Below are 132597 nucleotides of genomic sequence, written 5' to 3'. Positions count from 1 at the left end.
TCGCCACAGCCGGGGGTCGCCACAGCCGGGGGTCGCCACAGCCGGGGGTGCCACAGCCGGGGGTGCCGGCGGCCCCCGCCCCTCACACTCCCCGCCCTCAGCGCCCCTCGCGGCCGCCGCGCGGGGCCGGGCCGGCTCCGGAGCTGGCGCGGGGCTGCGCAGGCGCGGCGCGCGCGCTGTGTGGCGGCGGGCGCGCGGGATGCGGGCGGCGGGAGCGCATGGCAGGTGGCGGGAAGCGGAGGCCGCGCGGCGCGGCGGGACCGGCCGGAGAGCAGGTGGGGTTCCGCGGGAACACGGCCGGGGGCGGCGGGAGAGCCGCGGGCCTGCATCGGCGCGGGTGCCGTGTGGTGTCTGTGGGTCCTCTGTCTCCTTGGCCCTCGTTCCGGTTTGCTCCGCGGCTTTGGGGAAAGTCACAGGGCCCCGGGCTCTCCTGCGCGGCAGCCGCTCCTCCACCCGGGCATCTCGCGGGCACCGCCGCGCTTGAAGTGCGTTGGGCCCGCCGGCCGTCCCATCATCCCGGCGGGACCGCCCTGGCAACGGGGACACTCGCCGTGTCCCGGGTTACCTGGCGGCGGCCCTGCTTCAGAGGTGAAGCGTCCGCCGCATTGTCCTCTCCTAAGAACAGAAAAGAAGCTTTCTTTTTTTTTTTTATTTTTTTTTTTTTTTTTTGGTTAATTTTTATTCTTTCAAATGGCGGGGGCGTCGGGGGGATGTAGCGATTCCTACCAATTCATGGAGACTTACGTGGGAATGGGGTGGTTGAGGCTAGCGCTCCAGTGGAGTGTGCTCGTATGGATCATTTCCTAGCCTGCTTCAGTTCACGTTACATCATTTTTAAAAGCAAGTTCACCTTTAAAGCTACTTTTAAAGTGCTGCACTGAAAACTGCAGTAGTCGTGATGTGGAATAGCACAGTAGTTCAAACAGCAGAGACTAGAGGATTTTTGCTGTATTATTTGATCAGACATGACAAAATAGTATCCCTACTTCCAGCTGTCTGTAAAACACAAATATGTTGTATGCAGTCTGCAGTGTGATTGGAAATGGTCATTTTAAAACAATGTAAAATTAGATTAAACCTTGGGATTGTTTGCTCCTTTGCTTAGTTAACTAATAGAAGTGCTTCTGTTTGTTATATTGACCCATTAATATAAAAGTAGCAGTTTGCTACTTCAGACATGTTTAGCACATATGTCAGACTGCACTTTTAATGGATTCTGTCTAAAACAGATGTTCTAGGCTGTACATATGCTGCTTTAACTAACAAACATGTCCTAATAGACCTAATCCTTGTTCCTCCATTAATAGAAAATCTTTGTAGAATCCTTTGGTAGAGCTGACAGAAAGCAACTAAATTAACTCTGTTTTGGGTTGTTTTTTGTTGTGTTTGTTTGTTTGTTTTATCTACAGAGTGAAAAAAATGGAGTTGTCAAGAAGAGAAGATCAAATCAGGCAGATATTCCTGATAGTCTTTGCCAAGAAGCAGAAACATGCTATCGGCTTAGACTGCCTGAGGACTTCTACCAGTTTTGGAAGTTTTGTGAGGAACTAGATCCTGAGAAACCAAGTGGTGAGGTTTTAAATTTTGCCTCTTCTAACTTTCACTCGCAAAAGCAGCCTGAAGGCAGGCAAACTGGAAGTGATCAGATGCATTTCAATGAAGCTTCAGTTTTTCAGTTGAGATGGAGGATATTTACATGAGTGTAAACTAAAATACTGGTTATAATCACTCAGATGTACACTTCAAGCTTTCTAAAATGTAACTACTTAAGTTGTGCAATGTAAAGGAACTAAATGTGGTCTAAATCTGCCTTTCTTGCAGGTGTATTTAAAATGTTTAGTGTGGAACTCAAGTTTTCTCATGTATCATGGTTTAATCCCAGGCAACAACTAAGCACCACCCAGGCACTTGCTCACTCTCCCTTGGTGAGACAGGGGAGAGAATCAAAAGGGGGAAGGTGAGAAAACATGTGGGTTGAGCTAAAGACAGTTTAATAGGGAAAGCAAAAGCCACAAGCAAAGCAAAACAAGGAATTAATTTAGCACTTCCCATGTGCAGGCAGGTGTTCAGCCATCTCCAAGAAAGCAGGTCTGTGTCATGTTGAGCATGATGTCACATGCTATGGGATATCCCTTTGGTCAGTTGGGATCAGCTGTCCCAGCTGCGTCCTGTCTCAGCTTCTTGTGCACCCACAGCCTTCTCACTGGTGGGATCAGAGGTTGAAAAGACTTTAACTCATTGTAAGCAGTACTAAATCTGGATTTCAACCTCTTCAAGTTTATTATATAACTGAATGTGGCATCCCTGTGTGCTCTAGAAATGACAGTATCTTGAGAGTCATAGAATGGTTTGGGTTGGAAGGAACCTTTAAAGGTGACAGAGTCCAACTCCCTACAATGAGCAGGGACATCTTCAACAGGGCCAAGTTGCTCAGAGCTGAGTCCAGCCCAGCCTTAAGTGTTTCAAGGTCATCCACCATGTCTCTGGGCAACCTGTTCCAGTGTTTCACCATGTGCATCATAAGACATCCCTTATATCTAGTCTGAATCTACCCTGTTTTAACTAAAACACATTACCCCTTGTCCTCTTGCTACAGGCCCTGCTAAAATGTTTGTCCCTACCTTCAATACCTAAAGTACTGAAAGGCTGCAGTCAAGTCCCTGGAGCCTTTTCTTCTCCAGACTGAACAGCCCCAACCCTCTCAGCCTGTCTTTGTAGGAGAGGTGCTCTAGGTCTCTGATCATCTTCATGAGCCTGCTCTGAACCCACTCCAACAGGTCCATGTCCTTCCTGTGCTGACAACCCCAGAGCTGGATGCAGCACTGCAGGTGGGGTCTCACCAGAGTGGAGCAGAGGGGCAGAATCCCCTCCCTCTCCCTGCTGCTTTGGATACAGCCCAGGGTGTGTTTGTCTTTCTGGGCTGTGAGTGCATGTGGCCAGGTCGTGTCCAGCCTCTCATCCATCAACACCCCCAGGTCCTTCGGGGTAGGGCTGCTCTCCATCTGTTCATCCCCAGCCTGTGTTGATACCAGGGGTTGCCCTCGCTCAGGTGCAGGACTTTCTACTTGGTCTTCTTAAACCTCAAGAGATTTCCATTGGCCCATTTCTTGAGCTTATCCAGGCCCCTCTGGATGGTATCCTGTCCTTAAGGAGTGTCATCTGCACCCCTCAGCTTGGTTTTGTCTGCATGTTTGCTAAGGTTTGCTGCTCCCCTGTCTTGTGTAATTGCTAAAGATTAATATTGAACAATACTGGTCCCAGTACAGAGCTCTGAGGGATGCTACTCATCACCAATCTCTGTCCAGACATTGGACTGTTGATGACTACTACTTACGAGATGTGTAATAACTCTTGAATGAAAGCTATCTGGTCAAAACAATGTCTTAGTTTTCCTTGTCTAGTGAATAGAGTGTTTGACTAAATTTATGGAAATTTTTGATACTTGAGCAACACAGAAACTTCCTGGTCTAGACACACACCTGAATGTAAATCAACTCATGGTTTGCTTTTCAGATGCACTTGTGTCAAGTGTTGGACTTAAGCTGGTTGGACCATATGATATTCTTGCTGGGAAACACAAAAAAGCAAAATCAACAGATGTGAACTTCAATCTTCATTGGAGATTCTTCTATGATCCCCCAGAATTTCAGACTATACTTGTTGGGGATAGCAGAACACAGTATCACATGGGATATTTCAGGTATTTTATTTCCTGTGTGCTCTTGCTCCACTGTAACTATGCATAGCTTTTGTCCTCTTTTTTTTCCATGAAGCGTAATTTGAGAATTGTGCACTATGACCAAACAAGAATCTTTCTTTTTTGTAGTAGGATATTAACACGTGCCTTTATCTTCTTATTTAAAAAGATCACAAGAACAGGACTTGAAGACTAGATTTAAATGTTTATTGAACTACCTCCTCCAGCCATCCAGAGCACCTTCACTCACTAATCTTTAACTTTTGCCATGATACTGGGAAGAAAATCAAATGGCCAGAAGGGAATATGTATTCTCTCTGCATGTATGGCTGTGAGTTCTTCTCAAGGTTTGCTGTAAGATTCAGAGCTTTAGATCTAAGGGCATTTTTGGAAGGTTTCTGAAGGAGGTGGCAGCATGGTGAGGAGGCAGATTTAGTTTTCCTTTGAAATAGGAGCAGTGGACACAGCCTGACTATTTTGTGTGTATTTTTTCATCAATAGGGATGTGCCAGATGAACTCCCAGTGTGGGTTGGTGCAAATGAAGCTAAGAAGGGTTGTGTGATTTCACAAGTTGGTGATAATGTCTTTGCTGCAGTCAAGTAAGGTTCATATTTACTTTTGTTTATAAAGAGCAGAATAGAGAGAAATTGTTAATTGGGAGGTGGGATGTGGAATAATGAAGCTTAACTGATGATATGTCTTTCGTAAGAAACCCCCGCTTGTTTTCTGCCCCTGATGGCAAGTTTTAAGATTCTCTCAAAAGCCTTTGTAGGCTTTCTGACAGTGTTTTCCTTTCAGAAGTGAAATAGATAAGTGTTAATTATGTCATTCTTTAAATATATTGGCAGTGACAGGCTCTAAATTGGAAAAAATACCCACTGGGTATGTTAAAATACTTTGTAAGTAGAGAAAGGGCATCTCAGACTGTGGTAAAGGAAATCTGAGTATAATAGTAGATGAGTAGCATCTGTCTCTTGTTCTTGCCTACATAAAAATACATTATGTTTGTATATAATTAATATTTACAAGAAGTACCATTTCTGACCTGTGGCAGGATAACACTTACATGGATATGTAGTTCAGTCTCATTCATGGAGCTCTGCATGTTCCTGTGTCAGGAATGTAAACAATTGATCTCATCCCTGCCCGTTAAAGATGGAAAGCTCTCTAAGGACAGACACGTGTCAGTCAGTGAAAGCAGGCTGAAGAAAGGCTTCTGCAAAAGAACCCTTGTGCAGTGCAGAGTTAAATGAGGACATTTGTTTTGAAAGTATCATGGGGAAGCTCATAAATATGTATTTGTGTGCATGACTTGGATGACAAATGATGTATATGGCACAAAGCAGCAAACTGAATGTTTAAGATAGAAAGATGAACAGCTACTGAGGCTGGGAGAACCTTCAGCACCTGCAGATTGCATAAACTAGATCATAAAGCAGATACAGATAAGAAAAGCCCAAGTACTGGCTGTGCCAAACTATTTTCTTTCCTCTTGTTAAGAGGCTTGTATTTTCAAATCTCTGTATAAATAAACTCGGGACTGCTAATCTTTGTTGTTAAGATCTGGAGGTTTAACATTTAAAAGGTTATTAGGTTTTTTTGTTTTCTTGATGTGTTTCTTCTGTTTGCAGATTATTTTTGTCAAAAAAACTTAAGGAAGTGGCTGATAAAAAGAAAAATGCTGTTTTGAAAGACATAGATGAAAAGCTAACAAGAACAGCAAAAGAACTGGGTTATTCTCTGGAACAAAAAACCCTGAAGATGAAACAGAGAGATAAGAAAGTATGACTTTCCTCATCCACTGGAGAGAACTAAGTTCTGTTAAATTTTTTTCGTGTACTTCCTGTTTGTGTTTTTTCATCCTTCTAGTCAGTAAGGATGCCTCATTTAGGCATTTCCAGTGGTAATCAGTTCTCTATAAAACTTCAGGAGAGGGAAGATTACTACAAGTGTGTTCCAAATAATAGGATTAAATAAAAACACTTCAGTAAATCATAGCTTGGCATTCAATCACAAACAAAACAGAAAGAACAAACTACCACCAAGAAAACCTAGTAAGCACAATAGTCTAGAAACTGAAACAAATAGAGGGCATGGAGAAAACTGCTTTAAATGGAAGATTCTTGTAAACAGCTGGGCTGGATCTGTTAGAAACAGGACCATTAAGGGTGATATGGATGATAATAACAGAGGTTTTTCACATACCTATCAAAAATTATTAGGGTAGGAGGGGACTAAAGAAATGTGGCACAATGCTACACAAGTGACTACAAGGGTCTCTAGATTTCAGAATTCGACTGAAATGGAGTTTCAAGCTTCAGTTATTTCAAACTTCAATACTTGAAAGTAACTGCCATATAATTTGAAATAATTTAAGTTGATGTCCTGGAGCCAGGACACTATATTAGGTTTGACCACCATCAGTCAGGTGTTAGTGTTTAATGAGGTGAGTTTTTAGGTCACAGTACTTTCTTATGGTGCTGTGTTCCATTTTCTGTCTCTTTTTTTTCAGGTGGTGACCAAAGCATTTCATGGAGCAGGCCTAGTTGTTCCTGTAGACAAAAATGATGTTGGATACAGAGAACTTCCTGAAACAAATGGTAAACATCTTGTTTACTATATCCTTCTGCTTTTTTGAGTGAACAACCCCAAGTAAAAAGCAAACTGCATTCATATTTTCTACTTAAAGAATTTGAGTGGTGGGAGTAAAAGGTAGGAGTCCTAACCATCACACTTGGGCTCAAAGTATTGTCTTTAAAGGAACCAGGTGAGAATCAACAAAACCATGCTAAATCTAAGAATTCCAGAAGTAGTTGTTCAGATGACCTTTCCTTTTGTATTGGCAAAGCCATGCCGGAGGTAGATCCAAAAAGCTGATCTGCATTCAGGGATTTGTGGGCTTATTTCTTATCCACCCCCTTGTCCCACTGTCGAACCAGAATCAGTTCCTTGATGCAATTTCACCACATAAATGCTTGTCTTCCTCTATGAGGAACTGAGAGGGATGGGCATGGGGCAAGAATGAGCTTCCAAGGAAATGGGGAAGCTTCACCAACAGTTCAGGGTGTGCCCACTTAGCTTACGTGTAAGTGTGACACACGGGTACAGTTTCACCACAGAATACTTCTGTGCAATATTAAATTTCTTTATTTAAACATCTAAATACCTGCTTTTGCTTTTTTGCAGCTAATCTTAAAAAAATTTGCAAGGCCATTGTTGATGCTCCGACTGATGAGGAGAGAGTGAAGGCCTTTGCACCCATTCAGGAAATGCTGACCTTTGTTCAGTTTGCCAACGATGAATGTGACTATGGAATGGGGTACGAACTGGGCATGGACCTGTTTTGCTATGGATCACATGTGAGTGCTACAACAACCATACTTCACAAAACTATGCATTATTTTATATATGGGCTAGAATTGTTCTGCTGGAGATTAATTATCCCTAGGAATTGTAGAGGTCTGCAAGAATATTTTTAATTCATGAAGGTTGTTAAAAAGTCACACAACATCATTCCATGTTGAATTTAAAATTGCGTGTGTGAAAGCCCAATCCTGCACTCCAGAAGCAGAGTGCAAAGTGTCTGATCCAAATGCACTGAACAGCTGGAGTCCCCTGTCCCCAGCCGCTTGTATAGGCACCCATATTCAACCAGATCAAGAAACAGCCTGATGTTTGTAGTAACCTCAGCTGCAAGAATGTGAACCCAGGCCAGCTGCCTCGCTGTACTGCCTTGTGTGGCTGCACAGGGCACCTCCCACATAAAGTCTCTTCTCTAGTTTTCTGCTAACAGTGAATATCATCAGTAAGGGGATTGAATTAACAGCACTTAGTTACACATAAAAATTATACTTAATGCTTTTTGTTCTGTATTAGCCACTGGCCTGTTGATAAAAAGGGTCATGGCTGTAACCAGTCTATGGCTAGAAATTAATACATGAAGTTTCAACATCAACCTAATATGAATGGATGGTCATAGAAACACCCCTGCAAAATAGCTGCTCCTAGCAAAACTAGTATTGGTTGAGTGGTGCTCCAGAGTATCATGGGAAAGATAAGTCTTGCAATACTAAATGTAGGCCCAAAAGAGCTGTACTGACACTGGTTAAAATATTTAGCCATGGAAATGAATGAAAACTGACTGCTCTTGCCATATCCTGTTAAATTACTGATGTTTCTTAGATTTCATGCCCTGCTCTCTTAAGTTCTGTACAGCATCTGAAAATGTGTGGTATTCTCCTCTAATATCCTGTTCATTTAGAACCCTTCTTTCAGAGACAAGGCTGCTTTAGCTGCTTAAATCTTTTCTACAACTGGAAGGGCAGTGAAGGAAACAGTTCCTCCCATTCTTCTGATTAGGTAGAGGCAAATACTCATCTTCCGTGCTTTGTGCTTTTCAGCACATGAAACTAACCACTGACAAAGTCCTGCAGTGAAAAATTGTGTTTACAGTACTGTGAGGTGTCTTGTCTGTCTTATGCTGCAGCTTGAAACACCTGTAGCTTTGCAGCTGTTTTCTAGAATTAGAAACCTTCATCTTCTAGTTTAGTAAACAGAAGAAACAGTGGCTTCACACAAGTTATGCTACAGTTAGGTCCCTGCCTGTGTTGGAGCTCCTACTTGGAGCTGTTTTCCAGTTCTGACTGGAGCCTTCCTGTCCCTTTGCTTACAGAGCCAGAGAAACAGTGACACTTTATCTGTAGCCCAAGACATAGAAAAGAACTTGAATCTTGTCCCCTTTGTTTGAGAGAGACAATGGACTTACATGTACAATAATGATTGCAAATGCTAAATATGCTCTGATGTTTATACCTTTGAAGTGCTTAAATGGTTACTGTAACTAGTACCACTGTACTCCCCTCCAGTTGTGGGGTGGGATGAGACATGGGACTGTGACAGGATAGGGGACTTCATCCTGCGGGCTGGAGCTTGGGATGCTGTATTGAGTGGGACCATCATCTCTTGCACTGCTAACTCTTGGTTTCTCTCTCACTGCAGCAGCTCTGGCAACCCTGCCTGCTGTCTGTGGCTGTCACAGGTGTAGCATGAGGATGTGCTCAGCCATTTTGGGAGGGGTTGAAGGGAGCAGTGTGAATGGGGCAGAGCCAGGAGCTGGGGGTGCTCCCGGAATAAACAAAACCACTGAGGCCGAGGGCGGCTCTTGTTTATCCTTCTCTCCTGCAGTACTTCCACAAGACAGTGGGCCAGCTGCTGCCCCTGGCTTACACCCTGCTGAAGAGGAACCTCTTTGCCGAGATCGTCGAGCTGCACCTGGGCAACCGGCGGGAGGAGGACCTGGATCAGCTGGCACCCTGAGCCGGGCACGGGGGGGTTGCAACGGGGGCGGCCCTGCAAGCCCGGGAGCGGGCTTGGCTTTGTGTGTGTTTGTGTGTCTTTTTGTACTTGGCGGCAGTGTCTCCTGCGCTCAGTAAAGGTTTTCTAAGGAACGCGCTGCTTCCCAGTGCTGCCTTTGCACGGCGGGACCGGAGCGGGGCCGCCCACGGGCGGGGCTGCGGCACTGACGCTCTCGCCTGGCCCTGCCCTGCCGGCCCCGGCAGCCAAACCTGGGCCAGGACTGCGGCTATAAGGAAGGGCAGGCTGCTGCCCAGCATTGCTTGGAGCACCTGCGGGCACCACGGCAGGGCCGGGCCGGGCTGGGCTGGGCTGGGCTGCTGTGGCTTGGTTGCTGCCCGCCTGTGCCATACACGTATCGAGCCTCACGTCCCTGCTCTGGGCCGTGGTTCTGCCATGTTGTGTTTCCCCAGTTGTGTCCCACCCCTCAGGTAAAGCATTCCCTTACTCCAGCATTCCCTTCTGTGGCAAAGCACTATCCCTGCTCCTGCATTGCTGGAGCTGGCTCAAGTGCGAGGAAACCAATGGGATGAAGGAAATGCTAACTGACATTACAAGAGACAGTGGGACTTCACTGCAATTACTACTTGATAATCAGAAGAAGCCATCTCTAAACATTATAAAATTAAACCCAAGTGATTTTGTACAAGGTGCAAATTAATTGATTTCAAGGTCATTATCCCCCAGTTCTGTGTTCTTGTTATTGCACTTGGAGGTTTATTCTCAGGCACTTGGTTAAAGTAACAGTCCAGAAACAATGGAAAATAATATTTGCTCTTACTCAACAGCCCTGCCACCACACAGTAACTGACTTCCATTGTAGCAACTCACATCAATACTAGTGACAGCAGTACTAATTACTACTGATAAAGATTATTGGCCATTAGCACTATGGTCATATAAGTCATTCCTGCTTTTTTAAGCAAAGGATTGACAGTTATCTGTTACTTCATGGTAAAAGGGAGCATTAGAGGTATAGTGTAGGTTAGAGTGCTGCAAAAGTATCGTGAGTTTCAAATGCACAAGATAATCACATGCCACAGCTACTTCTGTAAATTTGACAACTTTACCCCTTTCACTCAGCATATAAATGTCCCATTTATTCAAGCACAAACATGCAGGCATTCTGTCATAGGCCTAAAGTTTTGTTTTATACATAAAAAAGATATACTTTCTGTCTCATTCCCCTTTTTATGTTTCAAGTACAGGAGCCCTTTACATTAATGCCCTGTAAATCATACAAATACTAAAAAAGTAGAATCGTGGAAAGGTTTCAGTTGGAGGGAACCTTAAAAATTCAACTGTTGAACTGTTAAATATGAACTTAGCTCTGCAAAAATGAGGACCCAAGACTAGACCCCCCTCCTCCTCTACTAGCCCCTGAGGGAGAAGGAACTCTGTTACAGCAGCTGTAAAATGCCCAGTGTGCTGTGTATCATTAAACTCAGACAGGCTTTCTAGCAGGGCCTGCTGCACTAGGACAAGGAATAATGGTTTTAACTAAAAAAGAGTAGATTCAGACTAGATAGGGGGAAGACTTTTATTGTGAGAGGTGAAACACTGTAATGGGTTGCCCAGAGGGGAGGTACATGCCCCATCCCTCCAAGTGTTCAATGGATGATGCTCTGAGCACCCTGGTCTCACGGAAGGTGTCCCTGCCCACAGCAGAAGGGTTGGTCCCTTCCAACCCAGGCCATTCTGTGAAGTATACATCATCAACAGATGGCTTTTAGACAATAAAAGGATCATCCACTTTCAACTATTTTAAATCAGAAAACCAACTATTCTATAATTAAAACAAAATCTCAAATGCTTATTTTGGAAAAATACCCCACCTAAGGCTGATCTGCTTGATGCGGTTGATTTGGCTACTGATTTGTAGCCACATGCTAAGCAATGCAAATACTGCATCTCCTAAACATTCTTTTCATCAAATCTTCTTACTAGTTTTGTATGTAAAATTCCTAGCTGTTAATTTTCTCTCAGGGAAAATAAATGCAAAAATCAACACAAATCTTGCTTGTGAAAACAATGAGAAAACATGACAACAATAAATGGTCATACAGAAGGTTTTAATGCTTGATTAAATCATCACAGTAATGAGAATTTTTACTGTAATGATATGCAGTTCTACCACACTATTATAAATAAAAACATTAAGATCAATATTAAATACAGCTCTAGGCGACATCACAGATTAACAGAGAATGCATTCTTCATGAACCAGTATCTGAATGATTTAAAAAATAAAAAAATGCTGACACTTTCCCCCTCCCATCCACCACCTTTTTTTTTTTTTAATTAGTAACTTGAGTAAGGCGCTGCAAGTTTCACGTTAGAAATTTTTTGTTGCACAGCACAGGCACACATAATTCATTACCAGAACCTCTACTGCATGTTTACCAGAAGACATTTTAAATGTCAACAGGGAAAGCTTAGCAGGTTAAGAAGAGTAAACGGAGATACATAATTTATGTGCAGCACTCAAGATCCACACAGAAATGAAACACAGCAGGAGTGTGAACTGTATTTTAATTCAGACAGCAGTCTATAGAATTAGGTGCAAGTTAATACAGTACACACAGCAGTGTTTTACAATAACATCAGACATGGCAGAGATTTCAAACTAATTTAAAGCGATTTTTGTATGTGTAGTGAGTTTGTATTCTTCCACTGAAAAAAAAAAATGAGACAACAGAAATCAGTGTCACAGACAACTTCCAGAGCTGCCTTCTGTAAATGGGACAATCCTGCTCTTTGTGAAGCTTCCTCTTCTTCAGGCTTATGTAATGTAACAGAGCAAATTTTTAACCACTAGCACGGACTTCACATGGAAGAGTACAGCTGCTTGTTGCCATGCTCCCATTTCAACATAGCCCAAGTCCCTGTTTATTTCCAAACCTGTTTTTTAATACGAGGCCTGATCACTGTGATCCCCCTGGCACATTTCACTTTCTACTGGTTCCAGTTGCTGCTGGAGATGAGATGCTAAAATGTAGATGGCAAGTTTTTACTCAGAAAAATCAGTTAAAATTCAACAGTGCACTTACTTAAGCACAGCCATTTTTGTGCAGCTCACCAACAGTGTCAGAATTTTGGTTCATTGTGTTACTGAACTTATGATAAAATCATACTACCTACTTTGTGAAAAAGATGTTTGAGGTAACCGTGATGAATGCCTTAGAGATATTTAAGATTATGATGTTAAACTTTTAGTGTTTATATTCTTGCCATTTTTGCAGTCTTGTGAGCATAATTGTTAAAGAAGTTTCATCCAACCTCATATTACAGAACATGATTTTTGTCAGCCAGATGTCTTAATTTTTTTCCTCCATCATTTAGGCTCATAGCATATTGTCATTTTTCCTCTGCCTGCAGTTGTGGTGGTGATCTGATAGAATGAATAGGAAACAAAACAATGTACTGTAAAGAAGTTAGGGATCTGTCAGTTCACCTCCAAGTGTGTGTGTTGCTGCTGAATTTTGAAGTCCTGCCGAAGTTTCAAGTACTGGATTCAATTTTTCCCTGCTGTTCAGGTGTGACTACATATAATTTACACCTCTATATACTTGGGAGAAAAGAAAAAAAAAGAGTAAAAAGCAATCTAATAGTTGCTTTCTCCTATTACTTTTGAAACCCTGCAGGTTTTTTTTTTTTTAATAAAACCTTACTATTACTGTTCCAGTTATCTGCTAGTAAAGAAAAAAAGGAAATCCAAGGTAACGGCTGTGAAAGTTATATTTGAAAATGATCTCGTAAGTATGTTGGATCATAAAGAAGCCATTTTCTTGAAACCCTTCATCTAGTTGTAAACATTGGCTAATCCTCCATTACTTACAGAGGATTATGAATTATTCTATAAAATCACATTAAAAAGGTAATTAGTTATGTGAGATATTAACTGATTCATATTTAATAGATTTTTTAATCCATACAAATATAAATAAAGAATGGTAAAACTTCAAGAAAAATAATATACATTTAGTGCAAATTATGAGTTACATTTCTTCCTACTATGTCAGCAGTGGAACATCTTTTGTGGAGAAGAAAAAATAAAAATGACCATTATCAGATTTTACAGGGGGAAAAAGATCTCCAGTGTTGTAGCATGCATTTTTTACCAGATACACGCATACAGAATTGTTCCAGCTCTTAAACTAGTAGAATAGCAGTATTTTTCCTTATACTGCACAACATTGGTATATATCATAATGTTTTCAATAATACAAAAAATTGCATAAGACCAGGTCACATTATTGATACTTTCTGCAGCAAAACCAGTATTTTTCTTTTAAATACTGGTTTCATCTGGTTTTAGTTTTCTCATATCACGACAGCACATGGGTTGAAAGAAGTCTTGCATGGTTCTTGCAACGTATTACCTGTTCAATGTGGTTTTGTTGCAGTGGCTCTGCATTGCCCCAAGCATTTCATGATGTACGAACTTACACATTTAATGGCACAAGAAAAACCTCCCTTCTTGTGATCACACCTCAGTAACTCAGTACATCTCAATATGAGAAACAACTGCTTCAAAAGGGCACACCAATTTTAAAGAGGCTTTGTTACGGCTCAGGAGAGAGAGAAATAAAGCTCTTCTGGAATGTAGAAAGGTGACGAGTAATAGTTAACACGCTTCATGAGTTAACACAACAGTTTTCAATGGTAAGAAGGGCAAGACCTTTCAGTCTCCACAAGATGGCTCAATTCAGAACAATCCCTCCAGAAACAGGGATTAATAACACATCTCTTCAATGCTGAAGTACCAGGCTGGGCTGGAGAATGCCACCACTTTGCACGGCTCACCCACTGCACTATCATGGCAGACCTGATGTCTCGGGACGCATCCAGTGCAGGACAGCAGCTCTCCCTTCCCACACTCCCATCAGCCTTCCTCCTCGCCACATGCTCCCCCAGACTGACTCCTGATTGCCAGCAGCACTGTTACGTAAAAACCCAGCTCTCGTCTCTGATTTTAGAAGTTTTCCCCAGACTAAAGTGTTGTGCTATTCAACAAATGGACCTCCTCTTCCGTTTCCTCTCTCTCCTCAGCTATGGGTTTCAGTTGAACATTATGGAGGCGGGGTCTTGGTTTGCCGTCTGGGCCATATGACGGAGGATATCTTTTTTTGTTATAATGCCAAGGAGGCGCCTGAAAAGGATAAATGGAAGATTGATATTAATCCAAGCAGGAAAATAATGAACCGGAACAAATCTGTAGCCAAGTCCTTTTTGTTGACAGGAATAGGGCAAAAGTAAACAGCCTGATTTTCTTATTTAAGCAGAAACATTTTATTTATCAAAATGTTGAGGAACCACCAGTTTGATAAAACACAGCAATGCTGAGACACTGTATCAGATGGTCTCTGACAGCTGTAGTCCATTTTAATGAAATACAAGTCATCCAAGTAGAGCCCATTACAATTTTTATTTAACTTTTTGTTTCTACAAAAATCAAATTTTGATTAGCATATGCCAACAAAAAAGTAACAAAGAGGGACAAAGAAAAGAGAGGTATGAAAAAGAAGTGATACTGATCCCATTTCATAAAGGAGGCATGTTCCAACCTAGCCATCAGAAGTGATGTACCGCTTGATGGCCCCAAATCAAACAAATCAAACTCCCCTTCCCTCCTTTTTTAAACCAGAAGGATCCTTCCAGTCTGACACACTGGCTCAGATTGAATATATTCATAGGAGCACACTGTACCAGCCACAAAACTTTTGTATAATAAACATGAGCTCATTAGTTTTTGGAGTTCATGGCTTTAGCAAAAAATAAACTGTGAATAATAAAAGAAAATTTTCATTTTCCAATTTAGATACTGTGCTCTTATGACAGGGTCTTTTAAAACTATAACTGCGAAACATCAAATAGAGTGAGACTGTCCAAAAGGATAATATCACAAGAGAAGCAAAGAGCAGAATGAATGAGCTGCTGCCCTTGTTATTCTGGTTAGTACATTTCAATTTGTCTTATTAAAGGACGCATGAAATACTTGTGAAATATTAGCATAAAATAAGAACATAATTAGCATATTTTGCACATAAGCAGCTAAACATGGTGGGTATGTTTAGTAGACGTAACTAGCAACCCATGTCCAAATTAAGACAAAATCTACCACCTATCTAAGGGGTTAGTTCACAACATCATGTTTAAAACCATATCTAGATTCTGAAGTCAACAGCCGACATAGTAGCAAGCCACTTGGTGGCTAAGGGTATCACTGCACATTTTGTAAAGGAGTACACTGACTGCTGTAGGTAACAGCAGCAGAATCACAAGACTTCACATAAAATCACAGGACTTTATTAAAAAATAAGAATATTTTTAAAAATCATGTTGATAAAGGGGGATTACAGGGAATATCTAATGATGCAATTAAAACATGCTTGTCTTTGCTTCTCAAAAGATGTGATACTTTGCTATTGAACAGCTATTTAAAGCTGTCCAAATCAGAAAAAGAAATTGGCGTATACGAAAATCTTAGTTTCATTAGGCAGGGAAAAAGTATTCCTAGCTGCGTGCCTTCCCACCTGGGGAATTCAAGAGATCAACCAGCTGGATCTATGTGATCTCAACAACACAAGTTTCAGAAAGTTTACTGTTTACTTTCCTTTAATGTTGTGACTAACAGTATGTTCACATTTACAGCTTCATTTCTACAAAAGGATTTTGCACATGTTCTTTTATGGTTTAATACAAATTTTGAGCATAAGAAGATTTCGTTGTTCAGCCGATGTCATAAAAGCCCTGAACAGTTCACAAGTTTCATGCTTCCTGACTTCTAATGTGTCTAATTATGAGATCTGATATATCTAATCACCAAGGGTTCGACGTGCTGCTTTAGTTGCTCGAGATGCTCTAATATGTTCTTCTTTGTGATGATCCCCAAGACAATCCTGCAACAGATTATGTTATGCTAATAACTGTGTATGAAATCAAATTTAAAAAAAAGTTCTAATCATAATGAAAAAGGATTAGAGAAAACTAAAAACAGAAAAAAAAAAGAAAAAGAAAAAGAATGGTTGCGGGAAAGCCAATGAGATAATTAAATGAAAATCTATTTGAAAGTCAGTATCCTTTCCCAGATTTTGCTTTTTTCCTTTTTCTCCCAAAATGCTGAACACAACTGGCTCTTTAACCACCCCAGAGCAGTATGTTTCTCATATCAGGTACACATCAGGATAGCAAACTATCCCTTCACCCTAAATTCACATGGTTTTGGGCTTTAAAGGCACTGAACTAAAATCTACTTTGTATTTCCTTTGTTTAATAGTTACTTCTCCTCATGCTTACAGATAATTATTCACATTTTAACAAGCCACAGCAGATGAACAAAGTAGTAACTGTAAAGTCATAGCAATTGAGGTTCGATGCTGCCGTAGAGAGCTAGGCTATCTGGTGTCCTTACAAACAGACAAATTCAGACAAATTTCTCATTCATGACAGGACAAATCAAGAGCAACTCCCTGGAATGGATATTCTGGTACAAATTTGGAGGAGCGAGGCTCAGTCTTCTCTTTGTCATCTGCACAATTTCTGCACAATCCAATCTGGATTGGAACCAGTCTGTTGACACAAGTCTTTAAACCTTTATATTCAGTTTGCAGGAAATTTGCCCGCCAAAATACAAAGTAGTCCTTGATGGCCACAAGGCTATATGCTGTGGCTAAATACCACCAGTACTAGTATTTATGATCTGGTCGCCTTGTAATGGACAGTGTGCTTGTGGAATGACACAAATTTGTAAACTGAAGTAGGATAGAATAAAAATTAAAGCCATCCATACTTCCTGCTACTTTATAATAAAATAGTTTAAAATGTACAGTAGAGCTTGACATAGCTTTGCACAATCAAGCTTTCTTTAGAGGACATTTTAGCATCAACGTCAATGTTTGAGCACTCAACCACAACAGAAACTATGAAAAAAATTATCATAGCAAATATTTTTCAGTGAATTGGAATTGATTCCAATTTCCCTCCCCAAAACAAGCAGAACTTCATGCCTGCACTAACTTCTAACTGTCAGATCATTATGTCCTTTCCGTATCAGAGAAAGGCTTCTGGAAACACTACTTGACATTCCATACAGAGACGCATTGAAGAAAAAAAAAAAGCAAGCAGGAGAACACTTAAAATAAATTTGTTTCAAAATGCATCTGAAAAAACCAAACTTGGAAACCAATGCAATATTTAAAACATTTGCTACATACACAGCAGCAGTCCTTCTGCCCACAGAAAAACTAAGAAAGTCCCAGTCATTTCAGATTTCTTGTCCCAAGGACATTGATCAATCCTAAACATGTGGATGAGCAGACAACATTTCACTCCCCAGGTGCCTTAAAGACATGCTAAAGGGAAAGCAAGATACGATGGTAGGAGCATCGATGTTGCATGTCAAGTGTTTAATGCAAGAGATACAGGAAAGCAGAATGTTAAAGGAACAGCTGCACAGAAAAAGATCATGTAAAAAAACAAGGAGCAGTTTAGATAAGAGGCAATTACAACGAACTTTTAGTTTCCATGCCTGGGGTGATTTATTTAGTAGATAATCACAGGACAACTCCCAACAGTCTCATTTACAAACATTCTAAATCTTAAAATTACTTTCCTGAAATATTTTGAATTGTAGAAACAAAAGTTGCATATTGAAGTTCCACAACTAGCAGCAGTTTAGTTGTTAGTATTCCAAAAAACAAAAGCTTGGTGGTAATCGCCATCATCAGACTCCAGAAGAAGAGATACTGACTAGATCATTTTCTCCTCTACTCTTTATGAACCCAGTATTTGTAGGTGTTCAATAACTGCTGATACATTGCACCTTGCCAGAACACAGATAAGAATGAGAAAATACAGGCCTTAGACTGTGCAGCGCACAAGCCTAAACTTCTGCAAGACAAGTTGTGTCTCCTCCAAAAGCAACTTGCACAGATCAAACTTGCTGAATGAATTTTTAACAGAAAATCATAAAATGACTGAAATCATCTGCCTGCTTACTTGGAATACAAGGAAGGAGTAAGAATTTCAGAGAGGTGCTACAGCACAGCACGTTCTTAATGAACAGCTGGGGTCCTCTTGCAATACCAAACTTACGGGTTCAAATACCATGATCCTGGTGTATATCCTGGTTCAAATACTCTGATCCTGGAAGTGAAAATTACCGTATGTAACAAAATGCACAGCACTGCTGCCACTTCACTCACCCGTTGTGTGTTACAAGGCACTGCCTCAGACCCAGCTTCCGGAAAATATCCACCACGATTTCCATTGGTGTGTGGTCTGTCACGGTGAAAGGGCTCATATCAAGTATGCTTCTGAGCTTCAAAGGTCGAGGGCTTTCTGCTGGAAGCGATGGGGTATGCTGGGCAAAACATACTCTGGAACTGCTAACAATCCCTTCCTGCTTCTTTCTAGCACTTTCTTTAAGAGAGACAGGGAAGGGGGAAAAACAGCAGAGGAGAAAGAATTTATTCTTGGAGTAAGATGTTAGTGCAGACGGACAGCTCAATCGACACTACCAGACTCTCGCGTATGTTTCCATAGCCACTGCTTTACCCCCAGGAAGTGGTTGTGCAGAAATCACAAAAGCCATCTACTATTCACCTTTAGTCATTATTCAACTAATTTTCTCACTCCAATAAGTAACTTTTGTTTACTATAAAGAGGTGGAAAGCCTAAAAAAAATAACATGCAGGAAGCACATACTCAGCTCCTGAAGAAACTGCCAGGGAAAAGCCAGCCTCAACTGACAGGTCCCTGAACCTTTTCCTAATATCCAACCTAAACCTCCCTCAGCACAGTTTCAGGCCGTTCCCTCAGATCTTGTCAGCAGGCACCACAGAGAAGAGATCAGTGCCTGCCCCTCCTCTTCCCCTCACAAGGCAGCTGTAACTGCAGTGAGGTCTCCCCTCAGTCTTCTCCAGGCTGAACGGACCAAGTGACCTCAGCTGCTCCTCACACAGCTTCCCCTCAAGGCCCTTCACCATCCTTGTGGCCCTCCTTTGGATGATGTCTAATGGCTCTATAACCCTCTGATAATCTGGCACCCAAAAGTGCCCACAGGACTCGAGGTGAGGCTGTCCAGTGCAGGAGAATCCCCTCCCTTGCCCAGCTGGCAATGCTGTGCCTGATGCACCCCAGGATATGGTTGGCCCTCCTGGCTGCCAGGGCACAATGACTCTTAAGCCAGACACAACCTGAGACTAAGCAACTTCCACTGTATAATCTCAGCAGCTGAAATGAGTCTTACTATGAAAGTGTATTCTAAGAAGAATGTTCTGCTATTCCCTCATTTACTCAAGTAAATGCAAACTTAAACCAGTATGGTGTTGGTAATAATTTCCAAGTTTTGGACATTCATATACATCCTACATACTGTAATACCATAGTATACACAGTAGTAGGACCACAGGCAAAAATCTGACTGAAGTAAACAGTGTTATGTTCACAAAACATAACTTTTAAAAAGTTTCAGGAGAATTCTGTCCCTTTCTCAAGTGTCTTTGTTTAAGAGATATGTATCAAAAACCCCCAGCAGTTTAAGATGCAACTTCCATCACTTATTTCATGCATTAAATGTTACAGTTTTGTAACATTTTCTTACATAACAGTGTGTTTCTTCCTTTGGTTATGATAGTAGCCTCAAAGTACACAGAATTTTTCTTGCCAGTGCACAAAGCATTGTCACAAGTATCACAGAGGCACTAATGCCTGCCCAGAAAGAGACGGCCCAAACAGGGCTTGTGTACTCATGTGCCCAGGGACACATTTCCCATTACACAAACAGATTGAAAAACATAAACCTAAAATAATTAATATTGCACTTATCTCTCCATAATACAATCCTGGTGGTTATAACAAAAGTAAATACCACACTGTCAGAAGGAAATAGGATATACATTTTAAAATTACTTGGACAGTAATTCTCACAGAATACTGCTGGTCTAAAATGAGAATTGCTCAATTTTGAAGAAGAATGTTAGCATAGTATCTCATTTCCTCAAGTAATGCTATCAAGAGCCTCAAAAAACTAAAAAATACCAGATTAGATAATGTTTTGACCTACTTAAGTATGACAACTTTTGTTTCTACAACACAGACAAAGAGATGAGGATTTTCTTCATTTCAGAGCCTGCTACTGGACATGTATTACTATATACTTAAATAAATCTGGAGTCTAGAAACATACAGAATAAATTCTACTTTAAATATAAAATAATATAAAACAATTTAAATTGGCATACATAATAAAGCAACACTGAAAGTTAATTACCTATTGCAATAGTTAAATCTCTTCTTAGAGCAAAGCCCACTAGTCTCTGTGATTCTTTTGACATAATAACAGGAAAACCATTATAGCTGGTTTCGTTGATCAAGTTTTCTATGTCTTCGACAGTCATATTATCCTGCGTCAGAACTGCTAAAGGAGGGTCACTTCTCCGAGGTCTCATCACATCAGCAGCCAGTGTTGTGTGAGTGAATTCTTCCTTTGCATCCAAGAAAGGATATCCATTCAGTCGGATGTGTGCTTCATAGATGCCTTCCCTACCAAAGGCATCTCCTACCCACTTACTGGTCATGACTGCAGCCATTAGGGGCACAATATATTCCAGCCCTCCTGTTAGCTCAAAGACAATAACTACCAGGGACACAGTCATCCTCGTCACACCACCTGCAAGGAAAATGATAGCCAGTAACATTCAAGTATCAGATAATAATGATTTTAGAATTTTCTGCCTTCCTGTTGAGAACTACGAACGTAACTTTGACATGAAAGGTCATCTGACAAACACCTGTCTGCGTAATACCAACAAAAGCAGACAGAGAAAATTAACACAAAACTTCCAGAATTAAAAAAGAGAGTTCTAGGGCAAATTCATAGAAAGGGAAGTAATAAAGGGAATTGGAAAACACGTGCAGTTATTTAATACAAACTAAGAATAAAATTGTGTGTTTCTCCATACCACATCATGGTATAGAGAGTACTGTGAAATGCAAGGAAATCGAGCAAAATAAGAATTTGAAAGAAGAATGGAACTAATGCAAAGAAGTCACAGGTAGCAAATCAACAGCTATGTTGTCCAAAGGATTAGGAATTTAATGCTGTTGGTTAATCATAAAAGCTAAGCAGAATTATGAGCTGATGAAAAGAAATCTCTTCCTTGGACAACAGAAGACAGGAATTATATTTCTCTTTTGTTATTACTTAAAACGGGTTTTTTTCTACTAAGGTTTCTGATGCCGTATCTTCATTCAATAAAAGACTATGAACTGTCTTTCAATGCATTCAAGAGTGATTCAGTTTGAACTATTAAAAACCAGAACAACCTCTCCAAAACCTAAATTTGTATCACTAGTTTGATTGCCCAAATGCACTTTTCCTTAAAGAAAAGGTCTACTTTTCACAGGATCTGTACTAACAGCTTTTAAGTTTAATTTCTAAGGCCACCAAGTTTTAAGCAAGGTGCCCAACTTAAGCCTCTTTCCATGAAGCTGATTTTCAACAATTAGATTTGTTAAAAATACCTTACACACTTCTAGAAGTTATGTTTGAATTTCAAAACAATTTTTGCAATTCATGTAGATGTGGCAGCTGATCACACCACTTCCTTCTAATAATTTTAACTGTACTTGACACTGTAAATGCTCTACTTCATACATTTCAAGGAACTGAATTTTCTGACCAATGTAGTAATGACATCTCTTGATACCAAACAGAGAAAGCAATCACTACTACTTAAATTTTTCTATTTCTCTTCAATTTATATTTCACATTATTCCTCAGATCACAAGGATCTAAGGGTCTTGTGTAGACATGTGAATGTATTATTCTGGAGGGAAGTCCATATAAATAGGTGTTCCAAAGCTGTACAAGTTTATATCTCCTTTTATTTTTTAATAATTATTTTGATATATGAAGAAATCAGATACTTATTTGTTATATTTTACTTACCTAAGCATGCAGCAGCACCAACCATGGCATAAAGACCAGGTGTAATACAGTCAGCTCCAACTTCACACCACTCCTTGAAAATGAACCAGTCATGATGGTAGTAAGCCAGCTGCTCCACTGCAATTCCTACAATCCTTCCTGCTATTGCTCCAATTGCCATACTAGGTATGAACAGCCCAGATGGAACCTGCAACAAAAACAGAACTGTTGTCATGCTGCTGGGAACATACTTGACACATCACTTAACAAGTGATTTTTTAATATTTTTTTCTGAAAGAGATGTGAATGCTCAAACTGTCAGGTTAAAACCATGGAAAATGATCTTGGAAGGTTAGTAGAACTTAACAGAATGCTATTGATATCTCTGATTGACTTGATTAGAAAAAACTATTTTATGAGCATGTTTGTTTATAACTTACTGTATTTAAGAGAAAATCTACCACCAATACAGGACCACGAACTAGACTTTCAGTGCCAACAGCACAATTCTGTGCATGTCTAGTGTGAGCTGTGCTACTCATGCTGAAAAGTGCTCCTTACTATGTCCTGTCTCCCTTATTCCTTCATGCTCCTCAGAGTCAACATTCACTTACTAAACTGGACTGTCCTCCTAAACTCCTTCCTGACACTGCTATAAATTACATGGCTAACTGAACAGGTGATTTTTAAAAGAAGCTTTGTACTATTATTGCCATTTCCTATACAAATGAATGTATATAGAATGCTAAACACACTGAAAGAGAAAAAGATAATCCCCACTGCAAAAAGTAGGTTAACAATAGGTAAAAAAAAAAGAAGCTTCTACCATCACTTTATTTACTTTAAATGTTTTTCTGCTACTAACTAAAGCCTTGTCACACAACCATGACATAGTAAAATGTTATTGCAAACTTGCTTTTATCAGCCATTTCATAGAAAGTAACTGTTGTGTATCTTTTCTTCTCCTTACAAAGTTAATCTTTCCAAAAAACATACTGGTACCTAGATGTCTTATTAAACTGCAAAAGCCTGCTGCTTCTCCTCACAGCAGTTGTTAACATCAAAATATTTTATACTGTGACTGAGGTACACATGATTACAAACAAGGAGTAGAATTTTTACTTTGTCTAAATGCACCTCAACCCATCTTGTCGAAATAACATCATTAAAAATTGCATTCCTGGTGTAACAGGATATACCATGTAGTTTTTCTTGTACTGTACATCTGTGAAATTTAAGTATTGTGCAATTCCAAACTATAGATTTTTGTTGTGGTATTCAATAGCTGGTGCAGAAATGTATTTCAGGATTGTTGTTGTTGTTAGTATTATTATATTTTTTCTGTAATTATGGTTGCAAAGATGATATCTAACCAACAAACCAAGGAAAAGCAAACATAGCTTATAAATATTATTACTGTTATATTTTGTCTATATTTGTGGTTGCAAAGATGATTTCTAACCAAAAAACCAAGGAAAAACAAACATAGCAAACATGTTAGAAAGCCAGCAGCATGGGTTTTGAGAAAAAGTTTAATAATCCTTCATTCCCATACTGAATTACCTCCTGTTTCAGTGTTGATAGAGGTAATATTCAATGCTATCATTTTAGTCAAGTATTCAAATTGTGCATTTATACCACTACTGTTATTTCCCACAATTAATTATGCATCTAAGCCCCTTTCTAACTGCTAAAATCAATTTTTTTTCCTGAGTGAAATTCTTTCTTGGGGAACAGTACAACGGTAACCTGAGAAATCCCACATTTCCAACATGAAACTAAATAAATCTTTGAAACTGCCTGAGATCCTATTGTGCTACAGCAGTATGCCACAGAAATTCAGTCTCCATGTGGAAATTGCATCCAAATGGTTTCTGGTCTTTGGTAATGTAACTTTTTTATGCACTAGCTCCCTCTTTTTTTTCCATCATATGTGGATAATGGTTACAAGTCTAACTGTAATTATGATTTTACAGCTCCATTCTTTTGCCCCCGAATCACAAATCACAAAGTAGAGAGGAATCTTCCCAGAGAAGTAGCAAGGGAAAACAGCTAAGTTTTTCCTCTTCTCAGCTTTCTTCTCCAGGGCTTGCTTTTCAGCAAGCTCAAATTACACTGCAGAGGAAAAGATTTGTTCTATGTCACATGTGTCATCTTTGAAACAAGCAAGGATTAGGATTTAGGTACAACTTCCCACTTCTTTGGTAGTGCAGCTGCATACCAGTCAAGTTCTGAGGCAAAACTGTAACTCCTTCCCACCTGTTGATCAGTATTTAGACACAGTAACAAGTGTACTGATAACAGCCAGTACAGTATAGGTACTAAAGCCTGAAAGAAAAAAACAAACCAAAAACGCCAAACCCCTGCCGTATCAGCCTCCTCGTAATACATGTCCACAGCAGTAAGAGCAGCAGGAATCACTTTGCCTCACAGGCAGCAGCTGGGTAGCTTTGCTCACCTCACAGGAAAACAGTTCCTGTGGGGAAGACGTGTGTTTGCAGATGGCTACAGCTCCAGGAACAGACATGGAGAGCCCACAGGATCCTTTATAATTATTTATTTCTTTTCTTTTCTTTTTTTTTTCTATTTTGAATTTTCTTCTTTTATAGAGATAAAGCTTATAGTGCAAATAAATATAATTAAAGTAACATCCTCTTCTCCAGATCCTGGCTGACATTCTAATTAACCATATGCTTTAAAGCTTCCAAGATATTAATGTAGCACAATTCCATCAATGACAGCAACATGACTCCTTGCCTACTGGCAAAGTAATAAATATATTCTCACAACTTCAAAAAAAATATTTCCACCATGCTGAAGTTCTGAGAAAACGAATCAAAACCAAATGAAGTATAAGCTCTCCCATTCTGTAAACTAGTTAATTCTAATATGCAGTGTGACCTTGTGGTGACAATCCCATGCAAAAGAGCCAGATGCACATGAACACATGAATGGTAAAATAATGTCCTAGATATAAATGAAACACAGTAAGTGAATACAAAACTAAACAAGAGATTGAAGCAGTCACATCACAGAACACTGTCGGAGTTACGGACCTAAGGAAGACTAGCATACAAAATACACTCTATGGATTCCTCTTACCCACTAACCAATATATAGAACATAACTTCAAATAACAACCTGCGACATCTTCTAAAATACCAGAACATGGGGAACACAACATGGTGTTATAGTTCCATCAGTTACAGAATAGTCGAGGTTGAAGATGACTGCCCGAGATTGTCTACCCCTGCTCAAGCAGGGTCACCTACAGCAGGCTGTCCAGGCTTGCAACCAGTCAAGATATGAGTATTTCCAAGGATGTTCTCTGCACAGCATATTCCAATGATCAAACATCCTCACGGAAATGAAGTGGGTTTTTATGCCTGCTGTTACATAGAACAGCAACTTAATCTGAAAAGTTAAGGCAAATATAAACACAAATCTTGCCTAGCGAGCATTCTACAACAAGTTTGCATTAACACATGTTTGATAATGATATAGTTGCAAAAAACTATGAAGGCAGCCTGACAAGACAGAAAATGATGAAGGCATGGCAGTTATACATCATCATTCACAAAACAGCCACAGACTGGGGAGAAGCTGAAGCCACCTCCAAAACAGATCTATGAAACAACGGGGAAAAACAAAAATTATGTTGTTTGTAATGGAGCAGAAATTCCCATTACAGTCACATGAACAAAGGCCACTTTCTCATCATGACATGCAATACTGGAAAATACAGCAAAAAAATCATCAATGTCATACATTAACATCTGTAGTAATTACATTTATGTGAACAATGAGAAGAGTGGATACAAGAACTACAGTCTATTCTTCTTCCAAGTAACAGGACTAGGGAACCTGAGTGGTTATGCTTGAACGTTGCTCTTGAAAACTTTAGAATCATTCCTTCTTGCTGAATTAGGCCCATAAAAACAGCCAGCCATCTACACAGTTACTGCTCCCTATTGCACGTAGCACGTTTCTATTCAGCTGAACAAAGGACTATTCTGAATTTAATTAAAATTAATGCTGTTTGCTACAAGACCTGCTTATTAACCAAAAGTAAAAAGGCCTTTTTTTAAAAAGAAATAACAAGAAAAAAATAACCAAGCTGGTGGCTTTGAGAGATGGAAAATGAGAAAGGCTATAATTAAATAATCACAGCAGATGACACAGCTACTGCATTCACACTTACCTTGATACCAAAGGTGAAGACTGTCATGACTATTTTAAATATGAGTGCTAAACACAACTGCCATATAGCTGAATAGACTCCAGTGCCTGCTGGACGGTCAGGAATATCATCTACTATTTTGCTTGCATTCATATCATTTCTGTAGTCACAGAGCGAGGAGGATTCTAATGGCCCACAGTCTGTGAAGAGCTCCTTAATAAGCTCACTGGTGTTTAGCCTTGTATATGGATTAGGAAACGCAATGACAGCTGTTATTGCTGCAACAATAATGACCTCCAGGACGGGATACTTCCCAAATTTTGTAGATTTGCGTCGGCGACACCATGCAATATTTGCTCGGATGAAAAATGCTCCCCAGAGCCCACCAAATACTCCCAGAAGAATAAAAGGAAGCAGTTCAAAAAGGTACCAAGGAGTGTGATATTCCACATAAAAAAGAACTAGGCGGCTATTACCAAAAGGATTGATGGATCTTAAAACAAATGCAGCTACTAAAGCAGCAAAAAATGATCTCCATAAAGTTTTCAGTGGGAAATAGTAGCTGACCTGCAAAGGACAACACATGAGAATTATTAGTGACTCAATTAAAAACCTGGAAAGACAGGTTTATGCATGTGTTAGAATACTGCTGCTCACATGATACAAGCTAAAAAATTATTCCTATCACTTGGAGCACTGGCACTCCAGCAGATTCTACATTTTTAGAAAGCTCTACAACTCATATCAGATTTAAAGTCAATACTACAGCAGTGTTGAAACCACTGCTGTTTTAAGACTATCAGGAAATGATGCACTGCAATTTGTGCTTAAAGCTGCTCTGTTTGTGTCTCTTATTAGCCTTCATGAGAACCAGAGCATATATCTGGTTCTGCACAGGCAGATATCCTCCTAATATTTTCACATCTCCTTTCAACCTACATTGAAAGGGTTCTCACAGATCTGTTATTTTTACAAAGTATGATTAAAACAAACAAACAAAAAGAATTAAAAGGCCTCAAAACAGAACATGCAATTTCATTCTTAAGCCCCACATAGCCTGATTAGAATTTCAAGACAGTTTTCTTCTGCATCTTTTTTTGGCAACAGAGGAATTCCTCAAAATTCCCTAAGAATATAACAGAATTATACATGAAAGAATATTTTCCCTCCTTTTCAATTCAGAGATTTTTAGGGTTTTAGTTGTCTTTAAAAATGCCAATGATAGAAAAAACATTTTTATATATCTTGAAAATGACAATTAAAACTAATTTAACATAAACCATTTCTTGGAGAAGAGAATTTGGTTGCCTTGGAGGTAAGTTTTATGGTTATATTTACCCTTTTAATAATTATCATATTCAATTGTGTTTAGCGTCTGAAACTTTAAGTAATGTTTAAAAACATGCTTCACAAAACTGTCCAATAAGTTTCTAAAGCCTTTTTCAAAAATGAACAATAAGGGCCCTATTTCTCTTTATTTTAGAATAAACTCCAGGACTGAAAAGCTGCTGTGTCTCTATCTGTATGTAAACTCAAATTATTAACAGACTCAGCCCTTCTCCAGAATAAAGTAAAGCTGACATTCCTTCCAAAAAAAAAAGAAAAAAATAACTTTAGGAGTTTCCTGGTAACAGGACTCTTGGCTTTGAAATATGGGTCCAAAAATAATTTCCTTCTTAGGAGTCTGAGATTATTTAAACTAGGAGAGATTTTAAAAAATATTTATCCTTCAGTGCTATCTCTTGACATACCTCCTCCAGACTGAAAAGGACTCCACCAATTGGGGCACCAAAAGCTACAGAAACTCCTGCTGCTGAGGCAGCTGACAACACCTAGAAAAGAACAAAGGTGAGGGTTTTTTTGCAGTCTCCTATATGTTTTAAACATGAACAAAAGAATCTCAATACAGCTATCAGTTTCTTCTATGTTTCTGTTAAGGATACGCACACTTAGTAACAGAAAAGCATGTGGAGAGTGGCCACACCAGCTAGCAATCAGGTACTAGATGTGATGAAGCCAAGAGTACTGCTCAAAGTTCAGAGCTGAAACTGGCCAGTGTTGAGTAAGATGAAAAGAATGACTTTTTAAAGTACATTAATAGCAAGAGGAGTTCTAAGGAAAACATTGAACTGATACTTGTTGAAGATTGTCATCTGACTAACAGGGATGAGGAAAAACACAGGCATACAATGTGGGTTTTGCCCCAGTCTTTTTAACAATACTGATAGACCTTGGGCTGCCTGGTCCCGAGTCAGAGGACCACAAATGTGGGAACAGTGACTTGCCATCTGTGGGCACTGAGATTTTAAGGGACCAGCTTTGCAAGGCCATGGAGCCTGATGGGATTCTTCCTGGAGTACTGAAGGAGCTACTGGATCCTATGGCAAGACTCCTCTCAATCATTTACCAAAGGTCTTGGGAGTCTGGGGAGGATCCTGCTAACTGGAAGTAGTCAGTGTAAGCCCAATCTGTATCAAGGGTGTGAGGGAAAACCCAGAGAACTAGAGACCCATTAGCCTAACCTGAGCTCCTGGAAAATTACAGAGAAGATTATACTGGGTGCCACTGAAAGGGTTTTAAATAATAAAGCAATCATCAGGCACAGTCAACATGGGTTCACAGAAGAAAGGCTTGTTTAACTAATTTGGTGTCTATGATAAGGCCACCTGTCCAGTGGATAAAGTGAAGGTGCTGGATGTAGTTTTCCTGGATTTTTGTGAGGTTTTTGATACTGCTCCTCTGGACAAGATGGCTAACTGTGGGATGAGCAGGTTCACGGTGTGCAGAGTGAAGAATCAACTGAACGTTAGGACTCAAAGAGCTGTAGTGAATAGGGCTACATCTGGCAGGTGACTGCTCACCAGCTGTCACTTTGTTCAATATATTTATCAATGACCTGAATGTAGGAATTGAATGCACCGTGAGCAAATTTGCTGATGATACCAAATTGGGACGCTCTGTTGACTCTCTTGAGGGACAGGAGGCCTTAAAGAAGAATCTAGATAGGTTGAGGCCCTGGGCAATGATTAATGGGATAAAATCTAATGAGTCAAAATGCTGCCCAACTAGGATGAAGTAACACCAGGCTCAAGTCTAAACTGGGAGAGGAGTGGCTGGAGAGCAGCCCTGCCAAGAGGGATCTGGGGGTGCTGGTCGGCAGCAGCTCAGTGTGAGCCAGCAGGGTGTGCCCTGGAACGCAGAGGGCAAAACCCCATCCTGGGGTGCATCAGGCACAGCACAACCAGACAACCAACAGAGGTGACTGTCCCGCTGCATTCGGCCTTGGGGTCCTCACCCTCAGTGCTCTGTGCAGTTCTGGGCCCCACATGTCAAGAATCAAAGAACAAACTCCTTGGTTGCATCCAGACAAGGGAAACAAAACTGGTGACAGGGATGAAAAGAGTGTTGAGAACTAGTTTGGAGAGAAGGAGGCTAGAGCAGAGATCGCCCTGCAGCCCGTGGCCAAGCCCATGGTGACACAGGTAAATTTCCCTGCACCCCATGGAGGACCATGGCAGAGCAAGCTCCTGGCAAGAGTCATGGCCTGTGAAAAAGAGCCCAAGCAGGAGCAGGTTTCTTGCAAGCACTGCAGCCTGCAGGTGATCTAGGCTGCGACAGTCCTGAGTGGCTCTACCCTGTGGAAAGGACTGTCTCCCATGGATGGGGCCCCACAATGGAGCAGAAAAAGAGTATCAAGAGGAAGGAGCAGCAGAGACAAAGTATACCCTTGTGCCACTTTGGGATAAAAGAGTTAGGAACGAAGCTGAGCCTTTCAAGAAGGGACAATGGGGGCAAGATATATTCCGTTTCGTTTTTATTTCTCCCTACTCTACTACTGGCAGCCAAGTAACTTCCCTCAAGTCTAGTCTGTTTGGCCTGTAATGGTAACTGGTGTGGAATCTCCCAGTCCTTATCTTGACCTCTAAGCTTTTCATCTTACTCTCTCCTGCTGTCCTGCTAACACAGAGGGGCAAGAGAACCGCTTGGCCAGTACCAAGTCTAACCCACCACACTCTCATTAACAACATTGAACTGAAACAGGGCACGAAACACTGTTGTCACCAGGAACACTTTGTTCACGGGTTCAGAGCACTCTGCTGTCCTCACAACTGAAGAAACTCATCAATTACCAAAATGTAGACACAAGCACAGAAAGAATTTAAATAAAATCAAATGGTCTCCGAAGTGGAAGAAATACAAACTGACTCTGCCATGGAAATTATTTACCTGTGAGAATGCTTGGGATAATACATTGTTTTTAACATAATAAACAACTAGTGATAATCACTAAAAATTGTCCAAGAGAACAAATACCATCTTTTAAACAAATCAATGTAAATGCACTGATATTCAATGCATTATGCAAATGCTTTTTCAAGAACTTACCTCTCTTTTTTTAGCTTCATTTGTACTGTATTTTGGAAAGAGGTAGGAAAAAATATTCCCACAGCAGCAGGCAACATGTACCAAAGGACCCTCTTTTCCTAAACTCAAACCTGATGCAACAGCCAAGACTAAAGTAATTGTTTTTATCATCAAAGTCCACTTCCCCAAGTATCCTCTGATGATGAAGCCGCTCAAAATGGTTTTTATCTGGAAGAAATAAAAAGCTGTATCTGTTACTGCATTTTTCAATTTTCAGAAAATAAATCATTCTTTAATTTTTGCTGCAGAACTTCAAAGCTAGCCTTTTCAAATTTTAACTTCATCACACTTTAAAACATGGATCATTCATATTGCTACACTGAGTCTGTTTGCCAGAAGCTTTCCACTTGCAACTTATACTGAAACACTGGACAGTAACATACAACTACATTATCAATTACATTTAGTAGAAAATTAATCTTCAGCAACTTCTAAGACTGGATTCATTAGTTTATGATGTCAATTATCAAGTGAAGGCAGAAAACTTCTGAAGGAAAAATAAATCTGCAAAAACCACACTCAAGGTCTTCTATTGTAGCAATATCCCATTTGTACCAATAACACCTGTTTTCTCTTCATGTTTTACCATCACTACACAAAAACCAACAGTAGATTTCTTCCCATAAAGATGGGAAAGATCAGCGTATCTCCACCAAAAAAATGTGCCATTTGCCAAAGGTATTACTGTGCTTAACAATGCTATATTATTAGCCTGGAAAATATGGCCATATACAGGAAATAATATACAGTTATCATAGGACAGCATGTCCATAAATAGGATGTACACAAAACACTGGGCAGCTGTGTCTAGAAAGTAAAGGTAGCTAAATTTGGAAACCAATTTAAGATGAAATTTCTTCTGGACTAATGACCCAGAACTACTCCAGGCTTAAACAGAAGCAGATAAAAAAATATTTACAGAAAAACTGAAGAAGTGAGACTGACCAAAATTTATTTGACTTTGGATTTTTCTCTCCCATTCTGTGGATAGTAGCAGACAGCAATTTTAAACAGTGAGTTTTTAAGGATATTACACATTTTACATTGTGACTGTCCATTGTTTTGTGCTACCAAGGCAACTAAAGCCATTGCAACAAGAGATTGATTGCTCTATCAAAGGACCCATATTGTGTCAATGAATCACTGCTCTCTTATCACCATAAGGAGGGTGTAGATTAGGGGAGGTTTGGAAATCATTCTTCAGAAGTATACTAATCCAAATGCTTCCTTAAAAAGTGGTCCTGACAGAAGCAAAATCTACTAACCCAGGAGATTCTTTTGGATTTGGGGCATTTTCTCAGAAACAATTAGCATAATTACATGTTTTCAATTTGAATGCTTGTATTAATATACTTCTTGAAAGGCACAGGGCACTCCTTCTTGCCTTCCCCCTGACCCAGTAAGGCAGCATTAATCTACACATTAACACGAAACACCTATAACACACACATATATATATATATATATATATATATATATATATATATATTAGTTAGACCTCACCTCAGGTATCCCTGAGCCACAGGCATAGGGAGCAAACACCTTCACCAGAGAAACTGCTAAGAAGGCAAAGCTCAATGCCCAGAAAATGTACATTATGTAGTTCATTATGTATGAACCTGGGCCCTAAAAGAAAAAACAAAAAGTCAGAAAATAGACTTGACATAGGAGCAAAATCACTACTTAAAATAATCCAGAAGTACTCTTGCTCCAAGTACATTTATACACACATTTTGAGGCACAATAATTACTGCCAAGAGAGAGTTTTGTTGGAAAAGCATAAAGTCATGACACCTGCACATTAGCACAGACTGGGTTATAAAAGGTAGAAAGTGTTCTAACACTGCATCTTGAAAATAAAAAATAAACATAGCACAGGTATATTTTTAATAGCTATTAGCTGCTAAAATCTAGTGAATACTGAATATATCTTCCTTATTTTAAAAAAATGTATTCTTAGTTATCAGAGAACACCATAAATGTATTTAATTTACATACAGCTATGATCAAGAATAGAAATTCTCCCATTATTAAGAGTTCTATATTCTCATAACTTCCTTACATTTGCAATACTCCAAGGCCCCTTGCAGTTCATGAAATACACATTTATTACACTATAATCTATTAATCAATTCAAATGCTGAAAAACAGCACAGACAGTACAACCCAAATTCATGTTTAGAATCCTAACCTTAAGACCATTATTTTCTTTCCCTATTCAGCCAAGCTGTTGAACAATACCATCAAAGAATACTCACTTCTGCTTGCCCAATTATTAGTTCTGCCCATGTTTTCCACTGCGGACATTTATCTCTCTCTTCAAACGTGGTCTCATTTGAACCCCAACAACACTGTTCATGGTTAAACCACAAAGCACTAAGGCAAATGCCTTCCTTTAAGTCAGTCATCCAGTCAGCAGCTATGTCAATTAATCCTGCCAATGCCCCTGTTGTAGAAACAGTTTTGTATTAATGTTCTAGTTAACAGAAGTAACACACACAGCTAAAATGAAGGAATGTGCTTGTATTAACTGGTGTAAATTGTGATTATAGAAAACTCAGTTAAATAGACATTTAATATACTACTGACTTTGAGGATTATATCCTGTTTTCATTATGGTAAGACTAGTATTTGCTGAAGAATTGAGTACTTTGTATACTTCCCAAGTTAAATGAGATTTTCTTCTTGCTTTTTTTTTTTTTCCCTAGGCCACAGTTCTCCAACAGTCCACTGAAACCAAGGAATTAAGAGTAGAAAGAGAACTGTTACTTTTTTGTGATGGAGCAGTTTACATGGCACCAAGCCTGCTAGAGAGAGATGGGTTTCACCTGTCTAAAAGGTGGAAAAAGATTTTAGTCCATGAGTTGGCAAGTCAAAAGCAGTGTTTCAGCAGAACAAAATTTCAACCAAATTATTAAAACACGTAAGATCTCCTTGTGACTGCAATCAAGGTTGTACCATTTAAGATCCACTAGACATACAACAGAAGGCATCTGAAACTGAAAAACCTACCAAGGTTCAAGACCAGAATTTGCTCACTTTGTTGCTCAGAAACACAATAAAGGAATTTTAATAAACAGCAGCTTAGGGGGTTGAAAACACTACACTGCATGTTCTCACTGAAATTACCAGAAACAATTTCAAGTAATTATACAGTCCTGGTTTGTGCATCCAGAAGTATATAAACATGCTACAAACTTTGCATATATATTAATTTATATGTGATTTGTGAAAGTGATTATGTATATACTTAAGCAGTAGTTATACTGTTACCCATGCTTTTTAATAGGCATAGCCTTACTCTACAACTAATTTTCCTAACATTTAATCTAAAATGTCTGTTTGAAATACTTTTTTTTTAAAAACTTGACACAAAGTTTGTGACCTTTCCTTCCCACAGATTTTGGTCCCTTCGAGCTATACTGACAGAAAAAGCAGCAGCACTGCCTTACAGTGGGGCCACAAACTATTGGATGGTTTTAGTTGTTCTCGTGGTTTGACACCCACCACAGCTGTAAAATTCATTCTAAAATACATTAAGAAGGAAAGAGAGAACTGAAGTATAGGTCAACAAAGTCTACCTGTTAAAGTCAATGTTTTCTGTGGAAAAACCTCTGTCAAGGTATGACATAAACATATAGCTAGACTTCACTCATGCATAAGCACATGTTTTAAAAGAAAGTGTGCTTACCAAAACTACACATACACCAGAGATACTTTTACAATCAACACTTTCACAAGAAATCCTACAGGTAAAAACCAAAATTTTTCAGAAAGGGAAAACAAAAGTCTCAATCACAGGATTAAAGAACATTGATAGTTTAGTAGGTGGAAGTTCAAAAATGTTTGAGAAACTCTCTAAATTCAGTGAGGATTTTGGTTCCCATTTGATTCCCATTCCCTCACCTCAAAATGTTGAAGGCTGTAAATCAAGATAGTCAACTTTTTTCTTCCCTTATGGAATTACCATAGTAGACTGAACCAGCTCTTAGCTGGTTTGGTGGGGAACAAAGGAAAAACACAGTAACTATACTTGCTGACAAATACAAGACAAGAATCCGTTGTGCTTTCATTTACCTGATGCCAAACCAGTTAGTGTGACTACCAACCATCCTGACCATGCATCATACAAACTTTTTATCATCTCCCATGCTGATTCTTTCTTCTTGCTGTTAATCTGCAAAGAGAAGTCATTGAGAGTTGTATGTATTTCTGTAATATGGATGACATACAAATTGCATGATGCAAGCTGCAGGCAAATAAACCCTCTCTTGAAACCACAAGTGTTCTGCTTGTATTTAGTGCATACATAGATACATAGTTACATAAATAAACCAGCTTAATTATTCAGACATCAAACAACTGACAGAGAAACTTATATTTGTTTAATTTAAAGAACTAAAATCCAGGACATGCATTATTAGGATAAATGAATACTTTCTATGACACACACCTAAAACATGAATTGTAACATTATTTCCCTCCTAGGGATTAAATATTTTCTGAACCTCAATTAAACTGTTAGCATACTAATAATAATCTATTTCATATGATTTAAATATAAACATCTTTACCTTTAGACTAAAAAACACATAAAAGTAAAATAAAACAAAGAATTGGATAACTACCCTATAATACTTCTAGACAACTATTAGTAATGACATCTGAAGTTATTGTACTGAAAAAGTTGCTCTTCCTATTTTATCCTTATTTACTTTGTGCACTTAGCTGCAGTGGCACAGACACACTTGTGTCAGTATAAAAGCAATATAGATCACTCTTCACTTTTCTGTACAAATACCACCAAAACCACTATTGTACCATTACAAATATATCTACACTGGAAAATAGCCTTAAATATACTAGCATGCAAAAAATGCAGTACTGTAAAAATGGTATTTGGGTGACAGGGACCTATTCCCAATCTATCAAATTACTGCTTCCTTTCCAAGTTATAATAATGCTGCAAGACTGCAGGTATCAACTAAGCACTGCTTTTTAAACAGTATTCAAGTAGTTCTAGCTGATGCAACTATGTACGAATTTACAGGACATGCATATATTTGTATGTGTTACGAAACCAGACCTTAACTCCAACATCCAACCAAAAAAGTACTGTTATTTATCTCAAGTACCCGTCTATGCCTTTCTCTGTCTTTGCACTTCTCTCGAACCCAGTCAATGGTATGGAAGTCATCGTATGTTCCTACTCCAGGTATCGGCTCATCCAGAAGGTCCAGTAAATGTGTTGAACTGTTGATATTTCCTCCATTTGTCATTGTATAATGAGTTCCTGCAGCAGACAAACACAGGAAAGAATTAATTCTGTGATAAATGAAGCATTCAAACTATGCTCATGACACAAAAATTTCTGAACAACTAATTAAGACACTTTCCCTAGTATGCATATTGTATTGTCATTAGGTCTCTCAATGTTACATGCTACCCCTTTTTACTGTCATTATAAGAGAAATTTGCGTATTAGTGACGTTGTGTTTCCATTGGCTAAATAGGAATGTACTAGTCAAATTATTGTTCGGTTTTGTGTACACACTCCAGAAAAACTTCAATAGAAGCAAGTGGAAAAAAACAGCAGCTCTGACACACATTTAACTTAAAAGTTTATTTCAGTTTATGAACTACTGGAGGAAAATCTGTTTGTACAAAAACAAAACAAGGATGATTAGCTAGAAAGTTCACAGTACCTTCATATGTTACCAGTTAATTCTAAATATACATTCCATTGACTACGAATCTCTCCTACACATCTAAACCAGCTACAAAAAGCAACAAAAAGCCAAACAGATACTCATATTTTGGTTTTACTTATTTTTTCAGGTAAGTCACAGAATAGTCCTCGGTTATGAAAAATTGGAAATATTGTATTAAGAAAATATCTTCTGCCAATTTGTCATCACTAGCTAGTTTCTTCACAAACAGCTTGCAGAGCAATAACCCCACAAATATTTATTTATTCACTGATCAGAGTAAGAAGAGCAAGAGGGGTACTGAGAATTTTTCCATCATTCTCTCTCCATCTCCACTCTCTCTCCTTTTCCATCTTCAAAAATGATAAAGTTTTACTTTTTTTAAGCTTTCAAATGTCATAAACTCTGTAATATATTGGCTTTTTTTCTTAGTTCTCACTTGTTTGACTAAGAACAAAATAATTTGCCCAACAGTATATGGCACATCAGAGTAATCTCTATTCATAAAGACGTAGGCCCAAGTTGACCAAGATTTCTATCAGTTCAGACAGACGCCAGAACTCATTTCACTAGATTGACACTGGGATGTTTACAGGTGGGGGTTTTTTTAAGCTGGGTTTTTTTCTTGTTTGGTTTTAATTCCAGGCTTCTTTAATTGAGCTTCTTGGTATTGTCAGCAGAAATTTACAACTAACCAAAAGACCAAAGCAAACAAACAAAAAGCTTGTCAAAGGACCTACCTGTAAACTTCCAAATGCTACAAATGCTGAGTTCACCAGCCCAAGCCCTCACAACAATTCATAATTAGCTTTACACATAAGTAAAATGTGCCTTTTCCCTTTAAAAATGTGAGTTCTAAGATCTAGAAGAAGCAGTGTGACACCTGGCATTACACTCGGACCAAAGTTGTGTCTCAGTCATCTACTGCTTAATACGTTGTGTTGATGCCTGCTATATAACACAATGTTTATTCAGATATTTTCTTAGCGGTGAAAGACAAAACGAGAAAATAATACAAAATTCATTAAGATAAAATGCAATCTATAATTTTCAAGATACACAAACAACTATTACTACAAATTCTATAAAGATTAAAAGAAAAGTACAGAAGACAATGCAAATGTAGCAGACAGCTCCCCTATAACACCAATACCATTTTCTTACATGGGCCTGGCTGCCATCTTTAGCTTAATACTTTTTTCCCCAGTTTATGCCATAGTAAATTCCCCCTCATATATTTCCCATAGCTAAGCCCTCTAAATCTCTTCCCAAAGCTGCTGGTCTCTCTTAAGGCAGACATAAAGAAGCATTACCTATGCTTCCATTAATAAAAGGCTAACAACAACAAAAAAAACAACAACAATTTAAATCAGATTTACTAATAGAGGTGATTGTGAAAATCTTGCTTTAGGATAAGGGATTAAATTCTCTTTCCATTTCCAATTACTCCAACTAGAAGTCTAAGATACATGTCTGGCTAGCTGAAAGGGCAGGGTTATCTTGTGGAAGAGATAATAACAAAATTCACACTGTAATAACTAGTTCAGCTCTCAAAATTAAGACAGTAATAGAATACATTATTAAAACATTATTTTTACATGAAATCAACTTCTTTTGCAAAGCCAGGAGACATAAGTTAACCTCGCCCACAGCTTAATTATTAATCTCCTACAAAGTTACAATGCGATCACACAGTTTCCTGAACCTAAGTGAGTAGGGTAGGGCAAAAGCTTGTCTTTGCTCTGGAGGAGTTGGTTTTATGCCCTGCTATTTATGAAGCAATATCAAACTACAAGGTGCATGCAATCCTATGCCACAGAAGGCAAAGAAGAGAGTTGTATCACAAACAGTAACAGATTATTTTATGCATATCACAATGTGCTGAATTGGAATTCCCTGCAGGGGATTATCAGAGATGGCACCCCATTAATTGCACCTGACCCATAGCAGAACTTGGAGTAGACTACAAAGGATGGTCACTGTCTAGACACAGTAAAAATCCCACTGAAACTATGACAGGTTCCTACTTTGCCAACAGTTGCTGGCACACCAAATACTGGAATATAAGTGATTACGTATGATGGGGAAGAGACACAGAACAAGATATGAAGCTGAAGAGGAGGTTTTGTTGAATACAGAGCTGCTGTGAATGCCTGATGAAACTGAATAGCTGTAATCTTGTACCAAGTGAGAAAACAGGCAGCAGTTAGTGTGGTAGAAAAGCATCCTTTCAGGGGACCATGAAGAGGACAACTCTACAAAATCTGATGCTCTGTATCTAAGATACAGAAGTCTGAGATGACACTCTCCTGCTAGTATTATGATCTATGTAGTATATAACTATTCTAAAGGAGATTTTAGAAAAATATACTTTTACTAAGACTCAACACTTTTCTAAGCTTTCACTTCCCTTTCTACCCTTCCTTCTCTAGCTAGCACTTCATACAGCAAGATGCTCCTTCCAGCTCTGAAGATAATGATTCTCATCAGTATAAACACACAAATTCTCACCATTTACTCCCAGTTTCAAAGTGCCATTAAACGTATTTTAAATGCAGTAAGTTTTGTTAAAACCCATACCAGAATACAAATCACAACATTCTAACCATCAGGCAGGAAATCATCATTACATAGATAAATTGTAGCACTTAGCAAACCTTCAGAAATTGCTTACCCTTCCTTCCTCTCCCTCTTCCCCAGTCCTCAAGTTTCAAGACACTGTCTCAGGCTACATGCTTTTCACCAAAGCGCAATTTTGGTCATAAAAACCACAACAAGCACTTAGTACACAAGATGTATAGGCACAGCCCCTAGCTACAGTAAGAGAACACTTCTGATGCTCATATGTAGACACCTAAGCCATTCTGGAGCTATAAAGTAAAGCCTTTTTGTTACATATGAGCTTGCTTAAGTCTTTATGAGACTGGGAAGCTAATGGTAAAAGTGGCATGCAGAGCTGCTATTCCAAACTAACCTGTGTTACTAGAGAGAGGGAAACAGTAACATACTAATCCTCTCAGAGACTTAGTACAACTCATAAAGAATGCTTATAAAGGAAACACAGTCTTTCCACACTTTGCAAAAATAAGCCAAAATCACAGAATAGTTTAGATTGGAAGGGACCTTAAAGATCATCTAGTTCTTGGGCAGGGACACCTTTCACTAGACAGGTTAGTCAAAGCCCTATCCAACCTGGCCCTGAACAGTTCCAGGGATGGGGCATCTACAGCTTCATCGGGCAACCTGTTCCAGTGCCTCACCACCTTCACAGTAAACAATTTCCTTCAGTATCTAATCTAAAACTACTCTCAGTTTGAAGCCATTCCTCCTTGTCCTGTCACTACACGCTCTTGTAAATAGTCTTTCTCCATCTTTCTTGTAGGCTCCTTTCAGGCACTGGAAGGCAGCAATTAGATCATCCCAAAGCCTCCTCTTTTCCAGGCTGAACAAACTCAGCCCTCTCAGCCTTTCCTCATAGGAGACGTGCTCCAGCTCTCTGACCATGTTGGTGTCCCTCTGCTGGACTTGCTCCAACAGGTCGATGTCCTTCCCGCACTGGGGACCCAGAACTGAATGCAGCACTGCAGGTGGGGTCTCAGCAGAGTGGAACAGAGGAGAAGGATCCCCTCCCTCTCCTTGCTGGCCACACTGCTTTGGATGCAGCCCAGGACACGTTTGGCTTTCCTGGCTGCAAGTGCACATGGCCGGGTCACATCCAGCTTCTCATCCACCAACATCCCCTTGTGCTTGGTCTTGTTAAACCTCATGAGATTCCCACGGGCTCACTTCTGGAGCTTGTCCCGGTCCCTCTGGATGGTATCCTATCCTTCAGGAGTGCCACCTGCACCGCTCAGCTTGGTGTCATCTACAAATTTGCCAAGGGTGCACTCGATCCCTTCATCTGTGTCACTAATGAAGATATTAAATAACACCAGTCTCAATACCAACCCCTGAGGGACACCACTTGTCACCTATCTCCATCAAGACTCTGAGCCATTGACCACTACCCTCTGGATGTGACCCTCCAAGCAATTTCTTACCCATCTAATAACCTATTCATTGAATCCATCTCTGTCCAGTTTAGAAAGAAGGATGTTGTGGGGGAGTATGTCAAAGGCTTTACAGAAGTCCAGATAAACAATATCTGTAACTTCCCTTTTTCACTGTCATAGAAGGCCACTGGGTTGGTCAGGCAGGAGCCTTGGTGAAGCTGTGCTATCTGTCCTGAAATCTCAACATGTAACTGCTGTGAGCTGCTGCAAGCTTCTAGGCAGTAAGCTTCTAGACAAAAAAGGCAACATGCTTCTTCAGAAAAAAGAAACTCTTCTGGGGGATTCAGTCACCGTAAGTCTTGAATGAACTACATTCTAGAAAGGCAGCTGACTTTTGTTACCCTTCCATGCATGTAATTCCAAGCCTTGAGCACAATCCTTTCTCAGCAATCAGCTCTGGTATTGCTGAAGTACTGCTTCAACTGAAGTTGTTAAAAAAAATTTTTAAAATTGCACAAAGTTAAAAGAAAAACTGTAATAAGCATTAAGGTTAGCATTAAAACACTGTACTTTGGGACACCTGATGAGAATGAAGTACAACAAAAACAAAAATGCCACACAAATGAAACCAGAGTAAGTGGATTCCAACACCATAAAAAAGCTTTTATTTCTGAAGAAGTGAAGGATTTTTTTCTTCTCCTTTTTTTTTAATTTTAATGCGAATGAAAAAAATGCAGTCAAAACTTGCTTGAGAAGGTACTATGTCTGACAGAAAATAAACAGTCCTTACCATATTGCTCTCCTGCACTTCTCTCTGAACATGAAGTTATACTCAGTGGCTGTTGGGTCCCAACACTGATCCAACCTCCTGCTTTGCCTAGCTAGTTTCTCCTGATGGAACCACTAGGAAAAAAACTTACAGAACTAATATTTTGCTATACTCACAGAAGCTGCTTTATATATCACAGATTCCTCCTAGCCTTTTGTCCCTCACTAAGGCAAGGAATATCTCTTCTTTCATATTTTATAGATGTGCCTCATACAAGAAGTATTCAATCTTGATTGATGTTGGAACTATGATAAACATGACAGAAGCTGATTTATGTAGATTACACACAGCATTCTTAAGGCCACGCACAGTATTTTTAAAGGCTGCCTTACCTCCTGCACCAGTAATCCCATGCTGCTTCGTCTTTTTTCAACTCACGAGATTTCTTTCAAATTTGAAAGTAACCCTGGGCAACATGCAGCTGATGAAAGGTGGGGCTTTTAAAGAAAAATATCTGGTAAGTTTATAGTTAATTTATTTCACACAAGAAAGGGGTTTTGCAACATACATGATGCTCCTGATTCGTGCACAGCTGTTTAACAATCCTCCCCAACTCTTTCCTTGTAGGCAGTACTCCTTTTTTTCTCATAAAAATAATGCGAAGAGAAACACCAAGATTTAAGACAAATGCTCCATCCTGGGTAGTCAAATGATGCACGACAGATTTTTATGTGCTAATCCACCATGTGATGATCTGAAGAATTACCCATTATCACCTAGAGAACAAATCCGCACAGCTACACCCTCGCAAGAGAATAAGGTACAGAACTGAAACATGAACAGGCCTCAAGAGGGTGGCTCTGAGAGTTAACAAGAGACCATAATCTTATGATAAAGCTTAAGACCCCTTCTATATACTACATAGCACGTGATATCCATCTTCTGAATGCACATCACAAAATACACCATTGTCTCAAACTGAGCCTGTATTACCTTATTCCATTTTAAGAAATGAGACACACCTCTCCAGTCAAAACCACACAGTAAGACTGAGCTGATCTAATTGACTGCTGCCACACAAAGAGTAGATCTTGCTCCCCCTTTTTCTCCCTGCCATTCTTGGTCACACACTCCCACTCACCCTTCAATCAGCTCTGTCACCCTTGATACAACTGCACAGTAAACCAAGCCAACATGCTAATCCAACTAAGCAGACAAAACTAACAACAAAAAAATCTGCCATTATATGGAACTGGAATCAAGTTTCTGTGCTGTTGGAGAAAAAAACAGAGCCAGTAGAAGGGCAAGAACTGAGAGAATAGATGGGGAACAACAAGTTCACCCCCTTCCATAGAAACAAACTGTCAGACTAGTTATCCTGAAATACATAAGTGCACACTTGGGGTCTTGTTAGATTTTAATTACAACTTTCTGCTGGAAACAACTCAAAACTATAAATATTAATGTCCATACACTATACAGTAACATCTATTTCACAGAGTTCAAAACTCTCAAAGGTTTAGAAACATTCCAGAGTTGTGAAAACAACAACAGATAAACAATGTCAGTGCTGTATTCAGTGGCAGAGCAATAACAGGACCTAATTTCTCAAAGGTATTCCTCTACAAGCTATGTAATTGCTAACTCTTACAGCAAGAATAGTTGCTGCTGCTCACCCATCCCTTTTTCTAAACAATGCACACCTACACAGCATTCCCCTCAGCTGCTGTTCTACGGCTGACAGCAGTGCAACATGTCTCATCTGGGCTACTCCCAGCAGCGTGAAAGGAGGAGGGAAAAAAATAAATGCACCTCTGTGAGTGAAAATGAAGTTAGTCAGATTACAGTAAAGGCTGGAATAAGCTCCCCCTGACATGACCATCCAAATCTGCTGAGTGTTAAAATCAGCAGGGGCTGTAGCTTTCCAGAGGCCAGATAACTAATCCAAGGCTTTGCTTCACCCGTGTGTCCTTGAGTATTAGGTGGCAAGGGGAGTGGAGGCAGGGAAGCGCCCTGCGTGCAACGCACACCGTAAGGATCACACGCTTGTAACAAAGAAGATTTGTATACACGAGGTATGTGTCAGCGCCTCAGCTTCTTTCTGCCTCCATATTCAGACCTCAAAATATGAGGCTTTCAAGAAACGATCATCAGTTTATTTAAATTTGTCTGTAACCACTCAAAGAGAGTCATTAAGCACTATTTCCTTTTCCTGGCTAGAAGTAATTTTTAAATTTCAGAATCAGAAGTACAGCACACAATGCCAGTGTTATTTGCTACTGTTGATCATTAACGATGCTAAAGTCTTTGCAATCAAGTAATACATTCCACTTTGTGTGCAACTAAGAATTTTCAGCATCTCTTTCAGTTAGCTCTTCTAACTGCATCAAAGGCTTTCAAGCACAAATTGGTCTCTGCATTACAATCAAAATGCATATAAAATTGACACAACTATATACACACAAACTGGAAAAAATCGGCTGGAAAAAATCTGATAAATGGGAAACAGGAAGACTTGGAACAAGTTTTGAAGAACAAGGAAAAGAAATAAAATGATTTATCAAAGTACTGCATAATACCCTCCATTTTGTCTGCCCCCAAAGAGATCTGGGTTTAAAAATAACCTTTTAAAAAGAAGGAATCAAATCAAAGTTCAATAGTAGAACCTCGGAGTTAAACCTAGGCTTTTGAAGATTTGTGTCCACCACAAATGGACAGGAAAGGGGAGGAAAAAAAAAAGCCTAAGCGCTGGCTTTTCACTTTAGGTGAAACAAACATTTCTGTTTCTATGATGCAGCAAATAAAAAAAAAAAGGGTTTATTGTTACGGATTTCTTTTCTTGTAGTCATAAAGGCAGATGGACTATGTTTATTTAATTATGTCTATGATAAATAGGGACTTCAGATATGCAAGTGAAAAGTTATTGAGATCCGTCCACTCCTAAATTTACAACTTATATTTAGGATGAATAATAAGGGAGGAGATGAGAAAAATAGAAGGTATAAAAATATATAAAGTTAGATAAAGCAAACATTGCAAAAGGGAAGTCATCTATGATCTAAGAATGACCAAGGCCATAAGAGTCAGAACAACAGAAATTTAGATAATTAGATTTCTAAGTGCCACTGCTGCATGTACTTAAGAGCAACTTATTTATATGTTGTTTTAGAGGGTAAAGTCAAGATGCAACAAAAATAATAATTCTGCTAATATGATTATCCCAATCAGACCATATTCAGGCCCAAGGAGGGCATAATCTTGGTCTGTTCATTAGCTTTCTAATATCTCAAACAAAAATACATTAAAAAATTATTTCCAAAATTGAGAAACATGCTTAATAGAGAACCTTGCCAGTTATACAGCACATGCAGACAGATAACCCGCAACTACCTAAATGAACTGTAGTTACATCTGATGGTACTTTATTTTAATCATCAAAGGCAAATATGCTAAACTCATAATTGAAAATCCTTATCCCTCTTTTATACTAGGAACCTTAAAACAAAGCACAGCAGAAATTCAGTGCCATAATTATGCTGAGTTTCTCCAAGTTAGAGAATGATAATAATCTTGATCACCTTTTCTGTTGTGAACATGCAATTAATCTAGAAATTAATTTTTTAACTCTCCCTCTGCTACTAATAAAATTTCAGAGTCAAGCTCTAGCTCTGAGCATGTGTACATAACTTTCACACCTATTTACTTCAAAGGTCACAATGGTAATGACTCTTGATTTATTACAAATTCTCAAACATAAAAGGCCCTTAAGCAGAAATGCCCTAAAATCCCAAAGTATAACTTTTATCACTTAAGAAGATCTGAACTGGCTCAGTATGCATCTGACAGAAAGTCTTCCTAAGATATCATTAAATATTCTCTATCCCACATCTTACCGTAACAGGTGAGGCTGCAGGTGGCTGAGAGGTTTCTCCAATGTTTCTATTAGTATTGCCTAAGCAAGAGAAGTTGCACTTTCATGACTAGTGCACAATAAATGAAATTGTGACTCATTTTGTCTCCCAAAAAAAATTAGGTTTACTAAAACTAAGTCATCAGTAAATCTGGCATGTTCTTTATCTATGTAATTTTCACATGTCCTGGCTACTGACTCAATCACAGACTACTAATGAAACAAAATTTCATTAATTTTGCTTGAGGACTTCCAATTTCTTAAATCTAAGATGTGTTTATGCATTTGTAGCAAATAACTGGGAGTCAACAACACTTGTGCCTACTGAAGACCAAGTCTTCCTTGATCTGGTAGCCTGGCCACTATACATGTAGTGCTATTGCTCAGATTTCAAATTTTTGAAGTGTGGTAAAATGAATTCTTATTTAGGAATTTAAAAAAGAGGGGCAGGGGGGAGGGTATCAAAGAGTGTGAGCATGTATGTGAATAGCTGGAAGACAAGCAAGATACTGATCATTCTGAACTTTCAAAAGGATCAAGGTAGTAAATATGATACAAAAATAAATCCACGGGCAACACAAGTAATTTATTTACGCGACATATGTTCCAGTATATGGTTTGTTATATGAAAAATTCCTACAAAAATGTACATGTCAGTCACTTGGGATATATGCAATCCCAAATCAGAACTTTTAAACCCTTCCTGAGAAGTAGTATTTTTAACTCTTTTACTTAGTAGAGAAGAGAGCAGAAGTGAACTGTGCTCCTGAAGTTTTATTTCAGTGTCTCAGGGAGGATAAGGAGGTCTGGAATGATGCATTTAGTATGACATAAAAAGAAGTCTTAGGACTGCACAAGTCAAAGGAACTCCTGGCATGAAGTATGCAATAATATCTGTTTAGTTTTTGTTGGTTTTTTTTTTTTTTAAAGAGATAATAATGAGTAATCAACATAAAAGATAAACACAATTAACAAATACATATTTTTAAATCTTTCCATTTGATGTTTCACAGTGTATTTGCACTGAAAAAAAATCTTCTTAATGCAAGCTAACGGATCAGGCCTTTAATAATAATGTATTATAATAGTTTGTATTTCATCTCACTGAACATTAGTGAAGGCCGTTAATTAAACCTCAAAGGCCCCTGATGATTTAAACAGCCATTTCATAATTGCTGAGGTACAGCTACTTTGAGAGAGCCACTGCAGTCAACTAGTGCAACAAATGCTTTGATGTTACAAAACAATTTTGCATGATGTGAACACTACTCTGCAGGACATAAGAGTTTTCACTATGTGAATAAGGCAAAAAATCTCCCTGCCTTTAACAATTAAGTCTGCTTTCTCAGAATATCTTTACCCATGTTCTCTGAGCTTGTTATTACAGTGCCCTGAAATCTACATAAGAGGAAAATAAAAATCTTGGTAGTGCACAAAATAATGTCAAGAATTTACTTTCAAGTTCTGGCTTTGTCTGCTAGCATTTTAAGCTTTATTTTAATAGCTGAATCACAGTAACAGACTACTGTGGCATTGTAAGCCAGCAGGAAATACAAATTTTGGTTACATCTATGGAACAAACGGGTCTGGAGGCATGTTCTTATGAGACATATGCACTTGCGAAATTCAGACTTCCAGGAGATTATGGTGACACTATTCAGATTTTGTTGTTGGTTGTTGGGGTTTTTGTCAATCTAAACTTACTATAGCAAGTCCAAGAAGCACCACTAACATTTGTTTTGAAATACAGTATTAGAATATGGGAAGCACAAGCCCTAAAAGAATTCAGTGAAACTGTAAAAATGACAAGTCACAACTGGGAATTGTATTGCTGGTCCCCAGCAGTGTCACCACAATGGAACTACCTAGTTGAATCCTCCACTGTTTTCATTACAGTATTTGCAAACGTTATGTTTAACAGCAGTACTCCAGGGTGCCATACACCACTCTGCACTGCAAATATCTTCTTGTATTGTAAAAATCAACTAAAACCTGTTAATTTCCAGGAATATACAGTGGATCACATTTCAATGTCTAACTGTAACTGCAGAGTCTCAAAGTGTCATGTTAGGGCTGTTTTGCAGTTCTCGTATTTAAATCTATCTACAAATCGAAACTCACAGCACAGTTGAGGTTGGAAGGGATCTCTGGAGGTTATCTTGTAGAAAACCCCTGCTCAAGCAGGGCCACCTACAGCTGTTCTCCCAGGACCATGTCCACACAGCTTTTGTGTATCTCTGAGGAAGATTTCACAATCTCTCTGAGTGAGCTGTTACAGTGCTCCGTCAACCTCGAAGTAAAAAAACTGCTTCCTGATGTTCAGAGGGCACCTCCCATGCTCAGTCTGTGTCCATTGACTCTGGTCCTGTCACTGGGCACCACTGAGAAGTGCCTGTCTCCACCTTCTTTGCACTTTCCCTGCAGGTATTCAGCTTTGATAAGATCCCAAATTTGCATTTTGCAAATCTTCTAAGAAAATACCTGCCTCAGTTTCTCAGAAGTGGTTCTAAAATCTGACTTAGAGAACTATCTAGCACTTGCTATATTATAATGACCTGGGTAGTGTAAAATTTGCCTATCTAAAATAAACTGTATTGGAACTTGTTGATATTCTTAAAATATGCTGAAAAACATTCTAAGAATCGTAAAAAGACAACAAATAACCTTCTATGTAAACTATTAAAATACAGATAAAATATTAGATGAAAATAAATTATGAGTTAATTTATTTATAGAAATAAGAGTTTGCAAGGACATGCAAACCAATAAATTACATCGAGAAAAAGAATCATTTTATGTAAATCGTATCTTTGTTCTCAGCCTACCTCCTCTCTAATGCCTTCGCTAGCAGCTATAAATGTTGATAACGTTCTAATTTTAGATAGGCCAATTTAAACAAAACTACGAATTCACTACATTTATTGTTTTAAGCACCACATTGTGATCATGCAATCGAAACAAGAAAACATATCCTCAGAATCTGAAGGCATAACTTTTATTCCTACTGCAACTTCTCAGGACAAAACCAAATCTTTATACAATGTATTCTGCTTTAAATTTGCAGTGAGAAACAAAATGTAAGCTCAAAAGAGGACTTTTTCCCCCGAACACCGATAACGCTTTTTCTTAATCTGCTTCCTTACAAGCAACAGTGTAATGAACCTACCCTAAAGTACCAGTTCCTTATGAGTTCATGAATATTTGCTGAGCTGACACACTGCCATTGCAGAGCTTTCCCTTCGCATATCAAAGACGGCAACAACGGGTCAAGTCTAAAACCAGGTACGGAAACTTCAAAGCCAGACAAACACTGTTCCTATTCATGTTAGTGGAAGGTAGGTAAATATCCTATTTAAGAACTCTACCCAATTTGGTCATAGTCAAAGACAAATACAGTTTTTGGAGGGGTTTTTTTTCTGCACGAGATAGCTTTATTGATTAAAAAAACACACACAAAAAAACCGAGAGAGAGCGAAAGGCAAGCCTGCCACATATCGAAGATGGAGTCACAGGGCGATGAGATGTGAAGCAGGACTGATCTGCCTGCAGAGAAAACAATCCCCGACAACACAGGAACCAGCAGAACTGAATTTTCCTCCTACAAAAGGCATCGGGCAGGCGAAACAAAGCAGTGCCATAATTAGCAAGCCTTTACGTCCCTGTTTCCAATGTGGACGGCGGTCCCGCACGTACAGCTATGCAAACAAGTAACCCAAACGCCAATCCGGCATACCTCGTTTATGCAACTCCCGGAGCGGAATGCCGTCTCCTCCCCCTCCATCGTAGGGCAGATACGGATCCGAAGAGACATCCATGGACGTGACGAAGGCGAGGCCCGCCTGCCGGCTCAGGAGGGCCGCGGCATCGCTCACGCAAGGGCGGCCGCGGGGGCCGCTGCCATGTTCGGCCGGGCCCGGCCTGCGCCGCCGCCGTGGCTCTGCAGCGCCGGGCTCTGCGGAGCGGGCTCGGCCCCGCCGCTGATGTCAGCGCGGGGCGGCCCCGCCACCTGCGCCTCCCGCCCGCCACACGGACGCGGCTCCGGCCGCACGGCGCGGCGAGGGCACGCACAGAACGCCTGGCGGCAGAGGGGGAAAGCGCCCGCTGCCGCCCGCGGGAGAGCCGCCCTCGCCGGGGCGCGGGGTCCCGTCCCCGCCCGGCCGAACGGCGGAAGGGATGCGCTCGCACAGGTGAACCCGCCAGCGCGGCCACCTTGTCAGCAGGTGAACGGTGGGGCCCGGCTCAGAAAAACAGGCACACCTGCCCCGAAAGAGCTGCCCTTAGTTCCTGCACCTTTCTGGAGCCACGCCTGCCGACGCTTCTAAACACCTATAATCTCATTTTATCTGGAAGGGAAGATTCATGCATTGCTGGGGGCTGGGGAGAAGCCTCTTTCCCAGGCATTTCATTTACTCCTTTCAAACATCAAAACAATCACCTCCAAGGAACAACAACATAACGTGCCAATAGTCAATCCCTCTGCTCCACAGGATCAGTTCACCCCACTTTCACCAACCCCCTCTCCCCCCATTCATGTAGAAATTTCAGACCTATAGCAGTGACTGACAGATTTGAACATGTCATTAAAAAAATTAAAACAAGAATTTAATTATATATCTAACTAAAATGGTGTCGTGTCTCTCTCTTTTTCTTTTTTTTTGGGTGATTATTCTGGTATTACAACTGTGTAACATCCTTACACTACAAAGCTTGGGGTGGGGGTGGAAGAAAACGTAATAAACACAAGTCCACACTTAGCTTACATTACTCTACACATTGACAAATTGGTCTGAGTCCCTTAAAAGTCACAGGCTCAAAATAGGCAACAACCCACACGAATGCTAACCAAGGCATTCATGGGATGCATCATCAAGCAGTGGCTGTTACAGCACTGGCAAAGCCCAAGCACTTCAAACAGCCGGCATCTAAAGACAGGAAATCTTAAACTGACTACATGCTTCCATTTGAAGCACATATTATTACATATTGAACCATATACTATTTTATGTTTAATGTATGATCTTGTCCTGGTCCTATCTTGCAAATGCTGATAAGAAAAATTGATAAGAAAGCTACTTTACATGAGATTTCCATAGCTGGTCCAGTGGTAATGAAATACATACGGAAGGTATGCATATTGTTTTTCCTTTTCTTCCCCTTCAGCAGGTAGCAAAGTTAAATATATTGTGTGCCATTGCTGCACCAAGGCCCAGCTTTAGTTTCATTCACACAGCAAACAAGGAATTAATTTTATTGTGCATGCCTTTGCACCTCTCTTAAGTATAACAGACAGTTATTTTAGTTTTCAAATGCATTAGTTTCTTAAATAATTTTCCAAGTATGTTCTTAGCGAAGTAACTTCTTTTATAAGCCAATGTTACAAGCTGTGTACTGCAAATGATCATTTTGAGGACAGAGTAAGACATAAAGAAATGTTATAGGCTTGTAAATATACTAAATGCTAAAAATACGGCTCCAGTACAAATACTGAGAAAATGCTGGTATCTCTATAGGTGGAAAAACAAGTGAGAAAAGGGGGGAAGGAAATGAGCATATAGCAAAATATATTTCAAAACCTTAAAGACTACCTTATCTCCAAGACAAAGGGAACCCTTGAGCCACAGATATGTAATTCTAAAAACCACACAGCTCCATTTGCTATCATCTATACAAACAAATGCTTTTTGAAGAGTGGCCTCCCACAACCTTTTCAACAAAAAACCCAGAATCTTTAAGATCTTGCACATCCAAAACTTTCAGAGCCATTATGCATTATCATCATTTATTTTTGTCTGTGAGAAAACAAATCTAAGCACCTCTTAACTTTAAATTATCCATATCCCTTATTTCTAGAGAAGTACAACAGAAATCCCTGAGCATTCTCAACTCCTTACCTCAACAGAATCTGGATGCAGTCTGTAATCTTATTGTAAGACTCTAAATAAAAAGTTATTCACAGCAGGAAGCAATACAACAGTTTCTGTAACCTGAAGCAAGAATTATTAGAGAATGAACTGTTAGTGCATTTATTATATGTTGATTACAGATGACAACACTATAAATTCAACTTCATACTTGCGAGAATATGAAATAAAGGATATAAAGGACTTTTATTAATAAAGTCTGGAAGATTACCTCTACTTTAAGAGTTTGATGTGGTTACTGAAAGCCTGGAATGTCTTAGAACTGAAAATAAAAATCAGTTACAGCAAAGAAATGGCTCACTTGCTGGCCTAAACCTGTTCATTGGACTAAAGCACACACGGGATTTCCGCACAAGACTGAAATCCAGTTTGAGTTGTAAAAGTTGAAGGATATAACTTGTTGGAGACCATACCTCATGAACTGTGGATATGAGGGAAAGTCCTGACAAGAAGTCTGCAGTGTAAAATAGATACAACTTCATATTTGCTACATGAAATTTCAAGAGTCCACCTAATACTAAGTTGCAGCAGCTCTTCAAAGGTCACTGCTTATGGACTGGCTGCCAAATATAGTCCTTTGTCTACTCTTAAAAAGCAGAGCAGTAATTTTCCCTTCTCAGTTACCAGCAGCTTGTGTTCTCATTGCTCATACCTACTACCACTGTGTGTATTCCCTTTCCTACAATACCATGAAAGGTGGTTTTAATTTTTGTGTTGTTTTGGTTTTCTTAAGAAAGAAAGAAAGAAAGATACTGTGCATATTAATGTGACAAGCAGTCTTTTTTTTTTTTATATCTAAACACCTATACAATTTAATCTTTCCAAATTATTCTTTTTCTACCTTATCTGAAAAGTCCATGGCTTGAACTGTCTGACAATTTTATATTCCAAAGAGTATGTCAGTTATTTCTGTTGTGAAGTTCAGCAACTTTCAAAATTATAGTTAGTGAAACGGTGCCTCCAGATAACTATGTATTTTGGGTATTATGGAGTACAAAATATTATGAACACTTGTTGTAAGGCCTAAAGCGAGTTTAACAATAGCCTTATTTTACATGGCCGAGAGCCCCTCGAAATTGCCAGTTTACTGCATAGAACAGCTCACACGTAAACAGCAGGTTTGTATAGCAGCTTGCTTTCCAAATTTCATCGCAGTAATTATAGACTAAGGTCTCAATCCCAGAAACCCTCCATGCCCAAATAACTTCACACATCTGAATGTTCCCATTGTTCTATGTAGGCACATGCTGTGGTTAACCATAACTTAGATGAACCTGTCTTTGCAGAAGTCCATTGTTCCGAAACTTTTGGAATGTACACAGGTGACACACCTTTAAGGCATACTAAGAATGACGAAAGACACTTTTATCCTCTCTCCATACCTTATCTTTTCCAGTTTAGGGAAAGAAAAGAATTGTATTTAAGACAAAGTATCTGACAATATAAGAACAACTCAGAGGTTATACAAATCAGATACACCCAGGGAAATGTGTTTTGAAGAGACAAAACAAGGCCAGCAAAAAGAAGGGCAGTACCACAGAGGTATGACAGCCTGCTTACCCAAGGCTGAAGGGAAGACCTTAACTCTGACACACTTCCCACCATTTCATATTAAAAGGTAAGCTAGGTTTAAAGAAGACAGCCAAGCACCTTGTTACATATAAAACAAACATGCTCTCATATTCCCCAATTACTTGGTTTATTTTGGTGACAGACTTTGTCGCACCAAATAACGAAAATCAAACCATGCCTTTTATGAAATTAAAAATATAAGTTTGGGGATGCTGAATGATTTCATCCGCATAATAACAGATGCCAAAAACGTGACTGATAATTACAAACATTTGTGTGACTGATGCAAAAGATTTTTGTGACTCTTAACTGTCACTTTTCTTTCCTATTATTATTCAAAACTAAATCTTCTCTTTCAGCAGAGCTAGAAAATAATGTTCTCTTGAAAAATGCTACACATACAGCACTTACCAAAGTGGCTACCATCTCCAACCATTCTGAAGAATTTAACTCATATGTGCCTTCTGTTGAAGAGTGGGCATGAAAGCATCCATTTAGAATAGAGTGCCCAAAGTATATATAAAATGTCTCAAAACACACCGTGCCTCATTACTCTTCCTTCTGGCTTTAGTCTCCTACCTTTTCTCCCAATTTCTTCTTTCATTTACCCTTTTCTCAAACCATGCAGCCAAATTAAGCCCAGCCTGACTTCTTTCAATGTCTCAGTTTACTATCTTGCAGCCCTTTTAGCCTGACTTTGTTCATTCCACATAAAATCATACAACTTTCTCATATGGGTCACACAGAGCCTGCTGTGAGAGTATGAAAGCTGATAAAAAGACAAGCACCATTCTCAGTTCTAGAACCCAGGCATGGACCAGGATGCAACCACAGAAAACAAGGAGGAGGAGAAAAGAGAGAAAAAAAGTTCAGTTATATATTGCTTCAAATTGATACACAGTAAAAAACAAGGATAAATTATTTTAGAAATATTTAGAAATCAGTCTTGAACTTCATTCCTCCATTAGCAGTATATAGAATTCTGTCCTTGATCAGTGTATCAGGCTATATATAGAAGACTCTTCTAAGCTGTTACCATTGCCACCTCATCAAAAGCCTCAATAGGGCAGACAGATAACAAGAGGAAAAATTTTAGACCAAATGTAATGTAAAAGCAGAAGAAAACAAATTTATAGCATATGCTGTTGAATAGTTGAAGGCAGATGGGGTTTAAGTAACACAGAAATAAAAAAACCCAGAAAAAGTACATAGCAGTAATACACAATAAGATTTTTCCCTGCTTGCATTTTATTATACAGAAAAAAATAGCTTCTTAATCACAGTTTCTTTTTTCATAATTGCTTGTTTCCCACACATTAGTTATTTAATTTTGCTCACAATCATTTCACCCACTAGAGAACACTTTACTCCAGGTTCTCACCTAATAAACTCACTTTTTCACTGGCCAACCACAGGTTTTTGAACTATACTCCTACAGTTTTGTGTAACTTCCAGTGGTGCTTTCATTCACTGTCCAGACACAGAAGGTGGTAACTGAAGTCAAACCCAACCAGCACACAAAATGCAGTAGAACAGGTCATATAACCACAAGCATGTTGTGTAATCAATTCTGAGACTGACTTCCCCTGAGGGAAGCTGAACCTTCACTCCCAATCAGGGAAATAGCAGCAAAGGCTTCCCACTGCCATGCAAAACTTCAGGGCAGAAGAAAAAATAGACTTAAAAATATTACCACCTAATATTACCACCTAAAACCAAAAGTAAACTGGGGGAAAAAAAAGTATGGTCCCTTAAGACTGGTTTGACATCTTGGCCCAAAACACTGAAATCAAGACTAGGCCTCAGTTTTCTTTTCACTTCTTTCTGGGCCTGCCCATAACACTACTTAATGTGTAACCCAATGAGGCTGGAAGAAAATACTTGACATCAACAGACTACATATAGCTACCAGCTGTGAGAGGTGCGTGTTAGTCTTCTTAGTCTTTGGGGTTTTGTTTTGTTTGGGTTTTTTTTTTTTTGCTTTTTTTTTGGGGGGGGGGGGGGAGGGGTTGGTTGGTTGCGGTTTGTTTTGGCTTTTGTTTTTTTGTTGGTTTTTTTTTTTTAATTGATCAGTTTTACACTGATATTAGAAATATCTACTTCTACTGTATTAATCACATGAGGAGGACTTGGAAGAAAAGGAAGCTATTTTCTGCAAACAAGTTGCTCTCTCTGTCTCTAAGAGCCTCTTAAATACTTTCTATATTTTTTCTGTACTTTTTGTTTACAGGGTAGGCTTTTACTAAGAAAATAAGTACTGCTGCATTTTCACCTTCGCATATGTGCTCTCTTCTCACACTCCAATCTGCTAAAGCTGTAGTTACAATGCATCAACAGGAAGATCTGGCATCCTTCCCTGAAGTTCACTTCTTTCTCAGACTAGCCAAAATTGTGCTACAGAGATGGTTCTATTTTTCCTCATACCTAAATGCATATAAGGATATAGGTCTTACCTGCTCCATTGCCCTTCTTCTGTTTTAGGGTTGCTTACCATTGGCCATTATTTCCAACTTGGTGTTCAAAGTATAATGCAGGGGATAAAATTATAGCACCAAGGCATATTCCTCCCTAGGTACACCACTGTCCTGGTTCTGGCCCGGGTCAGCAGGAGGGCATGACCAAGACATTCCATACCACTTCATGTCATTGCTGGGGCAGGGAAATGGGACTCTCTCTCATTTCCAAGAAAAAGGGTATTCCTTTCCAGTTAGGAAATCATGGCTGCAGTAGGGTTCAGTCAGGTCAGGCTCTGAGGTGAGTTTTTGCATGTGAATCATTCTCTTTTTTTTGTATACATTTGTTATTATTATTGTTCCTGTTACTGTTCGTTTTATCTCATTGTTGTTTCCAGTAAATTGTTCTTATCTCAAGCTGTGATTTTTTGCCTTTTGTTCCTCCAATTCTGCTCTCCACCGACCCATGGGGGTGGCAGGAGTGGGGGGAAGGTGGATCAAGTAGTGTGGTTTGGAAGGTCTCCATGGAGAACTAAATTGGGGACTACCACTCATAAACCACAACAGCCATATATATGTTAAGATTACCTTCCATCTTAGAGATATTACATCTTCTTCATAAATAAATAAGCTTTGTGAACATAGCACCAACAGCAATTCTGTATGTTGTTAATACAAAATACTACACCATGCCAGGTATGTTTGAATTCCATTAATTCAAATATAGGCTCAGTATTAGTAGTGGTCAGAATAAACTTACTCTATTTCTAGGGCATGCCCATCCTCCAAACGCTGTGTGAAGTTTTGACCCCTCCCCTAAATTAGAGATATTACAAAGGGTTCAGAAAGGGGCAGTGAAGAGGATCTAAAGGATGGGATACCTACAAGGTCCAACCAAGCAAACAAGAAGACCTTAACCTGAAAAAGAGATAACTGAGGAGAAGAAAAAATAAGTAGCAATGGAAATAAAAATTTCACCATCTGTTCTAATAACAGTGACAGCACCATGTAATTCATGTGTTAATCCTTGTTAGTTTCTAGATGCATATGGCCACTGCATGATAGGCTTATCAGGGTATGTGTATTTGGCATGACAATCAAGTCATCCTAGTTTCAGGTCACCGTGTCTTAATTTCATATCAAACCTTTTCCTACCAACAGCAGTTTCACTTCAATAAGCTAATAATACCCCCTAAAACTTTTTGTATCAGCAGAAATATTTTCTGCAGCTACAACTACAGATGAAAATTAAAAAACACAAAAGAGAGCTTAAGCATTTATGCCATACAAGGGTAAATGACAAGGAGATCCACATGTCAGTCCATGCTAACACATGGTCCAGTGTTAACCTAAGTAAGACTCTGGCACTTATGTCTACTCTCAGCAGCATTTATATGTGGATCTAGGTTCAAAATAAAGAAAATAAGATGGTGCTTTACATAAAATGTAGCTAAGCTAGGAGAGCTTGCAAGGGATGGTTTGGGTGCTAAAGAATTGCATTAGTGAGAAAAGCTCAGTTCAAGAAAAATACACTAAGGAGGACTAAAAATTAAAACCCACCACTCAGATGAGAGAGGCTGTCAGCTAGACAAAAACTTCTACACAAGTACTCTGGTGCCTCTCTCTTACTCCATTCTTACTCTTCCTTAAGCACTGATTTTTGACCCCTGTCAGAGATAGGATGCTGAGCTAGGTAGATTTGTGGTTTGACTCAGTACTCGTGTTTCAGGGACATCATAATATCCTCTTTCAGAATAATATTTCTGTTTAACCCAAGCCAATGAAAAGCCTTCACTTTAAAATGCTGGTAAGCAAGAATATTCTCAAAGGCAGAAAACAAGAGCATAACCTGACATCAATTTGGTTAAAATCCTATCTGCTTTCTTTGGCTGACTTGAGAGAACAAATCAAAACTAAAATGAATAAATGAAATATTATTAAAACTGTACCAAAAATTGTCCATTTAGTTCCTAAAGATTTTCTAGACATACTATACCAAATTATTTTATTTTACATTTCAGACTCATCTTTCTACATATCTGCATATATGCCATCACACTTCCTCTGTTTTCATTCCTTGATTTTACACTATTCACACAGTTTGTCTGGAAGAAGGACATACACATACTAACACTACACCAGGCTGTCAAGTTGGTAACAACTTCCTCAGCAGCATCTGTTGACAAAGCTAGTGTGCTTTAAGCACTTCAGGAGAGCTGCAGAAGGAAACCAACAAGATTATATAATATCAGAAAGATGGAAAGAATGGATTATTAGTATTTTCATTTATCTCCTTCCAGAGCATCAGGCTCATGTGCTAAATAAAACTTCATCAGGAAGGACTGGTGAGACCACACAAGGACTGTTGGTAGGATTTACAAACAAGTCCTCAAAGAGCTGACCGTGGTGTTTATGAGAAATTGAAATGATAATTATCTGTTTTCAAACATTTAAGAGAATCAGAAACTACTCGGTTACTAAAACTCTACATACACACTGCCATAATTTCCATCCCTCAGAAAGCCTACTGACACACCAATCCATATATAATCAGAAGGCCTAAACTAACGCTGTAACACCATTGAAGGCTGTTCAACTACAACAATATCAAGTGAATTTACATTTTGGACAATAACTACAAAAAAACCCAAACAAACAGATGTTACAGTTCAGGAAATCACTAGCATGATAAACAGATACTCATTGAAATTCACTCATTTGATAATGACATCCCATAACTAAGGTAAAACATTTTTTCCTTAACCTAAGAATCTTCCAGTCAGTAGGGGTGGAGGGAGGGGTGCTGACAGGAATTTTTAAATCCTTGAAGAAGAACATTTTTAATTAGCCCAGTTATCCATGTAAACATAATGTTTAACAATTTCTGTTCCAGATAGGTGGACAAAATCAACTTCACGCATTACCAAAAAAAAGTAGCAGTCATGGTTTGATACTGTCAGATAGCCTGGGTTTAGCTGCATCAGTAGTACGAAGCACAGCAAAATGTCTGCAGCCTAACTGCAACCCAGCAGAAAAAAGTAAATTATAACTAGTTACTGACAATTTAACAATTTAATTCTATAAATTAGCTGTGCCTCATGCTTGCCCTTGTGATCACAGCAAATCATGTTATCTCATGCTTCGATTTGTATGGCATCATTTTGGGGTGAATATGTTCCTTACTTAAGAATGACAATGAGCTCTTTAATGCAAATATTGCTAACTTGGAAAATAGGTTGTATGTAACTTAGGAAAGAGATATGTCAAACTGTCATAATGACTGTTCAGTCCAATCAGTTTTATAACACGTGGATGGAATGGATGGATAACAAAAACAACGCCAATGGTGCAAAATTACTTCAAAGGCTCTTCTTCATATCAGCTGTGAGTAACAGGAAGGATACGTTAATGCAATTTCCACATATGAAGAATACAACAGGAACTTAAATTTTTTATGTGGGAAGTAAGCTATTTTGTTCTTTTCTTCATATTCTTCCTTCTCTTCATAAAGGGCAATAGCCAAATAGAAACAAGCATACCTGTGAAACAACATTCACATGTTGTTGGAAAAGATAACTAACTCTTGCTTGAAAAATTATCCCCCCCGTGGTACAAACTTCTTGATTATACTGAACCACTTGCACTTGCTGAAAGTTGCACTCTGTTCCTCAAATAATGCCATAATATTAGTTCACAATTATAAAATTTTTAGTGTCGATATTTAAGGCACCAAAAATGGATTGTTTAGGTCTCTCTCTTTAGGCAAGGGACTCCAAATCATAGGTAAGGAGGTTTTAGAAGAGCTGCAGTGTTTTACACTATGACCTGCTGGCATATCCTTTTCTTTTTCAGTGGCAATGCTACCACTGCAAGGAGATAGTAGTGGCTGTAGCATCAGCTTTTGAATTACCAGTTTACAGGTTGTCATACTAAGGTTAAGTATTGCCAATTTTATGTTAACACCATATGTCAAATTGTAAACTGTCTCCACACTGAACTCACAACATAAGCAACCAAGCTCCTTCAAGTGAAGCAGGAATCCATACCTACCAAAAAGAATGCAAGCTCATTCAGTACTGAGACTCCCACAGACAGATCAAAGTCCCTTGAGATGTAAACACCAGTGAGGTCATTTGTTTGCAAATCATTTTTACTGCAAATAAGATTTAATCATCTGATTTCAGTAAGTGCCTTGAAAAAATTGTAGTCTGACAACAGTACAAAAATCCACCTCCTACTGAGCTTGCCCTACACTTAAATAAAGAAGAGTGAAAACTGATGCAGTCCTCTCTGATCATATAAACAGCCCTCAATTCTGAGCAAAATGATGGAGACCTCTCGGTTTCACCTCACTGGTTGGCTAACCCCAAGTCATAAAAGGAAAAAGTTTGAACTTTTGAAGAGACTTGTTACACCCTTCAAGCCCAGCTAATAGCCAAGAATTGTGACTCTCTCAAACTTTAGAGACAGGCAAGGCAAACCACTGTTGAGAGAAAAGAACTGATTAGACATTTCATCTTCTTATCACATTCCACAGTTAAAATATTAATCTAATAATATATTTCCATTCTGGAGATTTCATTTCTGTTTAGAAAGAATTCTTTTTTTCCTCTGCTAAATTGATGGGAAACAATGAACTACCCTAGTGTAAGATTTTGTTTAAAAGCTAAATAGTATAGCTCTGTAAAATTTAAACCAGTAAATATTAGCTTATATGACTTGACTATTAAAGAACTAATAGCTTTCCAGAGCTAAGTATATGTTTAAATTGACCTACATTGACCTACAAATAAGCAGGGCAAACAATCTAAAAATAAAACACAGATAAGTCATGATAGAAATTACTTTCACAAATTGCATATATGGATGTACAGTCTCTGTACAAGCTCTGGTAACATACAATGAGGCAGATGCTTCCATTTCAGTACAAAATCACCGTATTCATTAGCCAGCACTCTAACAAGGAAAAACACTAACTTCAGTACTACAAAGTTTTGATAAGCAACAAAAGCAAGTTTTGTTCAAAGCTGACAGGCAGCATCCTTTTAAGGCAGGGTTTTGGTACAAGTCATCCAAGCCTCCACATGCACAGCAATGTAATTGTTTAGCATGTTAAAATATGCTGTGCTCAAAGAATTCACAATTTCATAATACCTACTTGTTCTCCACAACACTGCCACTTAAAATCTGTCATTCATGCAAAGAAAATAGCTACTGGAGAACATAACAGGCATACTACATACATAATTACTATACATATGTATGTATTTAGTTAAAAATACTACATCATCACAATTTCTGTATTTTCCTCAGATGAGACAGTAAAGGACAGGTCACATACATGTTTTCAGATGGTGTTAAGAAGAGCAAGATGGTTGTACAGCATTGGTTTTAAGATAATGATGATTCCCCAACATGGAACTATCCACAACCTTTCAAATAAGATGACACTAAAAAGACAAACTGCTATCAACTAAATATTAAAGAAACCTAAAAGTCGAAGTGACAGGACTGATTACTGCTTTCAGTCCTTGTTCATTTGTTTAGTCCCATATAGTACCAAGAAATTTCCCATATAAGACAAGGAGTATATGAGGTTAGCATTCTTTCCCAACATCATCCAATGTCCACATGCTTTCAACAGAAAGCATATTCACCACTGTGTAACAGCTTCAATGGCTTTCTAAACCTCAGTTAAGTACTTAAGTATGAGTGGTAATGTGAATAGCAGTACTGTGCAGCTTTATAGAATTGCTGTGCTGAGAGCCAAGGGACTGAGCAGTGAAATAAGCAAACTTCTTCTGTTAACTTACTACCCTCTGAATGAGGGGGACAGACTACAATTACTTTAGAAATTCCATATTCTTAGCCTTTGTCTACATAATATATGTGCAGCTTAAGGTTCCATTTTCATTAGCTGAAAAAAGAAGAAAGATAAAGACTATTTCTTAATCCTTCATTTTCTCCTCATTGCATGGTCTTGATGTTTTAAAAAATCTGCAAAATTCTATATTTTATTACATAAACAGTGCAATGTTGATGTGCCCTCTATTGTCCATGGCAACTTATCCAGATTGCATAAATTCATGTCTGTGCTCATTTGTACTAGAAGCTTACATTCTGCAGCTATGCAGCTTTCAATTTAACTACATTATTTCCACAATAATTTTATCTACATACACTATTGCCAGTTTGCTAATGTTGCTAAGATACCAACCTTACAAATTCTTCCAGTCCCACAGACTTAAACTACACTACATTTTTAAATACGAGTCCTGATTTTGGCAGGGGTTGCCTGCTAGAGCCAGACCTAAGGCCTCTGCATGCACATCATGTTCTGGAGGGCCTGCAGTGCTGAGCAGCATGTGATCTTCCAGTTACTGAGACGGTCCTGCCCTTCCTTAGGAGGTGGGACATATTCCATATTGTGAATTCATCTGTACTTACACTTAACAGAACAAAAATATGGCTAAAGGATAAGAGCATTTAAATAATACTGCTACTAATACAAACAAACCAAACAGTTGATGCTATGTGAGTAAGAGAGAATTACAAAATGGGCACATGCAAAATAGCCCTTGTTTTGTCTTGTCAATGAGATTTGCTGTATTAAAAACACAAAAGAAAAAACACCTGACACATTTGGACACCTAAGGAATGAGAAACACAGATGTTCACCTCCTGAGTGCAAGTTTATGTGTAACATTTTTCAAAGTATGTTACCAGCCTAAAAAGAAAATTAACATCATATTCTGATCTACTACTAAGATATTTACTGTGATTTGATGTACAATAAAACATTTTCCATGTATAGAGACACATAAATCACCACTCAAATAAAATAATAGAGCTTATTACTATTGCTGCTTCTTTCAGGGAGTCCAGAACTGGGGCAAGCAGACAAGTTATGAGCAAAAAATTAAAGTTCCAGGAAAGAAAATACATTCATATTTATGTACCAACCCACATTCTGATACTTCAGTGTTACAACAAGATGGGAGCTGCTGGCATGTGCAGCAATTAGCATTGATTTTGACAATGCAAACAAAACAACCACCTCATCTGTTTGGACTCAATATATGGATCTGATTTCACAGATCTGCCTTCATAAAGGCAGAACAGTGGCTCTGAAACTATTTCTCTTACTGTAAACTCATTTCTCCTTCATGCTTGAAGTGATGGAAATGATTTATATGAACAATAACCAGAGTAGCTTCAGACTTTCAGTACAGGTTGTAAATATTATGTTAGACGAGCAAGGCACTCACTTGATTAAAAGTGCCATATACTTAGAACAAAGAATTACATACAGAAGCCAGTTGTTCGCCTAATAATTTCCCAACTCTTAAGTACTGGACTTTAGCATGCTGGTGTTCTGCAAGTAATTGAAGGTGTCCTGGCTTGTGATACCTGTATTGGTATACAAGTTAAACAACTGCACATTCCAGACATATCTAACTAGATAGAAGGAATACAGGCGAGACGCTTCTAACGATACAGCACAATCATCTACTACAGCGCCAACACCCAACTGCTAAGCGCAGCAAAGGGAAAACATATGGCGGAAGAGACACTGCAGGGAAGGAAAACAACTAAATGCTAACGGGAGAAGAAAAGAGGAAAAGGCACTAAAAAAGAAAAAAAAAATCCAAGAAGCAGAGTTTGATTTTGAACAAAGTAAGAGGAAGTGAGCAGAGTATATATTTAACCAAGTTTAGTATCTTTAAGAGAAATTACTTTCTTTCCCTCCTTCAGTTCACCTTTTTGACTATTGCTAAATGAATGCTAATGCTTTCACTACATGAACTGTTTTCTTAAACTAAAAAAAAGAGAGAGAAAGAGCTTCCCAGTTCTTTCTTCTTTGTATTACTTCAGTGCTTTTATAGCACTCACAGTAGAAAGTTTTCTTTGCAACTTTTTATCTAGTCAAAAATACAGCTCATATTGTGCTTTCTGTTGCTTCTAACACCACCTCTACTTCTGGCTTTTGCCCCTGTTTTACAGAGGTGAAGCTGAATGAAGCAAAACAGATTTATCTCTAGAAGTAATGATTAAAACAGCCTGTTAATTTTTGCATCAAAGAAATACTGGAGGGAGTGAGACTTCCAAAATTCCACTGCAGAGAAGAAAGCTGCAGATTAGCCATCCTTTTACCTGACAGCAAGTTCTACATTTGTCAGCAGCATGTTAATATCTGCCTCGTATCAAAAGTCATCCCACACAATGTAATTGTTAGGCAAGCACACAGAAAAATGTTCAGCCCCTTTCAGGTTTAAAGCGTCTCTCTGAAGGACAGATCATCTTAACAGAAAAGGATCAGATTTGGTCAAATAAAACCAAAACAAAATAAAAACCAAGAAAAAACCCCCACCACATGCAAAAATACAACCCAGAGAAAACTTTTAAGCTGAAATTAACTTACCAATGGATGCATCACCATCCAAAAGATTGTCATCTTCAGAGGTCTGAAAATCCATAATTACACCTGCGCCATCTAAAAGCTCCTCATCGCTGCTTGCACTAGTTATGCTGTTGTAACTGTTTCGATAGTAGCCTCTATGAAACAGCTGCTCAGACTCCATTTAGCTGCTTTATAACCTGTATGAATATACATAAAAAAGTTATTTTCTATTTGAATATTCGAAAAACACTACAAAATTTGTATCAAAATAAAACAAGAGTATTTTGTGCTTTGGGGAAAACTTTTTATGGCGACAATACTACAAGTTACAAAAAGGTAGCAGCAATACAGAACAAATTAATTTGATTCAAGAATTATCAGTTAAGAGAAATAACTTCATTAAAGCCTTAAATGAATCCACAGCTTGTCTATATCTTAAACACTTTACATAGAGCAAAAAGTCCAAAAGGATTATAGAAGAGCTGAAACAGGTTACAGAAGAGCACGATGACGACAGAGAACAAAATAGCTTTCCTTCTACAGGGCAACAAAATGGATCGGGACTCTTCAGTCAGGAAAAGATGCAATGTAGAAGATGACACAATAGATGTCAGCAGAACCACAAGTTGTGTGAAGAAAGTCAAGAGCATCAGCTGTTTTTCAGTGGGCCCTACATGACATAATAAAAAAGGTAAGGTGACAAGCAGAGGAAAAAGGGCTAATTCTTCATACAGCATGTAGGAAAGTGGTGGAATTCTTTGCCACTTTGCAGAAGAATGCAGTGGTTCATAAAGCAGTGAGACACACTGACGGAACAACAACAATAAAAAAACCAGCATCAAAAGCTATTAAAGACAACACCTCTGGTGGAAATGCTGAAGGCTTAGAGAGCGTTCTGGAGATGTGCATATGCTTATTCTCTTCCCTAGAGATCTGCTATTGGCAAGACCGATCTCTTTGACTTTACCCATTCTTATTTCTTAAAAGAATTATTTACAATTTAAAACATATTCTCTCCTCAGATAAATTTCTTCCATTCATCTTTATGTGAACTTTTTTCTTGATCTTCTAATATTTTACAGGCACTGGAAAAGCTTAATGGACAGCCAAGAATATTTCACACTGACATATTAGGAAGCATATTCTATTTGAAAATACAGTTTCATCTCCATTGTTTTACCTAAATAAATCAGATCACAATTTATAATTAGATCAGAAGCTATACTTGAAGTTGTTCAAAAGATGCTAACTTTTCACACAAAGTAATTTTTTGAATTCACAAAGAAATGGTACCTACAAAGACCATGCCTCCCAAAATGTCAGTACACAAATAGACTGACTATTTCATTACTGTGTTCACAGAAAGTCCTGTTAGTATCCCTTTCCCAGGACCAGTGAGGTGCTTTCTTAAACGGTAGGCACACAGCATAGCTAAAATAAGAAAATGGGACTTCCTACAAGTGTTTCCACTCACTGGATCATCTGCTGCCTTTCTCCACCTGCTTCATGCACCAAAACAATATCATAGACTCATCTGCCAACTGGCCTCCTGCTCAAGTGAAATCTCTATTTTAAATTTATATGAATTTTCCTACATTCCGGAGAGACTTGCAAGGAGACAGAACACTCCCTGCCTTGTCCACAGAAGTAGCACTAGAAGACAAAAAGCACAAGACAAAAAGAAACCCTGGTAACACAATGTAAGGTTTTGTCTATTGTGTTCTTCTCCTATTGTAGACCTGACTTTTTTTAACAGTTCTATTTTCCTGTTACTTTAGTAATCTTTACTATTGGGCAGAAAAAAATTAACAAGGAGGAGAATGCTAACTGAATGGTGGCCTATCACAAAAAGTTGTTTGTGAATTTATCAAAACAACAAAGAGGTAGCAAATATAGACCCCAAAAGTACTACCACTTTTGTGTCAAGCCCAGGCCTCCAAACTGAATTCAAACTGCTCCAAGAACTCCTGAAGATCCTTACTGTGAGTGTCTCTCTTGTAAACCACAGGTGGAAACACAACTACCAAAAGCAATTACTTGATCTCAAAGGGAAATGATTCTATGGTGTTAACTGACCCAAATTAAGGAAGCATGAGCACTGGGTTCTGTTATTAACCTTCTGCTGTTGTATTTGATGCATACTGAGGGCATGGCTGAAGTCTGCTTAGTCTTTTAATTACAGTACCAACTTTCAAAGCCACATACAGTTTTTTCATCTAATAAAGACATTTTCCTGTAATATTCTTAGCAAAAATATTTAGTACAGTATAAGGACAGAACATTGTAAATGTATCTTTTCAAATACAAGACTATTTTATTTACATTAGGCTCCACAGCTTCAGTTAATTTTACTACAAACCTGCTATTCAGAATAAGAGAAATAACTCTCCCCTTGGATAAGTGTCTCTTCTTAGGTAAATATCAGAGCAATAGATTACAGGTATTAAATCTTCCAGTAATTGAGAAAATGCTTTCAGACTGGGCTACAATGGAAGGCAAAGTTTCATCAGTGGGTCAGCAGCTGACAAATAAAACCAACGCTCTGCAGAGCCAGGCCAAGCACACCGCAGAGAACCCCTGTACCACCGCTCCACAAGAGTGATTCCACAGGCCAACTCCTCTGGCACACACATGCCTCCAGTTGTGTGACAGGCATGATACTACAGCCCTTACCATTTTAAATGCTACATGTGGCCTGCTGTAGAAGTATTGCTGCTGATAGACCTCTCCAACAGCCACACAAAAGCTGTAATACCAAAACCATTCATTTTGAGGGCTTTAACCAAGACTTCAATTACTTCTCTGCATTCCCAGAGAGTCAAGTACCGCCAGTGCTTTGTATCTGATTCCGTGTTACAGATCCTGCCTCACAGCAGCATGCAGCAATGGAAGGAATACAGGAAACTAAGAACAGGAGAATGTTAGCTGTTCAATAAGCTTCACACAGGACTAAAATTTTACTTAAGAGTATGTCAATCACTAATGTGTCCACTGCTATCTGTAACTAATGGCAGGGAGGACAGTTCAAGTCAATGTACAACAAATTTCCTTGTGTGCCTTAAAGAAAAGGGTTTGCTTAACAAACTAGGATAAAAGGTTAGTGATGCACCATCTTGAGCTGTGTTAAACACCCAAGATAACTTATAACGTATGTTCATGTGACCTAAAACACTGCTAGCACGTGAGAGATCTGCCTCACTTAAGGAAAGGGAGTGATGTGGGCACAGAGAGTAGACTCCTTGGAAACAGACTGCTGGGAGTGTCAATAATAAAGAAAATGAAGAGCCAGGAAAATTATTTCTATTGCTACAACAGCCAGAAGAGAACCAGTATTGTGCCTGACCAACTCTGGTGCAGATTATCCTTAGTGGATAACTGGAAGAGTATGTTCATACAAGAGAACCTGCACAAATGCTTGTGGGGTTGAAAGGGGATAAATAACGATCCAACTTGCCATTTTTTTAATGTCAGATCCATTCCACAGACTCCCTGCCCTACCCAAAGAAGCACTAAATGGCAAGTGGGGAAAAACAGAAGTTACTCAAGAGAAATTGCACACAGGAAAAAAAGGTACTGGCTGAATGCTAGCCAAACTAAATCTCCTGGAAAAGCAAACAAAACATTCTATACCAGGTTCCCAATAAATTCTTCTTACAGTAAGTATTTAAGCAATAAACCTTTTTTTCAACCTAGACTACTGTAAAAATCCAAGAGGAATTACAAAGGAATAATGAGAACATTAAAGATACTTCTTTTAACTTATTTCTACAAAGCACCACAGTTTTGATAGAGTCTACTCCAAATATCTCAGAAAGCAGACTCAAAAATACTTCTGATTATCTTTGAAAAAACCCAAAAATATTAAAGTAATGCACTGTAAGAATAACAAAACAAAGAAAATACAAGCAATAATCAGGAAGCTCTTGAAACAGGAAAGAATTTCACTCAACTCATATCCAAGTCTTCTACGAAATGACTGTAAAGCAAAAAAGATGCAAGTAACTCATCATGCTTCTATTACTAAGGTATTTCCAGGATGTCCTGACCCATCAAAATGCTTCTACAAAAGCAGGTTAACAGAGAGGCCTCTGGCACTAAAAAAACTAAACAACAAAATTACCAACCAAACAAGCAAAAACCCCAAACCAAACTGAAGAACAGAGAGCTAAAGCAGGATATCTTACCTGTTACGACTAGAGAGCAAAGAAAGTAATGAGCACAGGCACAGTATATTGTGGAAAATCTAATTAAATACAGTGCAGGCAGGAAGTACACTAGTAAAGGAGAAACAGCTACATTAATAGCAGAAAAAGCATACAAAGGCTGTGCAGTTTTCTGCACAGTCTAGTACCACAGGCATTTTTCTGCTCTCCAATGTCAGACAACCAACTTATCTTTCAAGCCCTACAATTAAAAGGTCATGTAGAGAAGCAAGTCAGCTGAGGGAACCACTTCCAGTGCAGAGACATGTCTATGGAAAAGACAGAGTAGGCCAGTAAAAAGCCAGACATACAAGACATTTGTTGACAGATGATGCAAGCAATTGGTAAATCTCCAGAATGTGCTCTGTTATCCCATAAAAACACTTTTCTATATCTCAAAGGAGCGGCAGGAAAAAAAAAAAAGGCAGTTTAGGCTTGTTATTTCCCCAGAAGGGGGGTGGAATGAAAACTTAAAAGTACTCTTCCAGATTCCAGATTACAAATTTGCTTTAAATAGTTCAAAGCCAAAAACAACTAAAAAACCCCAACAACAACAAAGAATCCAACAAACACAATCAACACAAAAAACCCCACAATAATTGATCTTAACAAAAGAGCTCTTTCTCAAACTAAGAATCCTGATTTAAAAAATCAGTGTAAAATTCATTTTTTCTGCTTAGTACTAACAACTAAGCTAAAAGTCATCTGTCCTCCAACTCACATAAATCTTCCAACAAACCCTACTCAAGTACAGCACTCAGTGAGAATGCTTTGCACCCATGAGGCAAAAGGAGATAAAATTAAGATTATCAATACAAGCTTTACACATAAGAATATGTTCTACCATAGAGAAAATGCAGTGATAGAAACCAAAGAGTAATTTGCTGAAAAAATTTAAAAATAATATAGAATTTTAAATGGTTTAACTGTAAAGAACTTTCAAAACAAATCATTTGTTATAAAATAGCCAGGCATTCTATATATAGCAAGATATTTTTAAGTATCCAACTACTGTATACTTTAAGAACAGACAAATAATATGACAGAGACATTTCCCACACCCATGCTTAAATTAAAATTTTAACATGTATCCATGTATGTATGGGGGTCTATGTCAAAACACCTGCCCAAAAGATGAAAGCAGGATTAAGCTGAATTCAAAACCTCCTGTACTACATTAATTTAAAATCCTGCATCTTTTTTAGTTCTTAAATAAACCTGCCCTTCAGAAAGAAATTTTAAGCTCAGAAATTACAAGAATTTTATAATAGCTCTAAAACAAAGGCCATGCTGTGGCCATTCTTTCCCTTAGTCTCACCAGCATGAAAATTACATTTCCATTTTCACCACAGACTCAGCATATCTAGCTTTCATTTATTTATTCTGTCTGCGACATGAAAATATTTAAGCAGGATGAGAACATCACTCATCTTCCAAACTCCACGTCTGGAAAATGGGTGAGTGTATTGTGAGGAATTTCTCACTGTATTTTTTAGACCACTAGCAGATTATTTTTTGCAAAAAGCCACAAAAAAAAAATCTTAACACCTTAAGTTAAGCTTCGACCACAAAAGTTCTTAAGGATACTCAATAATCCAAAGTGTTAAAATTTAGGGAATGCATATGCTAACGTTACAGAAATATATACACAGAACATTCTCTGTAGCACTCAAAAAACCCCATCAAAAACGTTTGTGCTTTTGTGAGGGTGGTGAGGCACTGGAACAGGCTGCCTGGAGAAATTGTGGATGCCCCAATCTAGGAAGTGTTTAAGGCCAGGTTGGATGGGGCTTTGAGCAACCCATCTAGTAGAAGGCATCCCTGCCCACAGCAGGAAGGTTGGAACTAGATCATCTTTAACATCCCGTTCAACCCAAACCGTTCTGTGATTCTATAAAAGGCCTCAGGAAAGGATCTTGGTCAATTTCTAGGTCACCTTTGGAAAAACAAAGTTATGAAGGAGCACTGCCAGTTAGTTAAGTGAAGCTTTTTGAGTTTAAAAATCAAAAAAATCTATTTGAGTTTATGTAGTAGATTCCCAGGTTGTCTTGGAAGAGAAGATAAAAAGTCAGTTTCCAAAAATATCCACAGGTAAAGCTTAGACTAGTTTCATTCACAGCTGCTTCCAAAATAAAATTACACTCATGGAGGAAAGAGACATACTCAAATATGAACAGAACCACACAGACAAAACTACAGGAAAAGATAATACTTATAAAGTACATTCTTAGCTTTAAAACTGCAACAAAACCCCTCAGTATTTATATTTATGTTCTACTGAATCTTACCAATCTTAGTTAAAAACACTTAACAACAGCCCAAAAAGTTTCTTCATTTTTATGACAAATACCAGTATAGAATATCATCACTATATACCTGATATTCACAAAAGCAGAACCTATAATAAATACTCATTTTCATTGTATTTTTTAATCTCTTCAGCTTCAAAAAAAAAAAAAAAAAAAAAAAAGAAGCCAATAAAAAAACCAACTAAAACTTGACAGCCTAATTCTGGATGAACACCAAACTCATGCTTCTGGTCATATGATGCCAAACATTGAGGGCATTGACTTTAGCTTGTATAAAGTATTCAAAACCACTGTGTCTCCACTCCCTGAAATGTCATAACCGGAAAGATCATGGCTACCCATAGTTGCGAGAGCTGAGGCATTAAACGCACTGGCACAAACATACCAGGCTACCCAATGGAAGGCATTGCTTCTTTCACATTCAGTTACTAATGTGGATACTTTTTAATGGCATTTCACATGCAGCAAGTTACTAATGTGAACACTAACAGCATTCAACCAAACTGGCTGGATTAACTGAAAACTCCACTTTAAATTATCTAAGCTTATTTATTGATACATTAGAAAAAACTCTGTTATCAGAGCTGAGGACTAGTATCCCACTCAGGTACAGTAACAAGCAGCTCCATGAGTGGTAGTGTCTTGGAGAGGTTTTCAGTCAACAGATGAGAAATAACATTGCAACTTGTTAAGACAACTGAAAGGTAAACCCCGAATTTCTCTTTTGAAGGGCAGGACCTATGACTGCAGTTTCCATTGTAGGCAATGTAACTCCTGTTTGTTGAGTCTTAGGTCACGATGCTCATTTTCTGTTTGATGAAAAGACACTGCAACAGTGTCTCTTTACAGTTTTTAAAGGGTTTTGCTCCTTCCTCATGTGGACTTGTGTTGAAGTCATCTGAGGGTTATACAACGGAGCAGAGCTTTTACACATCACCAGAATGACCAGAAATCTTGTTAACCATACTACTTTTCTTCAACTTTTCAGAGAAATGCACTGAGCAGTCCCCAACTATGTGTACAGATTCCTAAGTTCAGGGTCACACCTGAGTTGAGAATTTTTCAGATCATTTCATTCAAGTTCAATATAACTCAGTATTGTCAAATTGGAATCTGAAAAAGCACCACCGTCCCCAGTTTAGCTCTAAGCATCTTCTCAATAACAGCAGCTACCACAGATTGTTTAAGGTCTGAATTAAAATTTCTTTAGAGGCAAGCTAAAGCCCCCGAGATCAAGGAAAATATCCTATAGAGCTCTCCAAAATACAGCACAGTCACAGGAGCACTACTTGTGAAATCATGTGGGGACCCCTGGTGGTTCCTGGTACTTACTCACCCTACTAACAGTTTTCCAGCTTCAAAGGAGTGAAGAAAACACCAGCTAAAGAGGAACATACCCACTGTACTCTTTTAGAAGTGACAGGCATTTGGTCACCAGAAACAAAAAAAGGCTGGGCACTCCTCTTGGTATGTGTAACTGTAGAATCCCAGAAGAAAAGGGGCTTTGAGTGTGCCTTTGTGTGTTTGAGTATGCCTCAAACACTGATAGCTGGATGGCTGTGGAGCCAACCAAGGATTGTTGGCAATAGCAGACAAGGATTGTTGGTACTAACATGCCATGAAAAAGAACAAGATATGGCTGGAGAAGGGGCCATGCAGATGTAGGGCAGCACTCCCCAGGGACAAACATCCTTGGTCTAGTTCCCAGAGATAAGCACAACACAGGACAGCACAAGCACAGGAATGAGGCTAAGGTATGGGTATGGACTGTAGAGAGAGCTCAAGACTATCCAAGATCCCAGAAGCTCCACAGCCCATTTCCAGAAAGGTCTGAAAGTACGGACTGCACACGATGGGTAATTTGCACAGAAAGCAAGAAACCTGCCTTCAGGGTGAGGAAACCTATGTATTAAAAAGTACCCCCAGCAAGCCCAGGCAGTGCCCCCAGGACATCTCATCAGCTGGACTAATGCTGAAACCAGGACTAGTGATCTCTTTTTCTCTCTTCCCTTTCACCCTATCCCTTTATCCAAAGCCCACTGCCATGCGCTTCTATGCACTAACGTAGCAACTTCCATGCCAAGTGTGTTACGTACTAACAAACTTTCTGATTGATTGCAGACCCTCTGACTTTTGTTGTTCCTTTTGACTACGAGCATTTACGAATTATGAGTGCTTCCTTCTCCTTAAGAGAGGGACATCACAGCAGCAGAGGGATAAACTGACAGCTGTATGAACAGCTATTTAAACTTCACAGCCAGGAGCCCTGACAATAGGCTTGCTCTGTTTCCTCTCAAGCAACAGTGTTAAGGCAGCAAGGTGAGGAAGGACTGAAGTGATCTGTGATCAACACCTGGATTTGGCTCATGGCTGACATCCTTTGCTGGACTACAGAGAAGCCACCTCATTTTTCTAAAAACAGCACTTCCAACCATTACTGGTGGGCATTCTGGTCATTTTCAAAGAACGAAATAAATATATAAATGTATTCTAACTAAAGGAGATTAAAAAAAAACCAAAAGGCAGTGAAGCTCTAGATGCACAAACAGCACCAAAAGCAAAGTATTTACTAAATCAAGTGTGTTAGCAGCTCAGAATGCACAGCAGGTTCCCCTCACTCGAATATTCTTCTCTCCAGCTGTAAAACCTACTTGAAAGGTTGGCAAGGGCATCTCCCAAAATTATGTGTATTTTATCAGGGTCTACAAATGGTAGACAAGTTTCTGGCAGGAAAGTCCGGAGGGAAATTTACTGTTCAATAGTGGCATCAAGCTGAAAACAAGACTCAAAGTGAGTATTTTACGAGGAAAAAAAGCAATTCGGTTCATGAGAGATTTTTAATATTACAAAAAAAAAAGAATCACCTATAGTTTACTAAAAGACTTCTAGCTAACAGACTGCAAAGAAGGTGAGTTATCTTAAATGTGTTAATAACCACAGAGATGAGGTCAGTTCACTGAGTTCATAGATCATATTTATTAAAAATAATTCATCCTCTACCTATCCAAGAAACAAAACATTCTTTAAAATTTGTTAGGAATAAACACTAGATTTTTCTAACTGTGGTAATAACATAAATATTTAGTGCACAGATTGTTAGGTCTCCTCAGGTGTCTTAGAAGCTTTACTGCCTAAGTGAAAAAAATATTCACATCTCAGCACAAAACAGAAGAAAACTACTAAGTCTGTTAGACTGATAATAATTTAAAGTTGGCTGCAAGACAAGAAGCAAAAAGTCAAATAACAGTTAAAGAAATTTTCAGTTTTCTTTCCTAGATATACTCCGGAAATTTATAGATTTTTCAAAATCAGAAAATGAATGTGTTTGGAAGCATATGGAGAACCGAAATTTTTTTCCCAACATATACATGAGACAAATTAAAAGTGGAAGACTCAGGGGAAAAGCTGCAGTAGATCAAAAACTGCAGATAACACATCAAAATCCAACAAATCTGGCAGAAAACACTAATTTGAAGAGAAGAGAGGAAGGAACTCAAACACAAACTTATCTTTCAGGAAAACAAGTACTTGAATTTAAACTGGCAGGATGTCAAAATATTAAATCACCCCAGTAGCTCTATCTGGAATTGAAACAAAGTACTGAAGTGAAATGCCATTTTTACTATTTCAATTAGGAAACATTTCTTCATTATATTTTATCCCAGAACGAACATGTAAAATGCACATTTGAGTACTTCGTCTCTTCTGACTTTTTAGAGAAATTTATGAAAATATATCAAAAAAAAAAAGGAAAAAAAAGTAACAGCAAAGATTATTTTTATCAAAGGGTCTGTGCTTCAGGACTGAACTTAATTCACTTTTTCATTTACTACTCCTCCTTACCCTCAAACAGTAAGAACAGTCCACTCCTGTAACTAGAAAGCCTAAGGAAGATGCTTAACAAACTAAGCAGCCGAATGCCTAGAAAGTTCAAGAGGAAAATACCTGTCTAGACTCTCTGTAAGTTATTAAAAATAACTGCTGGTACCCACTATGAAGTTATAAATTCTGTTCTACACACTCCTTTCCAGGAATATATACTCAAGACTACATAATACAAACTAATAAGGACACTCCAGATGTAAATGGATTTGTAACTATTTTAACAGCTTTGTCTAGAATCATTTCTATTACGCATGAAAGCTGTGAATTATTTCATCAACTCTCTTCTCCAGTAATAAAAAATATCAGTTCATTACATATAATTACTATCTCAACAATTTACATTTTTCAGTTTCTATGTTTTTAAAGCAGAGCACATTTCCCAGCAGAAAAAAAATTTTTATGCATTTACAACCCTCTTATCATAATCAATTTAAATTAGCATGGTTTTGTCCAGGCTTTATTCTCTCAGATTATTTTATAAAGGCTTTCAAAATTCAAAAACAAGTTTCAAGTTAAACGACTCTAAAAATTTGTAATTGTCAACTTTCTAATATTCTGAGCATCTTCAGTTTCCAAAGCATGGCATATAAACAAGCACGAAGTACTGTATTGCAGAGCCTCCTTGTTCACAAGCACAGGTAAAAGCTGGCCTGACACCCGAACAACTTTAGCAAGTCAGATAACACAGAACCTGCACTTTCAGCTTGTGACATAAGGAACAACTGAAACAAGGACGAGAGAATTAGGAACTTGCTCACAGGCATTAAGCTGAAACCTTAGTTTTGGGAAAATAAGCAGGGAGCGTACAAAAGCAATTCCATGCACATGATCACTGCCACTGCTGACAACCTTTGGAGTTTATTGGGTTACTGCTGCTGTCAAGGCGCCAAAGCAAGAAATTTAGGAACATGCAAAATAGTCTGAGAATTAGGAAATTAACTCAAATTGGCACTATCACTTCTGGCACAAATCTCTTCAGCAGCAGAGCTTCTATTCTACTTTTTACATTTATGACCAAGTTAAAAATATCCCTACTGCCAAATTTTTATAAGTCTTTACCCTGAAAACTTGATCTTCACAGTTACACCTATCCACATGCATATGAAGTCAGCTAAATAAGAGCAGAAAAAAACTATCTCAATGTTCCTAGAATGCCTTTTGGCAATGGTTGTGAACTTGGAACAGTTGTCCCGGCTCTAATGCTTACACTCAAGGAATGAAACTCTGCTGTTCCAGTTAAGACACACACACACAGACCCCAAAGCAAAGTTGGGGGGGGGAAAGCCAAATTTTATATTCAGTGAACAGGAGAACATATATTATGCAGCCACCTGTTCATAGAGTAACCAGCACATTGGGTTTTCACTTGCAGGTTACTCAAACATCAATTTGGTGTGCAAGAGAGCACAAGAGGAAGTATAAACATGGTCATGAGAAAAATGCTGACAAATTCATAAAATAAAAGGGTTCAGAGCAGTGCACTCACAAAGGCCAACAGCTTCTACTATCTTTCCTGGTCAAGAATTTGGATAGGCTTGTTACTGTTGCAAGAGGAAAAGAGGGGAGGAAGCAGGGGGGGATTTTACCTAAGATTACTTTAATTTGCAAGTGTGCACCACAGAGAGAACAGCGGAATAGTAAACCATTCAAAGAGGGCACTGTAAAAGTTTGGGCAAAGAAAACCTTGGAATACAACAAGTAAAATATGTTTCTAGAAACATTACAATACACACTGTGTATGACATCTACTACTGCCAGGCAAAGAATTTTTAGGACTGACATACCACATACCAATACTAAACAGAAGCAAACAAGCTCAGTTTTTCTGAACACCAAGTAAATTCTGTTTTCACGTGTGTTGCACAGAGATGCAGAGTCATTGTGTTTCAAGCTGTAAGTTTCAAACTACCTGTAGTTTTCCCAGAGCAGAACTCTTTCCCGCTCTGACAACTTTGCAGCAAGTTTACATCTGATTGCCACCCAAAGAGACAAGACGTCAAATTTACATCAGTCAGTGAAAGACTTATCTTAGCAAAACAATAGAGACAGCTGGTGAGTTCTCTTTAATTATGCTTCACAAAGGTATGTTTCCTATAATGCACAAATATTTTTTTTAATTTTACATTACAGCATATTGACATTTCCTTAAATAGAGAAACAGTTTTGATGACTATCTGCTTTCAAATCTGTCATACCAACACATCCTTCATTCAAATAGCTGTATCTGCAAAGAAGTATCTCTGTTGCTAAGGGATACAGAACATAAACCCTTTCACAGGTCTACCAAAAAGAAAAGCATCTAAAAGCAAAAAGCACCAATTCACCTGAAAATTTCTCTCACAAACTCTGCACTACAAACTTCAGATGTCTCACACCCTCAAAAATGATGTGTAAGTCCTCACACCCAAATGACTACCACTTATCAATATGTTGCCAAAAATATTGAAGCATCTATTCTAGCACAGGTTAGTCCCAGCAACACTTTAAATTTGGTTGTAAGGCCCTATTTTACCTAATTTCGTATTTCAAAGTGTGACACAGCAAATTTACTATGCTACACTGAACATAGTTCACTATAAGCACATGATTTTCCACTGTCACATTCACAGCCATTCATTCCAGCTGAGAATTGATACACACTTGTTTTACGGCCATTTCTGTGGTTTTGGCTAGGGAAGGGAAGAATTTTGCACAAGTAGGGAAGATAATATGAAATCATGCAGTCAATATTCAGTTTTAACCTCGCTGACCTGCACGCCCATTTAATTACGAGGCTCCAACAGGAGCCCATCACCTCGCTCCATTGCCCAAGAGCGGCCCTACTAGCCAAACCCATGAGCCAACATAAAGCTAGCAACTCATGCAGAATAATCCTTCCAGCGCTGGTTACGTGGGGAGGAGACCCTGGATATTCCCAGCCGCAGAGCCCCTCGCTTTCTGTGTGCGCACCAGCGCTGCCCGGAAGAACACCGGTATGGGGTGACAGGGTGTAAACATGCTGTGTTTACGCTGTGCGAACACGCGGGGCATTGCCCCCCTCATCCCGGCCTTTCGGGGGAGGCGCACGGACGATGTGAGAGGTCCGCGAGGAGCCACCACGTCCGTCCCTTCCCGCCCCCGGCCGCCCGGAGCCGCCTCGCTGGCGGGGGTGCAGCAGCCGCTCGGCGGGCGGAGGCTGCCGGCCGCCCGCTCCCCTCCTGCCGCCGCCTCGGCCCCGCTCGCTCCCGTGCCGTGTCCCTGGGCCGCGGGGGGACCCGAGCCTGCCCCGACCCGACCCGCCCGTACCTGCGCGGGCGGCGCCGCCCGCTGTTCCCCTGGGAGGCGCTGGCTCATCCTCCCTCCGAGCACCAGCGGGACACGGGCGCAGCCCCCGAACCCGCGGCCGCTCCGCCGCCCGGCACCGCCCCCTCGGCCCGGGGAGGGCGGGGATTCCCACCGCGCAGAATCGGCGCCCCTCGGGCCGCCGCGGTCACCATCGCCGTCACTGCTGATTCTGCTTCCCGCGGTCCGCCCCCCGCTCCCGCCCGCCCGCAGAGGGGCGCGGCTTCCCGGCGGCCCGGGAGGGGCCCATGCCGGGCTGCCTCGCTGCAAGGGTGGGTTGAGGGCCCAGGGGCAGGCAGGACAGTCCCGCGCTTCAGAACGGGGTGGAGGCGGTTTCCCAGGTAAAGGAGGCAGAGAGATGCTGGGTGCATCGCGGCATCGTTCGGCTTCAGGGTAAACTGCGCCGCCTCTAAATTCCAGGCGCTGCGGGGGCCCCGAGAGCTTAAGGGTTTTACTTGCAGAGAAAACGCAGGTATCGGGCTGGGTACAGAACTCCTGGGTACTGCCAGCCGAGGTGCTGAGGCCAGTGTGGGGTTCACTTAACACAGCGAATGAAAGTTCCGCCAAAACATGTCAAGAGGTGGATTTTTTTTATTTTTCCTAAGGAAAATGCCCGCTGGTCCGTTTATGTGCAAAGCTAACAAACCCGGAGGGCGCCGTGCCCTGTGCCCACCGGGTGATGAATCGTGGCACTCGGACTGAGAAAGCGCGTTGTAAATCACGAGGCTTTTTGCCCCTAGGCGCTATTAAGGCGCGCATTGGAGTCGGGAACGGAGTAGCCACAGGTGCAGCCCGACCCTCCCCGGTAAGCGCTGCGCTCAGCCCCGCCGGGGCACGCTTCCCCCTAGGAACCCTGCCCCGGGGCTGTCCTTGGGAAGACACATACCCCGGTGCCGGGCTGTGCGGTGCTGTGGGTCGCGGGTCGTTCATGAAACACTTGTAGCTGGTTTTGGAGGTTCCCCCCTCACAAAACGCTGACAGCCGCACGCGCCCCGCCCGTCACGTGACCCCGGCCGCGCGTTACCAGGGTGAAGTGCCGCTAACGCGGAAAGGGCGGGCGGGCAGAGCCCCGGCCCCGCCCCGGTGCGGGCTCGCCCAATGAGAGCCGAGCTGCGGGGCGGGGCCGCCAATAGGGGCGGGGGGCGGGGCCTTGGCAGGCGCGAGGCCAGGTTGGGCGGCTGCGGCCGCGGCGGGCAGGTATGGCGGGGTGGGCGCGGGGGAAGCTGAGGCAGGGTGGGGACGGGGCGGGCGGGGCCGCCCTTCTGCGGAGCCGGGCAGGTAGCGGGTGGTCTCTCTCAGCCTCCTTGGGGCGGGGGGTTCCCGGCCGCGCCTCTCGCCCCGGTGCTGGGTTTGCTCTGGCTGTGCGGGGGCGGCGGCCTGGCGGGGCCCGCTTGCGGAGCGCGGCCCGTCTCGGCCCGTGCCCTGCCCTGCCCTGCCCTGCCCTGTTCTGCCCTGTCCTGTCTGTCCTGCCCTGCCTCTCCCCGTACGCGCGGCCGTGGCCTGGCCGTGCGCTCTGGTCGGTCGGGCTGCTTCGGGGCGTGACTTGCGCCGCTTTCCTGCGTGTCTGTGGTGGGTGAACTGACTTACTGCTCTGGGCTTGAAAAGACAACGCCCTGTCGGCGCTGATGTTCTTTCTCAGGACGCCTATTTTTCCCTTGCCACACGTACAAATAAGCTATCTAACTCATAGAAGATTATATACCCGCTTTGACTGAACTGTAACTTCTCTCCCACTGGCTGGTTTTTGACCATTTGTATTTGCACAGAGCAGCATGCAGTAGGAGCCCTAAGCTACACATGCAGCTGGTTTAACGGTAGAACAACATTGGTTGCTTCATAAAGTAGGGAAGGAAGAGAACTTCAGTAAAGTAATGCGAAGTTCAAGTTGTGTCCCACCTGCTGTGCTTTTACAGTTGCCCGCAAGAGAATATTGCAGTTAATACCAGTCCTTCTTATGTTTAGAAGTTCAACTTAACATTAAACTATCTTTATGCGCTGTAAGAAAAAAGAACAACCTTACCAAGACGCTGCAGGCCTGTAATTTTAACTTTTTCATTTCCTGGTAGTTATGCTTAGTCTTAGTAGGCTTCACATCTCCTCTTTTGCAGAACAGATTACTTCAGATCTCTCGTTTTGTTGTGCTATGCTAATCAAGCTTATTCATTTTAGTCTGCTTTCATGGTATAGGTCCTGTTAAGCAGCATCTGTGTCTAGTACATGGTAATTCTGTAAACACAAAAACGTTATCTCAAATAGAGGAGAGACCCTGTTTGTGAGACCTGTGATGTGTGTGAAGTATGGATCTAAGCTACTAGGATCTCCTGTTGGAAGGAAGCTGGACACAGCAAAGCAGAAATGCTATTAGTTCTTGCAAGTGAGGCTTAAATGCAGAAAATTGTAGGACCCTTTTGTCTTTTTCAGCTTATGGAAACTTCCTCAGGGTATGGAAGCTCTTTTTGCTGTAAAAAATATGATCTTTTAGTCTACTGTAAATTTGCTCTGACATTTGTCAGTTTGGTCTTTGTTTTGCCCTTTCCCTTTGCTGTTCTGACACATCTGTGTATTACCAAAGCTTCCACTTGCAGTTCCTTAGTGTCCTGGTTTTACCAAAGTATTTTTTAATATAGAACCTTAAACACCATCAAAATTCAGCTGAATACTCCTTTTAATCTGAAAAGGTAGTCTAAATGGTCAGACAGTACATGAAAAATAGTGATTTGCACTATTTTGTAATGATTTGTCTTATATGCAATATGAAAAAAGTCTTTCAGTCAGACTTAAGACCACACCTCTCTTTACTGAATAATAATTCAAAATGTGGTGGGGATCTGTGTAATTCAGTCCATCTTTAGCTTCGTTATAGTGATAAAAAACCTGGATTTAGTGCTTCTTAAGAAACAATGCATAGGGATTCCCCTCGCCCCCATTGTATTTCTTCCAAGTAAAGCTGAACGAAAGATTGTCAACCAAGTGCTATAGTTCTATGATGTGTGTGCCAGCTGAATCAGAAGCCTTGGCACTGACTGCACTGATTATTTAAAGATAAAACAGATCCTTTTTAGTCAAAATGAAAGATGAAATAAGTTTTAGTTATGCGGCCCTTGTTGAGCCAACTATACCAAAACAGAATTGAGACTAAGAGTTGATGATTTACAGAAAAGCAACTGAAGAGACAAATGAATCAATGTTTCGAGCAAAAAAAAAAATATACCATGACCTGATCAGGCTAGATTGCTAAGTACACCTAATTTAATCTACTTGTGGTTTTTTTGTGTTGTTATTTTTTTCCAGGACTCGAGTAAGGATGCCTTAAGACAAGAACTATGGATAAATATATCAAAGTACGGAAGATTGGAGAAGGATCCTTTGGGAAAGCAATACTTGTCAAAGCTAAAGAAAATGGCCAACAGTATGTTATCAAAGAAATAAACATCTCTAAGGTGAGTAATTATTATTAATTAATTCCTGATCCATTCTTTTTGTGTTTCTGTTCTCATGAATCATTATTTTCCTTCTGAAGATGTCAAATAAGGAGAGAGAAGAATCAAGGAGAGAAGTTGCTGTTTTGGCTAACATGAAACATCCAAATATTGTCCTGTATAGGGAGTCATTTGAAGGTAAGGTGAACTAATACAGTAGAACCTGAAGTAACGTGAGTGACTCTGCACTACTTACTGCATTTAGTCTAAAAGTCAGGGAGTTTTCTCTCTTTAATCAGTATTTTTCATACCTTTATTACTTACTTCAATTATTTTCCATTGTATTTTTTTCACAATTCCCATCCATGTTTAAAAAGAATTGTAATTTAGAAAAAAGGGTAACAAATATTCATGACTGTATGTTACATGCATCGATTTTGGTTGATGCTTAAATGCAAGATATTCTCTTGTTTCTCCAGAGCATAAGTCTCCTTGAATACTTGTGTATACCTTAGCAACTGGAATGCTTGTGTAGGTTAAATTACAGTCTAATTTTGGATATTGATAACCTAGCAAGAGCAGTTTCATGTCCAAGTCTGTTGTCTTAGAGTTCAGTCTTCAGTAACTGCAATCATACTGCTTTCAGAGCTGGAAAAATAGATGGGACTGTTTACTTCATCGGGCTATAAAGGAAGGAGAAATAGAATTCTACATTGTCTTCACAGTGCATGTCTTGGGAAATGGGCAGAACAGAAAAAAGATTCCAAAACCCCATTATAAAAGTTAAAATATTATTAAAAGTCCCTAAATATTATTTGAAGTGCTGTTTAGAGATTCTGGTCTCTTCTTCTTTCCCTCCTTTCTGCTGACTTTCTTACGTCTTTCACCTGGGGCTTTCACTTTTTCTATTCATTAAATTAGATTTTTGCAACATAATCATATTACACAGCCACACTTCTGGTTTAGAAATGCACAGTGCTGCCTTCTTTGTGATAGAGGCCTGTTCTTTAAGACTGCTTTTTTCCTTTTTTCTTACAAGGTAGATCCTGTAGTCCATAATTCACAAGACTTGGTGTTGCATCTTTATTGCTGGGACACATTGTCTTTGAATATATTGAATATAAGGTTTATAAATGTAAATTATTTCAGCAATAGATGTGCAAGAAGTCCAGACTCTTAGAATCATCTTTTAAAATAATCCTAATTAAAGATAATAATAATAAAGTCACCAAATAGAGAAACAGCTTTAAAGGTTTGATGTTTTGAAAAGCAGATTTCAGAAGCGTTCTGTGGGAGTGAAATTTAAGTGACTTAGATGATTCAATTGATTTTTATTCAAAGTTTTTTAAGTGCTGTGACTTTTTCGTAGAATAGGAGCTCTTTTCTTTTGAGCAGCATGTGACTGACTTTCTGTGGTTATTCATCTGTTCTCAAAATCACGCCTAGTATGTGAGTAGTGTAGCTCTTACACTTTTGGCAGCTTGCAATTTGCTTCTGCCTAACCTGTTTTCCCATCAGTAACTGGGAAAACCATAACTTTGAATAGAATGTATTATATTTGTTCATACCTCCTTCTGGAAACTTGCATGGGACTTTTTGAAGTCTCCCCAGATTTCATTAAAAAATGAGAAAATAATTGTTTCCATCTCTCATTGTCTGCTGGAAGTTCTCTTACTGTTCTTCAGACTGAAATAAACTGCATGTCTAGTATGACAGCTGATGGTGGTTGTATTCTGGCAAGTCCAGGTAAAATTCCAAGAAAGAACAAGGCAAGTAGAGGCGCAAATTAAGATCCCTATTTTTCGGGTGGGGGATCCATAGGATATTTGAAAGCAGTTTGAATATTGATTTTATATTGCATTCATAAAATGACACCTTTAATTTCATAGTGGTTTTGAATGCTGTGTTGGGGCACTGGTTCAACAGATGTAATTCTTTTCTCTACCTATCAAAATAACCCAGTGCTACCAAAATGGGAAAATTAGGTTGTGAAACTCAAAATAGTATTTTTGTTTGAAGTTTGAAAAAATGAACTAATAAATTATATCTGAAGCTGCACGTGAAAAAGTAAATGTTTTGTTGCTTTTTCTGTTATTGTAGTGAAGATATTTGGAAAGTTAAGTGAAGAAGGGTCTTGTTTTTGTGTTTTTGAAATACTTGGTCATTTACTTTACAGAAAATGGCTGTCTTTACATAGTGATGGATTACTGTGAAGGAGGAGACCTATTTAAAAAAATAAATGCCCAGAAAGGAATCCTGTTCTCTGAAGACCAGGTAACAGCAAACTGCTGCTATAGTGTTTTGTTGCAGGATACCTTTTCATGAATTTTAAATTATTTTGGTTCTGGTTATAGGTGTGGTTGCTTAATCTAAAAGGATATTCTCAAATAGTCATTCTTGTTGCCATTGGTCAGTGTAGCATCTTAAAAAAACAAAACCAAACTGAAACACAAATAAAAAAACCAACTCCACCAAAAAAAAAACCCAGAAAGAAAATATAGCTGGAAGTCTTGGTTATGTTACTTGAGATTTTGCCTGGATGTGTAAGATGCTTTTAAAAAAATTGGATCTCTTGTGAAGGAAACCAAATTTGAGACATGAAAAATACTGAAAGACAACTTGAATATTCTTCAACCTTTGAAATAATGTTTTTAAAGATGTAATGGCATGGGATTTTTGTATTGTAATACTGCTTTTAATATGTCATAAGTATAAAATAATATACTTTGTAACTACAATAATATGAAATATGGAAATACGGAGTTGGCATCATTCAAAGGTCATCTTGCCATTAATAAAAATTTAATATTCTGCTGATATACTTCCGATATATTTTCTTTTTCCACAAAACTGGTTATAAAGTCATTTGTAGTGAAAAAGAAGTGGGAGAGTTTGGAAGAAATGAGAGGATTTTAGGTACAGATTTTATTAAATTAAGTAAAAATAAGTTATGTAGGATTCAGGGTGGGTTTTTTGTTAGCATTGTCATGTTTGTTTGTAAACTGTTTCTATGCTTTTATGTCTGCGTCCAGTAGGATCTCAATTTACCTGGGATTGGAAAGCCTTAGTAGTATATTAGGTCTATTTATAGTATTTAGAAAATGGTATTCACAAAACATTTGGGATGTAATTTGTAAAAGTTTTAATTTTTCTCATTTGACCTCACTTTTACAAGGAGGACTTCCAGGTGGAAAAGTGAAAATTATGCCTTGCATTATACTCTAATTTTGTCATGTACGTACTTCTAAGTAGTGAATGTAAAACTACCATTCACATGGCAGAGTTCTTGTCATTAGTTACTTCTTAAATTGTGATTTTTGCAAATTTGCCAAAAAGAGGGCATTGTTCATAATCTTCTAGTTAGATGTTTGTTGCTTTTCTCATCAAAATCTACTTTGTAATATTTTTCTTTTTAAGATAAGATAAACAAAGTTACTATATAAAATAAGTGTTTCTGTGAGCACCAGTAGGGCTTTCTAGACTCCTAGTGGATTAAATGAGTGCAAGAAGACTTGTTCTATTGGTTACAGCAAAAGTACAATCTTTTAATTTGCAAGTTCCACATCTTAGGCATTTTAGCCAATCAAATCCGTCTTCTTCTAGGTTTATAATACATAATGAAAATAGTAGTCTCAAGCTTAATATCAAATTTGGGTAATAAGCATCTTTCATTAAAAGGTTTGCATTATAGTGACAATACTATTAAGTTTTTAATTATTCTATCGGATAAATGAAGAGGGTAAAGAGGGGAGGAAGGTAAAATCCATAGTTATAATTAAAAATCTGATTTGATAATATCTTGTAAGTGGGGAAGTTTTCAGATAAATGGTGACGTTGATACTGTATTTTCTTTTATGAATAGATTCTGGATTGGTTTGTACAAATCTGTTTAGCACTAAAACACATACATGATAGAAAGATCTTGCATCGGGACATAAAGTCACAGGTATGTAGGTGGCTGTTTTTAAACTGAATTGTCTTTCCAAGTGATTGCATTAATACCTTGCTAGTTTGTTTTTGGAAACATTTCTAATATTGGAAACACTTCTTCAGTCTGCAGGAGATTTATATATTTATACAAACAGATGAGGCTGTTCGATGAAGCTACGTATTATTGATGAAACTACGTGTTACATATTTATGTGGGGACAGAAAAGGTTATGTTTGACAGTGTGGAGTTTTCTCATTTTAGTGAAGCAGGACTTTTGTAAGTCTGGTGTTCCATACTAGTCAATAACAATGACTTTAGGGGGATTGAATGGTAGAAAACTTTCTTCTTCTCAAGACATGTAGAGAACAAAAAGTGTGCAATTGTATGAATATTTTAATTAACAAACTTCTTAACATTTTTCTATCAAGAATATATTTTTAACCAAAGATGGAACAATACAGCTGGGAGATTTTGGAATCGCGAGAGTTCTGAACAGGTAACTCCTTTTTGATGCTATTTTTCCTCTGACTTAATTTAAGTTGCTTTGATCGAGGAAAACACAATCTCTGCACTTCATGTGAGTTAACCAGTTAACATCTATCCTTATTTTTTTCTTAGTACTGCAGAGTTGGCACGCACTTGCATAGGAACACCGTACTATTTGTCGCCTGAAATATGTCAGAACAAGCCTTACAACAATAAAAGGTACTAATAAGGATTTTAGAAAACATTTTTGGTAAAAATAAGAAAATTAGTTCTTTTAGGAATCTAAAGCTCTTCTAATCAAATAATGGTGAACATCTGTTAGGTTGTCTCTTACCCAAGTAGGTATTGAGCTTCACTGTAGAAGTGGGACCTTAGTAGGTCTGCATTAGAAAGCAATGTCGTGGAGAGATGACTTAGCTTAATGCTCCAAGTTCTAAATCTAGTTGTGTTCTTAATTGCGGCTCTACTTCTGCTTATCTGCACAGTGGTTGTAGTGCATTCATTTTTGCACTAGCAATGTGAAACTCTATTGATGATGAAACACAGTCATTTGATTATCTAAGCCCACGATGTACACAGATGAATGGCTCAGCTTGCTCCAGATACCAAGGTCCTACAGATATTTCGCTCTACATCTTTGCTGCCCTGGCAGCAGCCTGTACCTGGCAACAGTGTCCCCAGTGTAATTAAATTGCTGTTAGTAAGTTACCCTTCCACTGCACTAAGCTGTTGCATTTATTGCTGTGAGTGCCTAAAAGATAAAAATTGTTACAATTCCTTGCCCGTTAATTTCTTCTACATGGGATTTATTATGCAATGGTATTCTAACTGCATTCTGTAATGAGTGAGGGTAAGGTTAGTCACTGCTAAAAAGAGTAAATTGCCTTTGAGATTTGTATTTGCTGCATTAGGTGATGAGTTTTGTTTGTTTAATTCAAAGACCTCAGCCAAATGTATATATTTAAACAAAAGAAGCCTTTGTCCATATTTTGTCTCATTTCTGTGGCTGAGGTGGTTCAGATGAAAAGTTCTAAATGGGAAGCCAAAATAGCATCATCTGGTTTTCAGAGTGGCCTTATTTTGGTTGATGAATTGGTTTTGGGGTTTTTTTTCCTTGGGATTTTGCAGGGTCAGAGAACTCAGGGGAGCTTGTAGACACTCAAAATCCACCCTTTTTCTCTTCAAAAATAGACTTCACAGATATAAGTTACTTGGCAATGTTATCTTAGAACTAAGTTTTAAAGTATGTTCTCTTTGATTTAGTGATATTTGGGCCCTTGGTTGTGTTCTCTATGAAATGTGCACACTTAAACATGCGGTGAGTAGAAACTTTGTGTGTCTATAAAAGAATAGTGATTTCAAACAGAATTTATTTCTGATGTTACACAGATATATTTTAGTTGATGAAAGGCTTTCATGGTAGCTGTTTGGAAATTACCTTCAGCATTTTCATCTGGGCTTCCTGTGCCAACCAACGTTTTTCATTGGTGTTTTGTTTCATGCCAATCTCTCAGATATCTTGGCACTTTTGTTTTTAATGGATTGTAATAGCTGAAAAAATCATTAGGTGTTGTAATAAAGAATGTTAGGAGTAGTGGGAGGTTTTTGTGAGGGTTTTTTTTTGTTTGATTGGTTTGGGTGTCTTGTTGTTTTTGTTGTATTTTTTTGTTTGGGTTTCTTGGTTTGTTTATTTGTGGATTTTTGGTTTGGTTTTTTTTTCCCCCAAAAAAGCTTGAATTCATTGAAAGCTTCATTGAAAGTCTGAATTTGGATTTAGCTTTTTTGCAGATGGAATGATGTATTCCTGTTTAGAACAGGAATAGTGCTTAGAAAAAACTCCCAAGGTGGAAGAATTGCCTTTTTCAATTTTTTTCTTCTCTCTATGTGTATGTGTAGTTTGAAGAGTATGTCTTCATCACTCATTTTTCTGTTAGGAAGGGAAGAAATTTTTTTTGTTTCCTGTTTCGGATTTTTTTTTGTGGATTTTGTTTTGTTTGGGATTTCTTAGTAGCTATTTTTATTAAAAGAGAAAGATTATAACAACATGCAAATGGAAAGAAATATTTTCAAGGAATATGGATTTAATTTCATTTCAAGCTTTTGTAATTTCTTCTTGCTTGGTCTTTTGTGTGGCAACAATGCTGACAGTGTTGAATTTTCTGAGAGTTGATGGCAACAATTTGTTTTCTGTAAACTGGGTAATATGAATTGTTTTCCTTTTATTGTACAAAGGAATTGAAATGGTGCTCTCTGTTTCTTGAGCTTAAGCTGAAGTCTGAGCTTCCCTTGGATTTCACCCTGAATGAGTGTGAATACTTTACATTCCTTCATTTGAAATGGGGGTTTGCTGAAAAAGGCAGAAGCCATGTGGTGGTTCAAAGTCTTTGGAAGAGGAGACCAAGCAGATAATTATTTTTTCCTTAGTTATATATCATTGTCAGTCTAGATCTGGAGAGAAATAATTACTTGTTAGCAACATTTATGTCTCCATGGTATGAAATACTATGTATTGTGATGTGGTTTTAATTGGAATTTAATTGGAATACTTGGCAACAGATAATTTTGAACTTCTGATGTTGACCTTGAAAATGTGTATGTTGAGGCAAAGGAAGGTGTGTTGTTAGTTTGTTTTCCTCATCCACCTGTATGTGCAGCTTTGCATGTGGACAGACAATAAGAAATATGTAGTAACTGTTTTCTTCCTTGTGTGACACAGTTTGAAGCTGGTAACATGAAGAACTTGGTCCTGAAGATAATCTCTGGACCATTTCCTCCTGTTTCTATGCATTACTCTTATGACCTACGTAATCTGCTGTCCCAGTTATTTAAAAGGAATCCTAGGAACAGACCATCAGTAAACTCCATATTGGAGAAAAACTTTATAGCCAAACGGGTTGAAAAATTTCTCACACCAGAGGTATGAAGTTAGTTTTAATTCTAACTTTGCTTAAAACATCGTAGGCCTTTCCTTTTTCTCTATTCTAGTGTTAATATATTACATGGAAAGCTGGAGTAATGGTATTCCCCAGAGCTCTTATAGACAGTATCAGTTGAAGAAAAAATAGTTTTACCATGAACTGTAAACAAAAGTCTCAAATTATTAAGTGTTTGGTAGTTTCCATAAGTAAATCTAAACTAACATTTTCTGAAGTGCATTGTTTTGTGTGTTTTTCTGTATTGTGAGGAATCACGACTAAGATGTTGGTTTGTTTAGATACGCATCTTTTCATAAAATGCTGCTGTCAATAATTTCAGCATTGCTGCTGTATAGAATTTCTTCAATCCATTTTTTGTTTGTAATTTGGAATGGCCTGAGAGCCTGTTCTGGAAAATAATGCTAAGTAAAATTGTCTTTAAATTTCTTGAGGTTTAAACATATCATATGGATATACCCTCAAAGAAGTTGCTTCCTGTTCCATTTAGAGTCTATTCATATCATCTGGTATCTAATAATGTCCTTTTAATATAAATCTAGTCAAAAGAGATCAAGATTAACAGGTGTATAATAGTACTGATAGGAGGTAAATAGATACAGAAGAGAAAGGACATGGAGGAAGTGCTGTGTAAAGAATTCTAATGGATTCTAACTCACAACTAAAGAAATGCCATGAAAATGCCATATATAATTGGAATTTCTGTTGTGTTGAAATAGACTTTCAACTTCAGATTGAAGTCCCAAAGAAAGGTAAAATTCAGAAATCTTTACAGATAAATTTGTTCTAACCTTTGCAACAGTAGTAGTTTGATCTGATTTTATTTCCAGTAGATGGAATGAAATTTTTATTTGGAGTTAGTCAGTCAAAGTATAATTAGTAATAGACTGTCTCTATCACCAGATGGTGATACGAATTTGTCCTAGACTGAGTATGAATACTTAGCTTGCTTGTTTGACTTGGAAGTGCTATCTGATCTTAAAAACAGCAACAAAACCCCCACACAGAAAGCACCTTTTACTAAAGGCATAAATCACTGGTACATGCATATTCAGCTGGAGGTGGTCATTCTGTGACACAGATGTAATGCTTATTTTCTTTGAGTATCACCCTTGGCTAGTGCTGTTGCTCTGTTTTCCTTAGTCTAAGCTTAAAAGTTATTGCATGGTTGACATCTTCAAGATGTTGCAACTGTTGCTGAAATCCTGTTCTTCAATGTCAGGAAATCAGTCTTGTAGATTTATGTAAATTCTTTCTTAATCTTCATAGTTACTAAGTTGCATTAAAAAGTGGATCTAAATTAGCACCAATTTTTAAAAAGAAGAGGGGCTCTTTGAAAGATACTAGAGAGTCAGGTTTCTTTTCTGTCAGTAAAGGTGTTTTCTTGGAAACATCATACTTCAGTTGTTACAGCTTACCGCTCAAATAAATGCTTCAAGATGACTGAAATACCATTAGTAGGAAACTGTCATGTCATGTCATGTGTGACTTCTGACTTACAGAATCTTTGATGCCAGACTGTACAGATTAAAAAGTTGATGTACCATCATGTGCAGAGTCCTAGGTTCTGTACTTTGGTTCTCGTGTTGGTTTTTTTTCAGGTTTAACTCCTCAGCATCCATTGTAACTGACTGGTAGACTCTTAAACAAATCAAAGGAATTTGGGTAGTTCAAGATTCTGTAAAGACTATTCCTGAGCTGACACTTTTCATTTATCCTTGCTGCTCTTCCTTGAATTTTTTCATTTCTACTATGTAGGTTTTGAGGTGTTTGGGTCAGAACTACCTCCAGTATTTAAGATGATGGCCTATTAATATTTAAATATTTTTTGTCTAATCTCAAATTTTTCACCTCAGTAAGACTGCTTTCTGTATTTTATTATGCTAATTTGATATGCCTCACAACAACACACCATGTATGTTTTTTCCAGATATCCACATATGTGGTCATCTTTCCATCTTGAAAAGGATTAGCAACACTTTTAAACTTCAAACATATTTAAAGGACTATTTTTTTTGACACAAGCTGTATCAGAAATTGAGGAGAACTTTGGCAACTAATCAGAAATCCAAAATGAATTATGCAAAAAAATTGCATCTTCTAGATGCAATTTTCTAGATTCTTGGCTAGCTCATAAATGAGATAACGTGCCACCCAGAAGTCAGACTAAATTGCTTTTTAAAATTATTTGAGTAATTATGCCAAAAATGTTTGAAAATACTCCAGCTTCATATTGGTGGTAGTAATACTAGATTGAATGCATAAGCTTGAGTACTCACTTAGATTTAATTTACAGTAAATGCTATTAGTTAGATGCTTACTGCTAATGGCACACTTGTCTGAAAATGAGTTCTTCCTAGCTTTGGTCACAAGTATTGTTGACTAACTCTTCAACTTGTTTAGCTTATTGCAGAAGAATTCAGTCACAAAATTTTACACAAGTTTGGACCACATGCTTCACCAGGTAAGTTAGTGTCTACACTGCTTTTGCATTCAGCTCTGTGAAGATTGTGTATATAGCTTTGTTCTTTACCTGGGGTCTTTTTTGGTGTGTTCTTATACCCAACTGTAGAATTCTCAGGAAAAAAGAAGAGAAGCAATTTCCTCCCCTCACCTGGGGAGCTGAATGTATGTTGGGTACAAATAAGGCAAATACAAACTATGGGCCTGTAATATATGAAGTGTACTTTTTCCTCTTGCAGTATGCTACACTTCCAAAATTTAAGGAGGCAGTGTAGACTGCAAATAATGGGACTAATTCGTATGCTGTGATTGTATGACTTACCCCTTAGTAATGACAGTTGGCTAATGAGAAGTACGATTTCTTCCAAAAAAAGTGTGGGAGGTTTAATTTGAGATTCCAAGATAAATCCCTGGCTTCAGTCTAATTCAGTAAAATTTCTGCTAGTGGTAACAAAATAGATTAATTTTATTGAGATGGTCTTGCTTCATTTTACTGCATTAATTTGCTTTTTTTTCCCCCTAGATTCCCTTCACAATTATTTTATTTCCCTGTAATTACTTGATGTTCTGGCAAGTGCTTTGGTATCTTTTGAGAGTGTTGCTGTCCTATTCTGTAGTAAGAGAGCCCTGCTAACACAGAATCAAACCCACAATATTGGCATATATTCAGGAACTCTATGGGGAAAACAATATCCCTGAAGGCCATTAAAGCTCTTCCAGAACTCACCTTCTGCTGACACTAACACTGCAGGTTTTAGTCCAGTGTTGTTAGTGGAGACAGGTCTTTCCATTAGGAAACCTTTTCCCTGTGTGCATGACCACTGTACAGTAAAGCAAGGCAGCTGAAATAAGCGGCAGTTATTCAGCTTGAAGGCTTAAGATTCAAAAGCACAGGAATTGTTTTCTTGTATTTCTTACCAAATGTTGAATTTTGGTAAGCTATTTTGGACAACTGGGTATTAATATATCAGCTCATGTGAATGAAATGTTAGCAGTTTGTTTTGGGTTCAGGAGGATGCTCATGCACAAAAAACCTGAAACTCAACTGTGATTGCAAAGCAAATTCACTTTTCTTACTAGCAGTAGCAAATAATACATACTAATCCCTGGATTCCTGCAAAGCTGCTGGGCAGGAGGAGATGGAGATGGAGCATGGTGCTCATGCAGGAGGGGCGGGCAGGCAGTGCACCTTCAAGGTGTCCCCTAGATCGACACTGTGCATCCTGTCCTTCTCACCCCTCCACCCCAGAACCGCACCTCATAGCTCCTCCTCAGGAGTGGAATTTTTCCAGTTACCACATCATCTCACACCTGGCCAGCGTGTGAAATGAGGCCACCACAGCTCGTGATAGCACCTCCATGCTAACAAGAGCTCCATTGTGCATTGTGCCTCTTTCACAGGTTAAGTTCCCACTGAGTGACCAATACATTGTTTCTTTTTCAAGGGACAAGTTCCCACCAGTTAAACAGTAAAGTTTTCTTCATTGTCTTGTCGATGTGCACAGCAGCAGACCATACTTGGCAGGGCCTTAGACACAACTTTGATCCCTGACATGTATTTCACCCATTTTTCTCCAGTTTTGCTGTTCTAAGACCTTGGGAAAGGGAAATATGATACACTGGTCAGCCTGGATAGCTCAAACCCAGGGGGGTTTTATTGTGGGTTTCTTTCTTCTCAGCTAAAAGACCAGTTCAAGAACAAACACTGACTTCAGTTGCACCAGCTCAGAAAATTACCAAACCTGCTGCAAAATATGGAGTGCCTTTAACTATCAGGAAGTCTTGTGGTGCACCTAAAAGGCCTACTGAGAAGAAGCCATTGACTAAAACTAGGCAGGTAAGAAGCTAAGTTAGTTAAATTGAACTGGTTTGTTCATACCTTATTTCAATGCTATAAAAATACTATGTCTTCCTTTTAAAAGTGTCTTGGTGTGTGGACATGCCTCACGCACCTGCAGAGAAAGTAGAACTAGTAGTTTAAATGCATGCCTTGCTTCTTTATTGGTTGCTTGTTCAGTTGGTTTTAATATAATTTTTATAAACTCCTTCAGGTTTGGGTTTTAATTCCAAAGCTGAGTTAAGTTCGTTTGTTTTCATTTGCTTTGTTGGTGTTAACCACTCTTACAAACATTGGAAGCCTGTCAGGTATACCAAGATCATTGACACTGGATAAGAACCTTTGCATCTTTTTTCCTTGTTCCAAAATGATTTCAAATTTTCAAAATATGCAAACTTTTTCTAGTCATTTCACAAAGTGTCGTCAGCCAGAGAAACTGTGTAATTGGAAGAGGAGTTTCCCAGATTTAATTCCATGAGCTAATGAGAAAGTTTTCTGTATATCATAGAGTACTTCTGATCTTTCTTCCTGTTGTCTTCTCTGTATTCCTTATTGCATAAAACTTCTATTCCCTCTCTCTGTATTCCATTAATTACTGCCTGGTCAGGAGTTGTTTATGCTACAGCTAGTTTTGAGCTATATGCACATGCCAAACAACTAGCAAACCAAGAGGCTGCCACTTCAGCAAGAGAACTAGTTCACATTTTCTTCTGAATAAGTAATATTGTTATTGTTGTGGGGTTTGTTTGGGTTTTTTTTTTCCTTCTCCACGGCACTTCAGGGAACATAATACTAAGAGGTCTATCCATCTGTCAAAGTTGTAGGTGGATAGAAAATTATCCTTGAGATACAAATTATCCATGAGGTTCAATAGTTATCAGAGGTTTAGAGAAAAGCTCATTGTTTGACCTTGGTGGCTTGTGAAACACAGTTTGAAAAAGCAAGAAGGGAGAGTGCAGACTTCTTGTGTGTCCTTATGAGATCACAAGGTTTATGTGTTTTAAGGCTTGGTTGCACAGCCATCTATTGGTCTTTGTCATGGGTTTCACCAGCCAAGACTGATTCAACTTGCCCAGAGACTTAAGGTGGCAGGGGAGAGACTGAGGAAATGTCCTCTGGGAAGGATAAAAGGAGTCAGTAATGCTGCTATTTTGAGGCAGTCTTTGTGTGAATTGTACCTAGTGATAAGATGCAGGATAGAAACAATGACTACAATTTAATATAAATTTTCTTCTGAGTCTGAGCTTGCAGCTCTCAGCTGGCTTTTCAGGGGAGCATGTAACAGTCATCTCCTTCATTTAGTAATTATTGTATTAACATTATATTATTACAAGTCTCTAAAGGTTTCCAACTTCTGCAATACTTTGTTTTCAAGTACCCATTTGACAGGATTGTGTGTTGTCAAAAGAAAATACTATGAAGCTCTGTGTGTTCTAGTATGGTCAGAAAAAAAGCTTTAAAAGTAACGATGGCTTTTTTGAGATGATTAAAGTGTGCATTTTATTTACTATAGCTGCTTCTTTAGCAGGTATTCTGTGGTGACTCTGTTGTCATAGGTAACAAGAACCTTAGAGATAGAACCAAGTGAAGAACCAAGCAAAAGACCCTTGGATAACCTACCAAATCTTTTCTCCAAATAAGAGAATCTTAATATCTAGGCCCCCTCAAAATGTTACTATAAAGAAAAGATTGTAATGAAGAGTGATGCTACCAGAGAAGAAAAATTAAGACAAAACAGATTTCAAAATCACTGCCTTCAGCTTTTGAGACAGAACTTTTAGTACAGGATGAACAAGTACCCCTAGATCCTAGCAGTGCTTTTCACTTCAAACCTCCTGAATAATCAAGTATTTTAAACCGGATTTAGTGCAGTCAGTTGTGACTTTAAGAATATGTTTTCTGGTAGAATTTTTCTCTCATTCTGGTGTCGTGCTATCTAATTTGAAGTTTCACCTTTTATGCAGGCATTTCCAACTCCAGTGAATAAAATTATGCCAATAGAAGAAAGGAGGAAAATGTTTGAGGTGTCATGAAATCATCTGTTTTCAAACTGAGCAAAAGCCAAGTCCACAGCAAGAATGACAAAATACAACCTTCAAACCTTTCCTCCTTGTCTTTTTTCTCAAACATTATATAGCAGTGATTTTTTTTTTTTTTTTTTAAATCTTCATGGACATGCACCAACAGCAATAACCCATCTTGACAGAGTAATGTCTCAGTAATAAATACCAAATTATGTGCTTATTTTTCAGGAACCTTCAAAAAAGAAAAGGTTAGAATTGCCTGAAAAAGAAAAACATCAGAGAGAGCAGGTAGACAAGATTCTTCAGATTTTTCTTTATTCCCCCATAGTAATTTTAATGAAGTATCTTGTGGTGTGGTGTGTAAGAATATGCAGTAGTTTGATTTTCCAGTTCCTTAACATGTTCAATCCTTACACATTGCAGATCAGTTTACCGAAGGCAGATGAAATGAGAAGACTGGAAAAAGAAAGGGTAAAATATGTTTAAAATGTGTTAAGAGTGAAGTTCAATTTTTACTTAGTGGTTCCTTGAATTTTGTTTTCCTGTATTGTTTTCTCCTTCAGATGGAACGAATAAACAGAGCCAGGGAACAAGGATGGAGGAGTGTGCTTGGTTCAGGTGGAAGTGGTGTTAAGGTTGGCAGCAGATGCAGAAATGTGGTGCAGTCTGTTCCCCCACCTTTGATTATATGGAACGGTCTTCTCTTTTCAGAAAGATCTGCTCTTGGAGGTCAACTCTTGGGGCTGCCCATTATTAATCTGTGGATAATTTGAAGGAAACTGTAACAGGTCCTCCCCTGGCCTTTTGGAGATTATGTGCAACTTTCATTTTTAATGTTTCCTAAATTTCTGAATCTCTTCTCTTTCTGCCAGTAATGGTTTTCATGCCCCACTTTCTTATTTCCACACCTGCTTTTGCTACTTTTCCTGTGCTGAGTGTATGCATGAACAGCTTCTTTCACATTCAAGTTTGTTCTAGAATTTTTTCGTTTCCAGGTTTGCATATTATAGTAATGGACCTCTTTCCCAATATTATGCTTCTAAGCATTCCTTATTCTTTAGCAACATAAGTGTTTCTATATATTGATAAGATGTTCAGGAGGGGGGTAAAAAATTCTGAGTAAATCTATTTTTTTTTTAATGTAGTGTGCTGTTTAGCCATTCAGTTTGTGCATAATTTAATCTGATTCCTATGACAGTTTCTTTTTCCCTATTTGTGCATGTCATAGTTTCATGGAAACATAGCTGTCCTGGAAAGTAGTCTCATCAAGTTAGTTGAATATAAAGGTCTGGGTACTTTCATCAGACAGAGCCAGTGCAGGAATTTAAGTAGTGCTATGGTGTAAATCTATCTGACAATAGAAAGTAGATTGAAACACAGGGATTTGTTGTGGTGGTAGTGAGTCTTACAAAAATACTATGCGTAAACATGTTTAGTAGGGTTTTTGTAAGCAAACTTGACTGAGCAATAAAGTCAAAATGGATAGAGGTTTTATTGCTGTTCTTTGTACAAAAATGAGGAATACACGAACACTGACCATGTTTCAGTAGCTGCTTATTAAATATTTCATTTCAAAATAGATATCATCCTTTTGGATGTGTGCCACACATCATATGAGTAAAGCTTAAATATAAATGCAAACTTAAGCATACCAGACTTTAAAAACTACAAAGTGCTGATTTAATGAAAAAATAATTTGCCTCCTATGTTGTCATCCTCTCTCTCAAGGTCAAACTGGCAGGCACACATACAGGCTCCCATACAACATGATATGCACGCATCCTCACATTTGGATGAGAGCTGCATGTGTTCCTGAACACGGTGTTTCTGATTAACTTAGAGAGTTCTACTGTGAACATATGAAGGGTTCTATTATAGCTACAGCTGCATTGTTATCTGTATTCTCAGTTAGCTAGGGAAATTGAGGTCCAGTGAATGTGTCTGTTTTCACCAAGTGTCACTGGTGTAAAAACATCATGGCAGACGTGTGGAAAAAATCATTGAGATATCTTCTTCAAATTGGATAGTTGAGTACAAATCTTACTGCAGACTGCTAGTTTGCCATCATTCCAGGTTTCCATATACTATTATAGTATTCTTGACTTAATTGTCTTTTTTCTTTCTCCAGCATGAAAGCAGTATATCCAGCAACTCCTGGACAGTGCTTTTGAATAGCACTGTTCAAGCTTTTGAATAACACAAGGCATACAGCCTCTTACGAAGCCACAACAGGGTCATACACTGCATTATTCTGTCCTCCTGTTTTCTTTTTGGGTTTATTCTGGCACCTGTTTCTGAGGAAAAGTAGGGAAAGAGGTGGCAAGGGTTTGGCTTTGGGTTTGTGGTTCTAGCAGGGGTTGTAACTGTCCTCCAGACTGTTGATGAGCACTTGCTTCATATCATTTGCCTAGAGACTGATCACAGTATTTCTTTCAATTTTGGAAACTGAACTCTAATAATGACTGATGAAACCTTGAATAGTGTCTAAAGTAAGACTTTTCCTTCTATTTGTAGAAACTATAGTTCTTGTATAGTTATTTTTATTCAGACCAACAGTATACCTGCATATTTGTTTGAATGCCTGGATTTAGTACTCTCATCTGGCTTATGGGGAGCCATTGATGGGCATTGAGCAACTGAAACTCAGAATGTGAGATAAATTCCATTGTCAAAGACAGTCTCTTCAAGACCTTCTAAATAGGCAATCTTAAACCTGTCACATCTGTACTTACCTGTTTGACTTTATATTAAATACTTCAGACCACTTTGGAAGGAATATTGACACTGTTAAAACAAATTCCATAGATTTACTACCATGGGCTATTTGACTGCTTCCCCCAGGTGTAAAGAGAACATTTTTATGCATGTGCTGACAACCTTAACCTTGTTTTGCCAGTTTCACATTTTCTGCATCCATCCTTGGCTACTACTGTACACAGCGGCTTGAAATTTTTTTTTTCATTATTTTCACATGAAAATTCTGCAGGAATTCTAATGCTTTGAGAATGACAGGGATAATTTGCATAACGCAATAGCTTGTGGTAGGTGTTCCCCTGATCTGAGCTTTAGTAGAGAAGCATCTCAATTCAAGTGATGGAAATCCAGTTATAGGTTGGTGACAATGGGGGTTCTCAGATAAATCTGCACTTAGTGCCATTCAGCAAATTTAGAACTGTGCTCAACTGTTTCCAGCTTCATGAAAAAATGGTGTTTGGCTACAAGTCACTTGTTAGTATTTCAGTTGGAATTATATCACTTTTTTTGCTAAAACTTTGATTTTTGCCATGTAATATTGTCTATCTCTGTTTACACTTCGATGGAGCTGTTATCAGTGACTTCCAAAATGTGTGACAGATGGCTCATGTATAACTAGACTATTTTTAGAGGAAACTAAAATGGTGTTTTATTCTGGACTGCTAACAGAAGAAAAAAATTAATTCATCTATCTTGTAATTCGTTAAAATAGGGGCATGCCAGGGATAAAACTAGGACCAATTTAGAATTGTTGCAGAATATGTTAGTATTATTACTCTGCTGAAGAGGTAAAAATTGGAAGAGCCTATTAAAACCAGTATTTGAGATTTCCACCCTACCCCTTTTGGTTTCCAGGCACCATATTATGTCGGTGGAGGTGGTGTTGGTCCTTTTCCTGTGTCTTCTAGAGGACGCTATGAACACTATCATGCTATTTTTGACCAGATGCAACAGCAAAAGGAAAACATTAGAGTAGCTGAAGAGAGGGAAGCCAAATTGAGGGCGAAACTACAAGGCCGAGGAGTTGTTGAAAGGTATGGCTATCTTGCGTTAGAAGTTACACGTGTTCTGCTTTAGGTCAAAGTAATGAAAGTTGCTGTACGTGTTTATCTACAGAGGAATTCCACCTGGAACACGTCCAGGAGTTCCTAAGGGACCTGCAGGTCATCACCATTTACCTGATGTTGGTGCAGTTAGGAAAAAAGTGAAAAGATTGAAGGAGGTGTCTAAACAAGCCAGTGCAAACAGGTTGGACTGTGATAATCCATGAATCTGTCCCTACATGTTAGATTTTTTGTTCTGTGTCTGGTTTCATTTAGTAGTTGGGCATGTCTCAAAATCACTTCTATCCATTGGTATTGTGCTGTCTGTTTGTGTGTTAGTCCCTCACAGACCACAATTCTTTTAGAGCCAATGGAGACCTTGGCTTCTCCAATAACACAAAAAATAGTTTACTAAGCAAATGTACCTAAAGTAGTTTTCAGACAAAATTCTTGGCTTAATGTGGTTGCAGGTAACAACATAAGCCTTCTCCTTTGCTTTGTTCATCGTTCCACTTTTTGTGTTACCTGACAAGATGCTTCCTTCTCCCATCATATTACTCTTACTGCCTTCTCTGCACCTACATGTTTGACTCTGTAGTACTGGAAGGTGTCTAGAATGATCCCAGAATTGCTGGCTCCTGTTTATTGATCGGTGGAAAATTTCTAGGAGTTTTCTTCATTGAGATGTGAATGCCAAGTGCTATAATGATGTGCAACTTCTAATTTGGTATTCAAATAGTGAATTAGAAGATCTAATTCTAGTTACTGTAAACGGGGTTTTTTTATATGTAAAAGGTTGTAAACAAGTACTGATTTTGTTTTTATGTTTTCACTGTTTCAAATAGCTTCTTCAAAACTTCTTTGCTCTCTTCGCAGTTGTGACTAGTAAATGGGAAAATACCATTTTTCTTGAAGTTTAGTACTGTGAACATTACTAACTGACTTTCCTAGAGGGACAAATTTTCTCTCTCATTATTTAAACTTCTTCAGAGCTATTGATCTGTTCCATGGAGGAAGAAATAAATGGAGTTAATGTGAGGAAAAGGAAGTGGCCAAAGAAACCATTTGTTCTTGTAAACTAAATTAATTCAATTTTATGTTCTAATAGAATATGTATTTGCAATTATAGATTTTTTATTATTTTAAAATTTGCAGCGATAACATACATCATGCTTAACACTGATACTACAATTCTGAAAGCTCTGAAGTACATTTTATATTCTTCATGGTGTGTTGGGCTGTTGTGAGATAATTAAAGTTCTTCCTGGTACAACCCAGTACTGGAAGGTATCTTTTTTCCAGCTGTATTTTAATGTATTTCCTCCTCTATTTATTCTCAGTGCTTCTCAGAAAGTGCACAATTCCCAAATCTTGCCTAGATTAGGAAACAGTTTGACTCGTACATTTGAAAATATTAGATACTTGTCTACATCTGGATAAACTGTTTTAAATGTATTAAAATTGAGAGAAACTATAGCAGAGTGCTGCAAATTATAAATAGCATAGAGATCGGGAAGAGAAACCTATTCACTATTTCTCAAGTACATTAACTCAGAAGCACTCAATGAAAGCACTGTGCGGAAGTTTCAAAATAGGTAGAGATTGGGGTTTTTTCTGTTTATAAACTGGATTACTATTAGTCTTAAATTGAGGTGCTGTTTCTTAGCATCTTAGTGTTAAGAATTTGTATTTTACCTAGAAGCAATTTTATTATAATATAGCCATTGTAGCAGTATTTCGGTCCTGTACTTTATTCCTTCAGCTGGAGGCAAAATAAGCATGCATAATGTTTCATTAAAAGAAGGAATTTAAATAACAAGGACTTTGTTAAAGGTAGTCAGTTTAGAGCATATATTGAAGAAGCTGAGAAATCTTCAAGTTGAAGTCTTTCTGATTGTACTACCACTAATGTAAAGCTAAATATATTCAGCATCAACAATCTTTAAAAATTGTCTCAGGCAGAAGTGCAGGCCAGAAGAAATCTAGTTGAAATGTTCTAGCAAAATGAATCACTCAGCTTTAGAGTAAGAAAAAACATTTTCATTAAATGTTCGTAAAATGTTGAAACAAAATGTTCCTGTGAATTTGGTTTGAGACAAATAGGGCTGTCTTGGTTTGGGTTTTTTTGGAAAGCACCTCTCCTCCACCACTGCAATGTTCATGATGTGTGACAAACTTCAGCTGCATGGCAGGGGTTTGCACAGATTTCATTATCCACCAATTGAGCTCTTATGTAATTAAAAGGTAGAGTAAAAATCTTGTAGTGAGTCAAATATATGTATACAAAGATTGGCGTTTGTTTCTTTACCAGTAACGCCTGTGGATTGTCTTTCCTTTTCAGAGTGTTTGTTTTATTGTATCAAAGTGGTTTTATCTCTGTCTTCCTTTCAATGAATTGTAGCATATGGAAAAATTTTCATTTCCTTATTGCTTTGGAGGGGCAAAAAATTAAAATGCAAGGATATTAATTAGCGTGCTAATTATTTATAAATTACTAGAGCTTACTGTATTGCAAAATGATTCTTTCTTTAACTGCTATCAGCATATTCCAGTTTCTTCCTGTTGCTGAACCCCCAGTGCTCCTCAGTTAAAGGAGGCTTGGAAAGGCCTCATCATTCTACCATTTGTAGAATATCTTACACCATTTCTCAGTGTTTCAGGTTTTTTTAATACAAAACTTTTCTGAGTCTACTTCTAACAAATTTTTCAGAATCTGGTTCCTCTATGATCTTATAAATTGACAGTTGCAGGATGCTCAGTTATGGTAACCTAAATGTAGCCTTCTTGTCTTCCCAAGCTGGTCCTTGGCCTGGGATGAAACTTGTCAAAAAACAATCATCTTGTTATGGCTGATTCTAGGGTAGGAAAATTCCTTCACAGACCCTTTGAAAACAAAAAAAATCTCCTAAGATTCCCTAAAAGGAATTGCCAGAACACTCTGAGAATAGTAGCACTGTACTAATTCCCTAAGTGGTAGAAGCTTTTAGTGCAAATGTAGGACAGTCTTGAAAGGCTGATTGGCTCATGTGATGAGTTCTTGCTCATCTCTGAAGGGAAATCTTGAAGGAGTCTTCTTTTTCACAAATTATAACAGTAATGAAACAAGCTGAGACATTCTCAGAAACAATCATACCAAGATTGTGTTTTGACACTCATTTTTGTTTTGATGACAAGGATCTGGAAGGACAACAATACAGTGTATTGGATTTATTTTTTTAATAGTTCTTTTCAATTACTGAGCCTATTTTCCTCCATTTTGTGGATGTCTGACTTGTATTTTGGCTGATGAAAGGCATTTTTTGAAGATGCCTTACTCATATAAAGTTACTTTTTTTCTCCCGTGTGTTTTAGTTAGAATAAGTGGGGGGGGGAGGGCAGTGGAGGTGGTGGTGTTTAGAGTGTCATATTTCAGAGACTTTCATCTTGCTGTGTTGAAATTACTCAGGCAAAAAGGATGGATAGCTGCAGATAGAGCAAAGCAAGTTGAAGAATTCTGGCAACGAAAGAGAGAAGCCATGGAAAACAAAGCTCGAGCTCAGGGACACATGGTATGAAATCTGGTGTTCCTGTGTGTATTACTGTTTCGGCATGCTTTTTGAGTCTTTGAAGTAGCATCTTAAGTGAAATGCTGACTAAATATTTTCCTTAAGTGTTAAAAAAGAGAGAATGGGATATAAGTTTTCTGCATTTTGTCGCTAATTTTAATAAAACGTAACAGAATTGTGCAGTACATTTCTCATTACATTAAACTTATTAACATAGGAAATTATCTTTGTTTGCATGTGTCTAACTTGCTATTGTGAATTTTAGAACATTCATCTACATTTTTTTCTGTTTATACTTTTGAGTCTTGGTTAAAATCACACGCTGTGTTAAACAGTAACTTGAACCTAGAACGAGGTTTCATTAAACAGCTAATTATCACACATAATAGTGTGTTCTAGGAAAACACAGTCTGCTTGTTGAAAAGGTATTACAAAGTCATCTGTATTTGCCAATGTTGACCTTTATAAAACCTTTACTCTTTGGAAATTAAGTAGAAGATAGTGTCATAAAATGTTCTTTATGCTTATGGTTCTAAAGTCAATATTCTTTTAGGAAGTTTGTTTAAAACATATTAGAAATGACTATGTGTTTTGATAACATGGACGGTTTTACTGTTCGAGTGCTTCTCCGCACTATTCACATGCAGTTGAGTGACAATATCTTTGTCAGCTGCTGCAATTAAACTGACTGTGCTGGAGTAGGAGTGAGATGAGACCAGCTGCAGATCTATAGAAGCATCTCCTGAGTTATACTTGATAGTCAGATTATGATTTACAGCCAGGTCTTAATGTCAGAGATTATTTCACGTACAGTAAGCAATTCTTAGGTACTTTGATTCACTGCTTTGATGGTGAAGTATCCTTAGATTAGTATATATGTTTTAAAATACGAGTCTTCCTCTCTAGAACTATGGTTCTGTTTTTTAAAACCTTCAAGACCAGTAAATAATTTTGAAAAAAATGAGCAATTCTTGTTAAGACTGCCTCTTCTTGGAAAAGTCATTAGTAGTACCTGCTTCCATTTTGTTCTTGACTTTGTTGGCATTGATATCAATGTATGAGATCAGTTAATTCAAGATACCCAACTATTCAAGTTAATGTTTCTCAGTTTTCTCTAGTATGTTCAATGAGCCTATATGTTCTGTTCTTAGATGGCTCCCACAATAAAACAGGGAGGTTACTGAACAGCTAAAAAAGTAACTTCCAGATGTTTCAAACTTACAGCTTGAAGCCAGGGTATGAAATCCATTACTGGATTTGCCATTGAAAGTGGAACTTATCAGCAGCTTCCTTCTATTTGTGCAGGACAATAATTTGACTAGCTGGCAGTTGTTCTCATATTGGGATGGGACTGTTGTTTGGACAATGTTGATCTGAAAGAAGAAATCATCAGCTAATAGTCAGCCTTTTTTCTGATGACTGGCACTCATTTACCCAGCTTCTATTAAATATAATTGCTGTCAGTTTTAATTTTCAACTCACAGTCTAAATTTGACTCAGTAGTTGAGTCAATGATACTTTCAGACATCTGTTTTTTAAGACAGCTGCTGACCTAATTTGCTACTTCATTGTAGCTGCGTGGCATTGCAGAACTTGAGTCCTGGTCTTTGAAAATTTCAATGTAGGCAGATGAGTAAAATTAACAATCTACAAGAAAGAAAATCAGTTCTCAAAAATCTAGCTTCCAGTTTCTTTCTTAAGAGCAGTTATATAAATTGCCATCAGTGATGGAAATGCCTAAAATAACTTCAATGCTAGAACAAAGAACAATGAGATTCCTTCAATAGTGCCAGTAAGCTTTTGTAAAGCTCAGGAATGCGTATTAAAATGTTAAAAATAAAAACAAGTATTTTCTGAAAAGATGGATATGGAAAATATTCCTTTCCATTTTATATGGCTTAATGGTGAAGCTGAAACCAGCATTCATGGAGCCCTCATGAATGTATAGGAACTACTCTTCCACAAAATGGTTCCTTTAATTTGTTCTCTGATCCCCTCATCACTAAACCAAAGAAGTGCAGTAATGTGCTACTTCCTTGAGCTATTAATTTTCTCAATCTGAGAGATTATTTAACCAGAATATTTGGATTCAACTTCACTGGAGTATTTACTTACTGATGGCTGTCTACACACAAGCATGCAAAAGCTAAAGCCCCTGCCATTTTATAAGGCAGAAGGTCTATCACATGTATGTATGCTTGCTGTCTTTATTGTATGTTGCACTAACAAATCAAGGAATTTTTAACCTTCAGCAAAGGTTTGTGGTATATCATTAGTAAATTAATTCATGTATTTTTTATTTTAATCCAAGCAGAAAACATGGAGTTAAATGATTCTTGTACTGTTCTGTACAGAACTTTTTTAATGGTTGAAATCCTTTTGGTGACAGGTCACAGAGGACATCACATGAACCAGGTGTATACACTGCATGTGTATAAGACATTTAGCACAGCTTGTTAGGTGTAATGCATATATTTAAATGCTTTATTAGATTTTTGAGTCATCATTGTTAAAAAACCTTAATCTAAGAACATAAAAAGATTCCACTTTTTATTTTAGGCTTGTCTCAGCAATGGCAGAAATCCCAACCCTGTGCCACCATTTTTATATAATCCAGATGCAGAGAACTCATGCCCATCACAATTTACGTTTTCTAATATAAAATGGGAAAAATCAGAATTGAGGGGAGAAGGCAACTATATTCTTAGAGCTCTTATCTCTCTCTTTGGCTACTCAGGATTTTTAGTTATTGCTGTCATATGTTTTATGTAAGTGAAAAAGGCTTACTGGTTAACTTCAGAACATCTGCAGATCTTTGATGGATTTGGTTTCTTATAAGTGAACACTTATTGGATAAAGCAGATAATTTTTCTGCCCAAGCCACCTTAAATTTGATACCATTAAATGGCAAACAGGGTACACTGCAAAACGTGGCAGATACCTATGGAGGCAGGTCCATTTCTGCAAGAGGAAGGAAATCCAGAAACAAGGAGGAAGAGGTATGCTTGCCGCATGTTTGCCACTTCACTCATCACAAAAATTACACTATTTTGCCCTTGACTGTGCCCAGTTTCCCTGCATGGTTCCATCTGTGTAACAAAATTAAAGGACTTAAATTCTAAATTTCTAGGAAATAATTTACTGTTAATGTATGAAAGTTTGGGTGTGTTTAATTGTTTTGGTTTTTAAAATAATCAAAATTATAGTTCTGTACATCAATCTGTCTCACAGAGGTTCTTGAATTTGATACATATAGGTATCACTATATCCTAATGCTGTTGTGATAAATACAGCCTTTCCGAGCTTTCAGCAGTATAAACTGTAGTTATAATTAATACTGGGAAATGTACATTCTTATTTTCTTTCTTTTCATTACATGAGAATTTTTCTGGAGGTTAGTAAATGCTAGTAAAGTGATAACAATAGTTTTGGGGAGTGGTTCACCCATCTTATTTTTTTGTGGAATCTGATATATTTTAAGTTAACCATACTGGAGAGAGTTTCCATAGAGCTGAAACTTGTTTCATTTCTTTGCCTTAGGAATATTTGGCAAGATTGAGACAGATCCGGCTACAAAACTTTAATGAACGTCAACAGATTAGAGCAAAACTTCGTGGAGATAAGGTTGGTTGAAAAAGAATCTTAAATATTTATCGAAGTTGATTGTGGGGTGTATTTTTTTATCCCTGGTGAAAGACTTTTGTTCTAGACAGTTTTATATAGAGACATATATTTTAGACAGCATATAATTGTGAAAAAAAACTGGAATTCTAGAGCGTCAAACCTTTCTTGTGTACCTCACCTGCAGAACATGCAGCAGTGATACAGGTGAGAGCCCAACATTGTTAGGCCACTTTTCCAGCAACAAGAGGCACATTATTTTTTTCCTGACCTATCAAGGTTTCATATTTTTTAAAACCAATCCTCCCTGAAAAACCAAACAAATAAACAAAAACCGCACCAAATCTCAGAGATGAAGCTCTGTCCAAGCAGACATTGCATTTAAGCAAGGAGTTACTTAGTGAAACTGACCCATGTTAGTCATACAGTCAATTAAAAAGTTCTGAGCAGGCACTCATATCACTCAGCTTTCAAATACATGAACTGATGAAAATTCCCTGAAGACTTTTACTTTGCAGAATGAAGCTGCCAGTTCTGATGGGCAAGACTCTAGTGAGGAAGCAGAACTGAAACGCAAAAAGATAGAAACACAGAAGGTAAGTGTGGAGTGGGAGGAGATGGAGGTTACTGTTGTCAAATATGTTTTATATCTCATGAATTTTCTTACATTTCGTTTTGCTATCGTTTGTTCATGTATCCACTACAAGGGGTGGGGGGGTTTAACTGTATTGAGGAAACAACTCTGTTCAACTGCTTTATCTTGGTGATTTTAAAACACACCGAGACATCGTGTAGTCCATCCTTGCAAGTCAAGGATTTTCCCTATTCTGGCCTTTGAGATTTATCTCTAGGGTAGCTGTAGTCCTAATGGCAAATGGTATAACTAAAATAGCATTTTGAGACTGAAAGGGTAAGGAAGATGTACCATAGATCACAGCTTTATTTTACTTAAAGAATAAAGGAAGGCAAAACTCCTTACATAGGCTGACATGGGCTACATGTGGATTGGAATGTGAGCTATATAACCCTGTGATGAATCATATTGAAAACAGATGCATTTCACAGAAATCATGTGTTTGATTAGAACTTTGTTCCATGTGGTGGTTTTATATTAATAACTGTTTCTATAGTACTGTACATGGCAGATACTGCTCTTACCTATTCTATGATTTTTTTCCCCCATCATCTGCAAAGTACAATGTAAAAACAAGCTAACCTTACGCCTAACCTGAAAACTAGAGGTGAAACTGCAAGTGAAGCTTTTTCTGTTTGAGTGAGTTGGTGAAATTTAAACTGAATTTTTAATATTTTTTGATTAATGCATTTGGCTTCAAAGCTAATTTTAAGTAGAGATTCTAATTTTACATTACTTTGTTGAAGATTACTATGTACACTAAAATTACAACCATGCAAATCAAGAACTGTAATTAAATTTTGAGGAGTTGCCATTATTTCAGCATAGAAGATCAGTTATTATACTTGTGTGGTGATTTTGTCAGTGGAGTCCTCCTTTCACAGTCTGTACAGTAGTGAGAGAAAGGGAAATGAGTAATCCAAGAATACTCCTCCTTAAAATGTTCTATTAAATAGGTTGCTGATGATTTGAAGTTGGTCCTTTTTTTGGTTGTTTACTGTAGGCCCAAGCAAATGCTCGTGCTGCAGTTCTGAAGGAACAGTTGGAGCGAAAGAGAAAGGAAGCATACGAAAGAGAGAAAAGAGCCTGGGAAGAACATGTAAGAAAGTAAATCTGTTACATGCAGTCAAAGTATGTAGGGCCCTATCTTAGTATAACTAAAATCCTATACTGTGATTTTTCAAGACAAGTAGTTCTGAAATTGAAGAGAGTGTCTTGTGTCAGTCAGAATTCCCTAATTAGAAGCCTAGTCTTAGATATGCTTGCAGGAAGACTTCAGAATATCAAATCTAAAAATCATTAGGATCACCCCAACTATATTATTAGTGGTCTGTTAATGACCAAAATGTATTTTATCTTCTTTTACTTTTGTGTGCTATGGAACAACCAGTCCAACTAGTAATAATATAGAAAAAGCAGGATGTGAAGCTGACAAACCGATGTGCAGTGGGCAGTTGTCTTTTGTATGAATGTGTGGCATTGTTGTCCTTTTATAAGGATTACATGAGCCTAATTGATAATACTGTGTTTAATATGCAAAGTCTTGAAGTTAATTTTTGATTTAAATTTTTTTAATTGAATCTATACAGCTGATTGCAAAAGGGGTAAAGAATCCTAACGTGCCTTTTCATGTGGAAGCTACAGAACATAGTCCTATGAATGAACTACAAGAGCCTGGAGCAGCTCTTCCTAAGCCACAACTTCCAGTGAAGCCTGGGGTACCTGTCATCTCAATGACTTCTGCTTTGAAGGAAGTGGGTGTGGTAGGTACTTTTGCTTAGAGGCTAAAATGTCATAAATACTGATTGGAAAGAGAATGTTTAGAAAAAATGTATAGGTTAGGTAGAAAAAAATTGTTAAGGTCATTTGTTGCTTCTAATTAGGGAAAAGAAATTTAAAAAAAAAAAAGAAAAAAATGTAAAAAGAAACCAAAGCTTGGAAGCTGTTGAAACACATCTGTATGCTGAAACTGAAACTCATGTTTTGAACAAAATGGCTTATGATGAACCCCAGGCTGCAGTTTCCATTTTGATCAGGGCATTCATGTTTAGTGGAAGACATTAACTTCCAGAATTTTCATCAGCCTCTTGAAGAGAGGAGTTAATGAGTTGGTTACTTGGTGGAAGTGAGCAAATAAATTTTGAATGATAGGACTACATTATATTAATGATTGATTGTTTTCAGTGAGCTCGAGTGTGCTAGATATTACAGAGAGGACAAAGCATAAGATTCTCGAATCTGTTAGTGCCGTCTCTTCTTATCTAAAAGAGCCTCCTGATTTCTATTTTCCACACTCTCGCTCCTGATATTGTAAATACTTACATGTTTACCTCAATTGCTTTATGTTACAACTGGGAAACAGAGCAGATGAGTGTAACCTTGTACAGTTTAAATTTTTAACATGATCTTTGTTAGTTTGAATGCTAGCTTTTGTATTTTTACCTAAACTGCTTCTAGATTTCAGTGTACTGTAGTACTTCATACTGTATTCAACCCTGAAGGCTATGAGTATGGGAATATAATGAAACTTATACTGAAGAGTATATATAAAATGTAATACATTGAAAGATGTCAGTTGATAGCTGGAAAAATAAATCATGTTTGGACAAATACTTAAGTCATTAGCATATTTTTTCCACGTGGACAGTTTGTCTCACAGTAACGCAGGACAGTGACTATAATAGACTGAAAAATAGCACACAGAGCAATTGGAGATGGAGAATACGAGCCTTGTACTCTGATTATAAATTCTACATTTTTGCCTTCAATAGGTAGTTTGCTTATTTACATATTACTTGTCTCTTTTCCCTTCTGTTTTTTCTTCACAGATTATCCTTGACTCTGTGCTTGCCACTTTTTTGGTTCTCTTCTAGAATTACTCATTTGTAGCATAGAAATTTGGTGGCATCTTGCTGTAGAGGCCATATCTGGCTTTATCTCTACATGTTTCATGCTCTGAAATCTCATTTGTCTGTCCAAATGGAGTGATTCATTTGCTTATCACTTTCAGATAGTGAATGGTTCAAAGATGGAAGGTGCCCTTGAAATTCTGTCTTTGGGACAGAATAAAACTGAATAATCAAGCATTCTGTTTCAGTCTACCTGCAGTTGTCATTGGAAAGGTTTTAGATTATTGTGTCTATTACTATTCTCAAGATAATTTTTTTTCTGACGTGTTCTTCTACTTTCTATTTCATGCTTCTTGGACTTAAAGGATGAACATGTAACTGCTGTCCAGGAATCTGAGGAGGAAATAAAAAAGCCAGATTTTGCAATACAAGTATGTCAAATTATATACAGTTTCATTTAGGCATCCTTTTAAGAAAGGCACTATTTTAAGTGGCATATGTTGGTCCTTCTTTCAGAATAAGAGAGACATTCTGAGGAGATTAAATCAAAACCTTAAGGCTCAAGAAGATGAGAAAGGAAAACAGGAGTGTAAAAATATCTCTGAATCAGCTGGATCTGAAGATCATAAGGAACAACAGGGTGACCAGCCACCTCTGGGAGATCGCAAAAAATGGGAACCTGGGGCATCTGAGTTGGTCGTTCCTCTAGCTGAGTTATCAATGGAAGATTCTCTCTCTGGAACAGAGTGTAAGTACTTTTTATGTTTGTCACCATGGTATTAGTAAATCAGTTTGCCATGCGTAGTGTTTGTTTTTATAAAGCAAGTATTCTTTATTGTTATTATCTTGTTATCAGTTACGTGTCATTCGCTTCTAAAAAGCAGATGGTTATGTATTCCCTTAAATAAGGGATAAGGCATGGGCTGAGTAGTTAAATGGCCTGTAGGAGATTGAGAAAATAATTTCATCATTTCAACAACAGTTACCTAAGTAAATGTATGGTTACTTTCTTTGTAGGTGTCTTTTAAATAGGCACTAATTTAATGAAAAGAATAAAAAGCATTTAAAATATATGAAAGTTTCTTACTTAGCTTGAAAATCCTGTTATGTTATCAGTAGGAAAAAAAAAAGGTTTTTTCTCAATTTTTATCTGTTACTTCTATTGAGCCTTTCTTAGCTTTTTCCTTTCTTAAATCAAGACTGTCATTCCAAATTTTCTATTTGCCTTCTCTGGGCTTTTGGTTGGAACCCGTTTTTCCTGGTTTCAGTATGTCTTACTAAAAGTCTGTTTCACATTTTAGAAATAAATAATCATTGAGAATGTGACAGTTGCACCTTTGCCTAGTAGTTTTATAGGGCTAGAATGTTAGAAGATAAGAAACTTCCTTTGCTCTGTTTTTCTTTGTTGCTTTATATCCTGTTTTCTTTGGAGAGAGAAATAACAGAAATAAATGTCAAAGGATAGCAAGACAAGAGACTTTCTAGTTTACCATTTCAGGTAAAGTTCAAGACCATTCCATGCCACAGTTAAACATTTCTCATACTGCTTTCTTTTGGAGTGCGTGAACTTTTGAAAAGACCTGCTGCTGCTATTAAGCTGCATATGTCAACTGATATTGAATAACTCCTGTTACTGATTGGAATTGGCAGAAGAAAAACTCTAGATGAGCACAGTCTTTAGGCTGTCTGATTTGGGGTGAGGTGACATGAGTTCTGGCTTTGTAGCCTTTGTAGGTTTTAGTTTTGTGGAGGTTGTGTGTTTGATTTTTTCATTATATAAAAAATGAATAAAAATTTCTAATTCAGAAAAGTTTTTATGTTTGTGTCCTAACAGGTCAAACTCTGGGGGAAGTAATTAAGTTAGATATTGGTGAACCTCACAGGAAAGTCTGGGGAAAAAGTCCCACTGATTCAGTTCTGAGGATCCTAGGAGAAGCAGAGCTGCAGCTGCAAACTGACATACTTGAGGAACAAGATGAAATAAATGGTAAGCACAGCGGGTAATTATCTGCACTGTAAGTGCAGTGACAGTTTATCTACTGAGAAAAATTTTGAAGTAATAGAAGCATATTCTTATATTCTCTCTTGTTTTCTACTTCTGGGTGTTGCCTCAGTTCTGAATGTAAGCACAAGCTAATACTAGAGGACACCAAAATATTTAAAACTCAGTGAAGTGGTAAGGAATTGACCAGGATGTACTGAAAGGAAAGGATCTTCATTTTGCTGAAAAGTCTTAAACTTTGCCTTTTAATAGAAAAACAATCCTACTTTTTGAAAGGATATCATCATCTGAATATTGTATTAGATGTGTCCTGCAACCTTGTTGTCAGCATGTGACTTATCATATCAATCAATTTTTTTTTTTCTGGTCAACTCGTGCCCTTTGTTCTTTCTAAGGACGAAAGGACTTAAGTTTATTCCAAATATAAACTTGTACTAAGGATAATGTAACATATGAAATTAAAATTTTGATATTTCTGGCTTTCTTCTTTATAATAGTTGTACTAAAAGCATGCAAACTTTTTTTTCCCCCTGTTTTCCTTTAAAGAAACAAAAATTCCCAACTTACATTATTAGCCACACTGGAGTTTGTTATCCAAACATGGCGAAGCACTGTTTAAATAATAGAATCATTTTCTGTTAGGTACTGCAGAACTTCTTGAAGGAGATCATCAGTCTTCATCGGAGGAGAAGGAAGAGAAAGCTTTTTCTCCTGTTGGAGCTCAGTCTTCAGCACCAGATGGTGTTACAAAGCCTGTCGTGACTGTACCAGAAGAATCTCAAAGAACTGGACCCACCCTGGTGCAGAGCAAACCTGTTATGCTGGATGGTAACTCATTTCATCAATAATTCTAATTACAATCTGTTTATTGAATGCAATAAGGGGAGGAATGATCCTGTATACTTTCATATCTTCCCATAAGTAATGTGCAGTTTTTTATTAACACATTTTAGGTAGGGCCTGTATTGTAACTGATTCAGTAATGTATTTGGTAAATTTCCAGAAACATTTTTTGTCTGCTTATAGAAAACTTCTGAGTACAAATAGAATTCTTAAGTGCTTCAAATTTTTTATTGTTAATTTGGTGGGGTTTTGGTCTGCTTCTCCCCATCAATTGTGCTGTAATCTTTTCCCCTATATGATACCAGCATCCTTTTGATCTCTGGGGGCATGTTACTGAGGTTTTTAGAAGACACAGTTCATTGGAGCCTTAAGATACTCTTCTGGTATCAGAAAAGAACCAAAACATTTAGCTCTGGGATTACAAAACTTCTGCTGTTTCTGAAAAACACAGAAAATTATTATAGCTGAAGGATTTAAGTGTAATCTTAAAATGTATACTCCCCCATCTTTTTGCTTGGTTGGGATTAATTTTTAATATGGTAAATAATTATTAATTTTAGAGCCTGATGATTTGGAAGCAGAGATGTTGGAAGAATTGGAAGATAAAATCCGCCAGAGTAAGGAGAATAAGGAGTTTCCTATCACTGTTAATGAAGTGTGGGTAAAAGAGAAAGAGGATACGTAAGTACTCTCTTCTGACCTCTCTCTCAATTTCAAAAAACTGAGCTTTATCTGAGGGTTTTTTTTGGACATGTCAGTTAAATTGTTACACTAAGCTAAAGCTTCATTGCTTGCTGCTGTGTTAGTTTTACTGCACTTGGTGACTTCAGTAGACTAATGACCATTTTTTGCATGGTGTTTTCCCCTTGATGTGATGTGTTATAATAGGGCACAACATGATGGAATGAATGAGGCAGCTTCGGAGAAAGTAGTGCTGGACAAGGTGCAATCACAAAAGGAAGCTTCAGCAGGTCAGTGCAAGTCTCGTGTTCCATGGCTTGGCAGCACGGGGTGCTTGAGCCATCCCTTCTCACTTCATTAACCCCAAAAGAGTGAGCTTTTGTTTGCTTCTTCAGTTCTTACTTCTAAAAAGGAATTTTCTGATGGATTAGGAAGACAAATTGGGGGTATTATGTTTGCCACTTTGGAAGAAAACATGTTACATCAAAGCTACAGTGTGTATAGATGAACAGGACAGTGGCCCATACTGACACTTGAAAGTGGATGTCAATTTTCTGAATGTTACAGCTTTTTCAACTGACTATTTAAGATGTTATGAGATCTGATGATTTACTTAATGGAAGTGTTGCTTTGTTAATACATATCTCAAATTAATATTGAGCTGCAGCTCAATGTTTTAAACAGTTCCTAATGACAATCTTTTATCTTTATTGTATAGAAGAATTGCTTATTCTTGGAGGTCTGGGAAGTAGCTTCAGAAACTGGCAATACCATCAAGTATCATTGGTGATACTCTTGCATCAAATTATGGGTGCCTTAAGCAAAGTGGATGGGTTTTTTTCCCCCTGTTTGGGCAAATTATATTGAGATAACTTTGAAGAAATATATAAGGTAATAAGCAACAGGTGAAAATGGATGACATAATATCAGTCAAGGATTGGATAATGAGAAAACAGAAGGCATGAGAACAGAAGAAGCTATAGCTGAAAGTTGCATATTCTCCAAAAGTTAAAATGGGAAAATGTCACATTATATGGTATTTACTAAAATAATCAAAAATATTTTAAGACTTTTAAAGTGCTATCTACTTTTCCCTCTAATTGCATAACAGAAATTAGTTTTATTCACATTAGTTACCGTTTCCTTAAGTGTCTTGGGGTTTTAATCTAGTTAGATTTGTAACAAGCTTTGTTTTACCACATCAGAAACTTGTTCCAGTGACTCTCAGCAAGCTGAACCCTTATTCCAGAGGGTAATACAGCCCACAGCTGTACCAACAGCCTCACCAGTTCTGTCAGCTCAGTCTTCACAGGAAGAGTCTTTTGTACCTCGTTCACGTTCCATATCACCAGCAAAAAATAAAGGCAAAAGCTCATTGTTGATTGGACTTTCTACAGGACTTTTTGATGCAAACGACCCAAAGGCAAGTTTAAAAAGCTAAAAAGAAATACTTTTTTTTTTCTATAGTATTATTCTTACTTTCTTATTGAAGTTGAATGAGGCCAGAACAGATGGCACAACTCTTTCAGGAGGTGTTTGCATCTGTCTAGCCATGTGTTCCCTGTAGTTTGACTGCACTGTGCTCATGGTATCAGCAAGTCTCATGCAGCAGTGAAAGTCTCTGGTTTCACCATTCAGCATTCTGTGTTCCAGGTGTTTGTGAAGGCATTCCGCCCTTTCTCTGAGACATAACTGAGGGAGTTTATGAAGACATTTCTAATTTGCCCTATCTGCTTTCTCCCTTTTGTGCATTCTTTTTAGAATTGTTACTACCTTGCCATCATAAACATAATCACTGAACAGGGCAGCAAAGCTATCTTGTCATTTCTGCCAACCAAGTGATTTTTTTTCCTGTAGGATTTAACCTACCATAATAGCTTCTTGTTGTGAAGCAGAAAGCCTGAAGAACAGTGAATGGAAGTAACTGGTTTCTTAAAGACATTTCCTGGCCACCTACATAGGGTTGAGTTGCAGCTCACACTCTGAAATGAGCATAGGGTGGTGGAACGTGGTTCTGATACAGATTTAAAATATGTTAAGAGGTGTTATGAAACTAGTAGATGAAACAGACTCTTTATAATCCAGGCAAGTATTGCATGTAATTCAGAGTGGAAAGTGCATGAAAGAGCCACTGCTTTTTGGAGAAACAACAGTGCCAAGGTCTCTGGAAACAGGCATGCTTGCATTGCATTTAGTTGTTATGTAGAAAAGGATTTCCTAGGTGGTGCAATGCTACATAAGAAAGAATGTTTCTTCCTTTGACTCTCAGTCTTTTTTTGTGACTGCATGAAGTTGCACTATTGATGAATAATTGAATATTGAGTAGTGGCTATTGGTTGATGCATAGCTAGGAAGCATAATAATCAAGGATAGTGCTGTTTGCATCTGTGATAAAAAATTCACAGATCCATATATTCACAGACATGGATTTTTTGCTCTCATTTTCATTTCTCAAGGGTTAGTCTATTATCAACTCACCTAGTTTATGAAGCTGTTAATCTGGGAGTTGTACAATGATTACAGAAAATGTAACTTGTGAGTAGGGAGAAGATGAACATTCTTTGCACCTTATCTGATTGAGAAAGTAGTGGTTATGCTTTATGATGGAGTTCTCTGGTGCACCTGTATGAAGTGCTTCAGTATGTCACTTATTACTACATATTTGGCGTGTGTTTTGGCCAGAATTGTTTGACACAGCTTCATTAACACAGACTGGAGGGGCAGAGAGCTTGGAGAAATGCAGCAGGTGTGTTGTTACTGCTGCAGCAGACTTGATGACAGAGAGCAACGCATTCCCTTTCCTCATTTGGTTGCAGCAAGAGGATATTCAGTACTTCTGGGCAGTACCTGCAAATGTAACTTTCTGGAATTTCCCAAATACACTTCTGCTGCAGCTCTCACCCAGAAACTATGGAAACCTTTAGCAGGGAGCAGGGTAGACAGAGTTCATGTCCTGTGTGTAGGCTAACAGAAGTAAGCTAATAGGAACAGAAGCATTTTTCAAAATACTTGGGAACTTTCAAATACAGGGTAAGGTCAGTTTTCTAATTGTTCCTTCACTTTCATAGTAGAGGTTGAAATGGACCTTGAAATTGTTCCTTTGATGGCAATGCTATGAAACTGCATTGAAATACACCATAAACAAAAGTTACTGTTTTCAGTGACCAACCTACAAAAATAATAAAGTGTCATTTTAAAACTTACTCCTTTGTCAGCTATTTAAAATGGTCTTAACGAGAAGTGATTGACACAAATACATTGTAAAAAATTGTATATGTATTATTTATCTGCTTTAGGGTTCCTTTAGTTAGCTGTCAAGGTGGTGAACAAATCAGCACAAAACCAGGAGCTGTATGTCACTTGATGTTCTTAGCTTTTCAGTCACTGTAACCCGTAGAAGCAGGAGGAATGCTTTCCTTTTAACTGAGAGGTAAAAGTCATTATGTCAAATTTTCAACAATTAGAGTATCTGTGCTGGACACATTGTTATTTTTAAATTTACCTTCAAATGAAAAAGAACAAAAAAAGGAATGTCATTCTAAAGTATTCTGTAAACTCAAACTGTCTTTAATATTGTTACCAAGCAGGCTTTCTATTGCCTTTGTAGATGTTGAGAACATGTTCACTCCCAGATCTTTACAAATTGTACAGAACTTTAGTTGATGTTCCCAGTGTAGCAGATGTGCAGCATCAGCATAATCTTGAAACAGATGATACGGAAGATGAGCAAGCCAAAGAAGGACCCTCTGATTCTGAGGATATGTGAGTGTATCAAGTTTATCAAGTATTTTAAGAGCCATCTTGGATCAAGAATGTTTTTGGTTAGATACTGTTATACACACTATACCAGCATGGGGTTTTAACCCAGATTTTTAAAATTTTGTATTGAATCATCATTTACTTTAAGTCTTTTTCCAGAGAATTGAGAAGCCAGTGGGGTATACTGTATACAATAGCTGTCTGAATTTCCTTCCCAAAATCCATCCAAGGTGCTATTCTGTCTGGTGTCTGCAACTTGCATTTTGCTCAAGCAACTCAGAGTTGATTGCTATTGGTCTTCTAGAAATAAAGATTTCTTGAATATTTCCTTTCTTTCTATGTTCTGGGAATATTGCTCATTTATCTCCTCTACTGTTGTATTAGAATGTTCTTCAAGTCCCCCAAATTCTTTCACGGGCTTCAAAATCTGACCCTGGAATTGACTATTCCCCACAGCTTGGATAGTCTGGTGTATCTATTCTGATTAGATCTAGATGTCTTTTTTGCTCCAGACACATTTTCATCTGGATTGAAAATGTTGTACTTGCCAGGGTTCTATAATAGTGCACAATTACAAGGATTTTGAAATTATCTTACTAATACAGTTGAATTGAGGACTTACTATCTTTTTATGAGACTGTTGGGTATCTGTTTATTCCCTGTGGTTGCATGATACAATGGTATCGATGCTGTAGTCATGTTGGACTGAGGTCACAAATAGCTGGGGGAGGGGGGCCGGAGGGTGGAGGCTGTCTCTTGGGCTTTTTTTCTCCTCCTGCTAGATTGGCTTTTCAGTTTGCTGCTTAACAAAAGAAATGAACTCTTGCTACAGGGTTTGTCTTGTAAAGTATTAATTATATGAACTTTGTATCACATTCCCTTAGTATGTTTGGAGAGACAGATACAGATTTGCAGGATCTCCGGGATTCAATGGAACAGTTGCTTAGGGAGCAGCCTAGTGAGGAACTGAGTGAAGAAGAGGAGTCTACTTTAAAGGCTAATGCTGTGGAATGCATAACAAATGGTACTGAGCTGGATGAAGCAGATGAAAATAACCCCAGCAGTGAAAGTGCTCTTAATGAAGAATGGCAGTCAGGTATAATTTCTGTTACACCTGTTTCATAAGTTATTTATTTATGTTAAAAATTCAAACACAGAATAATGTTTTAGCTTTGTTAACTTGTAATGAAGTAAAGCTCTAATTAATAGTTTATATACGTAAGTGTAAAAAAATCAGATAATAGTCAGACTTTCTGAATGTTAAGGTCAACATCTAAGCAGCATTCCATGTTGCAAATTAAAGCTTGGCTGTTTGTTGGGCAGTGATGGTAAATGCCATTTTCTCTAAGTTATCTAAAACTTGGCTTCAAGGAAGATCAAAGACAGAGTGCATTGTATGTCTTGAATAATTCATGGCTTTAGGTGTGAAAAAGAAATAGCAATTGACATGGCTGGAGTATCTGGGATCCAGCTTAAATTACAGTTAAGTAATTTAACAGGCAGTCTGAAGGAACATGAAATTATTCACCTTGTCCTTAGCCAAAATTAGGCATTAAAGCAGTCAGAATAAAAATGAGACAGATAAATTAATTACCGCTTTCAGCATTTTGCGTTAGATATGCACAACGTCCTGAAGTCTCAGTTCTGTTTTTTAAATTCTGTGGAAATAGAAGTATTTTGCTGTAAAATTAAGTGCATTTAGAAATATAGTTATAAAAAGTTGTAGAGGATCAGTAACTCATCTGAAACATAGCTTTTGTGTAATTTTTATTGAAGACAATTTTCAACAACTTCAACATCTGTGAATATACCTGTAAGATATTATCTGTATAATACATTCCAAGAATTATTTTAAGGTAAAATAAACTTAGTTAATGTCTTTAATTTTGTGACAGTGCTGATGTTATACGCTGGTTACATGCAACACTATCTGCTTCTGTGATTCTGCTCTTATTGCAAGTGCTAGTGTTTAATACCAGTGTCCTACCTTCTAGATATTCCATAAGAATTGCAGGTTTCATTTTTGGGGCAGGGAGGAAGGCAGGCCAGCCTTCAAAAGGGTAACAGATAGAACTTGAGACAAAATCTGCTCAAGACCTAGACATTAGATAGAGGATTAGAAATAACCTAATGGGTTTCTAACCTACATACAACTTTTCTTTTTATTTTAATGGTAATTTCTTATTGATTTGACTGTTGATGCTTGAATGAAGGATGTGATTTGGTTAGGACTAGACCTTACACTAGTCATATATAAGAATTGTAAGTAGTAGAGTTCTAATACTAACTCACGAAGTCGGTGATCTACCAGGTAATACTATTTAAAGGTTTGATAGTGTATGCTCTGAAATGTAAGAAGTTGTATGTTTTTCCTGGTAGACAAGTTCTCTCTGAATTTCAATGCTTATTTAAGATAGTATTTTTTCTTGCATTTCATAATGGGATTTTACATAGGGATTCTGTCTTGTATGTTTTAAAACATCCTTTTTTTGTTAGATTTACCTAATGTTTTACTGTTACAAACCTATTTTTAAGGTTTCTGTAAGGTTCTGTAATTTTGCCTATAAGCAAAATTATCTTGATTTCTCTCCCGTATCTTATTGCACCACTCAGCATACTTAATTTTCTACACAACAGACATGCCCTTATAAAAGAATGAGGAACTCTGTAGCTAAATTAATACTGGGGTTTTTTTAGACTTGCTCCATGGAACAAGATGCATCTCAGGGCAGAAAGTAATGGATGGGTAACATACGTGTCCTTATTTTTTTGCTAGAAGACAGCTGCTTCATTAACGAGCTCCTTTCCCTTGTGTGGGAGAGCCGCCAAACCCTTCATGAATTTCACCTCAGAAATCTATAGAGTGGTGGTATGAAACTTGACCTACTTTGCTAACTAAAATTCTGCTCTAAGACCATACTTTGTATCCCTTCAGGCTGAATACCCTTATGGCTAATTGTCAGAGTGGGGATTTAGAGGGGATAGCTGGACACTTCCCATTTGGGATTTTTTTGAAGAAAGAGACTATTCCTATTTTCTTGCACATTGTCAGAACATCTGCCAACATCATCCAGTGCTCCTGAGCTTATCTGTTTGGTTGCATTTAAAGGTTATCTATTTTAGAGACTTAGAAACAACATTAAGAATGTAGGAAAACTGAAGGGGTTTTACTGTTGTTTTGTTTCTTTCTAGATAATAGTGATGGAGAGATTGCCAGTGAATGTGAAGAATGTGATAGTATCTTCAGCCATTTAGAAGAGTTGAGATATAACCTGGAGCAGGAAATAGGCTTTGATAAATTAATTGAAGTTTATGAGAAAATAAAGGTTTGTGGAATAAGCTCAAGTGGAAATATTTTAAGAAACAAGTACCTAGGACTGTTTTCTTTGCCAGTTAACTAATTGCTTTGTGTGACTAGAGTAAAAGGTTTTTTTCTATAGTCTTTTATTCCGTTTTGGCACACTAAAATATTAACAGAGAAAATGCCCTGACGGTGGATTAAAGAGAAGAACTTTGGTCTTAACCAAGAATTGCATTTAATAAATTTGAACTATTTAATTTTATACCCATTTTAATTTTGGCAACATGGTTTGTTCTTTCCCCCAGGTTACACTTGAAGATGAGGATGAAAATATTGATATTTGTTCAACCGTCATTCAGACTGTTCTTGGAAATGAACACAAACACCTGTATGCCAAAATACTTCACCTGGTAATGGCAGATGGAGCTTACCAAGAAGGTAATCTTCATGTATCCTGGCAGTTGCGGCTCGTCTTATGTTCTTTCTTGGTCATATACAATATAGGTTCTAATACACTTCTAAAACATCGTATTATCACAGAATATAGAACATACCTGTGCTTTGATTGGTTAAATTAATTAAAATTTTCCACAAAGGGTATTTTTATTCCTGCAGCAAAATGTGGCAGACTTTGCTGACCACTCTGATTTAACAGAATGTACATGTACAGTCAACTGTAACAATAATTGGCTTACAAAAGGTACAGTGTAATTATTTAATTTCTGTACAACAGTTACACAGATGGGGAAAGTGGAAATCCAGAACAAAACTTTTGGAATCAAAACAAATTTTATCCTAAGAATTAATGAACTTTTAGCTAAAGTAGTATTATGCTTTCTGTAATATTACTTTTAATATGTTGCACCTTTGCTCCTTTTCTGAAAATTTCATGGAGCTCTTTATCCTATAATTAGCATTTTTCAGAAGACTTTGATGTGTATGTACCATCCATCTTAGTTGGTGACTCAGTAATACATGAAGAAAATTTATTTTGCTCTGGAGCCCTGCCCAGCTTAGCACAGGTTATGAGGCAGATGGATGGTTCCTCAATCTTTCAGAGTCACTCTTACGAAAAACCACACAGACCACCATCAGTGAGGGAATGGGTTTGGTTTTTTCCGTTTCTCTCATGTCAAAAATTTAGCTGCAGTTATCTATTTTTAGATTTCTAATGATCAAATTCTTCACTGGAGAGGGGAAAAAAAAGAAAGCTAAAATTTTAATTAGTTTTATAGAAATCAGAAGCATCATATATTGGCTTTAGAAGTGTGTGTAATGATCATCATTTAATGTATTTCAATTTTGAAAAAAATATTCAAATGCATGTTAACCAACACATGCTTTGTGCTTATTTTAAATTCTTTTACAAATGTGTTGCAATAGCATTATAAGGTCAAGTAAGTGTACGGCTTTCTATGACACTTATATGCAAATACTTGAGGGGGGAAGTCTCAAGCCTAGTTACAAAAACATAATAATTTTTTTAAAATTCTAATACAAATTACATTTTCCCAATTTTTTTTCTACTGATACAGAACCACTAGGTAAGAACTATCAGTTCCATGTTGTTTTTGTGCTGTGTTAGAGAAATATGACAGAGAAATGTCTGAAAAATACTTTTTCAGCCACAGTTTATTGATTTAATGACAGATTTGGAAAGATACACTGTAGTAGTTCATTTTTCAAGTGTCCAAAAGACTGGCAATGTAGAATAATAAGAAAATGGTTACTATAGTGTTACCATTTTCTTTTGCTTGCTACTCTGCATTATGGATGTTTTAAAAGTAGTACGAAAAGGCTTAAATGAAAATTTGCTGAAATGCTGGCATATAAATTATAAACTGTTGTCTGAGTGAATCCTATTAAAATGAGCTGACTTTTATCTTGCAAAATGCTGATTAACAAGTGGCTATTTTTATTAGATTCAGTTCTAATTCTGTATTTTACAAATGTGTGGTAGCATCCAAGAAATGATAAGAAGAAGTCATTCTTTACATTTTAGACACTTAAATTTAAAAGTCCTATGCTAATAGGGTGAATAGAGGACAAATGACAGACAGAAGGATCTTCCTGAGCTTCTGTCTCAAAAGCCTTATACTCTTCAAATAAGAAATGTTGGGAAAAAATTACTATTGCTCTTTCCTAAGAGGATTGTTCTCACTGAAGCAGGCCACTTGAGGTGCAGCTATCTTAAATTCGCTAATCCAAGGTGACACGATGTTCAATATTTGTGTGTAGCGCTTTAAGGCAGCTTTGGTAATGGTCACCTCATTGGTGACAGCCTTAGTGGATTCTTGTGTTATTGCTCACTAAATTGTGGTTTCTAGATTGTTTTGTAACCCTAGCTTGACTTGTGTCTGTGTGTCTCTTCTTTTCACACTGTCTGTCCCCCTCTTCTACTTTTTACAGGTAATGATGAATAAACCTGACTCAGGAAATTCCTTAGTGCTTACTACATATCAGTGTCTGAAGTCTGCACAGCTGAGTAACAAATTGTAGTGGAGAATGTAACATGGGGCAGGAGAGGCAAGACTTTAAAAAAGAATATTGATTGTATGAAAAAGAGAAAAAAACATGCCTTTTAAACTGAGATACCTTTAGAGTTCTCTTGTGTGGATTTGCATATGTGTTCCTGAAATTTTAGGTGCCTAAAATTTAAAAAAAACACACACCAAACAGCCAACAACAACAACAGAAAAATCAACAAAACCCAAAAACCTCAACAAACCAAACAAAAAATCCCAAACCTGTAACCTCTCAAATTTCAAAAGAAACAGAGAAAGAAATACCTGTATATATTCTGATACAAAACTGAGACCTGTAATTAAAACAGAATTTCTGCCATATGAGCAGTTAGCTGGTAAGGTTGAGCAGTTGGAAGCATTACTGTGTTGTGGAAATACTCACATCTGGCTATTCACTTACATACTTCAAATAGCTTTTCTTTACACCTACACAAAGAAATTATTTTGTTTTTATTGACTCTCATGGTTGTATTTTAATAGTATCTTTATCTAGTGGTCCAGTTCAAGTATTTCACTTATATTGTATTTTGAAGCTGAAAGCTTCTGTCACATCTGAAATATCTTAATAGTGTTTCTGAACCAGGGCAAACTGGTACATAAGTCATCATTGAAATGTCTGGGGCAGGGGGATTGAGATTATAAAATCCATTTGGAGCTAGAATACTCTTTTTTTCAATATTTTTCTTCTTCTTCCCCTTCCCAAAAATCCCAGTTGTTTCCCTCTCTTGAATTTTGTAATCTGGTCAATGATGATGTACTACACTGTTGAACTGAAAGGGGGGAGGTTTCCTGTTTGGCTTTAAAACCTGGCTGTTCTAGTCATTGCTCCAGCAGCCACAGGGGAAAATGAAATATTGCAGCCGCAAGCTGTGTAATACTTCACATCTTTTGGCTCCTGTATTGTATGGCTTGGTTTCCACCACCCTACAAGCAAAAGCAGGTTTCTTCTGACACACGTTTCCTCATTCCTCATGTCAAAGCAGTAATACAGGGCAGACGTTATGGATTCTGCTGTTTTCCAGTCATCGTCTCTGCATCAGCTTTACTGGTTTACCCATTACAGTAAGTTTCTTGTTATGAATTTGATGAATTGTCAAACTTCCAAGTGCCCTATTAGACAAAAATAGGTTTGGTTGGTTTTTTTTTTTTCAGCTACAACCAGTCACAATCTAAAACTGTCAAAAGTTGCTTTTCCACAAAGTAAAAGCAAGTATATATAGATATATATGTATATATTTATTATTTAAACTGTCAAAATATGTACATGATTTTTGTATAATTGTTTTATGGTGTCATTATTAAAATTTTGCCCACTGAAAAGTGTTAATTTTTTTAAAGATACCAAACTTACTCTAGTTCAGCAGTATCCTGGGAATCTGTGGTGAGAATAAAATTAATAGTAGTAATAATTAATTGCCTTTAATAGATTATTTTTTATATCCTTATTTCTTTGATAAACACCTCTTCATCTGATGAGAAACTGTGATCATTGTTGGAAACAGTGCTGGTTCTGTCCTATGCTGCTTCTCATTCCCTTTCCTTCTTTATTTCTTTTTTCTTAGCTTCCCACAGTAAACTTTTCACCAGGCTTCTCTTCCATTCCACTTTTCACTGCTGCATAATCTATTCAGAGAGATGATCCTCATGAGCTACATCATCCATGACATTTAGCAAACACACCCTAAAGACTTTATTAAAAAATTAATCTGAATTGCTTTCCTTTTTTGGGTTTGATTTTTCAAATCATACCTTGCCCACCTTTTGCAGGAAGGGAGCACTCAGAACCTTTAGATTTAAAATAATATAGCATAACTGTATGGAAACAATAAAACACACCAACTGGTGTATTCTATCCTCTATGGTTTTGAATCCCCTTAAGGTGATGCAGTCTTACTGAAGTCAAGGACTGGGCCACGTTCACTTCTTTTAAATTGGAATTGTATCATTATTGACACTGTTCATTTCTTATGTAGTGCACTGGCTACAAAAATGGACATAATCTGCAGACTGCAAGATTTACAAACAGACCTTTTTACCAATCAATGATTTGAAAAATACATGTAAATTGTGGACAGCTTTTCAAGAATAATCTTCAAACCTGCCACCCAAGACTGAATATCCTTGAAATGCCTCAAAAGCTAACTTAAAACTGACACAGTAAATAAGTTTGTCTGCTAAAGTAATACTTTCATCTCAAATGTTAAATCCATATTTAATGTGTGCTATAATGACATCAGGGACAGTGTGGCTGCAAGATAATTAATTGGTCTGTATGTAATTTATTGAAATTAGCTGAGCATTTGGCTTGTGTGCATATTAAATTTACTTTGAAGAATTTTCTGTTGTAATTCTAGTAGCAAATTGAGATATGGACTGGTATTTTTCACACAAAACATATTCTGTGAACTATTTAACATGTCTCTGTCCTCAGACTTGCTTCTTGACCCTTGAAGCCAACTCTTAAGTTCAGTTGAGGAATGTCAAAAAAAAAAAAAAAAAGCAACCAAACAACCCAAAAACGATTAGCAGAAAGGAGTAAGACCCCCAGCAGTGACCTGGTTTGAGCTGAACAGGTACAGTACTCTACCCAGAGCACTGATGCCTAAAACCATTTTTGAAGAACAGAGCCTGAAGAGGCTTTTGCTCTTTAATTTGCTGAACTCTGATGAGTGCATATTTGAAGTTACTGCTAGAAGGAACTTCAGAAAAATGTGTTATCTGGTTGGGCAACGTGAACCAAGGCAGAGCACAGGTTTTTCTGTGGTCTGGTGAGTGAATGGCTGATTGAAATCAAGTTCCAATCTACCTCATTCCTAACAGGGCTCTTTGTGCTCTTTAGAATTCTGCATTATTTATCAGTAATTCTTACTTCAGCTTTTACTGCTTCTCTGTCCCTCTTGCTCTCGTTTGAGCACGCATTCTCCGCTCACCTCATCGTTCTAAGCCCTGCATCTTTGCCGGAATCGATGGAAAGCCGGGCTGCGGGTGTTGTGCCGGCCCTTGAGCCGCCGCCGGCAGCCGCCAGGGGGCAGCGCGCGGGCGGGCGCGGCCTCAGAGCCCCGTGCGGGTCCCACCGGGGCTGGACAGGGGCGGCCTGCGGGGGAAGCGGCGAGGCTGAGCCGGAGCAGGAGGTCCTAAGGCCCTGCCGTTTATGGGTATTTCCTTGTACAAGGCCATGTTCTGAAAATACCCGTAAGTACAATTGTTTGTTTACAAATCTTTACATTCCTTTTCCTGGAGGATAGGAGGATCATAGAACCATAGAATATCCTGAGTTGGAAGGGACCTACAAGGATCATAGAGTCCACCTCCTGGTCCTGAACAATCACACCGTGTGCCTGAGAGCCTTGTCCAAACACTCCTTGAACTCTGGCAGTCACTCTGTAACCACTTTCCTGGGGAGCCCAACCACCCTCTAGGAGAAGAACCTTTTCCTGATATCCAACCTAAACCTCTCCTGACACAACTTAAGGCCATTCCCTCAGGTCCTGTCACTGTCACCACAGAAAGAGGTCAGTCCCTGCCCCTCCTCTTCCCCTCACAAGGCAGCTGTAACTGCAGTGAGGTTTCCCCTCAGCCTCCTCCTCTCCAGGCTGAACAGACCAAGTGACCTCAGCTGCCCCTCATACGGCTTCCCTTCACAGTCCTCCACCATCTTTGTAGCCTTCCTTTGGATGCTCTCTAGTAGGTTTATGGCATGAAATATCCTGTTCCCCCAAATGACTAGATGCAAATTTAAATAAAATACAACACTTTTAGCACAGTTGAAATGTATGGTTGGGCTCTGTATAATCTTCCCCAATGCCAGTAGAAGCATGCCCCTGACTAAATTACTGATTTGACTTGTGTCTCCACTAAAAGCACCACATCAAAGCTCAAATAAAGCTACACTACATAATTTTATTAGCTGCGATAAACCAAGGACAAATATAGAAATTTAACTTTTCAGTCCTTTTAAATGTTTTTCTTTTCAAATCAGTGTGTGCTTTCTCAAGTCTTATTTTACCATTTGTTCATTCATGAACCATGTAGACTCAAATTTAGCGTAAAATAGAAATCAGTGGTTACTGTTCCTAAACCTTTTTTGCCATTTTTATCATAGCAGTTTAAATGGAGCAATTTGTAGAGTTTAAGCAGTAGTTTTAAAACCCATAAAGAGGTTCCTTTAAGTTAAATTTGTGTGTTAATGCAATTTGTGCTTCAGATGCATTTCCAAGTTGGTATGTTTTCCAGCTGAGCTGATGGGTTCATCAATTCAAATTGTAGCACTTTAGAATGGTTGGCTTTTGCAAGAGTCTTAAAAACACTTATTCATCAACTAAAGCTTTAATTGAGCTGCTTCCACAAAGATATATTAATTTGCAGTTACTTGTGAGACATGTATATATAGGTATGTGTATATGTATGTGTGTGTATATATATATATATATATGAGCTCAGCTGCTACTCCTAAATTCCTTGCCTTGAGCATCTCTGATCTGGTGCACTCTTCCAGATTTTATTTCCAAGACATTTTTAAACTAAGATGGGATTTAGCCAATTCCATTCACTCTTTTTTTAACAATACAGTTTAGAGAACTCATAGAGCCAAAGACTTGGAGGATTTTTTCACATGAGCTGCACAGCAAAAGCCAAAGCCACAGGTGGGTTGCACAGTGGGAAAACTCCAGCGAGGTAGCATTTGCTTAGTTTCAGGACAGCTGTGACAGTTCTTTCGCAAGTCATCCCTGAGGCTGACTGTATCAAGTGTGAGGCTGGGGCGTTGCATGATTCACTTCTGCTTGGCTGATGGATGTTCCCCCAGGGACTGTAGTCAGCCAGGAAAAAATACAGTTCAGATTTAAATAGGACTGTGGCTTGAGCTGATGCAGACCTGCTCTGAGGAGAAGAGAACCAATCAGGTCTTTGACATACCCTAATTTTTGCTGTATCCTGCACACAGTCCTGACAGTAATCTCCTCCCTAGCGGAAGGGGTGAAGTATGCATTTTGGCTGTATCCTTGATATAGAATAAAACTTCCCTAAATTCAAATTTTAGGCTAAAAAAAAGACTGTGGTTCTATCTCTCTTAAAAATTTTTAATCACAAGCAATACTTCAGGGATGCCATACTTTCCTCCTATTGACTCCCCCATCAGCAGTCAAATGTTCTTATTGTTGTTTGCTTTATTGCTGCTAGAATTTCTGAGTTCTGATTGCATTCTGAATGCTGTCAGAGAAGTTTTGCAAAATTCAGGTGTGTAGCCTTTTTCTGAAGTGATTGATTTGATAGGGATACGAAAAGGACAGAAAACCTGAGGTGCCCTTAATGATGAGCCAGAACTGTCTATTGTGGATCATGGCTAACATGAACCCTGCTTAAAACTGCTTTTTATAAACTGCTGTAGGTGTTATATTTCCTCTGCATTTTGTTTCTTTCTTTGTATGGAAGTGTTTAAGAAAAAACTAGACATGGTACTTACTGCAATGGTCTAGTTGACATGGTGATACTCAGGCAAAGGTTGGACTTCATCTCAAGAGGTCTTTTCCAACCTCATTTATTCTGGAAATCTGTAAAATTCTTGATAAAGATATCTGAAAGATAGTAATAAAATGCAACTAATTTGCCATTATTATAGCACATTTAATTGATCCTTTCCCACTAATGTTAATTTTGATAACTTACATAACCATTTGGAGTATTTTAATCCTTTTCTTTAAACATTGTAAGAACCTAAAAGATGAAGTCTATGACAGTTAAGCTTCTCAATAGAGTATATTTGGACATAACACTGGACATACTTATGTCTTTTAATTATAAGAAATATGAGTATATATATTTTTTTATACTCAGTAGTTTTAAAGCCTTATTTAGTAGACCTGTATTTATTGTTACATATATGAGAATTATTTCAACAGCACTAAAACATCCCTGATGTGATTTTTTAGCTTAGTAATATAGCACTTTTTTCCCATCTGTGGAAAAGCTTAATTGCACTGACCTCTATATCCTGTTCCACCGTGGACTTTAGTACATCAGTTAATGATCACAGTGCCCTGAATAACTTAACTCACTGTATTCACTTAATACTTCTTTGTCACCTTTGCTCAGACCACTATTGCTTTCTCTACATTGGACAATCCTGTTTATCCAGAAACTTCAGCAAATTCTGACTCCACAGACCATGAGGTCAAACATTGCCAGGTGGGAAAGAAAGCACAGTTCAGTCCTGGCCCACAGCCTTTGTTAACCATGCAGTGATGCTGTAGTAACTACTTTGCTCAGATCCATAATGGGCAGACTTTCCACCACCACCCCCAGTATGTAGCCATACATAGAGTAGTGGAGCATGGATGAGCATAGTCATAAGGCCTCCTTCCTCCCAGTAAAATTAAAGAAAGCTTGAGTCAGATCCCATTGTGATTTGTTAAGCTTCTCCTGTTCACCACAGTCTGTTCTTTCCCTCTGCTGATGATTATCAGGACCAGCAGAAGGAAATGTTCGCCCACCCTCATGCTTGGGCATGAAGCAGAGCGTCATTGATTAAACTGCTGAGAGGATGGGTGTGAGCCAAGGCACCAGACTCTGAGCTGCAGTTGGTGAAGGTATGAACACGTCTTCCATTCTGCTTATTCTGCCACAGTGAACACAATCTCCATCAGAAGGATGGGATACAACAGATGGAGCTATAACTTAAACCACTTCATAACAGTTCCTAAAGCTCATCTGTCAAGGATGGTGCCAGACTGCTTGTGCAGTGTTAGTAAGAGAAATTTATGTATGAACATACCATGTGAAATAGGCCTGCTGAGGAGCAAAAGCTGTGTAGCCTATAATGTTTATCTTGCATTAATCAAGTTGTAATGTATTTACTTAGCACTATTTTTGTTTTCACTCGCTGGCAAAATCCCCACAGATGTTTTATTCTGCCTTACAGCAGTTAAAAATGTGAGAAATGTATAATTGAAATAATTTACTAATTGTGCAATTGCTTAGCTTATCACACAATAAACCATGGGGACTTGTTAGAGGGAACGCACTAATCCATGGTATGACACAGGTCAGATCACTTCCTACAGTCACTAGCTTTAACAAAGCTATCTATGATACCTCAACTCAGATATTTTCAGATGCAATTCAGAAGACTGGCAAGCCTGTAAGATGTGGGGTGTCCCCTATCCCTCCATTCTGCATTTCTGTCGCAGTGTTGTCTGAAGAATATGCTGCTCACAGCTACACTGATGGTCATGGAAATTGCAGGTACCTCATTTCTGGAAATCCAACTCCCGATGCTTTTGCAGCCTTAGGGAACTGTACTTTCTTGCCATAGGATAACAGAGAGGTCAGAAGGCTTTGTGATCGTTGGCCAGAAGACTGTGTAGAATAATAGAATGAGCTGGGGAAAAAAATGCACTAAAAGCATCTGGGAGTTTTTGTGCATACTAGGCAATATATTCTATACTCATTTTCTGTGCTAAGTTTACTGTTACTGAGGCCTAGAAGTAACCAAATAAAACAGCAGGGAAGCCTTTTCTATGTTTCTTGCCTCCATTTCTCACTAATACTTTTACATTTTCTCCCTCTCTCTTCTAATGGAAGCTGGGAGGAAAGGGCCGAGCACAGCACTAATGACATGAAGAAAAATACTGAAGGAAGCAGCAGGGAGGCCATGGTTTCAACCACTCTTCCTCCCTTGCCCAGGAAAATTTCAGTGACCTCTTGACACCTCCCATGGGAAACTTTAAATTGACAAGAGTATTTCCCAAGTAAATACAAAAAAATGGCATTAAAATAGTACTGTTTCTGACTTAATCCTCCTAAAGTTGATGCAAGTAAGTTAAGGTTCCCGCACCAGCTATAATGCACTAACCTCAATCTTGATGGCTGGATATGTGAATGTGTATCAGGACTGATTAAAAAATTCTTCCATGCACTCACTAACAGCCACTGGGGAAACTGAAAATAAAAATGCCAAAAATTAAGTTACAGCTTGTTCCTGGATTGTGCTGGTATATTGTTTAAAACTACTATGTTTCATGTTATACAACACTACTTAGAGTAAAAACATTAATTTGTCCTATCAAAACAAAGGGGAAGGCATTTCATGTTCATTATAACCTGATTGGTTATTCTGCCATGTTTTTGCTGGGGTAAGATACTCAAGAATGATTGTTGTCTCTTGGAAAATATTCTGGCTTTATTATATGCCAGCTGCCAATTTTTCCTCTGAAATCTGATCATGAGGAATACAGAGATATGAGAGTATGTTGCACCTCAAGTGTCTCCATACCATATTCCCCCACACCCAGAGAATTTGCCACTGAGCAACACTTGCTGGTCATTACTAACTCTGATCCTGCTTGTTAATAGTAGGATGAATTCTACTCCAAGAGATAGGATGCTAAACTGGAGATCTGTAGTTTAGTACTAGGAATTGTTCCTTTGCTTCCTCCCCAGCATTTTATTTAATTTAACCTGTAGAGACAAATGCATCTGTGCCAGTCCTTGTCCATTTGTCTTACCTTCTCATATCTTTCCAGACTTTTTTGCCACAAGCTGTCAAGCCTTCCATGTATGAGGTAACCCTGCCTTCATGTTCCCCATGCCTGTCATATAGAAAAGGATCAGCACAATAAAGCCCATAAATAAGAATGCTTCCAGAAGATAATACCAGAAAAAAAAATGCCTACCAATGTGAACTAGCATGCAGGAAAAGACCTAGCACAGGCCATTTGCTGACAGTTCTTTAGAGCACAGCTGCCTTAGCTATATAAAAGGACTATGACGTGGATTAAAAATACATCAGTTTTTTAGCACAGGTGTGACCTTAGAGAGGAATTGTGGTAGAATTGCATTAGCAGTTTGCAGGTTTTTGGCACACTTACCTATTGTCAGTGCCCCAGTCCATCCACACACAGAGTTGCTGTTCGCATTTTCTGGGACACGTGGGAAAACGTTACTTGAAAATGAGTTTGACTGTAGCTCATATAAAGTGTCTATTTAAGAGGTATTTAAGGGCTGATTCTTAGCTGGGGGATGGAATCCAGCTGCCTGTTTTCTTTGGCCCTGAGAGCCAGCTTTATGTGATTTACATTTTCAAAGCTGCCTTCACAATGAAAGAGATTGAGGCTTGGTTTTGAGGCATGGCATGGTTTTTGGGGGGTTGGGTTTTTTCTTGGTGGTGGGGGCACGCTAGTGAGTAAATATTTTACAGCCCACATTTCTAGTTCTACAAAATCAGTGACTCCAGGCTGTGAGACAATATAAGTAAGCACAAAGGCTGGAATTTATTGCTTGTAATGATCTATGAGATAAGATTTTTCAGCTAAGCCAGTGCAGAGTTCTCTTGCCAGATGTGTGGGAGTGAAAGTGACACAAATCTTAAAAAAAAAAAAAAGAGAAATCTTTGGCAATCCCAGAGTGATTATATAGCCTTGTAGCACTAGCAGCCTCAGAGAATTCATTTTGTGTCTCAATGTCCTTATTGACTTGGGAAGCCAAGTCTCAAGCTTTATAAAAGAAATCCAAAGTAGTGCCATGAATACTCCATAAATTTATCTCACTTCCTTAATCTTATTTTGAACAAAGATAGTTTTGGGGTCTGTTTTTCTACATGCCTCTGTTTATAAAGAACTGTGGTAGCAGAATGATAGTGATTCTGAAAAAAATCAATGGGGAACTTGTCCCTTTATTCCCTTACTTTCATCCCAATGTAATTAAAAACTTTCCTTCAGAGTCGAGCTACATCATAAATCCTGATTTTTTCTCCCAAGATATCACAGACAAAAGCACAGTACATGGCTGGTACAGTGATCACATCCAAACCTCTGCCTACATCCTTTCATAAGTATACTAGAAAATGCAGAGACACAAAGCTGTAAAGGAGCTTCTGTACCTTTCAGACAACTAAGAGGCCTAATTTGTGCTAATGGGGCTGCAACTTTCCTTGGAGCTGAGGATACATTCCAAAAAAGGATACCACAGCAAAAGAAAACGCTTTTCCTTGGTATAAGAATATTGCTTGGACTAGTTTGGAGTTAAAACGTTAGTGCACTTTAAATGCTGTAACACATTTTAATTTTTTATATCCTAGTATACAAACTCTTACACAATCTATCTCATCACTTATGTATGACACCACAGCAGAACTGTTCAAGTGTGGCAGAGATGTTTGAAAAGTAAACATGCTGATAATCCTACTTGCCTGCCACATAGCTCTGCCCAGCAGGCACTTTTAGTAGGAAAATGCTATTTTAAGGAAATAAATCTCTCTGAAAAAAAACCTAGCTGAGCATGCCTTTAAGAATTAACATGACAACTTTTTTTTTTTTTTTTGGCAAACTATCAAACTGTTGCAGCACTCAAAATTCTAAAATAACTTAGGTTAGAATTTATTCTTGCTGTAGATTTTGTTCTAAAAACACATGAATTTCCTGAAATTCATGAATCCATGAATCATGAATCCATGTGACATAGAAAGATGTCACATATTTATCCTGGAGCATCTTAACCAGTCCCTGCTCCTAAGTCTGAGAGTGTAACACAGCTAGAGACTCTTCTGGTACAAAATCCAAACCAACTCTCTCTGCAGAAGAGATGTATGTGAAGGGATTATGGTACGTTTCAACAGATTGCCTGATTTGGACAGTAGGAGGAACTGCAGGACTCACCATAAAAGATACACAAACCACACTACAAATACATTCTTGCCACACATTTGTCACACTTCAGCTTTCATGACCACAAAAGCACAAGTGGTTTTTAGGAGTTACTCCTCTGTTATATGCACTTCCAATAACTTCTCTTAGAATAAGACACTTTGGATAAGGTGTTTGTTAAGACGTGCAGAAATTTCTGAGTTTTCATTATGTTGTCATGGAGTTACCCAAAGGGGAAATAAAATCCTTTACATCACCTGTTGCAGAGCCTATGGTCT

The 132597-nt window shown here is 38.2% G+C and overlaps 3 protein-coding genes and 1 long non-coding RNA gene across 21 annotated transcripts in view; 2 read left to right on the top strand and 2 right to left on the bottom strand.

Annotated features, from left to right (window-relative positions):
• Positions 1-9145, top strand: part of LOC121658300 (histone PARylation factor 1) — a 24715-nt gene extending 15570 nt beyond the window's left edge. The window contains exons 1-8 of one of the 2 annotated variants that reach the window (XM_042015066.1): positions 198-275; positions 1410-1569; positions 3514-3700; positions 4199-4297; positions 5330-5480; positions 6211-6298; positions 6885-7057; positions 8883-9145. In XM_042015066.1, coding sequence (XP_041871000.1) covers positions 219-275; positions 1410-1569; positions 3514-3700; positions 4199-4297; positions 5330-5480; positions 6211-6298; positions 6885-7057; positions 8883-9014 — 1047 coding nt within the window. In that variant the 5' untranslated portion in view covers positions 198-218 and the 3' untranslated portion in view covers positions 9015-9145. Of the gene's footprint in view, positions 1-197; positions 276-1409; positions 1570-3513; positions 3701-4198; positions 4298-5329; positions 5481-6210; positions 6299-6884; positions 7058-8882 lie in introns of those variants that run through there. The other variant, XM_042015067.1, reaches the window with a different exon arrangement.
• Positions 9146-11103: 1958 nt separating this feature from the next.
• Positions 11104-77129, bottom strand: CLCN3 (chloride voltage-gated channel 3). 4 transcript variants are annotated; one of them, XM_042015059.1, is made up of 14 exons: positions 76997-77129; positions 63337-63512; positions 35725-35882; positions 34667-34766; positions 32848-33035; positions 32093-32215; positions 30551-30757; positions 27916-27996; positions 26186-26731; positions 22006-22192; positions 20326-20724; positions 18257-18473; positions 15877-15952; positions 11104-14202 (listed from the first exon to the last, which is right to left on the bottom strand). In XM_042015059.1, exons 2-14 carry the CDS (start codon positions 63494-63496, stop codon positions 14044-14046), a joined length of 2601 nt encoding a protein of 866 aa, XP_041870993.1. In that variant the 5' UTR covers positions 63497-63512; positions 76997-77129; the 3' UTR covers positions 11104-14043. The 4 variants fall into 4 exon arrangements, with proteins under 4 accessions (XP_041870993.1, XP_041870995.1, XP_041870994.1 ...); XM_042015061.1 differs by lacking the exon at positions 15877-15952 and having other exon boundaries at positions 76997-77128; XM_042015060.1 differs by lacking the exons at positions 63337-63512; positions 76997-77129 and adding an exon at positions 48702-48908.
• A 101-nt stretch (positions 77130-77230) lies between these two features.
• NEK1 (NIMA related kinase 1) lies at positions 77231-129193 on the top strand. 14 transcript variants are annotated; one of them, XM_042015049.1, is made up of 35 exons: positions 77240-77373; positions 80324-80472; positions 80553-80649; positions 82628-82725; positions 84314-84397; positions 84811-84878; positions 85001-85087; positions 86132-86186; positions 87585-87785; positions 90205-90265; positions 91944-92101; positions 94354-94413; positions 94549-94596; positions 94689-94760; positions 97735-97913; positions 97996-98127; positions 101368-101470; positions 104383-104466; positions 105008-105091; positions 105592-105684; positions 106726-106821; positions 107312-107485; positions 108937-109002; positions 109088-109319; positions 110406-110558; positions 111216-111401; positions 111977-112097; positions 112305-112387; positions 113303-113520; positions 115705-115859; positions 116741-116952; positions 119049-119182; positions 119463-119595; positions 121567-124874; positions 128144-129193. In XM_042015049.1, exons 2-34 carry the CDS (start codon positions 80356-80358, stop codon positions 121578-121580), a joined length of 3858 nt encoding a protein of 1285 aa, XP_041870983.1. In that variant the 5' UTR covers positions 77240-77373; positions 80324-80355; the 3' UTR covers positions 121581-124874; positions 128144-129193. The 14 variants fall into 14 exon arrangements, with proteins under 14 accessions (XP_041870992.1, XP_041870982.1, XP_041870978.1 ...); XM_042015048.1 differs by lacking the exon at positions 128144-129193 and having other exon boundaries at positions 77239-77373; positions 105607-105684; positions 120693-121747; XM_042015044.1 differs by lacking the exon at positions 128144-129193 and having other exon boundaries at positions 77239-77373; positions 120693-121747.
• Positions 127159-130906, bottom strand: LOC121658301. The gene is made up of 3 exons (XR_006013927.1): positions 130184-130906; positions 129532-129617; positions 127159-127255 (listed from the first exon to the last, which is right to left on the bottom strand). It is a non-coding gene; the product is annotated as an uncharacterized LOC121658301 (long non-coding RNA).
• Between the last annotated feature and the right edge of the window lie 1691 nt (positions 130907-132597).

The sequence above is a fragment of the Corvus kubaryi genome, unplaced genomic scaffold (genome assembly GCF_017639235.1).
Source record: "Corvus kubaryi isolate FWS band 111438036 unplaced genomic scaffold, C.kubaryi_AGA036_p1.0 split3-131, whole genome shotgun sequence".
In the NCBI taxonomy this organism is placed as follows: Eukaryota; Metazoa; Chordata; class Aves; order Passeriformes; family Corvidae; genus Corvus; species Corvus kubaryi.
Note: the sequence above shows the minus strand (reverse complement) of the source record. Positions and strands in the feature narration are given on the sequence as shown.

Bases quoted from the DNA above. Each gene is read 5' to 3' on its own strand.
- CLCN3 (XM_042015059.1), bottom strand. From the start codon at position 63,496: ATGGAGTCTGAGCAGCTGTTTCATAGAGGCTACTATCGAAACAGTTAC. The intron at 30,758-32,092 runs GTGAGGTCTAAC...TATTTCTTCCAG, and splicing joins GTGGCTCAGGGATACCTGAG to ATAAAAACCATTTTGAGCGG. The intron at 14,203-15,876 runs GTGATTAGATAT...TATCCTTTTCAG, and splicing joins AGCAGCACGTCGAACCCTTG to GCGCCTCCTTGGCATTATAA.
- NEK1 (XM_042015044.1), top strand. From the start codon at position 80,356: ATGGATAAATATATCAAAGTACGGAAGATTGGAGAAGGATCCTTTGGG. The intron at 92,102-94,353 runs GTAAGAAGCTAA...CTTATTTTTCAG, and splicing joins CATTGACTAAAACTAGGCAG to GAACCTTCAAAAAAGAAAAG. The intron at 106,822-107,311 runs GTAAGAAAGTAA...GAATCTATACAG, and splicing joins AAAGAGCCTGGGAAGAACAT to CTGATTGCAAAAGGGGTAAA.